We start from the raw sequence: 144,179 nt of genomic DNA, 5'->3' as shown, positions 1-144,179 counted from the left end.
GCGATTGAAATATAAAGAGTTGAGTTCCCAACCCTGATCCCTGTAGCACACCATTCATTACATCCTGTCAATCAGAAAGTGACCCATTTGTTCTTAACCTGTTAGCCAGACAATCTCCCAGCTAAACCAACATATTGCCCCTGTATCATGAGTTTTTATTTTCCACAGTAATATTCAGGTGTCATTTTATAAATCCTTCTGGAAATCTAAGTACAGTACATCCAGTAGTCCTTCCTTATCTATAGCCCATGTTACGTCTTCAATGTACTCCAATAGATTAGTTATGCATGATGTCCCTTTTTCACAAAACCATGTTGACTCTGCCTGATCACCTGGAACTATTCCAGGAGAAAGTGAGGACTGCAGATGCTGGAGATCAGAGCTGAAAAATGTGTTGTTGGAAAAGCACAAGAGGTCAGGCAGCATCAAACGAGCAGGAGAAATCGACGTTTCGGGCATGAGCCCTTCTTCAGGAGGCTTATGCCTGAAACGTTGATTCTCCTGCTCCTTTGATGCTGCCTGACCTACTGTGCTTTTCCAGCAACACATTTTTCAGCTCTATTCCAAGAGCCCTACTTTAACTTTATTAATAGCAATGTCTAACATTTTCCCTCTGACCGATGTTAAGCTCAATTGCCAATTGTTTGGTTACAAAAAACAGAAATTGTTCTAAGGAAGGGTCACTTGACCCAAAACATTAAGTCTGGTTTCTCTCCACAGATGCTGCCAGACCTGCTGAGCTTTTCCAGCAATTTCTGTTTTTGTTTCTGATTTCCAGCATCTGCAGGTCTTTTGTTTAGTATTGTTTATAGTTTTATTGCTTATAGATTCTTTTTGAATAACGGAGTTAAATTCTCTTTTTTTTATATAAATGGAACCTTATCTAAATTGAGTGAACTTTAGAAAATTAAACATCAACTACTTTGCTGGTCACTTCTTTTGAGAAGAGATGCTAAGGAATGTAATGCTGGAACTACACCAGGTACTGGTTCAGCCACTGCAGGATTTTTTTGCCCAGATTTGATCACTGTGTCACAGAAAAGATCTAACAACTCTAGAGAAAGTACAGAGGAGATTGACAAGAACATTACCAAGGCCTTCATGGTCATCCAATCATGGGTTGTTCTCCTTTAAACAGAGGGGGCTGAGGGGGGACTTCTTTTTGACGTGCACCATAGTGTGAGGCTCAGTTAGAGTGGGCAGGATAGCCCAGCATCCCCTGGCTCACTAGTCCACTACTGGGAGATGGAACCACTACTGGGTTCCTGAAGAAGGGCTTATGCCCGAAACGTTGATTCTCCTGTTCCTTGGATGCTGCCTGACCTGCTGCGCTTTTCCAGCAACACATTTTCAGCTCTGATCTCCAGCATCTGCAGACCTCACTTTCTCCACTACTGGGAGATACCAAGCTAAGGAGATTGGTAGAGACACATTTTCACTCAGAGGACAGAGGGATTTGGAATTCACTGCCCGGTTCGTTTGTGAGGGAAGGAATCCTCACCTCATTTCACACGAACCTGGATCTGCCCCAGAAGCTCTGGAACCTGCAGCGAGAGCTGGAATGTGGGATTCGAATGGGCAGCTCATCTGAGCTAGTACAGACATGATGGGCCAAATGGCTTCTTCTTGTTCTAGGCAAAATTGAGGACTGCAGATTCTGGAAATCAGAGTCCAGATTAGAGTGGTGCTGGAAAAGCACAGGAGGTCAGTCAGCATCCAAGAGAGCAGGAAAATCGACGTTTTGGGCGAAAACCCTCCATCAGGAATCCTTCCTGTCTACAGCGTGTCTGGGCTTCTGCATTTCTAAGGCCTTAGGAAGATGTCTATCAGACACACAGACTTGATATCGTAGTTGCAACAATTTGCTCAGTTCTCTGGTGATTGTGATTTGCTGCAGCTCCTCTCCAGCTCACATTTCCTGATTTACAGCCATTTTGGAGTTGCTCCTGGAGAGTGGAAACTGGTTAGCACTGGCTGCCTCACAGCACCTGGGACCTGGGTTTGATGCCACCCCCAGGGGGGCTGTCTGCATGGTCCACAGATGTGCACATTAGGTGGATTGGCCATGGGAAATTGCCCATAGTGCCCAGGGAGGTGTGGATAGCCATGGGAAGGGGAGGGTCAGTGTGGATAGCCGTGGGAAGGGGAGGGTCAGTGTGGATTGCCGTGGGAAGGGGAGGGTCAGTGTGGATAACCGTGGGAAGGGGAGGGTCAGTGTGGATAGCCGTGGGAAGGGGAGGGTCAGTGTAGATAGCCATGGGAAGGGGAGGGTCAGTGTGGATAACCGTGGGAAGGGGAGGGTCAGTGTGGATAGCCGTGGGAAGGGGAGGGTCAGTGTAGATAGCCATGGGAAGGGGAGGGTCAATGTGGATAACCGTGGGAAGGGGAGGGTCAGTGTGGATAGCCGTGGGAAGGGGAGGGTCAGTGTGGATAGCCATGGGAAGGGGAGGGTCAGTATAGATAGCCGTGGGAAGGGGAGGGTCAGTGTGGATAACCGTAGGAAGGGGAGGGTCAGGGTGGATAGCCGTGGGAATGGGAGGGTCAGTGAGGATAGCCGTGGGAAGGGGAGGGTCAGTCTGGATAGCCGTGGGAAGGGGAGGGGCAGTTTGGATAGCCGTGGGAAGGGGAGGGTCAGTGTGGATTGCCGTGGGAAGGGGAGGGTCAGTGTGGATAACCGTGGGAAGGGGAGGGGTCAGTGTAGATAGCCGTGGGAAGGGGAGGGTCTGTGTGGATTGCCGTGGGAAGGGGAGGGTCTGTGTGGATAACCGTGGGAAGGGGAGGGTCAGTGTGCATAACTTTGGGAAGGGGAGGGTCAGTGTGGATTGCCGTGGGAAGGGGAGGGTCGGTGTGGATAACCGTGGGAAGGGGAGGGTCGGTGTGGATAACCGTGGGAAGGGGAGGGTCAGTGTGCATAACGGCAATTCAGGCAGCATCCGAGGACAGGCAAAATCGACGTTTCGGGCAAAAGCCCTTCATCAGGAATAAAGGCAGAGAGCCTGAAGCGTGGAGAGATAAGCTAGAGGAGGGTGGGGGTGGGAGAGAGTGGCATCGTTCGTCCTCAGTGAGGGGGAGGTCTGGGGGGATGGTGAAAACTCGGCAGGGCACCACCATCACACCCACTCCAGGTACTGGCTCCGACCCCACTCCCAGCTCTACACCCACACCAGCTCCCACCTCCCAGCCCTGCCGAGTTTTCACCATCCCCCCAGACCTCCCCCTCACTGAGGACGAACGATCAGTCCTCAGCAAAGGACTCACCTTCGTCCCCGTCCGTCCACGCATCAGTGAATTTAATACACGCCGTGACATCGAACAATTCTTCCGTCGCCTCCGCCTCCGAGCTTACTTTCACAATCAGGATTCCCGCCCACCTTCCGAGGACCCCTTCGCCCACCTCCAACACACTGCATCCACCTGGACACCCCGCGCTGGCCTATTACCTGCCCTCGACCTCTTCATTTCCAACTGCCGCCGGGACATTAACCGCCTCAACCTGTCGACCCCCCTCCCCCACTCCAACCTCTCACCCTCACAACGCGCAGCCCTCCAATCCCTCTGCTCCAATCCTGACCTCACCATCAAGCCAGCGGACAAAGGGGGCGCAGTGGTAGTCTGGCGCACTGACCTCTACATCGCTGAAGCCAAACGCCAACTCGAGGACACCTCTTCCTACCGCCCCCTTGACCATGACCCCACCCCCCATCACCAAACCATCATCTCCCAGACCATACAGAACCTCATCACCTCAGGAGATCTCCCACCCACAGCTTCCAACCTCATAGTCCGGGAACCCCGCACTGCCCGGTTCTACCTCCTTCCCAAGATCCACAAGCCTGACCACCCTGGCCGACCCATTGTCTCAGCATGCTCCTGCCCCACTGAACTCATCTCTACCTACCTCGACACTGTCCTATCCCCCCTAGTCCAGGAACTCCCCACATACGTTCGAGACACCACCCACGCCCTCCACCTCCTCCAAGACTTCCGTTTCCCCGGCCCCCAACACCTCATCTTCACCATGGATATCCAATCCCTCTACACCTCCATCCGCCATGACCAGGGCCTCCAAGCCCTCCGTTTTTTCCTCTCCAGACGTTCCCAACAGTACCCCTCCACCGACACTCTCATTCGTTTGGCCGAACTGGTCCTCACCCTTAACAATTTCTCCTTTGAATCCTCCCACTTCCTCCAGACCAAAGGGGTAGCCATGGGCACACGTATGGGCCCCAGCTATGCCTGTCTCTTTGTTGGCTACGTAAAGCAGTTGATCTTCCGTAATTACACCGGCACCACTCCCCACCTCTTCCTCCGCTACATTGATGACTGCATTGGCGCCACCTCGTGCTCCCGCGAGGAGGTTGAGCAATTTATCAACTTCACCAACACATTCCACCCTGACCTTAAATTTACCTGGACCATCTCTGACACCTCCCTCCCCTTCCTGGACCTCTCCATCTCCATCAGTGACGACCGACTTGACACTGACATCTTCTACAAACACCGACTCCCACAGCTACCTGGATTACACCTCTTCCCACCCTACCTCTTGCAAAAATGCCATCCCGTATTCCCAATTCCTCCGCCTCTGCCGTATCTGCTCCCAGGAGGAGCGGTTCCACCATAGAACACACCAGATGGCCTCCTTCTTTAGAGACCGCAATTTCCCTTCCCACGTGGTTAAAGATGCCCTCCAACGCATCTCATCCACATCCCGCACCTCCGCCCTCAGACCCAACCCCTCCAACCGCAACAAGGACAGAACGCCCCTGGTACTCACCTTCCACCCTACCAACCTTCGCATAAACCAAATCATCCGCCGACATTTCCGCCACCTCCAAACAGACCCCACCACCAGGGATATATTTCCCTCCCCACCCCTCTCCGCCTTCCGCAAAGACCGTTCCCTCCGTGACTACCTGGTCAGGTCCACGCCCCCCTACGACCCACCCTCCCATCCTGGCACTTTCCCCTGCCACCGCAGGAACTGTAAAACCTGCGCCCACACCTCCTCCCTCACCTCCATCCAAGGCCCCAAAGGAGCTTTCCACATCCATCAAAGTTTTACCTGCACATCCACTAATATCATCTATTGTATCCGTTGCTCCCGATGCGGTCTCCTCTACATTGGGGAGACTGGACGCCTCCTAGCAGAGCGCTTTAGGGAACATCTCCGAGACACCCGCACCAATCAACCACATCGCCCAGTGGCTCAACATTTCAACTCCCCCTCCCACTCTGCCGAGGATATGGAGGTGCTGGGCCTCCTCCACCGCCGCTCCCTCACCACCAGACGCCTGGAGGAAGAACGCCTCATCTTCCGCCTCGGAACACTTCAACCCCAGGGCATCAATGTGGATTTTAACAGTTTCCTCATTTCCCCTTCCCCCACCTCATCCTAGCTTCTAACCTCCAGAAACTCGATCCCCTGACCTGTCCGGACTTGTCTGACCTGCCCAGCTCCTTTTCCACCTATCCACTCCACCCTCTCCTCCCTGACCTATCACCTTCATCTCCTCCCCCACTGACCTATTGTACTCTATGCCACTCTCTCCCACCCCCACCCTCCTCTAGCTTATCTCTCCACGCTTCAGACTCTCTGCCTTTATTCCTGATGAAGGGCTTTTGCCCAAAACGTCGATTTTGCCTGTCCTCGGATGCTGCCTGAATTGCTGTGCTCTTCCAGCACCACTGATCCAGAATCTGGTTTCCAGCATCTGCAGTCATTGTTTTTACCTCAGTGTGCATAACCGTGGGAAGGGGAGTGTCAGTGTGCATAACCGTGGGAAGGGGAGGGTCAGTGTGCATAACTTTGGGAAGGGGAGGGTCAGTGTGGTTTGCTCCCACACCTTAGGGGGTTCTCTTTATTTTTATATTTCTAGCTTCTCTGCTGTTTATTTCCCACCCTTATTGATTGCTTTGTCAATCTCTACTTTGTTAATTTTCAATCTAATTTCCTCAAAAAAGTTCCATTCACCTCATTAGGCAGAAAGAAATGTGATATTGTATATATCATTGCATTTTTATTTCACATAAAACCCCCATAGTGTTACAGAATGTTAAAACATTAAATGGACAAGTTGCTGTTTGTAGTGAAAATGCATGATACAGTCATGGAAGGAAAGAGTTAAGGATTCTTGAAAAAACTTTAATTAACTATCTATTAATCCTTCTCCTCTGCTTAATCAACGTCAGAGTTATGGAAAATCAATGAGAACAGCAGGTACAGGTTATCAGTTAAAGCAACACAGAATTACCCCAGATGTAACTGTTAATATCCCCTGGCTCATTTATATGCTAATTAAAGCTGGTTCTACTTGCAAATAATGAATTCTTTTACTAAAAGGAAATTAGAATTCCACCAGGTGGAGACAATACAATCCTTCAGCCATTGTGTGGATAATCTCTCCCCACTTCTTAAATTGTTGAATTTGAAACGCCAGAATGTTTAAAAGTACTTTCTCTGAGTTCAAGAATTTGCTATAGCTGCATCAGACACCAATTCTTTTAACAGTTATTAACACACAACCACTTTAATATGCTTATATAATTAGTTTAATTTTATGTATAGGCTGTTTAATTTATTTAATAATAGGGCATTAGCCACAGAAGGATTTTTTTCTTATTTTGAAAATTTAATACATCTCATAACCAATACATGAATAATAAGGAAATCGGATAGCATTAATGAAATTGTAGCCTGTAAATTGGTAAAAACTAAACCCATTTTAGAAGCATTAAACAGGTCCCTGTGACATCCAATATGTCAGGAAGTGTGTGCCTGCATCTCAAGGCAGGAGTATGATGGTCAGAGGCTAGAAACACTGTGACGAGTAACTCCCCTCCTGACTCCCCAAAGCCTGTCCACATCTACAAGTGGGAGTGTGATGGAATATTCCCCACTTGCCTGGATGGGGGCAGCTCCAACAACATTTGAGAAGCTTGACACCATCCAGGATAAAGCAGCCACTTGATTGGCACATCCACAAACATCCACTCCCTCCACCACTGCCGCTCAGTCACAGCAGTGGGTACTATCTACAAGATGCACTGCAGAAATTCACCAAAGACCCTCAGACAGCATCTTCCAAACTCACAACCACTTCCATCTAGAAGGACAAGGGCAGCAGATACATGGGAACACCATCCCCTGCAGGTTCCCCTCTGAGCCACTCACCATCCTGACTTGGAAACATATCACCGTTCTGTCAGTGTCACTGAACAAACTCATAGATTCCTAGAATCCCTACAGTGAAGATAGAGGCCATTCACCCCATCGAGTCTGCACCAACCCTCCAAAGGGCATCCCACCCAGACACACACCCTGACTGTCGACTGGCTTTATTAATTGGTCGGCCCTGCTCTCCCCAGGCTGTGGGGGTTGAACCAAGCTGCTCCCCATGGGCTGAGACAGCTGAGCAGCTGAAAGGGACTGTGAAGGGCAGTCACTAAGAAGGTAACACTGACCAAAAAATGGAATCTGGACAATCTCCTGCTCTACTGCAGTGATGAGGCTGTGTGTAATGACCAGTCTCCCAGCCTGCCATTACCCCACCAGTTACCTCCAAACACTCCCAATCATTCCTCCTTCCAACTCTCCCAAACACCCCTGTCATCACCCATCCCAGTCGTCTCCACCCAATCAAGCCTCCCTATCATCCTCCTCATCACTCTCAATTACCCATCTCTTTGCCCCTCTCAACTACCCAGCCCCCAACCCCTATTTCTTGCACTTTGAGTCACCTCCTCCCTCCAAGGCTTCTCCTGGGTCCATATTCAATGCTTGCAGGGTCAGCATTTATTGCCCACCCCTAATTGCCCTTGAACTGAGAGGCTGGTTTGGCCATTTCAGAGGGCAGTTAACAGTCAATACATTCCTGTGGGTCTGGAGTCACGTGTAGACCGGACCTGGTAGAGATGACAGATTTTCTTATGCAACGGAGATGAGTGAAGCAGCTTGCTGTTCACAATAATCGATCAATAGTTTAAAGGTTACCATTAGACTGGCATTTTATTCCATACAGTCATTGACTCCAAGTCTGCCTCGGTGAGACTCGAACCCATTAACCTGACTCACTCTGTACTGTATTACATTCAGGCCACATTCCATTTCCTCAAATTGCAAGTTGTATTTCTGTTGTTTCAGAAAAGTCTTTGACCAGGTTGACATTTTAAAAAGCTCAAAACCGTCAGAATTTAAAGATGAATATTGTAAGCGACTACTTTAGACTCATTTCCAAGTCACAACCCCAAATTTGACGTGTAATTCAATACCAAATCAGACTTGAGTCTAAAGTGGAAGGAGATTTCCTGGAGGGTGTTCACTTTGACAGCAGCTTGCGTGTAAATCTTGAGCTGACTTGCTCACACGTCACAACATCGACACGGTGTTGAACGCTGTGCTATCTGCTTTGTAAATCTGCTCAATCTAAATGTAAAATCGGAATAGGACAGGGGTTCTCCCTTCCACATTCCCCAATTTCCACACACACACACACACACCCATAATTCACACACACCCCTAATTCACACATCCCCCTCTCCCAATTCACACACCCGTCTCCCAATTCACACCCCCAGTTCACACATGCCCAATTCACACACACCCCTAATTCACACACACCCCACTCCCAATTCACATACCCCTCTCCCAATTCACACACCCCTCCCATTTCACACACCCCTCCCATTTCACACACCCCTAATTCACACACCCCTAATTCACACACCCCTAATTCACACACCCCTAATTCACACACCCCTCTCTCAATTCACACACCCCTCTCTCAATTCACATACCCCTCTCCCAATTCTCAAACACCACTCCCCCAATTCACACACCCCCAATTCACACACCCCCAATTCACACCCCCAATTCACACACCCCCAATTCACACAACCCCTCTCCCAATTCACACATCCCCCCTCCCAATTCACACCCCTAATTAACACACACCCCAAATTCACACACACCCCTCTCCCAATTCACACACCCCTCCCATTTCACACACCCCTCCCATTTCACACACCCCTCCCCCATTTCACACACCCCTCCCCCATTTCACACACCCCTCCCCCATTTCACACACCCCTCCCCCAATTCACACACCCCTCCCCCAATTCACACACCCCACCCCCAATTCACACACCCCCAATTCACACCACCCAATTCACACACCCTCCTCCCAATTCACACACCCCCAATTCACACAACCCCAATTCACACAACCCCAATTCACACAACCCCAATTCACACAACCCCTCTCCCAATTCACACAACCCCTCTCCCAATTCACACACACCCCTCTCCCAATTCACACACACCCCTCTCCCAATTCACACACACCCCTCTCCCAATTCACACACCCCCAATTCACACACCCCCAATTCACACACCCCCAATTCACACACCCCCAATTCACACACCACCCAATTCACACACCCTCCTCCCAATTCACACACCCCCAATTCACACACCCCCAATTCACACAACCCCAATTCACACAACCCCTCTCCCAATTCACACACACCCCTCTCCCAATTCACACACCCCCAATTCACACACCCCCAATTCACACAACCCCAATTCACACACCCCCAATTCACACACCCCCAATTCACACACCCCCAATTCACACAACCCCTCTCCCAATTCACACACCCCTCTCCCAATTCACACACCCCTCTCCCAATTCAAACACCCCTCTCCCAATTCACACACACCCCTAATTCACACACCCCTAATTCACACACCCCTAATTCACACACCCCTAATTCACTTACCCCTCTCCCAATTCACACACCCCTAATTCACACACCCCTAATTCACACACCCCTAATTCACACACCCCTAATTCACACACCCCACCCCCAATTCACACACCCCACCCCCAATTCACACACCCCCAATTCACACACCCCCAATTCACACACCCCCAATTCACACACCCCCAATTCACACACCCCCCACTCCCAATTCACACACCCCCCACTCCCTATTCACACACCCCCCACTCCCTATTCACACACCCCCCACTCCCAATTCACACACCCCCCACTCCCAATTCACACACCCCCCACTCCCAATTCACACACACCCCACTCCCAATTCACACACACCCCACTCCCAATTCACACACACCCCACTCCCAATTCACACACACCCCACTCCCAATTCACACACACCCCACTCCCAATTCACACACACCCTGTTTTAAAAAATTCTCAGGGTCAGGTTCGTAGGAGAGTAGTCTGACACAGAACAAACGACCAAGAGGCGAGTCTGCTAGAATATGGGCATTTTATTCCCCGCAGCGTCGCCAGAACGGGTCTGGCTTATACTCACTCTACATGTTACCAAAACTGGGAGCCGTCAGTTCTCGTAGAGCGGTTGCCAACAACCCACGCTCGGCGGTTAAACGTAACCCCGGAGCAGACTCACCGAACTGGAGACTTTTCCAGCTGATATACTCTTTTCCAGATATAAACATTCATGTGAACAGCAGAGCAAGGCTAAAAAACACATTCCATTCTGGTTACATACAGATAAGAAGATTCACACGGGACTAAGCAACACCTCCATTCCGGCCAGATTCACACATGTATTGGGACATAATTTTTAACCGTTTCACCACATTCCACTGCTTGGAATTTTACACCACATTCCACTGCTTGGCCCAATACATGTGTTACATTATGATTCACACATGTATTGGGACATAATTTTACACCACATTCCACTGCTTGGCCCAATACATGTGTTACATTATGCTTAATTCAGTTCAATTCGTTTCAGTTAATTTCAGTTCAGTCAATTCAGTGTAATTCAATTCAGCTCAGTTCAGGTCTGTTCAGTTCAATTCAATTGTGTTCAATTCAGTTCCGTCCATTTCAATTCAATTTAGCTCAGTTCCATTTTGTTCCGTTCAATTAGATTCACTTCAGTTCCACTCAGTTCAGTTCAGTTCAATCCCATTCAATTCTGTTAACTCCGCTTCAGCTTTTTGGACATGCCCACATCCTCCGCTGTACCCCAGGCAAGGGGTTCTTCGGCAGGACTGGGATCCTTTCTCAAACAAACTGCCACGTACATGCCCACATCCATGCCATCCCGGGACGGTCGGGACCTCCACAGTTTGTTCTTCTGGTTTCTTAGTCTTTTTCCAAAACATTGTTCTGTATCAAAATCTCTCCTCAATTGCGATTGACCCTGCTCGACTACGCCAAATGTTTTAAAAAATTCTCAGGGTCAGGTTCGTAGGAGAGTAGTCTGACACAGAACAAACGACCAAGAGGCGAGTCTGCTAGAATATGGGCATTTTATTCCCCGCAGCGTCGCCAGAACGGGTCTGGCTTATACTCACTCTACATGTTACCAAAACTGGGAGCCGTCAGTTCTCGTAGAGCGGTTGCCAACAACCCACGCTCGGCGGTTAAACGTAACCCCGAAGCAGACTCACCGAACTGGAGACTTTTTCAGCTGATATTCTCTTTTCCAGATATAAACATTCATGTGAACAGCAGAGCAAGGCTAAAAAACACATTCCATTCTGGTTACATACAGATAAGAAGATTCACACGGGACTAAGCAACACCTCCATTCCGGCCAGATTCACACATGTATTGGGACATAATTTTTAACCGTTTCACCACATTCCACTGCTTGGAATTTTACACCACACACCCCACTACCAATTCACACACACCCCTCTCCCAATTCACACACACCCTTCTGCCAATTCACACACACCCCTCTCCCAATTCACACACACCCCTCTCCCAATTCACACACACCCCTCTCCCAATTCACACACACCCCTAATTCACACACCCCTAATTCACACATCCCTAATTCACACACACCCATAATTCACACACCCATAATTCACACACCCATAATTCACACACATCCCACGCCCAATTCAAACACCCCTCTCCCAATTCACACCCACCCTAATTTACACACCCCTCCCCAATTCACACCCCCAGTTCACACATGCCCAATTCACATTCTCCCAATTCACACACACCCCTAATTCACACACACCCCACTCCCAATTCACACACACCCCTAAATCACACACCCCTCTCCCAATTCACACACACCCCTCTCCCAATTCACAGACACCCCTCTCCCAATTCACACACACCCCTCTCCCAATTCACACACACCCCTCTCCCAATTCACACAGCCCCAATTCAGACACCCCTCTCCCAATTCATACACACCCCTCTCCCAATTCATACACACCCCTCTCCCAATTCATACACACCCCTCTCCCAATTCATACACACCCCTCTCCCAATTCATACACACCCCTCTCCCAATTCATACACACCCCTCTCCCAATTCATACACACCCCACTCCCAATTCATACACACCGCTCTCCCAATTCACACACCCCTCTCCCTATTCACACACACCCCTCTCCCAATTCACACACACCCCTCTCCCAATTCATACACCCCTCTCCCAATTCATACACCCCTCTCCCAATTCATACACCCCTCTCCCAATTCATACACATCCCACTCCCAATTCATACACACCCCTCTCCCAATTCACACACCCCAATTCAAAAATCCCTCTCCCAATTCACACACCCCACTTCCAATTCATACACACCGCTCTCCCAATTCACACACAGCCCTCTCCCAATTCACACACCCCTCTCCCAATTCACACACACCCCTCTCCCAATTCACACACACCCAATTCACACACCCCTCTCCCAATTCACACACCCCAATTCACACATCCCTCTCCCAATTCACACACCCCACTTCCAATTCATACACACCGCTCTCCCAATTCACACACAGCCCTCTCCCAATTCACACACCCCTCTCCCAATTCATACACACCCCTCGCCCAATTCACACACCACTCTCCCAATTCATACACCCCCCTCCCAATTCATACACCCCACTCCCAATTCATACACACCCCACTCCCAATTCACACACCCCTCTCCCAATTCACACACCCCTCTCCCAATTCACACACCCCCAATTCACACAATCCTCTCCCAATTCACACACCCCACTCCCAATTCATACACACCCCTCTCCCAACTCACACACCACTCTCCCAATTCATACACAACCCTCTCCCAACTCACACACCCCTCTCCCAATTCATACACACCCCTCTCTCAATTCACACATCCCTCTCCCAATTCATACACACCCCTCTCCCAATTCATACACACCCCTCTCCCAATTCACACACCCCTCTCCCAATTCATACACCCCTCTCCCAATTCACACACACCTCTCCCAATTCACACACCCCTCTCCCAATTCACACACCCTTCTCCCAATTCACACACCCCTCTCCCAATTCACACACCCCTCTCCCAATTCACACACCCCTCTCCCAATTCACACACCGCTCTCCCAATTCACACACACCGCTCTCCCAATTCACACACACCGCTCTCCCAATTCACACACACCCCTCTCCCAATTCACACACCCCTCTCCCAATTCACACACCCCTCTCCCAATTCACACACCCCTCTCCCAATTCACACACCCCTCTCCCAATTCACACACCCCTCTCCCAATTCACACACCCCTCTCCCAATTCACACACCCCACACCCAATTCACACACCCCACACCCAATTCACACACCCCACTCCCAATTCACACACCCCACTCCCAATTCACACACCCCACTCCCAATTCATACATACCCCTCTCCCAATTCACACACCCCTCTCCCAATTCATGCACACCCCTCTCCCAATTGACACACACACCTCTCCCAATTCACACACCCCCAATTCACACACCCCTCTCCCAATTCACACACCCCTCTCCCAATTCACACACCCCTCTCCCAATTCACACACCCCTCTCCCAATTCACACAACCCTCTCCCAATTCACACAACCCTCTCCCAATTCACACACCACCCATTCACACACCCCCAATTCACACAATCCGCTCCCAATTCACACACACACTTTACCCAATTCACAAACACCCCTCTCCCAATTCACACAATCCGCTCCCAATTCACAAACACCCCTCTCCCAATTCACACACCCCTCTCCCAATTCATACACACCCCTCTCCCAATTCACACACCCCTCTCCCAATTCACACACCCCACTCCCAATTCATACACACCCCTCTCCCAATTCACACACCCCTCTCCCAATTCATGCACACCCCTCTCCCAATTCATGCACACCCCTCTCCCAATTGACACACACACCTCTCCCAATTCACACACCCCTCTCCCAATTCACACACCCCTCTCCCAATTCACACACCCCTCTCCCAAATCACACAACCCTCTCCCAATTCACACAACCCTCTCCCAATTCACACACCCCCAATTCACACAATCCGCTCCCAATTCACACACACACTTCACCCAATTCACAAACACCCCTCTCCCAATTCACACACCCCTCTCCCAATTCACACACACCCCTCTCCCAATTCACACATCCCTCTCCCAATTCACACACCCCCCTCTCCCAATTCACACACCCCCCTCTCCCAGTTCATGCACACACCTCTCCCAATTGACACACACACCTCTCCCAATTCACACACCCCTCTCCCAATTCACACACCCCTCTCCCAATTCACACATCCCTCTCCCAATTCACACACACCCCTCTCCCAATTCACACACCCCTCTCCCAATTCACACACCCCTCTCCCAATTCACACACCCCTCTCCCAATTCACACACCCCTCTCCCAATTCACACACCCCTCTCCCAATTCACACACCCCTCTCCCAATTCACACACCCCTCTCCCAATTCACACACCCCTCTCCCAATTCACACACCCCTCTCCCAATTCACACACCCCTCTCCCAATTCACACACCCCTCTCCCAATTCACACACTCCTCTCCCAATTCACACACTCCTCTCCCAATTCACACACTCCTCTCCCAATTCACACACTCCTCTCCCAATTCACACACCCCTCTCCCAATTCACACACCCCCAATTCACACATCCCTCTCCCAATTCACACACTCCTCTCCCAATTCACAAACCCCCAATTCACACACCCCTCTCCCAATTCACACACTCCTCTCCCAATTCACAAACCCCCAATTCACACATCCCTCTCCCAATTCACACACACCCCTCTCCCAATTCACACACCCCTCTCCCAATTCACACACCCCCAATTCACACATCCCTCTCCCAATTCACACACACCCCTCTCCCAATTCACACACACCCCTCTCCCAATTCACACACCCCTCTCCCAATTCACACACCCACAATTCACACACATCCCTCTCCCAATTCACACACCCCTCTCCCAATTCACACACCCCCAATTCACACATCCCTCTCCCAATTCACACACTCCTCTCCCAATTCACAAACCCCCAATTCACACACCCCTCTCCCAATTCACACACTCCTCTCCCAATTCACAAACCCCCAATTCACACATCCCTCTCCCAATTCACACACACCCCTCTCCCAATTCACACACCCCTCTCCCAATTCACACACCCCCAATTCACACATCCCTCTCCCAATTCACACACACCCCTCTCCCAATTCACACACACCCCTCTCCCAATTCACACACCCCTCTCCCAATTCACACACCCCCAATTCACACACATCCCTCTCCCAACTCACACACATCCCTCTCCCAACTCACACACACCCATCTCCCAATTCACACACACCCCTCTCCCAATTCACACCCCTCCCCCAATTCACACATACCCCTCTCCCAATTCACACACACCCCTCTCCCAATTCTCACACACCCCTCTCCCAATTCACACACCCCTCTCCCAATTCACACACCCCTCTCCCAATTCACACACCCCTCTCCCAATTCACACACCCCTCTCCCAATTCACACACCCCTCTCCCAATTCACACACCCCTCTCCCAATTCACACACCCCTCCCCCAATTCACACACCCCTCTCCCAATTCACACACCCCTCTCCCAATTCACACACTCCTCTCCCAATTCACACACTCCCAATTCACACACCCCCAATTCACACATCCCTCTCCCAATTCACACACACCCCTCTCCCAATTCACACACACCCCTCTCCCAATTCACACACCCCTCTCCCAATTCACACACCCCTCTCCCAATTCACACACCCCTCTCCCAATTCACACACCCCCAATTCACACACATCCCTCTCCCAACTCACACACACCCCTCTCCCAATTCACACACCCCTCTCCCAACTCACACACACCCGTCTCCCAATTCACACACACCCCTCTCCCAATTCACACACACCCCTCTCCCAATTCACACATCCCTCTCCCAATTCATACACCCCCAATTCACACGCACCCCTCTCCCAATTCACACGCACCCCTCTCCCAATTCACACGCACCCCTCTCCCAATTCACACGCACCCCTCTCCCAATTCACACGCACCCCTCTCCCAATTCACACGCACCCCTCTCCCAATTCACACGCACCCCTCTCCCAATTCACACGCACCCCTCTCCCAATTCACACGCACCCCTCTCCCAATTCACACGCACCCCTCTCCCAATTCACACACCCCCAATTCACACATCCCTCTCCCAATTCAAACACCCCTCTCCCAATTCAAACACCCCTCTCCCAATTCACACACCCCTCTCCCAATTCACACACCCCCAATTCACACACCCCCAATTCACACATCCCTCTCCCAATTCACACACACCCCTCTCCCAATTCACACATCCCTCTCCCAATTCATACACCCCCAATTCACACGCACCCCTCTCCCAATTCATACACCCCCAATTCACACATCCCTCTCCCAATTCACACAGACCCCTCTCCCAATTCACACAGACCCCTCTCCCAATTCACACAGACCCCTCTCCCAATTCACACAGACCCCTCTCCCAATTCACACACCCCTCTCCCAATTCACACACCCCTCTCCCAATTCACAAACCCCCAATTCACACACCCCTCTCCCAATTCACGCAACCCTCTCCCAATTCACACGCAACCCTCTCCCAATTCACACGCAACCCTCTCCCAATTCACACGCAACCCTCTCCCAATTCACACGCAACCCTCTCCCAATTCACACGCAACCCTCTCCCAATTCACACACCCCAAATTCACACACACCCCTCTCCCAATTCACACACCCCTCTCCCAATTCACACACCCCTCTCCCAATTCACACACCCCTCTCCCAATTCACACACCCCTCTCCCAATTCACACACCCCTCTCCCAATTCACACACCCCTCTCCCAATTCACACACCCCTCTCCCAATTCACACACCCCTCTCCCAATTCACACACCCCCAATTCACACATCCCTCTCCCAATTCACACACACCCCTCTCCCAATTCACACATCCCTCTCCCAATTCATACACCCCCAATTCACACGCACCCCTCTCCCAATTCATACACCCCCAATTCACACATCCCTCTCCCAATTCACACAGACCCCTCTCCCAATTCACACAGACCCCTCTCCCAATTCACACACCCCTCTCCCAATTCACACACCCCTCTCCCAATTCACAAACCCCCAATTCACACACCCCTCTCCCAATTCACACACCCCTCTCCCAATTCACACACCCCTCTCCCAATTCACACACCCCTCTCCCAATTCACACACCCCTCTCCCAATTCACACACCCCCAATTCACACACCCCTCTCCCAATTCACTCAACCCTCTCCCAATTCACACACCCCTCTCCCAATTCACACACCCCTCTCCCAATTCACACACACCCCTCTCCCAATTCACACACACCCCTCTCCCAATTCTCACACACCCCTCTCCCAATTCTCACACACCCCTCTCCCAATTCACACACCCCTCTCCCAATTCACACACCCCTCTCCCAATTCACACACCCCTCTCCCAATTCACACACCCCTCTCCCAATTCACACACCCCTCTCCCAATTCACACACCCCTCTCCCAATTCACACACCCCTCTCCCAATTCACACACCCCTCTCCCAATTCACACACCCCTCTCCCAATTCACACACCCCTCTCCCAATTCACACACCCCTCTCCCAATTCACACACCCCTCTCCCAATTCACACACTCCTCTCCCAATTCACACACCCCTCTCCCAATTCACACACCCCCAATTCACACATCCCTCTCCCAATTCACACACTCCTCTCCCAATTCACAAACCCCCAATTCACACACCCCTCTCCCAATTCACACACTCCTCTCCCAATTCACAAACCCCCAATTCACACATCCCTCTCCCAATTCACACACACCCCTCTCCCAATTCACACATCCCTCTCCCAATTCACACACCCCCAATTCACACATCCCTCTCCCAATTCACACACACCCCTCTCCCAATTCACACACACCCCTCTCCCAATTCACACACCCCTCTCCCAATTCACACACCCCCAATTCACACACATCCCTCTCCCAATTCACACACCCCTCTCCCAATTCACACACCCCCAATTCACACATCCCTCTCCCAATTCACACACTCCTCTCCCAATTCACAAACCCCCAATTCACACACCCCTCTCCCAATTCACACACTCCTCTCCCAATTCACAAACCCCCAATTCACACATCCCTCTCCCAATTCACACACACCCCTCTCCCAATTCACACACCCCTCTCCCAATTCACACACCCCCAATTCACACATCCCTCTCCCAATTCACACACACCCCTCTCCCAATTCACACACACCCCTCTCCCAATTCACACACCCCTCTCCCAATTCACACACCCCCAATTCACACACATCCCTCTCCCAACTCACACACATCCCTCTCCCAATTCACACACCCCTCTCCCAACTCACACACACCCGTCTCCCAATTCACACACACCCCTCTCCCAATTCACACCCCTCCCCCAATTCACACATACCCCTCTCCCAATTCACACACACCCCTCTCCCAATTCACACACACCCCTCTCCCAATTCACACACCCCTCTCCCAATTCACACACCCCTCTCCCAATTCACACACCCCTCTCCCAATTCACACACCCCTCTCCCAATTCACACACCCCTCTCCCAATTCACACACCCCTCCCCCAATTCACACACCCCTCCCCCAATTCACACACCCCTCTCCCAATTCACACACTCCCAATTCACACACCCCCAATTCACACATCCCTCTCCCAATTCACACACACCCCTCTCCCAATTCACACACACCCCTCTCCCAATTCACACACCCCTCTCCCAATTCACACACCCCTCTCCCAATTCACACACCCCTCTCCCAATTCACACACCCCTCTCCCAATTCACACACCCCTCTCCCAATTCACACACCCCCAATTCACACACATCCCTCTCCCAACTCACACACACCCCTCTCCCAATTCACACACCCCTCTCCCAACTCACACACACCCGTCTCCCAATTCACACACACCCCTCTCCCAATTCACACACACCCCTCTCCCAATTCACACAAACCTCTCCCAATTCACACATCCCTCTCCCAATTCATACACCCCCAATTCACACGCACCCCTCTCCCAATTCACACGCACCCCTCTCCCAATTCACACGCACCCCTCTCCCAATTCACACGCACCCCTCTCCCAATTCACACGCACCCCTCTCCCAATTCACACGCACCCCTCTCCCAATTCACACGCACCCCTCTCCCAATTCACACGCACCCCTCTCCCAATTCACACGCACCCCTCTCCCAATTCACACACCCCCAATTCACACATCCCTCTCCCAATTCAAACACCCCTCTCCCAATTCAAACACCCCTCTCCCAATTCACACACCCCTCTCCCAATTCACACACCCCCAATTCACACATCCCTCTCCCAATTCACACACACCCCTCTCCCAATTCACACATCCCTCTCCCAATTCATACACCCCCAATTCACACGCACCCCTCTCCCAATTCATACACCCCCAATTCACACATCCCTCTCCCAATTCACACAGACCCCTCTCCCAATTCACACAGACCCCTCTCCCAATTCACACAGACCCCTCTCCCAATTCACACAGACCCCTCTCCCAATTCACACACCCCTCTCCCAATTCACACAGACCCCTCTCCCAATTCACACACCCCTCTCCCAATTCACAAACCCCCAATTCACACACCCCTCTCCCAATTCACGCAACCCTCTCCCAATTCACACGCAACCCTCTCCCAATTCACACGCAACCCTCTCCCAATTCACACGCAACCCTCTCCCAATTCACACGCAACCCTCTCCCAATTCACACACCCCAAATTCACACACACCCCTCTCCCAATTCACACACCCCTCTCCCAATTCACACACCCCTCTCCCAATTCACACACCCCTCTCCCAATTCACACACCCCTCTCCCAATTCACACACCCCTCTCCCAATTCACACACCCCTCTCCCAATTCACACACCCCTCTCCCAATTCACACACCCCTCTCCCAATTCACACACCCCTCTCCCAATTCACACACCCCCAATTCACACATCCCTCTCCCAATTCACACACACCCCTCTCCCAATTCACACATCCCTCTCCCAATTCATACACCCCCAATTCACACGCACCCCTCTCCCAATTCATACACCCCCAATTCACACATCCCTCTCCCAATTCACACAGACCCCTCTCCCAATTCACACAGACCCCTCTCCCAATTCACACACCCCTCTCCCAATTCACACACCCCTCTCCCAATTCACAAACCCCCAATTCACACACCCCTCTCCCAATTCACTCAACCCTCTCCCAATTCACACACCCCTCTCCCAATTCACACACCCCTCTCCCAATTCACACACCCCTCTCCCAATTCACACACCCCCAATTCACACACCCCTCTCCCAATTCACTCAACCCTCTCCCAATTCACACACCCCTCTCCCAATTCACACACCCCTCTCCCAATTCACACACCCCTCTCCCAATTCACACACCCCTCTCCCAATTCACACACCCCTCTCCCAATTCACACACCCCTCTCCCAATTCACACACCCCTCTCCCAATTCACACACCCCTCTCCCAATTCACACACCCCTCTCCCAATTCATACACCCCCAATTCACACGCACCCCTCTCCCAATTCATACACCCCCAATTCACACATCCCTCTCCCAATTCACACAGACCCCTCTCCCAATTCACACAGACCCCTCTCCCAATTCACACACCCCTCTCCCAATTCACACACCCCTCTCCCAATTCACAAACCCCCAATTCACACACCCCTCTCCCAATTCACACACCCCTCTCCCAATTCACACACCCCTCTCCCAATTCACACACCCCTCTCCCAATTCACACACCCCTCTCCCAATTCACACACCCCTCTCCCAATTCACACCCGCAACTGACACCCCCAATTCACACAACCCCAATTCACACACCCCTCTCCCAATTCTCACACACCCCTCTCCCAATTCACACACACCTCTCTCCCAATTCAAACCCCCAGTTTACACACGCCCAATCCACACAACCCCAATTCACACACCCCACTTCCAATTCACACAACCCCTCCCAATTCACACATCCCTCTCCCAATTCACACCCCCAATTCACAACCCCAATTGACACATCCCTAATTCACACACACCCCTCTCCCAATTCACACACACCCCTCTCTCCCAATTTACACACACCCCTCTCTCCCAATTCACACACTCCCCTCTCTCCCAATTCAAACTCCCAGTTCACACATGTCCAATTCACACACCAATCCCTTAATTCACACACCAATCCCTTAATTCACACACCAATCCCTTAATTCACACACCCCTCTCCCAATTCACACACCCCTCTCCCAATTCACACACCCCTCTCTCCCAATTCAAACTCCCAGTTCACACATGTCCAATTCACACACCAATCTCTTAATTCACACACCAATCCCTTAATTCACACACCAATCCCTTAATTCACACACCAATCCCTTAATTCACACACCAATCTCTTAATTCACACACACCCCTCTCCCAATTCACACACACCCCTCTCCCAATTCACACACACCCCTCTCCCAATTCACACACACCCCTCTCCCAATTCACACACACCCCTCTCCCAATTCACACACACCCCTCTCCCAATTCACACACACCCCTCTCCCAATTCACGTACACCCCTCTCCCAATTCTCACATACCCCTCTCCCAATTCTCACATACCCCTCTCCCAATTCTCACATACCCCTCTCCCAATTCTCACATACCCCTCTCCCAATTCACACCCGCAACTGACACCCCTCTCCCAATTCACACAACCCCAATTCACACACCTCTCTCCCAATTCACACACACCCCTCCCCCAATTCACACACACCCCTCTCCCAATTCAAACCCCCAGTTCACACACGCCCAATTCACACACGCCCAATTCACACACGCCCAATTCACACACGCCCAATTCACACACGCCCAATTCACACACTCCCCTAATTTACACAGACCCCTAATTCACACACACCCCACTCCCAATTCACACACCCCTCCCCCAATTCACACACCCCTCCCCCAATTCACACACCCCTCCCCCAATTCACACACCCCTCCCCCAATTTTCACACATTGCTCTCCCAATTCTCACACACCCCTCTCCCAATTCACACCCGCAACTGACACCCCCAATTCACACAACCCCAATTCACACACCTCTCTCCCAATTCACACACCCCTCTCCCAATTCACACACACCTCTCTCCCAATTCAAACCCCCAGTTTACACACGCCCAATCCACACAACCCCAATTCACACACCCCACTTCCAATTCACACACCCCCTCCCAATTCACACATCCCTCTCCCAATTCACACCCCCAATTCACAACCCCAATTGACACATCCCTAATTCACACACACCCCTCTCCCAATTCACACACACCCCTCTCTCCCAATTTACACACACCCCTCTCTCCCAATTCACACACTCCCCTCTCTCCCAATTCAAACTCCCAGTTCACACATGTCCAATTCACACACTCCCCTCTCTCCCAATTCAAACTCCCAGTTCACACATGTCCAATTCACACACCAATCTCTTAATTCACACACCAATCCCTTAATTCACGCACCAATCCCTTAATTCACGCACCAATCCCCTAATTCACGCACCAATCCCCTAATTCACGCACCAATCCCCTAATTCACGCACCAATCTCCTAATTCACGCACCAATCTCCTAATTCACGCACCAATCTCCTAATTCACGCACCAATCTCCTAATTCACGCACCAATCTCCTAATTCACGCACCAATCTCCTAATTCACACACACCCCTCTCCCAATTCACACACACCCCTCTCCCAATTCACACCCCCCTAATTCGCACCCCCCTAGTTCGCACACCCCTAGTTCACACACCCCTAGTTCACACACCCCTAGTTCACACACCCCTAGTTCACACACCCCTAGTTCACACACCCCTAGTTCACACACCCCTAGTTCACACACCTCTAGTTCACACACCTCTAGTTCACACACCCCTCTCCCAATTCACACACATCCCTAATTCTCACACCCCCTTAATTCACACCCCCCTCTAATTCACAAACACCCCCAATTCAAACATCTGCTAATTCACACACTACCTTCACAATTCACACACACCCTTAATTCACAAACACCCCCAATTCACATCAAATGTAAGGATTGGAAACGGTTGTCGCTGTACCCAGACCTGCACACAATCTCTACTCATCGTGACAGAACTAAATTCAGAGTGTGCACAGTCAATTCTCCTAGTAACAGCCCAAACTCAAGCCATTAGCTCTGTTAGTGAATGATCAGCCCTCAAACACCACGACCAAAAACCAGCAATAACTCACTGTGGGAGATTAACCCACTTCCCAGGAACAAGCTACAGGATGTCAACAATATCATGACAAAACCTTCTTCAAATCTGCTTTTCCCAATCTTACGGCATAAAAGTGTAGAATCCTTGGTGCAGAGTTCACTTGGCTTTTTTAAAATTTATTTTGTGGGATGTAGTTGTCGCTGACTGGGCCATTATTAATGCCCATCCCTAGTTGCCCCTTGAGAAGGTGGGGGTGAGCTGCCTTCTTGAACCACTGCAGTCTATGTGCTGTAGGTTGACCCACAACGGCCTGTGGGAGGGAATTCCAGGATTGTGACCCAGTGACAGTGAAGGAACGGCGACATATTTCCGAGTCAGAATGGTGAATGTCTTGGAGGGGAACTTGCAGCGGGTGGTGTTTCCATGTATCGGCTGCCCTTGTCCTTTTAGGTGGAAGTGGCCATGGGTTTGGAAGATGCTGTCTGAGGATCTTTGGTTCCCTGAAGACAAAAGGTTCTGGGATTTGAGGCCCACATCAAACAATGAAGCACGAGACTTTGGCTGACGCTGAGTTCATTATCAAGGGAAAGCAGCAAGGTCAATTTGGTGGCTCTTTGATGAGGCTACACTCTGTCAGGTAGATGAAGCAGATTGCATATCAATATTCTGAGAAGAACATGGCAATCCTTCTGAATGCATCAGTCAATGCTTATTCCTCAACCCATTCAACTAATTATTTGTTCATTGAAATTGCTGCCACTTATCTATCCCCACTGTCACTACTAATTAATATTACAGAATCTCTACAGAGTGGAAACAGGCCATTTGGCCCAACAGGTCCACACTGAGCCCCCAAAAAGCATCCCACCCAGACTCCTATAACTCAGCATTTCCAATGGCTAATGCACCTAACCTACACATCCCTGCACACTTTGGGTAATTTATGTTATAGACTAGGCCAGACCACTCAAAACATTCTTAAGCAGGCAACACAGACCATAACTTTGCAATTTGTTTAGTATACAGTGAAAATTACCCAGAGTAAGTTAGCTAGGTTGACTACCAGGTTTTAAAATAAGCAAACATTTATTCACAAAATTACACAATGAAACACAATGAACAGAATAACGAACCCCTACAGAACTCGAACTATCCAAACTAGACTTAATTATACTATTCTGAATATACACAACAGTCCCAATAAGCAAACTCCCTTAAAAAAACAGTATCAATGGAACAGATGCTTACAGGTTGAAGTTAGAAGGGCAGAAGGAGAGAGAGAGCGCTTGTTTCCACACAGCTGAACCCCTACTAATTCTGGACTGAATTGCTCAGTTAGAGAACTGACCGCTCCTCTTTCATTATACAAGTCACTTCCAAAACATGACCACTTTGGCCAGAAGTTTAATCTGTTTACATATAAACAAAAGACCTCTCAAAATCCTTTCTCATCTCTTTATCAAACTCGTAACCTCGGAGCCGGGAGGGATTTATGACCTCTCTGAGAAAAATAAAGTACACAGTATCCTTGAGAAAAGGAACAGCTTTTAGAAAAAATTGACCAGCTTTGTCACATTTAGCATGGCCAATCCACCCTGACCTGCACGTCTTTGGATTGTGGGAGAAAACCGGAGCACCCGGAGGAAACCCTCGCAGACACGGGGAAAATGTGCAAACTCCACACAGTCACCCGAGGCTGGAATCGAACCTGGGTCCCTAGTGCTGTGAGGCAGCAGTGCTAACCACCGAGTCACCATGCCACTCTAACTAACTGTCCCAACATAATAAAATCCTATAAACACACCCTTGGCAAAATAAGACCATAAGACCATAAGACATAGGAGCGGAAGTAAGGCCATTCGGCCCATCGAGTCCACTCCGCCATTCAATCATGGCTGATGGGCATTTCAACTCCACTCACCTGCATTTTCCCATTGTCTCAAATGTAATTCCAGCTTTTAGCTGCAGTAAAGAGAGAGAGAGAGAGACAGAGGGTGGTGTAGCAACTTTCACAACCCCAACAGCTAGTGAAAGCTAAACTAAAATCCTGGTTCTGTGGGAGTTTGGCTCCTCCCTTTCAGACTGCATCAATTGTTCCAACTTTAAAAAGAAACCCAAGGCTTCACAAGCTGTTTACTTTGTATTGGCTTTGAGCAGACCACTCACTACCTCTGTCCAACCTTTCTTCATAAAAAAAGTCAGCAGGAAACACATCTCTTAAAGCTGTCGTATCGTCACATGTGGCTCTCGGATCAGAGTCATCCACCACATGAGGATCCATAGAATGCTTTGTCAGTGGGATGGATCATCCTGGGTGGGCAATCCGACCCGTGAGTGAGTGATTGCTGATACTGACCCCAATTGGTCACAACATTTCCTACATTACAATAATCACTGCACTCCAAGTGTACTTCATTACACTACAACCAAAACAAAAAAGACTCTTGTGTCAATAAGGTAAGGATTTTCATTTTTTTTTATCATGTGATTGGTAAACCAAAAATTCTTTTTTTTCATTTATCTATTATTTGATATTATAGGTGGACTAAGTTAAGCTTAAGATTAAAAATGGCAGGAGATCTCAGACCCATGTTATGCTCCTCTTGCTCAATGTGGGAGCTCCGGATGCAGCTGATGTCCCTGACTCCTTCATGTGCAGGAAGTGTGTCCAGCTGCAGCTCTTGTTAGACCGCATGACACCTCTGGAGCTGCGGGTGGACTCACTTTGGAGCATCAGCGATGCTGAGGAGGTCGTGGATAGCATGTTTAGTGAATTGGTCACACTGCAGATTAGGATTGCTGAAAGGGAATGAGTGACCAAATGGCAGAGCAAGAGCATGAAGGTGGTGCAGGTGTTTCCTGTGGTCATCACCCTCCAAATCAGGCACACCATTTTGGATACTGTTGGGGGAGATGGCTCACTAGGGGAAGGCAGCAATAGCCAGGTTCATGGCACCGTGGCTGGCTCTGCTGTACAGAAGGCAGGAAAAAGAGTGGAAGGGCTATAGTCACGGGGTTTCAATTTTAAAGGGAGTAGATAGGCATTTCTGTGGTTGAAAACGAGACTCCTGAATGGTATATTGCCTCCCAGATGCACAGGTTAGGGATGTCTCAGATCGGCTACAGGACATTCTGAACATGGAGGGTGAAAAAAAGCGATGAGGTCCTACAAGCAGAATTTGGGAAGTTAGGAACCAAGCTAAAAAGTAGGACCTCAGAATTAATAATCTCAGGATTGCTCCCAGTGCCATGTGCTAGTCAGAGTAGAAATGAAAGATTAGGCAGGATGAATGTGTGGCTTGAGAGATGGTGCAGGAGGGAGGGGTTCTGAATTTTGGGACATTCTGGGGGAGGTGGGACTATTACAAATTGGATGGTCTACACCTGGGCTGGACTGGAACAAATGTCCTATGGAGTGCTTTTGCTAACGCTGTTGGGGGGGGTTTAAACTAATGTGGCAGGGGGATGGGAACCAAATGAGGAGGTTAGTGGACAGTAAGGAGGTAGTAACTAAAGTCTGTAGGGCCTAGATAATGAAGTCAGTGTGAGTAAGGGGAAGAGTAGGCAGGGAGCAGAGGGACAGGTGGTCTGAGGTGCATTTGTTTTAATGCAAGAAGTGTAGTTGGTAAAGCAGATAAACTTAGGGCTTGGATTAGTTCCTGGGAGTAAGATGTTATTGCTATTACTGAGACTTGGTTGAGGGAAGGACAAGATTGGCAACTAAATATCCCAGGATATACATGCTTCAGGCGGGAAAGAGTGGGAGGTAAAAGAGGTGGAGGAGTTCAATACTGGTCAGAGAGGATATCCCAGCTGTGCTGAAGGTGGGCACTATGGAAGACTCGAGCGGTAAGGCAATATGGGCAGAGCTCAGAAATAGGAAGGGTGCAGTAACAATGTTGGGGCTGTACTACAGGCCTCCCAACAGGGAGCATGAGACAGAGGTACAAATATGTAAACAAATTATGGAGAGATGTTGGAGCAACAGGGTGATGATAGGAGATTTTAATTTTTCCCAACATTGACTGAGATTCACTCAGTGTTAGAAGTTTAGATGGAGCAGAATTTGTAAGGAGCATCCAGGAGAGCTTTCTAGAGCAGTCTGTAAATAGTCCAACTCAGAAAGGAGCCATACTGGGCCTGGTGTTGGGGAATGAGTCCGGCCAAGTGGGTGAAGTTTCAGTAGGGGATTACTTTGGAAATAGTGATCACAATTCATTAAGTTTTAAAATGCTTACGGACAAAGACCAAAGTCCTAAAGGAAGAGTGATAAACTGGGGAAATGCCAGCAAACTTCGGCAGGAGCTGGGGAATGTGGATTGGGAGCCACTGTTTGAGGGTAAATCCACATTCAGTATGTGGGAGGCTTTTAAAGAGAGGCTGATTAGAGTGCAGGACAGACATGTCCCTGTGAAAATGTGGGATTGAAATGGCAAGATTAGGGAATCATGGATGACAGGTGAAATTGTGAGACTAGCTAAGAGGAAAAAGGAAGCATACAAAAGGTCTAGGTGACTGAAGACAGATGAAGCTTTGGAAGAATATCGGGAAAGTAGGACCAATCTGAAATGAGGAATTAAGAGGGCTCAAAGGGGTCATGAAATATCTTTAGCAAACATTGTTAAGGAAAATCCTTTTATTCATATACGAGGAGCAAGTGCGTAACTAGAGAAAGGATTGGCCCACTCAAGGACAAAGGAGAAACATTATGTGTGGAATCAGAGAAAATGGGTGTGATTCTTAATGAGTACTTTGCGTCGAGGAGAGGGACATGATGGATGTTGAGGTTAGGGATAGATGTTAGAACATAGAACAGTGCAGCACAGTACAGGCCCTTCTGCCCACGAAGAAGGGCCAGCCTTTTATCCTACTCTAAGATCAGACTAACTTAAATACCCTTCATTGCACTAACTTCCATGTGCTATCCAAGAGTCGCTTAAATGTCCCTAATGTATCTACTCCCACTGCTGGCAGTGCATTCCATGCACCCACCACTCTCTGAGTAAAGAACCTACCTCTAATATCTCCCCTAATACCTTCCTCCAAACACCTTAAAATTATGCCCCACTATGATATCCATTTTCACCCTGGGGAAAAAAGTCTCTGGCTATCCACTCTATCGATGCCTCTCATTACCTTGTACACCTCTATCAAGTCACCTCTCATCCTTCTTCGGTCCCTCAACCTTTCTTCATACCACATGCCCTCCAGTCCAGGCAGCATCATAGTAGATCTCCTCTACACCCTCTCTAAAGCTTCCATATCATAGAACACAGAACATTACAGGCCCTTCGGCCCTCGCTGTTGTGCTGACCTAATCTGAAGCCCATCTAACCTACACTATTCCATTATAATCCATATGCTTATCCAATTACCATTTAAATGCCCTTAAAGTTGGCGAGTCTACAACTGTTGCAGGCAGTGCATTCCACATCCATATTACTCTGAGTAAAGAACCTACCTCTGAGATATACGATAGATATATCACCCCTCGATTTAAAGCTATGTCCCCTCATGTTAGCCATCACCATCCAAGGAAAAAGGCTCTCATTGTCCACTTTATCTAACCCTCTGATCATCTTATATATCTCGATTAAGTCACTTCTCAACCTTCTTCTCTCTAACAAACAGCCTCAAGTCCTTCAGCATTTCCTCACAAGACCTTCCCTTCATACCAGGCAACATCCAAGTAAATCTCCTCTGAACCCTTTCCAAAGCTTCCACATCCTTCCTATAAAGTAATGTAGTGACCCCAGAACTGTACTCAATATTCCAAGTGCAGCCACACCAGAGCTTTGTACAGTTGCAGCACGATCTCATGATTCCAAAATTCAATCCCACTCCCAATAAAAGCTAACACACTGTATGCCTTCTTAACAATCCTATCAACCTGGGTGGCAACTTTCAGGGATCTATGTACATGGACACCGAGATCTCTCTGCTCATCTACACTACCAAGAATCTTACCATTAGCCCAGTACTCTTTATTCCTGTTACTCCTTCCTCAGTGAATCACCTTACACTTTTCCGCATTAAACTCCATTTTCCACCTCTCAGCTCAGCTCTGAGCTTATCTATGTCCCTCTGTAACCTACAACATCCTTCAGCACTGTCTACAACTCCACCAATCTTAGTGTCATCCGCAAATTTACTAATCCATCCTTCTACGCCCTCATCAACTCACAAACAGCAGTGGCCCCAAAACAGATCCTTGTGGTACATCATTATTAACTGAACTCCAGGATGAACATTTCCCATCAAACACCACCCTCTGTCTTTTTTCAGCTAGCCAATTTCTGATCCAAACCACTACATCACCCTCAATCCCATGCCTCTCTATTTTGTGCAATAGCCTACCATGGGGAACCTTACCAAACACGTTACTGAAATCCATATACACCACATCAACCTCTTTACCCTCATCCACCTGTTTGGTCACCATCTCAAAGAACTCAATAAGGGTAGTGAGGCACGACCTACCCTTCACAAAACTGTGTGGTCTATCTCTAATCAAATTATTCCATTGTAGATGATTATCAATCCTATCTCTTATAATCCTTTCCAACACTTTGCCCACAACCGAAATAAGGTTCACTGGTGTATAATTACCAGTTTGATTACTCTAGGTTAAGTCAGCATAAGGAGTGAGGACATGTTGGGTACTCTAAAAGTCATTAAGGTGGACAAGTCCCCAGGTCCAGATGGGATCTATCCCAGGTTACTGAGGGAAGCGAGAGAGGAAATAGTTGGGGCCTTAACAGGTATCTTTGCAGTGAGGTCCTGGAGGACTGGAGAATTGCTAATGTTGTCCCCTTATTTAAGAAGGGTAGCAGGGATAATCCAGGTAATTATAGAGCGGTGAGTGTGACATCTGTGATAAAGAATCTGCTGGAGAAGATACTGAGGGATGGGATCTATTTACATTTGGAAGAAAATGGGCTTATCAGTGATAGGCAACATGGTTTTGTGCAGGGAAGGTCATGTCTTACCAACTTGATAGAATTCATTGAGGAAGTGACCAAGTTGTTGATGAGGGAAAGGCTGTAGATGTCATATACATAGACTACAGTAAGACGTTTGATACGGTTCCCCATGGTAGGCTGGAGAAGTGAAGTCGCAAGGGATCCAGAGTGTTCTAGCGAGATGGATAGAGAGCTGGCTGGGCAACAGGAGACAGAGAGTAGTAGTGGAAGGGAGCTTCTCAAAATGGAGACCTGGGACCAGTGGTGTTCCACAAGGAGCTGGGACCACTGCTGTTTGTGATCTACATAAATGATCTGGAGGAAGGTATAGGTGGTCTGATTAGCAAGTTGCAGATGATACTAAGATTGATGGAATAGCAGATAGTGAAGGGCACTGTCAGAGAATACAGCAGAATATAGATAGATTGGAGAGATGAAGCAGATGGAGTTTAATCCAGACAAATGTGAGGTGATGCATTTTGGAAGATCCAATTCAAGAGCGAACTATACAGTAAATGGAAAGGTCCTGGAGAAAGTTGATGTACAGAGAGATCTGGGTATTCAGGTCCATTGTTCCCTAAAGGTGGTAATGCAGTTCGATAGAGTGGTCAAGAAGGCATACGGCATGCTTTCCTTCATTGGACGGGATATTGAGTACAAGAGTTGGCAGGTCATGTTACAGTTGTATGGGACTTTGGTTCAGCCCCATTTAGAATACTGTGTACAGTTCTGGTCACCACATTACCAAAAGGATGTGGATGCTTTGGGGAGGGTGCAGAGGAGGTTCACCGCGATGTTGCCTGGTCTGGAGGGCACTAGCTATGAAGAGAGGTTAAGTAGATTAGGATTATTTTCATTAGAAAGACGGAGGTGAGGGGAGGGGACCTGATTGAGGTCTACAAAATCATGGGAAGTATAGACAGGATGGATAGCAAGAAGCTTTTTCCCAGAGTGGAGGATCAATTACTAGGGGTCATGAGGTCAAGGTGAGAGGGGAACAGTTTAAGGGAGATACGTGTGGAAGATTCTTTACACAGAGAGTGGTGGGGGCCTGGAACGCGTTGCCAGCGGAGGTGGTAGGGACGGGCACAATGGTATCATTTAAGATGTATCTAGACAGATACATGAATGGGCAGAGAGCAGAGGGATACAGATTCTTAGAAAATAGGCGACAGGTTTAGATAGAGGATCTGGATCAGCGCAGGCTTGGAGGGCCGAAGGGCATGTTCGTGTGCTGTAATTTTCTTTGTTCTTCATTCATTAGCTGTGGAGTGCTTTGGGCAGCACCTGGATATATACAAATGTAAATTGTTTTGTTCTTCCTTAGTCTCACAGAGTTGACCTTGTCTTGTTCTGATGTGTAAAATAAATTAATGGTTTTCACAGCAGAACTAGAGCATTGTGCTGTCACACAATCACCTTCATTAGAACGTGGAAAGACTTTTCAGTGGAATTTCTCTTGAATAATTCTGATGATCTAATTTATACCAATGCATCAATAGTTCATATTCAGACAATGAGTAAGTTGTCCTGTATCTGAATCAGCAACGCAAGTTTGGAATCAGTTACCATCAAATCTGTTACACAAATAAAATAATTCTTTGGTTACAAATTTATCAGATTTTCAGTAAGATATTTATGACCAGAGAGCAAGGAAAGATTAACAATGCGTAAATGTCCTTTCCAAATAGTTACAAACCTCTTAATTGCCATCTGTTGATCTTCAGTCTGAAACAGCTGTAGCTGTAGGGTTTACAGCAAAATTTATTCACCATGAAATTGCCCAGACAGGTAGAAATTACTAGGACTTAGAGAAATACTCTACAACTTCTCATGGTAGCTCTGAGTGTTAGAAGCAATGAAATCAACACAATTACAGATCTGATTCTTCTTTGTAATAAATTGTCAGATTAGAAACCCAGTTTTTTGACAATTCAGAACTTAAATCTTGCTGAGAGAGAGGCAAATTATCGAGACATTTCCTCTTACCATTATCAGGACCAGTGCAAGAATGTCAAATCTCAAATGATCACAACAATTTATATTGCAGCAGAAAATGGTGCTGATTGTTTGGCAAGAATACAGTGATTGACTGAGGCCTAGGGAGCGATAGTCTCCCCAGCTCCTGGATAATTCAAAATATGTACAAGGTCATATTAGATCGTTTATAAAGAATAGATCCCTGCAGATAAATGACTTGCCACTTTGTGACTTTAACTCGTGTAAGGAAGGAGCTGAGGGTTTATCAGCTGCTCCTCAGAAAATGTGAAAAACTGAAAAAACTGCAGATGTTGGAAATCAGAAACAAGAACAGAAATTGCTGGAAAAGCTCTGCAGGTCTGGCAGCGTCTGTGAAGAGAAAGCAGCGTTAATGTTTTGGGTCACGTGACTTTCCTTCAGAACTGACGGTAGCTGCGAAAAAGTTATTGTTTATGCAGAAGATAGGGCTGGGGGAGAGGTAAACAATAGGTGGGAACAGAGCTTAGAGACACAGAAGGACAGTTGAACCGACAAAGGAGCGTTTAAACATCAGCCTGGGAGAATGAGTGTTGCTCATGGGGATTATTACTAGCTGAAGAAAATGCTGTAAAGATGCAGCCCATCTATACTGTCTTACTCAGAACACAATGGACCAAGTATCAAGCCAGGAATGTCATTATTTTTCAAGTTTAAAGAAGTTAATTTAACAGCTGACGGGACAGGCTTTACCAAAAAGACAGTATAACTCCCATGTAACCTTTCTTTAACAAGAGCAATTTTGGAGTAATAATTGAGAACATGGCTTATTCCAGAGAGAAATGAAAACTCCATTCATGGACATTTTTGTCCATTCTTTTCATTGTGTCTTACCTAACCCTTCAAAGTCACTAATTTCACCATCTTCCATATCTAGACCATCTTTTTACAATCACCAACACTATAAAATCGTCTTGCTCACTTCCTAGACTTACTCTGTAACAGTTAGCATCATTCCCTCTCGTTTGCAATAACCTGACACATGCCAGTATTACAGTAAATATCAATGACATTGTACAGGATATTGCAATGACATAATCAATCAATATTCTAACTTTACTCAAGTTGAAGATTCTGAGCTCTTTCACCAAGTTGTCAAATATTTCAAATCCATTATTTGAGAATTTACAATATTGTATTAAAATTGATAAGTTCAAACTCTTTCAGGAGACTCACTTCATAACCTTTTTGTTAAATCTTGACCTATTCTCATTGTTCTTTTTAAAATATAATCTATTGTTTGGCTTCCAAAGAGCAAACACGCATTTAACTTTCTTTCATATCAAAAACAGCGCAGTTTAAATCCATAAAAATATGAAGTGATTCTGTACAGGTGAAGGCGAGCACGAGGGGACAGAGGTTTAAATTGAGGGGTGATAGATTTAGGACAGATGTCAGAGGTAGTTTCTTTACTCAGAGAGTAGGAGCTTGGAACAGCCTGCCTGCAACAGTAGTAGACTCACCGACATTAAGGGCAGTTAAATGGGCTTTGGACATACATATGGATAATAATGGAACGGTGTAGGTTAGATAGGGATCGGATTAATTTCACAGGTCGGTGCAACATCAAGAGCTGAAGGGCCTGTACTGTTCTGTAATGTTCCATGTTCTGTTTAAAGTTACTTTCTAAAAGAGACAGAGTAGATTGTGAGACTGTCTTTCTCATGGCAGATGTGTTTAAGACCAGAAAGCAAAAGTTTAATCTGAGGAGTAAATGGTTTAGAGGAGATCAAAGAAAGAATTTTTCACTCAGAGAGTGGTAGAATCATGAAAGGTGTTGCCTGAGAGGGTGGTGGAGCCAGATACTCTCTCACTATATCTAACCAATCTCTAGATAAGCAGTTATAATGCCAGGGCAGGATACGCCATGGACTAAGTGCAGGTCAATAGGATTAGTGTAGCTTGGTGTTTGTTGGTCAGCACAGACATAGTGAGCCGAAAGGCTTGTTTCTCTGCTGCATGACTCTGTGGAGATAAAGCATTACAAAGCACACTAACAGCAAGCCATTATGTCTCAAAATAAGATGTCAGGTTGTATTCACAAAGTAAAACTGTGAGCATTGTGCCTTCCTTCCTACCTTGGTTTCTGACCTCCCTCTTGCTCAATACACACACTGCAAACACACACCATACAGTGGTTCCCATCACTCTCCAATAATTCCACTGGACACCCATTTCCCCTCAAGCTTGATGGAAACATTATCTATAATTGACCTTAAGCTCTCTTACTCAAAGCAACATGTCTAACATTTCAAGACAGTCAGAATGAGATACATGATGTCAAACCTGGATAAAAATACCTAAATATGGTGTAATGCATAAGCCGACTAGAAATTGCAATTTATTAGAGTCATTTAGACAAAACAAAGAATAGCAATTAAGTTTGCCATTCCAATTTTAACAGCAATAATAAATAAAATGGGTGAAGGGAGAGGACTTGTGGTGCTATAAGAACATACGGACTAGGAGCAGGAGTAGGCCGTCTGACCCATCGAGCCTGCTCCGCCATTCAATACGATCATGGCTGATCTTCTCACGGACTCAATTCCACTCACCATAACCCTTAATTCCTTTACTGTTCAAAACTCTATCTTCGCCTTAAAAAAAATTCAATGAGGAAGCCTCAACTATTTCACCGGGCAGAGAATTCCACAGATTCATAACCTTTTGGGTGAAGAAGTTCCTCCTCAATTCGGTCCTATATCTGGTCCCCCTAATTTTGAGGCCATACCCTCTTGTTCTAGTTTCACCCACTAGTGAAATTATCCTCTCAACGTCTATCTTATACATTCCCTCCATAATTTTATATATTTCTATAAGATCCCCCTCATTCTTCTGAATTCCAATGAATATAATCCCAGTCTACTCAGTCTCTCTTCATGAGCCAACCCCCTCAACTCCGGAATGAACCCAGTGAATCTCCTCTGCCCCACCTCCAGTCCCAGTACATCCTTTCTCGAGTAAGGAGACCAAGACTGCACACAGTACTCTGGGTGTGGCCTCACCAGTACCCTGTACAGCTACAACATAACCTCTCTACTTTTAAACGCCATCCCTCTAGTAATGGTAGTGTCTCTACCTCTAAGTCCGGAGACTTGGGTTCAAGCCTCACCTGCTCCAAAGGTATGCAATACCATCTCTGAACAGGTTGATCAGAAAATATCTGGAGTGGGTGAAGGAGTATTATGGGCAGAAGTGTGTGATGGAATATGTTGGCATGACCTGAATTATGAAAATGACTCCTGATCACACAGAAATAGAGAGGAGTTTGGTACACTGCTGCCTTTAGCACAATTTAAAACGGACTTAGTAATAAGAGGCTTAACATTAAGCCTTAAAAAATTCAACAGGCTCTTTCTGTGTAAATAGACCAAGTGATTTTGTTAAACCTAAATTGATGAGAAGCCTGAGATTCAATTAATTGACGAGCATTAACGTCACTTCATCTGACAGCCACAGTGAAGGCGTAATTGGCTTTAGCATTTTTGAATTAAGTGGAAAATAAGTTAGTGAGATCAGCAATTACCACAAGATCAGCCCTTCTTGTGTAGAATGTCCAATCTCCTTGCAATACTCAGCTTCCTCATTCAGATATGAATAAATGTATAACTGAGTACATGAGACTACCACAATGGAACTGCACTCTTCTGAGTCACTGCCTTGGTGAATTGAATTGAAGATTTTATCTTAAAAGTGATCTATTGATGGGTCAACATTATTACATAAATGTTTCAAGCTAGCATGAAGGTGGGGTTAATTGATCACAAAAACCTGTTCGTTTTTGGAGTACAGTTCTGGTCACCCTGCTATGGAAAGAATATTATTAAATTGGAAAGGGATTGAAAAGATTTGCCAAGGTGATACTTGGACTGGAGGGTTTGAGTTATAAGGACAGGTTGGGACTTTTCTCACTGGAGCACAGCAGGTTGCGGGTTGACCAGATAGTGGTTTATAGATAAGGTGAATAACAAAGATTGTTTCCCTAGAGTAGGGAAGTTCAAAACGAGACGGCATCATTTTAAGGTGAGAAGAGAAAGATTTAAAAGGGACCTGAGGGGCAACTGTTTCACCCAGAGGATGGTTTGTGTGTGGAATGAACTGCCAGAGGAAGTGGTAGATGCAGGTACAGTTACAGCATTTAAAAGACATTTGGACAGGTACATGAACAGGAAAGGTTAGAGGGATATGGGCCAAACACAGACAATTGGGGTTAGTTTAGTTTGGGAAACCTGGCTGGCATGGATGAGTTGGACTGAAGGGCCTATTTCCATGCCATATGACTCTATAAGATTAAAGTTTGAGTAAATTGTCACCTCAAAATCAAGGGGGAGTGATAGGGTCATGCTGCAATCGTTGTGTCTCCCTCTAGTGTCTAAAACAGGACACAAGATCGATCAAGCAAGATCAGCTTTCTGGTACTTGGGATGAATAAGCATCGAATGGAATTTGACCTTATCCAGTGCAGTATGCTATTTTAACAAGATTGTTGAGGTTTTGTAGAGATAGAATCTTTTTGTTGGATTGGAGAATGCATTAGGAAGTGAAATCGTTTATAATTCAAATCCTTATTGCGTTATTTGGGGCAGCACAGTGGCTCAGTGGTTCGCACTGGCCCCTCGCAGCACAAGGACCTCGATTTGATTCACTGGGATTCATGGAGTTTACATGTTCTCCCCGTGTCTGTGTGGGTTTTCTCTGGGTGCCCAGGGTTTCTCGCACAGTCGAAAGATGTGTAGGTTAGGTGGATTGGCCATGGGAAAGGCAGAGTTACAGGGATAGGGTAGGGAGGTGGATCTGGGCGGGATACTCTTCAGAGGGTTGGTCGGACTTGATAGGCCAAGTGTCCTGCTTCTGCACTGTAGGGATTCTATGAATTTAACCAACATGAGATAGAAATAACAATGTTGGAAAATATCCAATCACACTCATACAAACCAATGTTTTTTTATTATGTTAAAAAAGATGTGTAAAATATATTATCATTATTTTTGGAATACTTAATTATTTTTAAGAGAAGCATATGGATATGGGCTTTTTTAAAAAAAAGATCAGAAAGTCTTTCTGGAACAGGGATCTCAATGTTCCAAGAAGACAGCTGACTGCAATCAAGGGTTTGGGAGAAACTCTGAAGTTTTCAAATAATAAGGTGTTTACACTTTTGAGTTGATGACAGGCAGTGTAAACACATTAAGCCATTAGTTTGTTTTCAGTTCGATTTAGAAATCATCAGAGTTTTAGTTGAATAAATTCAACAGTTGAAATCAAAGCAATTTTTAGTGTCTCTTAGCAGCTTTCAGTTCAGAAAAAGCCAATCCCTGCACTAATAGTTTTTCTCAGTTTGTGAAGTTTCCAAACCAGGAGAGTTTCAGACAGAACTGTTCGGGTTATTAGAAATGAAAATCCATACTCACATTCCAGTCCTGTAGATCCAAAGGCAGCCTTCCAGTTGTCTTCTGGGCTATTTTCTGCATCAGCTTCTGACATTTTAAAGGTCCCTGCCCAAGGACACCCAGTTCCCTCAGGACTCTGCAATATCACTGCAATTAGATTATATGATTTTTTAAAAAAATATTTCTGACAAAATGGACAAGTTCACATTTTCCCACATTATATCCCATTTGCCAGATCATTCCCCGAGACCAAGTGTAAGAAACCAGTCAAATGGAAGATGCAGTCTGATCCATTAGACATTGATCAAAAATCTCAGTGTCACAAGATGGTCAGAAGTTTACAAATCGAAGTTTAATTACATTGCTTGTTTAAAAGCCAGTTTGCTGTGGCATTGCTTGAATGTCTAAAAGTAGCACATAGATTCAGTCTTACACCAGTTACCATAGGGCATTGAAAATGTAGGTTCTATTGTAACTTGCAGCTGATTGGAATTTTCCAATGTCTATTGCCGTGACCACTGAATAACAGTGAACGGTGTTTGCTGGCACTGCCTGTATATTACACACGTTAGTTTCTGCTAGAGTCATCTGCAATCCCCCCGGTACATTCACCATCACTAATCCTTTCTTGTATCATTTGAGCTCCTGATACCAGGTGGAGAAAGGCAGTTAGCAGAAGCTAGGTTCAATCAAGATGAACAGGAAAGGTTTATGACATTATTTAATAGCTAGTGACATTATGTCTAATATATATGATTGTCACCTTGAGGTAATTAAGCCCATCATAAGAATACAGTTAATGGGACACACAGAGCTGGGGCAATACTGATTAGCTCCTCCAGAAGAGTCCATTACAACCTTGATAGGCATGTTTTACCTTGTGATGTGAATTAATGTGACTTAACCCTTTCAGAAACTAACTGTTTAACTGTCTAACCCTCTAGAGGGGGTGAAAGGGCGATACTGGAAGTAAGAGAACCTGAGGTGAGACTGAGGGACTGATTACGCAGATCAATAGCAGCAGAGGAGGGAGCCAGGGTCTCCTTGTCACAATTGTAGGAGAACATAGGGGTGAATGAGGGACGCAGGTCGTGTGGGTAAACAGATTGTGATTAAAGAGAAGCCGACTGTGTTTGGGAAGATGGGAACATGGAGACCGTGTGAGGGTACAAGATCAAAGGAACAGTTGCGAATGTGGATGGGAGATTTTAGATGGAAGGTAAGGTTAATGGAAGCAGAATGGAATTCACAAATTATGGGATCTCTCTGAACCCAATTCGCAGTAACAAGGAACATCTCCAAACTCAATGGTCCAAATGCATGCTGACTGCGCCACCAAAACTTCAATTTTATAATCAAAGTATTGACAAGATGTAAAAACAATGTGTGCTCCATGTTGGCTTTCAGCTGCAGGGTCTGATGCTGGCTCCTGCAGACTCTTACTACACAGAGAGGTTTGTCAAGTGATGTCAGTAACAGGGGGCACACAGAAACAGAGTAGGGCAATAAATCAGCTGAGAAAGCTCTACACTGCAGTGCAGTTGCTGCTGGAATTCCTATCACTAATACCTCTCTCAGTGATTCGTGTTATGCTGGAATTCCTATCACTAATACCTCTCTCAGTGATTCGTGTTATGCTGGAATTCCTATCACTAATACCTCTCTCAGTGATTCGTGTTATGCTAAATACAAGTCATCTTTACAGGAAATGAATAACATTTGGCAGAGAGCATTTGATCGAGCGTAAGAGCCAGGCTCAGGGTGAGAACTAGCAAAACTGAGGCAAAAGCAATAAATAACATGTAACATCTGAGTCAATTACAAAATAGAGCTGTTGTGTAGAACTGATTAAAATATCGAATCCGATAAAATGGAGGGTGTTTAATGTGATTATGGAAGAAACCGTTTTAGGCTTCAAACCTTTTACTTTAATCACTCATGGGATGTGGGTTTCACTGCCTGGATCAGTATTTGCTGCCCGTCCCTAGTTGCCCCTTGAGAAGATGGGGGTGAGCGGCCTTCTTGAACTGCGGCAGTGCTGTAGGTTGACCCTCAATGCCATTAGGGAGAGAATTCCAGAATTTTGACCCATCTTAATGCCAGTGATCTCATGAAAAATTACAATTTTAAAATGTAAGTCACGAGGATGGTAACAAGGGCTTGGGAGAATTGTTCTGAGTTTATCAAGACATCAGACTTAACCGAAAACAACAAATTCTGAAGATCATAGCAGGTCTGGCAGTATCCACGGGAAGAGAGCAAGCTAATTTTTCAAGTCTAGACGACTTTTCATCAGAGCTGACACATCAGAAGCAACTCTTGCCAAGTTGGGTACAATTATGACATTTTAAAGGCATCTGGATGGGTAAATGAATAGGAAGGCTGTCGAGGGATATGGGCCAAGTGCTGACAAATGGGAATGGATCAGGTTAGGATAGCTAGTCGGCATGGATGAGTTGGACCAAAAGACAGGCAGCTGTCTGTGTGGAGTTTGCACATTCTCCCCGTGTCTGCGTGGGTTTCCTCTGGGTGCTCCGGTTTCCTCCCACAGTCCAAAAACATGCAGATTAAGTGAATTGGCCATGCTAAATTGCCCATAGTGTTAGGTGAAGGGGTAAATGTAGGGGAATGGGTCTGGGTGGGTTGCTCTTCAGAGGGTCGGTGTGGACTTGTTGGGCCAAAGGGCCTGTTTCCACACTGTAAGTAATCTAATCTGTTTCCGTGCTATACAGATCTGTGACTTTGTGACTCTATAGCAAACAAAGAACCAAAAAGCTGGTTGCCAAATCTTCTACAGCCAACTCAGTTGACACATTATTATAAAACCATCTTTGTGCCAAATCTTCTTCACTGTCACTGGGTCAAAATCCTGGAATTCTCTCTCTAAAGGCATTTTGTGTCAACCCACAGCACATGGACAGCAGCAGTTCAAGAAGGCAGCTCACCCCCACCTTCTCAAGAGGCAATCAGGGACGGGCAATAAATACTGACCCAGCCCACAATGCCAATGTCCTGTGAGAGAATTTTTAAAAAGACCAAATTGCTAGTCTGATTTAGCAAGCAAACTTCCTTTATAAAAAATGAATGTTAAAGTTGACCATTTGTAATCAGAAACAACTCATTAATATTGGGTAACTTGGTAATTAGTTGAAAAATGTGTTGCTGGAAAAGCGCAGCAGGTCAGGCAGCATCCAAGGAGCAGGAGAATCGACGTTTCGGGCATAAGCCCTTCTTCAGGAATGAGGAGGGTGTGCCAAGCGGGCTGAGATAAAAGGTAGGGAGGAGGGACTTGGGGGAGGGGCATTGGGAATGCGATAAGTTGAAGGAGGTTAAGGTGAGGGTGATAGGCTGGAGAGGGGGTGGGGGCAGAGAGGTGAGGAAGAAGATTGCAGGTCAAGAAGGCGGTGCTGAGTCCGAGGGTTGGGACTGAGATAAGGTGGGGGGAGGGGAAATGAGGAAGCTGGAGAAATCTGCATTCATCCCTTGTGGTTGGAGGGTTCCTAGGCGGAAGATGAGGCACTCTTCCTCCAGGCGTCATGTTGCCATGGTCTGGCGATGGAGGAGGCCAAGGACCTGCATGTCCTTGGCGGAGTGGGAGGGGGAGTTAAAGTGCTAACTTGGTAATTAGACCACCATGAAATGTTATCATGAGGTGTTCCTCCTCAAACTTATTAAGCTGAATAATGATCTTGAGCTATTGAAAATATTCTGTAGATGTTCAAAATTATTTAAAAATTGACTGTTCTGAAACATAGGGTATATACTATAGAAAGGTGACATTTGTTTTACACATTTTGCATTCAGTATGCAAGTCACTCTGTTTGGAATGAAATGGAGTTTATTCTTTATTTTTCACTTTAGTAAATTACTGGAGAAAGTGAGGATTGCAGATGCTGGAGAGTCATAGTCAAAATGTGTGGTGCTGAAAAAACACAGCAGGTCAGGCAGCATCTGAGGAGCAGGAGAATCGATGTGGAAACTTGACTTCATGAGTTTCCTCATCTCCCCTCCCACCACCTCAACCCAGATCCAACCCTCCACTCTGACTATCACAATTACCCCTCACCTGCATCTACCTATCACATTCCCAGCTCCCTTCCCCCCAGTCCCAACTCACCCCTCTAAGTATCTGTCAGCCCTCCTTCCCCCTCCACATTCCTGACGATGGGCTTATGGCTGAAACGTCAATTCTCCTGCTCCTTGGATGCTCCCTGACCTGCTGTGCTTTTCCAACACCACGCTTTTCAACACCAAATTACTGGGGAGACACATTAATTTTTATTTTACAATCAAAATTACATTCCACATTTCAGATCCAAGAGATGTAATTCTTCTAATATCTAAAGAACAGAACAGAATAGACATTTTGTGAGTTCACAATTTCCATTGTGCTAAGTCTGAGATATGTCGCTACCATAGATTCCGTCAACTTTAGAAATTAAAACCATGTTTCTGTAATTACAAGACTGGTCCCTTATAAAAGATAGCGTTGCCTGATCCTGCTGTACCATGGTTCTATCATTAGGGAGAGACACAACTGGTGAGGGTCACCACAGCTCACATCGAGAAGGCAGGGACCTTCACAGTGACTCCAGCTCGAGCAGGAGTCAAGCCCATGCTGTTGGTGTTACTCTACATAGAGAGCGGCTGTCCAGTCAGCAGAGCTAACCAACCCCCTCAGTTAAGTATAGAGCAGATATTTCCTCTCGCAGGGGGTGGGGGGGAGAACTAAAACGTGACTCTCCTTTGCACGCTCTCTAGCATGAGATAATCATTTCCTCAGGTGCTGACCTCATGGCTGCTAATAATGAAGTAAAATACAGAAGTTAAGTATTGGTATATTCGACTGGAAAGTCATATTTTGATGCATTTGAGCACAATATTTTGGAAAAAGTGTCAATGCCAGTGCAAGATTTAATGAGCATTATATGGGATCTTTACTGAAATAAGATCAGCTGGATTCTATGACAATGGGAACTCAGTCAGCTGTTTATTTCAATTAGAATGATAAATTGCCACTTGTGTTCATTCTCTCAGGAGGAGATTTGTATCACTTGTCACCAGTACTCTCTCCTGACTGCTGTTTTGTTTTAAAATGATGCAATCTGTTAGATCAGCTCTAGACAATTAAGAGTATTGCATCCTTTTTGCATCTTGCATTATTTTGCTGACTTTCCAAAACGTTGATTTGATTAATTGTCTTTTCCCCCGTGGTCAGCTGGTAGAGGTTATACAGAGACAGCTCCTACATTGAGGCAGTACATTGGAAACTGAGCTTGCAATTACATTCTGTCCTGTGAGAGGCAGAAAGCATCACCAATCCCTGAGTCTTCTGTAAATTCTAACAACTCACTCATTGGCTCCAGCGTTGAGGATTCCTATGTTCCAAGTGGATGTACAGACAGGAACTGACCAGGAAGGACAATGACCTGTTTCCAAACCTTGGGGAAAAGCTGAATTGTTCAGCTGAAAGTAGCTAAAGGGCTCTTTAAGATCTGATCAAAATTAACACAAGAAGACACTGGCACTTTAATATGAGGCAATTTGTTAACTTAATCAACTTAATATATATTGCAGACATATGCAAACTAATGAGTGAATCTATTGACTTAAACTTCATAATATATATCTATACACGCTCACAGTTCCTTCTCTCTGTCAGGGATTGTGGTAACGGTGACACTCAGAGCTCTGCCTTTGATTCCATGGCACCGGTCTCACCGACCCCAGCCCAGTGGTGAACAGTCCGATGAGTGGGACAGAGTCCCAGAGATTGAAACTATTCTGAATCTGAAGTTATGTGCTGAATTCCCATTTCCTAACACTTTCAGTCCTTTTCCAGACATTCCATTGTGCTGAAAACAAGTTGGAAACATCTCCAGGTGGCTCCGTGCTAACTTCATAAAAGGACGGTTCCCATGGACAGTCCAGGATATGCAGTCCCCTCCCAGCAACAACAGCTGGCTTTTTACACAAGGCCTGATTTTACATATTTTTTCTTCACTTTAAATACTAGGCTAGTGTTTATTGCCCATCCCTAATAACCCACAGGGCAATTAAGAGTCAACCGCATTGCTGTGAGTCTGGAGTCACTTTTTTTTAGATTAGATTTCCTACAGTATGGAAACAGGCCATTCAGCCCAACAAGTCCATACTGACACTCCAAAGAGTAACCCACCCAGACCCATTCCCCTACCCAAGGCGCCTAACACTACGGGCAATTTAGCTTGGCCAATTCACCTAACCTGCACATTTTTGGACTGTGGGTGGAAACCAGAGCACCCGGAGGAAACCCACACAGACACTGGGAGGATGTGCAAATTCCACACAGTCACCCAAGGCAGGAATCGAACCCAGGTCCCTAGCGCTGTGAGGCAACAGTGCTGACCACTGAGACACCATGCCACCCGTAGGCCAGACTAAATAGTGAACGCAGATTTCCTTCCCTGAAGGGAGAGTTTGTGAACCAGATGGGTTTTTCCCGATAATCAGAAAAGAATTCACATTCATCAGTAATTTCCCGTCTGCTGTGGTGGGATTTGAACCCAGGTCCCCAAAACATTACTTGCTTCTCTGGATTAATAGTCCAATAATAATATCTCTGGACCATCACCTCCCTCCAGGAGTTCTGGTTAAAGCTCTGGGGACACAGATTCAAATCCCACCAGAGTAAATAATGAAACTCAAATTCAATGAAAGCTATTCTAATGGTGACCAAGTTGATTGTCAATTGTTACAAAAGCCCCTCTGATTTGCTAATGCTCTTTAGTGAAGAACATCTGGGCTTACCTGTGGACAGTGTGTCAGGATAGGGTGTGACTGCGATTTTAAAATTGCAGTCTTAGAGGAGATCCCTAAACCCTGACACCTCCAAGATGAGCAGTAACTTTCTGAGGCAGGGACTAGGGAATGCTTACCTCCAAAAACCAGCTCATTAAGCTCCATCGGGACCTCGTCAGCAGACCAGGGAAGGTGAGACTGCCATTTTCGAACATGAATTTAGTGACCCCAAACAGTTTAGTCCAAGTTAGCTCTAACACAGCAGGTTCAAAGCAGAAACAAGTGAAACTTTCTTGAACTGTGAAAAGCCTGGGATCCTGCACTGGGCCATACACGTCACATTTGACCATTTGGACCATTCTGTTCCTGCTGAAACTGTTGCTTCTTATCTTCGGCAAACCAGCAGCAGGATCCAACATGGCCACCATCTGATCTTGCCCCTCATGATGTGCAGGTACACACTGCCACTAACTGGGCATCAAGCACAAATCCCATTTATTTTGGGAATTTTCATTTCAAAACGAGGGCCGGGTTCTGGAAATAATCCAGGTCCTCAACCACACTTTGAAAATCCAACTCAATGTTTCAGGTTGATGACTCTTAGCCAAGGGGCCACTTTTATTTCAGATTCTCAACATCCTCAGCATTTTGGTTTTGTACTCAATAAGGAATGTTCCTTAAGAACACTGACTGGTTGTTCTCTAATCACGAAAAAATAGCTTTTCCACAATAAAACATTCTTACATTACCATGAGTACAATTTCACTGTGGAAAGTGAAAAGCCTGAGTTTAATTTAAGACAATTCTAGTTTTGGGGATTTATACATTTCCATTAAAAAAAAGCAGACTGCAGCAAAGTTGTTATCACTGTAAAACTATTCTCTTGTTATGACTTATGTTTGAACTAAAGACTTAATTTTTATAGTTAAATTGAGTTCCCATTCCTAACACCCACCCTCCAATGGGCAGCATGATGGTTCAGTGGTTAGAACTGCTGCTTCATAGTGCCAGAGACCTGGGTTCAATTCCAGCCTCAGGTGATTGTCTTTGTGGTTTCCACATTCCCTGTGTGGGTTTCCTCTTACAGTATGCAGGTTAGGTGAATCAGCTGTGGAAAATGCAGGGATGGGGTGGGGTGCTCTTCAGAGGTTCAGTGTAGACTTGATGGCTTGAATGACCTTCTTCCCTGCTGTAGGGATTCTACTGCAGTCCAGCAAAATGAACAGGAATTCAAGGATGCAAACAGCCATTCTGAGCGTATAATCAATTATTAATCTAGTTTCTTATTCCAGCCTCAAAGTGCAGCATTCTTTCAAACCAAGGAATGAGCTAACTCTGTATCGTTCCCAATGGTATTGATACATTTAAATGTGAAGAATTTTACCTTGAATTAATGTTAACTTGTGCTTTCTTTAGTTCAGAATTTCTTTGATGCTGTGCTGCTATCCTGATTTTCGACAAAATCGCTCTCATCTCAATACTGATTACTGTTTAATATTTTAAGCTTTTAGCCCATTACCTCTCTCTTCCCCCCTTTATCAAATAGAATCAAATTTTTGATCATTTCTTTGTAGATCAGTAGTCTCAATGAATTGTGTTTAGATCTTCACAAGCAGCACTTGCATGTCTTTAACAGTCAATTCCAGAGCCTCGGAATTCTCTCAGTTGTCATGTCTACAGTAACGTTTTGCATCTGCTATTGTACATTGGAGTAACATGATAAATAATCAGTCAGCTGTTAACACCTACACACTTTCTGATTAACTTTAATACCTTTATATTTGAATTTATATTTAAAATTATATTTCCGCTGTGTTATTCCACATCCTGAAAGATGATGTTTAGTTACATTGATTACAAATGGTTTCATATATAATCGTACTACCTGACAATCACCCAGACAACACATTGAGAGATGTCCAATTTGAGAAGGTGGCCAAAGTCATCTAACCCTACCAGCTGGGAAGGGTTGTGTACCTTCAGGCCCTAGATCTCTGAGCTCCTTCGTTCCACACCATAGCAACACACTGGGAAATAAAAGAATTCCTGATGTCATCTCTACATTTTTGCCAAGTATTTTAAATCTAGCCTCTGACGCTTTCAATCTTTCTGCCACTCAGAATGCTTCATTTTGTTTACTCAACACTTCAAGATTTTGAATAATATTAGCAAATTTCACCTTAACGTTCCCTCTGAATCAGGTTGATCTTTGATGTGATGTTCACATCAAAGGGGAGGCGATTGATTATCGCTGGACTGTTAATCCAGAGACCCACGTAATGTCCTGGGGACACAAGTTCGAATCCCACCATGGCAGATGGTGGAATTTGAATTCAATTTTTTTAAAAATTTGGAATTAAGATGAGCACGAATCCATTCTTGATTGTCAAGAAAAATCCATCTGGGTCACTAATGTCCTTTCGGGAAGGAAACTGCCATCCTTACCTGGTCTGGCCTACATGTGACTCCAGACCCACAGCAATGTGGTTGACTCTTATACAGCCCTCTGGGCAATTAGGGATGGGCAATAAATGCTGGGCCTGGCCAGCAATGCCCTCATCTTGTGAATGAATAAAAAAGAAATTAGCCCTATTTGAAGTACTATTGACACTCCAAGGACCCATTGTTGGACAGTTGTGGCCATTATGAATACTTGACTAAAGCTTGACTTCGAGGACAAAGTGAGGACTGCAGATGCTTGAGATCAGAGCTGAAAATGTGTTGCTGGAAAAGCGCAGCAGGTCAGGCAGCATCCAAGGAGCAGGAGAATCGCTGTTTCGGGCATGAGCCCTTCTTCAGGAATACCTTTATTCCTGAAGAAGGGCTCATGCCTGAAACGTCGATTCTCCTGCTCCTTGGATGCTGCCTGACCTGCTGCACTTTTCCAGCAACACATTTGCAACTAAAGCTTGACTTGCTCATCAGTGTCAGAATAGTAAATGTTTTACTAATCTGAAAATAAATGACAGTTTTCAAAGTTTTAATAGAAGATTTTGGGCTCAATTCTTCCCTCCCTGGATTTGGCAAGAGAGATGTTGGGAAGAGAACTTAATGGGGCTGTTTTGTCCTCAATCACCTGTTTCTCACTATCTCGGCAACTGAGTGTTGGTTGAGAAAATCTAATGGGGTCTCAACTCATGAGCAATTAGACCGTTAGATTGATAATTAATGACTGGATCACTGGCATGGTTGGTGAATGGGAAAGAAGTATTGTTTCCTGACTGGGGGTAACACTGGTGTCCTGCTAACTGGGTTTAGGGTCCTCACTAGATCTGATTTGTGAGACTACAGGAAGTGGGGTGGGGCAATGGGACCCTCTGACCTCTCTCCCGATTCTGTGACAAAAAGATGAAACTGGCTTTTCCTCTCAATGCTGAATCTGCCCAGGAGCAGACCTCCCTGACTGGTGGGCTTTAGGACCCAGGAACCACCAGCTTTCTGGCATGCTGCGGTGCCGATGCTGAGGTCTGTGATAGGGCAAGAACTTCTCCAATTCTGGACCAGACAGGGAAGCAGCACTGATGATACCATCGATATACCGGAGAAAGAGTTGTGGGTGGAGGCTGGAATAGAACTGGTAAAAGGAATGCTCCACATACCCCTCCCCTCGAAGAGACAGGTGTAACTAGGGGCCATGCGAGTACCTAGAGCCACCCTCTGACCTGAAGGAAGTGGGAGGAGTTAAAGGAGACATTGTTGAGGGTGAGGACAGGTTCAGCCAGGCAGGGGAGATGGTGGATGGGGACAGGTCAGTACATGCATCTGTTTGAGGAAGAAGTAGAGGGTTTTCAGAATCTCCTGATGGGGAATAGACATGTAGCTGCCCGATTCCCAATTACAATCCTTTTTATTATTTGACCAATTAGTTACTCTGCTTAAAACCTCTTCCGTTATGACATTCACTTTGAATTTTGATACAAATCTGTTCTCTTGTAACTCAAAGGGTTAATTTTCCAAAATTTGAGATATGATCAACAGTCAGCATTGAAACAGCTAATTGCCAAAATTCTTCGGAGCCAGATCTCATTGACCACTTTCACAATATTCATTCCAAGCACATAATCCAGACTCCAAGCCCTTTATCAACTCAAGGCTTCCCAATATTAATCTCCAATGGCTCCATATCTACTTTTCACAAGGTCAAATTATTACTTTAATCCTGATTAAATGTTGTTAAATTGCTTGCTTTATATCGATCTCAATATTGAAGCTGCTAGGGAACAGGTTTACAGCTTCTGAGTTCGTTGCAGTAGAACAATATCCTTTTGTATTTTGTAACTAATCTGATCTCAGTAGATGTGTTAGGAACGGCTTTCGGTTGGATGCAGACCTTCTGGCCGAGACACAGGGACATGATCACTGCATCACAGGAGTACTCACAGCAAGGCCTTTTAATTATTTCCAATCATCGATATTTAATGAGCTGCAAAAAATCACAGCCACAATTTTCCCAGCTTTTAATTTCATTTTTGTTCACGCTCTTGGAGACAGTCCATCTGGTACCGTCATGTTGTGCATATTGAAGCAGTTAAACAAAGGAACATAATGAGCAGCAGATCCTAATTTTTACTTTATTGAGAAACTTCTAGGTAAAGGGCTGTAGTTGGGGAAAAAAATGTGCATTAAGAAAATACTTGGATGCCAAACACATTACTGTTCAGCTCACATAACAACCCCTTCCTAGTTCAGGGGCTATGGACAGTCACTTCCCATAGATGTGAGAGTCTGCTAGACCTGAATGATACAGAGTGAGAAAATCAAAGACAAATGAGCCTAATCCACACTGGAAAAAGACAATGTTGTCGAGGAGAATACTGAGGTCACAGGCTACTAGACTGGATGGGATAGAGGTTCACAAGGAGGTGTTACAAATCTGGAAAGTGTGAAAAAAGGTAAGTCCCCTGGGTCAGATGGGATTTATCCCAGGATTCTCTGGGAAGCCAGGGAGGGGATTGCAGAGCCTTTGGCTTTGATCTTTATGTCATCATTGTCTACAGGAACAGTACTAGAACCAGAAGACTGGAGGATAGCAAATGGTGTTCCTTTGTTCAAGAAGGGGAGTAGAGACAACCCTGGTAATTATAGACGAGTGAGCCTTACTTCGGTTGTGGGGTCAAGTGTTAGAAAAGGTTAAAAGCGATAGGAATTATAATCTTCTCGAAGGGAATAAGTTGATTAGAGATAGTCATCACAGGTTTTGTGAAGGGTAGGTTGTACCTCACAAACCTTACTGAGTTCTTTGAGAGGGTGACCAAACAGATGGATGAGGGTAAAGCGGTTGATGTGGTGTATATGGATTTCAGTTAGGCATTTGATAAGGTTCCCCACAGTAGGCTATTGTACAAAATACAGAGGCAAGGGATTGAGGGTGATTTAGCGGTTTGGATCAGAAATTGGCTAGCTGAATGAAGACAGAGGGATAGGAAATATTCATCCTGGAGTTCAGTTTCTAGTGCTGTACCGCAAGGATTTGTTTTGTGTCCACTGCTGTTTGTTATTTTTACAAACGACCTGGATGAGGGTGTAGAAGGATGGGTTAGTAGATTTGCAGATGACACTAAGGTCGGTGCAGTTGTGGATAGTGCCGAAGGAGGTTGTAGGTTACAGAAGGACATTGAGAAGCTGCAGAGCTGGGCTGAGAGTTAGCAAATGGAGTTTAATGCAGAAAAGTGTGAGGTGATTCACTTTGGAAGAAGTAACAGGAATGCAGAGTACTGGGCGAATGGTAAGATTCTTGGTAGTGTGGATGAGCAGGGAGATCCCGGTGTACATGTACATTGATCCCTGAAAGTTGCCACCCAGGTTGAAAGTTGAGAGTGTGATGCTGGAAAAGCACAGCAGGTCAGGCAGCATCTGACGATCAGGAGAATCGATATTTTGAACTTCATTCCTGGTGAAGGGCTTATGCCCAAAATGTCAATTCTCCTGCTCCTCAGATGCTGCCTGACCTGCTGTGTTTTTCCAGCACCACACTCTCGACTCTCATCTCCAGCATTTGCTGTCCTTACTTTCATCCAGGTTGATAGGGCTGTTAAAAAGGCATACGGTGTGTTACCTTTTACTAGTAGAGGAACCATGAGGTCATGCTATGGCTGTACAAAACTCTGGTGCAGCCACATGTGGAGTATTGCATACAGTTCTGCTCACTGCATTGTAAGAAGGGTGGGGAAGCTTTGGAAAGGGTTCAGGTGAGATTTACCAGGATGTTACCTGGTATGGAGGGAAGGTCTTACAAGGAAAGTCTGAGGGACCTGAGGCTGTTTTCATTAGAGAGAAGGTTGAAAGGTGACTAAATTGAGACATATAAGATAATCAGAGGGCTAGATCGGGTGGACAGTGAGAGCTTTTTTCCGAGAATGGTGATGGCTAGCACGAGGGAGCATAGCTTCAAACTGAGGGGTGATAGATATAGGACAGACGTCAGAGGTAGTTTCTTTACTCAGAGAGTAGTAGGGACATGGAGTGCACCGCCTTGCAATGGTTGTAGTCTCACCAACTTTATGGACATTTAAATGGTCATTGGGTAGGCAAATTGACAAGAATGGAATTGTGTAGGTTAGATAGCCTTCAGATTGGTTTCACAGGGCAGTGCAACATCGAGGGCTGAAGAGCCTGTACTGCGCTGGAATGTTCTATGTTATAAATGTTGGACAGAGTCTTGGATAAGACTATATTACTTTGATATCTTAGTCACTAACGATTTTCCATTTAGCTACAACCAATTGCATTTGGTACAAAGTTACATACATGGATCAAGACTGCAACCAAAATTCACCAGCACTACATTTAACAATTAAAACTGTTCTTTTCCTTAAAGAAACACTTTAATTAAATAAGACATTGAGATTTTGTCACACAAAACTGATTGATATTTAACACCTGCTCCACACTTTCACGATGATCCTCGTTGACAGCTCCTGGTCTGGGTCCAAATTTCATTCTGCTGAATCTCGATCCACAAGTATATAGACTCTCAAGGTGATGTCGTCCCTGCTTTTGGGCCGGGAGGCCAGGATTCAAGACCCACCTGTTTCAGTGGTGTGTGATATCATTTCTGACCAGATTAATGAGGAAAGGTATCCATCTGAAAGTAGATGGTGATATTTATCACAAAATGTTGTAAGGTGGGTAAGGGAAGGTTGAATGGGAAATAAACCAATTGCTAATTTGTCATTGTCCATTTGGAATTACTCCCTAAGAATAACTTCACCCCATTGTTTGCTACTTTGTTTGAAGATGCTGACTTTGGAAAGTCCATTCCCTCAGGAAATGCAACAAAGGTGTCAATGTTTGGAAGACCCTCGTTCAGAAGAAACTGACTTGGAGCGAACTCTTGAATGAAGGGACACAATTCTCTGAGAACATGCTCTGGCAAGAGGAAGTACGGAAAAGGAACTGGAGAAAGGAATGTCAATGATCTCGGGGCCAAGGACCAATTCCACTTCCCGGAAACACCTGCTAAAGAGGAGATCAGGTTCTAAGATCAGGATCATCAGCTACACAAGGACCCACAGATCCCAGGACCAGGGACACGGAATAGAACAAAGAATAAAGAAAATTTACAGCACAGGAACAGGCCCTTTGGCCCTCCAAGCCTGAGCCAATCCAAATCCACTGTCTAAACCTATCACCCAGTTCCTAAGCATCTGTATCCCTCTGCTCCCCACCTACTCGTGCATCTGTCCAGACTCATCTTAAATGAATCTACTGTGCCTGCCTCTACCACCTCTGCTGGCAACGTGTCCCAGACACCCACCACCCTCTGTGTGAAGTACTTACCGCGTGTATCCATCTTAAATTTTCCACCTCTCACCTTGAAACTTGACTTCTCGTTATTGAATCCTTCACCCTGGGAAAAAGCTTATCTCTATCCACCCTGTCTATACCCTTCGTGATTTTATAAAGCTCAATCAGGTCCCCCCCCCCCATCTCCTTTCTTCTAATGAAAATAATCCTAACCTACTCAACCTCTCTTCATAGCTAGCACCTTCCATACCAGGCAACATCCTGGTGAACCTTCTCTGCACCCTCTCCAAAGCGTCCACATCCTTTTGGTAATGTGGTGCCCAGAACTGTACACGGTATTCTAAATGAGGCCGAACCAATGTCTTGTACAATTTTAACATGACTTGCCAGCTCTTATACTCAATACCCCGTCTTCTTGACCACTCTATCCACCTGTGCAGCAACCTTCAGGGTACAATGGACCTGCACTCCCAGATCTCTCTGCCCATCAACTTTTCCCAAGGCTCTTCCATTTACTGTATAATTTGCTCTAGAATTAGTCTTGCCTAAATGCATCACCTCACATTTGTGTGGGTTGAACTCCATCTACCACTTTTTCACCCAACTCTCCAGTCTATCTATATTCTCCTGTATTCTCTGACAGTTCCTTAAGCTTTCTGCTACTCCACCAATCTTTGTGTCATCTGCAAACTTTTCTATCATACCAACAGTGCCCTCTTCCAGATCAGTTATGTATATCATAAACAATTGTGGCCCCAATACTGACCCCTGTGGAACACCACTGGTCACCTTCATTTCGAGAAACTCCCTTCAACTACTACTCTCTGTCTCCTGTTGCTCAATCAGTTCTTTATCCACCCAGCTAGAACACCCTGCACACCATGTGACTTCACTTTCTCCATTAGTCTACAATGGGGAACCTTATCAAACGCTTTACTAAAGTCCATGTATATGACATCAACAGCCCTTCCTTCATCTATCAACTTGGTCACTTCCTCAAAGAACTCTATTAAGTTGGTAAGGCATGATCTCCCCCGCACAAAACCATATTGCCTATCACTGATAAGCCCATTCTTTTATAAATATAAATAGATCCTATCCCTCAGTATCTTCTCCAGCAAATTTCCCACCACCGACGTCAGGCTCACTGGTCTGTAGTTACCGGAATATCCCTACTACCCTTCTTGTACAGGGGGACAACATGAGCAACCTTCCAGTCCTCCGGCACCTCACCTCTGTTTAAGGATGCCACAAAGATATCTGTCAGAGCCCCAGCTATTTCCTCTCTCGCCTCCCTCAGCAACCTGGGATAGACCCCATCTCGTCCTGGGAATTTATCCACCCTAATACCCTCTAGCATATCCAACACATCTTCCCTCCTTATGTCAACGTGATCCAGACTAATCAAACGTCTATCTCCCAGGTAGCCAATCAGACACATTAGGGGGTGTTGCTGAGGACATTGAGTAGAAAATTGGCAATCCTTCCTTGACCTCTGCAAATGTGAGAGTTCTGGAGACATACCAGACTTGAAATGTTAACTCTGTTTCTCTCTGCACAAGTGCTGCTAGCTTCTCCAGAAATTTCTGATTTTATTTCCCATCTGCATTATCTGGAGTGTTTTGCTTTTATTTTTGGGCTTATGACCATTGCAACCAATCACTCCAGAATACAGCCATTTCCCGTGTGGGTGGCACGGTGGCCCAATGGTTAGCACTGCTGCCTCACAGTGCCAGAGACCCGGGTTCAATTCCTGCCTCAGGCGACTGACTGTGTGGAGTTTGCACGTTCTCCCCGTGTCTGCGTGGGTTTCCTCCGGGTGCTCCGGTTTCCTCCCACAGTCCAAAGATGTGCAGGTCAGGTGAAATGGCCATGCTAAATTGCCCATAGTGTTAGGTAAGGGGTACATGTAGGGGTATGGGTGGGTTGCGCTTCGGCGGGGCGGTGTGGACTTGTTGGGCGAAGGGCCTGTTTCCACACTGTAATCTAATCTAATCTAATCTTCCCCATGACTGCGACTAAGGCTCTCTGCTTTACCTGAAGCTGACAACTCATTTGCAAAGTCGTAAAGATGACCAGACCCATGCTTTCAGAAACATCGAACCTTTTCAGCAAAGATTCAGCTGGTAAAGTCTGGTGACATTCTTCAGTACATAACATAATGTAGCACTTGGCCAAATGATTATTACAAAACGTTCACTCCAGCAGTTAAGAGGATATGGGAAGGAAGATCCTTAAGGGGGAGAATATGGAGGATGCAGGGCCACTGCAGATACTTGACTGCTGTCACAACTCTTAGAGAGCTGTGATTTTAATAATTCACACATGGGTAATGGGTGTCACTAGCCAGTTCAACATTTATTGCCTGACCTTAGTTGCCCTGGATAGGATGGTGCTGGGCTGCCTTCTTGAATCGCTACAGTCCACTAAAGAACGCTTAATCAGAACAATCTTTGGTCCTTGCACCAACAGTGTGACCGACACATAGAAACATATTGTAGAGGGTGGTCTTTCAGCTCATTAAGTCTATACTGCCAAAGCTACATTAAATCTACACTGGTCCCATTTTCCAGAACTTGGTCTATATCTTTTAATGATATGGACATTGCAACTCCTCAAAGTACTTTTTAAAGATTGTGAGGTTTCCCACCTCAACGTCCCTCCCAGCCAGTGCAGTGCAGTCCAGAATCCCCCCTCCCCCCACCCTCTGGGGGTAAACACTTTTCAAGTCCCTCTAAACCTCCTGCCTTTAAAATGATGCCCCCTTTTATTGACCTTTCAGTTCAAGGGAGCAGCTGCTTCCTATTAACCCTGTCTATTCCCTCAATCTTATACATCTTCTCTGCTCTGAACTAAACAACCTGAGCTTACCCAAACTCTCTTCATCGCTAACCTGCTCCATCGCAGGGCAACATCCTGGTGAATCTCCCCTGCACCCCTCCAGTGCAAATCACATCCTTCCGATAGTGTAGGGACCAGAACTGCACAGTCCTCCATCTATGGCCTCACAGTCCTGTACAGCTCCAACATCACCTCCCTGTTCTTAGCGTCTATGCCACGACTCATAAAGGCTAGTGTCTCCTGTGCCTTTTCAATGACCCAGTCCTGCCACATTCAGGGACAAACATCCCAGATCCCTCTGCTCCTCTGAGTGTCCTACCATTCATTGAGTACTCCCCTTGTTTTGTTCCTCATTCCAAAGTGCATTATCTCAGTGATTAGAGTTAAATTCTATCTGCCACTGATCTCTCCATCTGACCAATCTGTTTACATCCCCCTGTCACTTAACACCTTCCTCCTCAGCATCAACCACTCGACTGGTTATGCGTGTCATCTGCAAACTTATCACCTCTAGCACGTTCTTATCTATACTGTTTATATCAATGTATCATGAACAATAAGGAACCCTCACTGAACACTGGGCTCCACTCACACAAACAGCCTCCTACTGCCATCCTCTGTTTCCTGTCGCTAAGCCAATTTTGGATCAAACTTGCCAAGTTAGCCTGGATCCTATGTGCTAAGCATGTACACGTGTAACATGTAAGCAGAACACAGCCTCACCTCCATTGAAGTTACCACATGTGCCAGGTATGACTGCAGTCTGTCAACAAAAAATGGGCAAAATCAGAGTTGGTGGCAGATATCTATACACTATATCTGGCTGTGACCTTTAGCTGCAGATTGTCCTTTGCACGGATTGAATTTGTGGTGTGTCCATTCCTCCTCCTTTGACCTGCTGCAGCGATGTCGTCATCATTCCTGAACCTCAGTGGTGGAGGTAACTGGTAAGCTGGTGCCCTCCTGGGGTATATCCTGGGAAGTTCAGTCAGCCACACACTCTCCTGCATCACTCGTGCCCCACTATAGACCTTTCTATGCCTTTGCCAACCATCTGAACACATTTTTGGGAGGATTCCAATTTCCAGATTTCACCTCCGGGGGCCTGAGTAAGTCAATGAGAATCACAGAAAGGAAGAGCTGCTGGCGGTGCCAGGGACAGCTGAGCAACAATTAGGAAAGATGCAGATGTAGGAGTAACTTTTACAGCCCAAGTCAGCCCCAACACTTGTTATCAATATCACCTGACCCAACTTCAAACTGCATCTCAAATGAAAAATTCTCAGCACTAAGACCTCTTCATTGTATATGTGGTTTTCAGGTAACAAATTAACAGGGTTCTGACATGGGGACATTGTTACAGAATAAGGGGACTCTCAGAGGGCAGTGAATGCCTGAAATTCTCTGCTCCAGAGAGCCATGGAGACTAGCTCACTTTCAAAGGTCCATCTCCTTCCTCTGAAAAGTATTTAAAGGAATAAGGAACTGACACCAAAGAGAAGTTGAAACCTGGAGCAGACCATCCATGGTCTTGATGAATGCAGGGGCAGGTTCTAGATTAGAGTGGTGCTGGAAAAGCACAGCAGTTCAGGCTCTATTCCTGATGAAGGGCTTTTGCCCGAAATGTCGATTTTCCTGCTCCTCGAATGCTGCCTGACCTGCTGTGCTTTTCCAGACCACTCTAATCTAGAATCTGGTTTCTAGCATCTGTAGTCCTTGTTTTTACCTGAATGCAGGGGCAGGCTCGAGGTGCTAAATGGCCCAGTGCAGCTTCCAGTTTGAATGTTTTTATGCACCCCTTTTATTATGATCCCAGATAGTACCAGCACATGTTGCTCTGGTCTAGTTGGGGACTTGTGACATCATTTTCATTAATGTGGACAAGATTTGAGATCCTGATTACAAAGAGAATAAAGCCACATGATTCCATGGTTTTGAACAAGCAAGTAAATGTTACTATACACAGTCACAAAAGTAAAGCAATCTACTCCAGTGTATACTCTAACATCTGGAATTACCAAGAGGTAAATATGGTAAAAGACAAACTGTGGTCAAACACCCCAAAGAGCACAACAAATAACAAATACAGCCAAAACAGATCCCACATATTTCTCAGCTACTCACAGATGTTGGTCACCAATTCATTGTGATTCGGCTCGGAGAAAGGGTCACTCAACCCAAAATGTTAACTCTGCTTTCTATCCACAGATGCTGCCAGACCTGCTGAGCTTTTCCAGCAATTTCTGTTTGCATCTGCTACAGTGTTTTAACTCATATCTAGCAAAAAAACTGAGTTGACTCATTAAAAACTATTTAACACAATTAACACAAAATACATTATAAACTAACAATTTACACTATAAACTATCTTGTGCTTTGCCATAACTCTGGATGCCATAACTCATATTCCACCACACTAGATCTTGGCCTTGATCCACGTGATGACCACTGTCTGGTCTTCTCCCGGTGGTCCCAGGGTGTCTTGTCATTTTGGTGATTGGTCTCAAGTTACCACCTTGAGGGTGGTGGTGTGGTCATTCTTATACCTGAAATCTTGGCACCCTTTTGGAAGGGTCTTCACCATCCACCAATGGAATGATTTGTCTAGACCACCCTGATCAATCGGACCCAACCAGGCGTTGGCATGTCGGTGGCAGGGTGATCCTTAGGCATCCACTGCTGGAGGTGCTGGGCGCATGTAGCCTCCTCCAAATAAAGGTGGGAGGTGCCTGTATCGGGTACCCTCCACAATGTTTCTGTCCAGCCACGGTCATTACAACTTTGTTTCCTTTACAAGGATTCTAATTTTTCACTCTCAAAGATAGAGTTTCAGAATTCGTTCGGATTCTGCTCCAGCTTGGAATGCTTCAATGGCAGCTATCTGGCACTGGATTTCTCTGACTGTATCCCAGCATTACTCATCAACAATTCCAGCTCTTCCTCGGACTGCTAACATCAATAAGATTAGCACTGCCCCTTCGAGTACTTCTCAGCTCCCAGAGACTGTAGGCTTCCTTCACCTTCACTCTCAATGATCAATGACTTACAGGGTCTTGTCCTGCCCGATGGCCTGGTGTCTGCTAACAGCAGCACTTGCTGTCTGCCTGAAACCATACCCGTGCTTAAAACTGTAAATGCAGCTAGTCTCTCCTGGTAATCACACCAATAAACTAATACCAGAAAACCTTCTTCAACTTCACCCTATCTCCACGATGACCTAGAATGCTCCAGGCTGTCTTTACCCTGATCTTAACCTGAGTGTTAAGTATCCTTTGTTTACCCTATTTCTTTGATATGATTACATCAATGGGTTGGACAGCTTGCATGCAATAAACAATGTCCTCGATTTTAATGTTGTTAAACAAAGATGAATAACCTCTTTAAGCAAAAAGACACTCTTTTGAAGTGCACTAAACCTCACAGATCGCACATTTATCCCATCTTCGACTCGTAAACATTATAAAAATTGAATTCAAAAAAACATAAACCAGGAATTTGATTTATTGCAATAACGCTCACACACCCATGATCCCTCATTCAGAACCATTACTTGTCGAGTGGTATAGGTGTAGTGTGCAACTTCCTACACCAGCAGTGTACTGAGACGGAATCTGTGGATTTGGCATTGGTTTTGTCAAGCCATTCAGCTGTGTAAGGTGCGGCTGAAGGCTGAGCAATGTCATCTTCAAATATCCTGCTGGGAGTTAAATGAATATGCTTCACATTTGTGACCATAATCTTTGACAACTTCACTGAGTCTTTTGATAAGAGTGTAGGAATACTGTAGTGCGTAACTCACCTACTGACTCCCCAAGGCCTGTGCACCATCACCCTCGCTTGCCCGGACGGGGGCAGCTCCAATAACACGCAAGAAGTTTGACATCATCTAGGACAAAAGCAGCCCACTTGACTGGCACCACATCTACAAGCATCTACTCCCTCCACTACCGAAGCTCAGTAGCAGCAGTGTGCACCATGTACAAGATGCACTGTACAAGATCACCAAAGATCCTCAGACAGCACCTTCCAAACCCATGAGCACTTCCACCTAGAAGGACAAGGGCAGCAGATCCATGGGAACATCACCCTCGCAAGGTCCCCTTCAAGCCACTCACCATTTTGAATTGGAAATATATCACCATTCTTTCACTGTCGGTGGGTCAAACTCCTGGAATTCACTCCCTTAGGGCATTGTGGGTCTAACCCACAGCACATGGACTGCAGCGGCTCAAGAAGGCAGCTCACCCCCACCTTCTCAGGAGGCAATTAGGGACGGGTAATAAATGCTGGGCCCAGCCAGCAACACCCGCATCCCATGAGTGAATGAAGAAAAAGTTCAAACAACATTGTCAACTATTTTATTGGGTGGAGATAAAAGTAAAATGCAAAAATATCTGCCGAAAGTGTTTTGGTTTCTGATGGCAATATTAAGGATCGCTTTATTGAGACCAAAGGGGGAAAGGTGGAAATGAAATGAATAGAACAGCCCAATTTTCTTTAAACCGAACATGTTGCTATTTCAACTATTTTGTTCATGAATTTGTTGAATAATGCTTTTGCATGAAAAGTGAAAAGTAATGGGCACCTTCTTTAAAGGGAAGATTGTTTTTACAGAATAAGCTCTTTGGGACCACTGTGTACATTATTTCCAATCCAGCTCATTATTTCAAATAATGATACATGGTGTGTTTCCATAGAGTGACATGAATTTAATGGAGTTAATATTTGTAATCACCAAATAATTTAGAGCCTTCACACACATTGCCAAACTGAATAGTCAGTACAGCCAATTTCACAACGGGTACAGGCTTCTGATTATTGGCAAACAGCCCCTATATATCTGTGAGTTAATACAAAATCAGGAGGTTTCCATATGCTTTATGCTAAAATAACTTTTCATTGTTACAGGCCATCCATACGATCCATTAGGATGATGCTTTTTGTTTCCTCCTCCTCCTTCTGAAAGTACAGGAAGGTCAACTTGAGAGGGTCCATCTGAGTCAATACAATTATTACTCCCAACAGATAACTGACAACATCCAGGAAGGAACAGACACTGAAATGTAACATTGCACTGATGTTACTGAACAGGGGCAAGAACATTGTGGGTCTATCCACAGCACATGGAAGGCAGCTCACCATCTTCTCAAGTGGCAATTAGGGACAGGCAATAAATTCAGCCAGCAAGGTCCATGTCCCATGACAAAATAAAACAAAAGAGCATGAAGCAAGGCACGTCTCATTGTGCCACACTGAAATGGCAGACATAGGAACGCTGCTGCTTCTGGTAATAGGGATGTAGAAGGAGTCATACATCAATGTGTGAATGTGAAAATATTAGCAGCCACTCAGACTAACTCAACCTGGCTAAACGCCAGCATTTCTGAGTCATGGATCAGGGAAATGGAGAAGCCGTATCAATGGAAAAAAAAGGAAGGTGGTCATCATTGCAGACAACTGCACCCTGCTTCCCAGCACCATCACCAACTTCTAGCCAATGGACTGAGGGCTGGATGATTTAGAGTGCTCAATACCAATGCTGATGGTAGCTGACCTCTCAGGTTTAAAGGCCCTCAATAAGGAGTACAATCCAAAACAAACCATCTTCATGTGAAGGTGGCATGGAGGATGCTGACAGAAGCCACAATCGCCAACTGCCTTGCTCATAAACAGTCTTCGGCTGGGCAAGATGCCAGGAATGAGAATGAGGCCAACCATCCTGAAGCCAAATGTATGCTAGAGGCCAGCTGGGACATTTCCTGCAGAGACAACCATGGAATCTCGTCCTGAGATGGACGACGTGGTGTAGGTTTAAGGCTGAGATAGATTCTTATCAGTTGGGAATCAAGGGTTACAGGGAAAGGGCAGGAAATTGGACATGAGGAATGTTGGATCAGCCACAATCCTTTGAATGGTGGAGCCGACTCAAGGGACTGAATGGCTTACTTCTGTGGGCGAAAGTGAGGACTGCAGGTGCTAGAGATTAGAGTCAAGTTTAGACTCAAAACGTTGATTTTCCTGCTCCTCGGACATTGCCTGACCTGTTGTGTTTTTCCAGCACCACTCTAATCTTGGCTTACTCCTGTTCCTATTTCTTTTGGTCATAGTGTTATCATTGTGAAATGCTGTCCAAAATAGCCTTAATGTTCAATGGGGTAGTTTCTCCCTGGGTGTAGATTCAACATTTTCAGCATCATAGTCTTTGTGGAACAGTGATAGTGTCTCTACCTCTGGGTCAGCAGACCCAGGTTCAAGTAGCATCTACTCCAGAGGTGTCATAACATGTCTGAACAGGTCGATTTTTAAGAGAAATATGGATTTGAATCCCTATTTGCATGAACGTATTAGGAAACAGTTTACATTACTAAACAAACAGCATGCCAGTTACACACAAATACCTCACTCCAAAGACTGCAAATGAGAAACATTTGATACTAACAAAAGGGAGAATAAAAAGTATTGCTTATTTGTTTTTTAAATGAAAATTCTGCACAAAGGGAAAATATAAATTTGCCAAGTGGCTTGTAAAATTAGATATTAAAGAAACACATTGTGCAATATTCCAGACAATTACTTCATAATTAAAATCTGCAGGAACAAAAGCACAGAATTATTCTTGCTAATTTACAGCAACTTCTCTCTTCTCTGAACAATTAAAGTCTAATTTTGAATATTCATTTATGGAGTCGATGGCATTTCGGATGACAAGCTATTAAATATCCTGACGCGGGGAGATATGTTGAAGTACAAAGAATAATATAAAGTCAATTTTCGACAATGATGATTCAGTCTGTAATGGGACAGATGTTTTGTTCTCACTATTGGTTGTATTATGATTGCCTGAATGAAAATGGATACATTAAAACAATTAGCAGAGAAAATGACGTTCTAGGATATATTCTCATTACAGAACCATGTTTACAGGATAGGGGACCATCTAAATGGAAATAAACCACAAGTACTAAAAAGGACATCTGTCTCTAATGTGCTTGGTGCAGAAAATATATTCATCACGGGAATTTTTCAATGTTCCAAATTTTAAACATCTTGATGCAGATTTATTTTATATTCACTTCTGAACTGCCTACCTAAAACACAGGCACTGCAAGCTGTCCTTACTCCACAATAACTGCGCTCTGTTGCAACTGATATCTAACTCACTTAAACATCCAAAATAAAAAAAATTGAACCCCCACATAAAAACTGGACTGTAGCTGCAGACATACCAGACTCCAGCTGGCAATTTTATTATCTGTGGGTCTGTCAAGATTTGAGTGTGGCGAATAGAGATGTAAAGCAGTAAGTACCAAGAGCAAGGTGATGCTGAATTTGCATAAAACACGAATGAAGCCCCCTCGACTGGAGTACTGGGTACAGTTGTGGACACCACTTTTCAGGGTGCGAACACACTAGAGAGAGTTTGAGGTTGACAAAGAATACCTCCAATCAGGAGAAAGGTTAGTTATGAGAGTAGGACAGAGATTGTGGCTGTTTCTTTGGAAGGTAAAGATCAAGTGGAAGTGTGATAAAGGTTTTAAAGATCATGAGGGATCTGGATTGAGTAGAAAATGAAACTATTCCCACTGGCAAAAGGATTGAGAACAGATTTAGAGTGACTGGCAAAGTGGTAAGATCACAGCAGCTGTAATGTAGGTAGTGAGGATCTGAGTCTGGACAGACAGTATATAGAAGGTTTTGAGAAGATTTGTAGCTCAGGTTGTGGTTCTGGATGTAGGTTTGCTCACTGAGCTGTTACCTAGTATGGTAACGAAACGTCTGAAAACGAACCTTCCAGCTCAGTGAGCAAACCTACATCCAGTATATAGAAAGGTCGGGTGACTGCACATAGATTTGTCCAGTGAATGATTTGTTTCTATCATGTATCTTAGTTGGAAAAATGGCAAAATAGTGAAAAACATTTTCATCGTTGCCACAATCCAGAGACATCTCACAGTTTGAAGAACAAAAACATAATTATTCAGTCCTAAGACTTATCGCCATCCCTTCTCCACCACCTTGACACTGGCGACACCGGACCGAACCAAACGTTGATGTCAAGCACTATTTTTCACTGCTGGGGGTCTACTTCACTGACATCACCTCCGCTGTTGTATCAGCTGCCGATTCTGATAGTAGCTCCCATGCACACACCCAGCTAAGTAAAAGCTCAATTTCGCCACAAGGTCTACAAACGGCATCTTTGAGTCCGTGCTGAGGTTCCACACCAATGCCGCCCAAGCTCAGGACAAGAAATAAGAAGAAAAGCAGTAGGAGCAGATGAGCTGCAGCACAGGAGTCCTACTCAGCCACCATCATCCCATAATACAGTTGGAACACAACGTGAAAATGCAAGGTTACATACTTTGGCAGAAATAGAGGATTGCATAAAATAGTGAAGCTAGCTTAATGGGTTGAATGGCCTATTTCTGTTCCTACGCCTTACAGAAATCTTAGGCTTATCTATAACATTACCTTCAAAAATTCTCAATTCTCTTGGGAGCATAGAGGGCACCCTGCTGTCTGAATATTTCAAATGATTAACAAAATGTCAGCTTTAAGAAACCCCCTCTTTGCCTTTGACAATCACACACTTGTCTCTTTGTCATATTTCTCAAAGGGTAAGTATCAATAATTGGTTGCCCAATGTTACAAGATTGGTGACTGAACCCTAAATATGTTCAATACATTAATGAATGGATATTATTAGCAATCTTTCAAAGCCCAATAATTCTTAGGAGGTAGGGCACAAGGATCAGGTCAGAGAAGGAATGATGCCAAGAAAGTTGGGAGATAAACTGGGGATCAAACAATAGAAGTTTAAAGTGGGGTGGTGGTGGAGTGAAGAGAAAGAATCAAAAGGTTGGGGTTTGGGGGGACAAGAGGTTGGTCAAGGGGTGGTTGCAATTGAGAGTCGGGGCATTGGTGTAATGACTTGCAGTTGTTACATCCTGAGCTTCCAGAACTGCTCCTCCTGTCTCCACACCCAGTAACTTACAACCAATGTAGGGCTTACTTTTGCTGATGCTGCATGATTTGGATGCGAGCATAAGACGTACAGTTAGTAAGTTTGCAGATGACACCAATATTGGAGAGTGGACAGTGAAAAGTGTTACCTCAGATTACAACAGGATCTTGACCAGATGGGCCAATGGGTTGTGAAGTGGTAGATGGAGTTTAATTCAGATAAATGTGAGGTGCTGCATTTTGGGAAAGCAAATCAAAGCAGGACTCATACACTTAATGGTAAGGTCCGAGGGAGTGTTGCTGAACAAAGAGACCTTGGAGTGCAGGTTCATAGCTCCTTCAAAGTGGATTCGCAGATAGATAGGATAGTGAAGAAGGCGTTTGGTATGCTTTCCTTTATTGGTCAGAGTATTGAGTACAAGAGTTGGGAGGTCATGTTGCGGACAGGACATTGGTTAGGCCACTGTTGGAATATCGTGCACAATTCTGGTCTCCTTCCTATCGGAAAGATGTTGTGAAACTTGAAAGGGTTCAGAAAAGATTTACAAGGATGTTGCCAGGGTTGGAGGATTTGAGCTATAGGGAGAGGCTGAACAGGCTGGGGCAGTTTTCGCTGGAACGTCGGAGACTGCGGGGTGACCTTATAGAGGTTTACAAAATTATGAGGGGCATGGATAGGATAAATAGACAAAGTCTTTTCACTGGGGTCAGAGAGTCCAGAACTAGAGGGCATAGGTTTAGGGTTAGAGGGGAAAGATATAAGAGAGACCTAAGGGGCAACGTTTTCACACAGAGGGTGGTATGTGTATGGAATGAGCTGCCAGAGGAAGTGGTGGAGGCTGGTACAATTGCAACACTGAAAAGGCATTTGGATGGGTATATGAATAGGAAGGGTTTGGAGGGATATGGGCCGGGTACTGGCAGGTGGGACTAGATTGGGTTGGGATATCTGGTCGAAATGGACGAGTTGGAAAGGGTCTGTTTCCATGCTGTACATCTCTATGACTCCATGACATCAGTTAATTCAGGGAAAACGAAAATAGAACGGATCTCTCTAACAAAGGGATCTCACACTGTAATGTCATCGTTCACAATTTAAGCATTTTTTGGTTCAACTTAAACTTGGCATACTGTGCAAGATAACTCTCTCAAAATTCAAGTTATTTTAAATGATCTCCAATCAGATTCTGCAAGGGATTAAACAGAGGTTAAAATTCAAGCCCCAATTTTTTGTTTTATGTATGTAAAACACAACCCATCATCACACATGCCCATGCAATGACCTGATGCACATAAAAATCATGGCATCCACAGCCCATGTCTCAAAGAAATTTTATGTGCGTTCCTAAAAAAACTTTGCTGGATTGTGAAAAGGAGTCAGGATGTTCTGAAAGAGTTGAACTGGCAGTTTGCTCTCATCGTAGCCTCATACAGCTCTCCGATAACCAAATATTAGTGCTACTCTGAAGAACAGTGCTTTCTTGGGGGCAAAGTGGTTCTCAGCAGAAAACCAATTGCAGATCCGTTATTTATGGTAGGAGTGATGGCAAAAGAACTGGTTGCCTGAAGTGCATCTACTTTAATGCGAGGAAAATAATAGGTAAGGCAGGTGAACTTAAGTCTTGGATTGGCACCTGGGAATATGATGTTATTGCAATCACAGAGACTTGGTTAAAGGAAGGGCATGATTAGCAACTAAATGTTCCAGGATATAGACACTTCAGACATGACAGGGAAGCAAGTCCAAGGAAGAAGGGGGGGGGGGGGGGGGGGGGGTTGGAGTTGCATTGCTACTCAGGGATGATATCACGACTGTGCTAAAGGAGGACACTATGGAGGGCTTGAATAGTGGAGCTAGGAAATAAGAAAGGTGCAGTTACATTGTTAGGGCTGTATTACAGACCTCCCAACAGTGAGCGTGAGGTAGAAGAACAAATAGGTAAACAGATTATGGAAGAATGCAGAGGCAATAGGGTAGTTATGGGAGATTTTAATTTTCCCAACATTGGCTGGGATACAATTAGTGTCAGAAGTCTGGATGGGGTAAAATTTGTAAGAAGCATCCAGGAGAGTTTTCTAGAGCAGTATGTCAATAATCCAATGAGGGAAGAGGCCATATTGGACCTGGGGAACGAGCCAGGCCAGCTATTTGAAGGGAAGTCCACATTTGAGATGTGGGAGGCTTTTAAAGATAGGTTGCAGATACTGCAGGATAGGTATACCCCATTGAAGGCAAAGGATAGCAAGGCCAAGATTCATGAACCGTGGATGACAGGAGAAATCGTACGTCTAGCCAAGAGGACAAGGGAAGCGTACGTAAGGTCCAGGCAGCTAAGAACAGAACGGGCCCTGGAAGAATATCAGAAGAGTAGGACCAATCTTAAATGAGGAATCAAGCAGGCTAAAAGGGGTCATGAAATAGCTTTAGCGAGTAGAATCCCAGAGCATTTTATTCTTCTATTAGAAGCAAGCAGGTAACTAGAGAAAGGATTGGTCCACTAAGCGATAAGGAAGGCAGGCTGTGTGTCGAACCTGAGAAAATGGGTGAGATTCTGAATGATTACTGAGGAGAGGGACATGATGAATGTTGAGATTAGAGATAGAGGTTTGATTAGTCTGGATCACTTCGACATAAGTAGGGAAGATGTGTCAGGTAAGCTAGAGGTTATTGAAGGTGGATACATCCCCAGGACAGGATGGGATCTATCCCACGTTGATGAGAGGCGAGAGGGAAAATAGCTGGGGTCCTGACATGTCTTTGGGGCATCTGTAAATACAGGTGAGATGCCGGAGGGTTGCCCATGTTGTCCCCCTGTACAAGAAAGGTAGCAGGGATATTCCAGGTAACTACAGACCAGTGAGCCTGACGTCAGTGGTGGGAAACAAGGGAAAGTGCCGGGAGTGGTGATCCACACCCCCCACCGACCCTTGTCAGATCCACACCCCCCACCGACCCAACCACCACTCCCGGCACCTTCCCTTGCAACCGCAGGAGGTGCAACACTTGCGCCCACACCTCCCCCCTCACTTCTCTCCAAGGCCCCAAGGGAAACTTCCATATCCGCCACAGATTCACCTGCACCTCCACCCACATCATCTACTGCATCCGCTGCAGCCGGTGTGGCCTCCTCTATATTGGGGAGACAGGCCGCCTACTTGCGGAGCGATTCAGAGAGCACCTCTGGGCCACCCGGACGAACCAACCCAACCAACCTGTGGCACAGCATTTCAACTCCCCCTCCCACTCCACCGAGGATATGCAGGTCATTGGACTCATCCACCGCCAAACCACAACAACCCGACGGTCGGAGGAGGAGCGTCTTATCTTCCGACTGGGAACCCTCCAACCGCAGGGGATGAACTTGGACTTCACCAGTTTCTTCATCCCCCCTCCCCCCACCTTGTCTCAGCCGGATCCTTCCAGCCCGGCACCGCCTTCCTGACCTGCAGTCTTCTTCTTGACCTCTCCGCCTCCATCCTACTCCGACCTATCACCCTCACCTTGACCTCTCTCCACCTATCACATTTCCAACTCCCCTCCTCCAAGTCCCTCCTCCCTACCTTTTATCTTCTCCTGCTGAACACTCTCTGCTCATTCCTGAAGAAGGGCCTGTGCCCGAAACGTCGAATCTCCTGTTCCCTGGATGCTGCCTGACCTGCTGTGCTGTTCCAGCAATAAAGTTTCAACTGAGGGATAGGATCTATTTATGTTTAGAAAAGAATGGGCTTATCAGTGATAAGCAACATGCTTTTGTGCGGGGGAGATCGTGCATTACCAACTTAATAGAGTTCTTTGAGGAAGTAACCAAGTTGATAGATGAAGGGCTGTTGATGTCATATACATGGACTTTAGTAAGGCATTTGATCAAGTTCCCCATGGTAAACTAAAGAGAAGTGAGGTCACATGGTGTGCAGAGTGTTCCAGCTAGGTGGATAAAGAACTGGTTGAGCAACAGGAGACAGTAGTAATTGAAGGGAGTTTCTCGAAATGGAGAAAGGTGACCAGTGGAGTTCCACAGAGGTCAGTGTTGGGGCCACTGTTGTTTGTGATATACATAAATGATCTGGAAGAGGGCACTGTTGGTATGATCAGCAAGCTTGCAGATGACACGAAGGTTGGTGGAGTAGCAGAAAGCATAAAGGACTGTCAGAGAATACAGGAGGATAGATAGACTGGAGAGTTGGGTGGAGAAGTGGCAGATGGAGTTCAGTCCAGACAAATGTCAGGTGATGCATTTTGGGAAGTCTAATTCTAGAGCGAATTATACAGTGAACGGAAGAGCCATGAGAAAAGTTGACGAGCAGAGAGATCTGGGAGTGCAGGTCCATTGTACTCTGAAGGTTGCTGCAAAGGTGGATAGAGTGGTTAAGAAGGCATATAGTATGCTCGCCTTCATCGGCCGGGGTATTGAGTATAAGAGCTGGCAGGTCATGTTAAAATTGTACAAGACATTAGTTTGGCCGCATTTAGAATACTGTGTACAGTTCTGGTCGCCCCCATTACCAAAAGGACATGGACACTTTGGAGAGGGTGCAGAGAAGATTTACAAGGATGTTGCCTGGTATGGAAGGTGCTAGCTATGAAGAGAGGTCGAGTAGGTTAGAACATAGAACATAGAAGAATACAGCGCAGTACAGGCCCTTTGGCCCTCGATGTTGTGCCGATCCAAGCCCACCTAACCTATACTAACCCACTATCCTCCATATACCTATCCAATGCCCGCTTAAATGCCCATAAAGAGGGAGAGTCCACCACTGCTACTGGCAGGGCATTCCATGAACTTACGACTCGCTGAGTGAAGAACCTACCCCTAACTTCAGTCCTATATCTACCCCCCCCTTAATTTAAAGCTATGCCCCCTTGTAATACCCGACTCCATACGCGGGAAAAGGTTCACACTGTCAACCCTATCTAACCCCCTAATCATCTTGTACACCTCAATCAAGTCACCCCTAAACCTTCTTTTCTCTAATGAAAACAGCCCCAAGTGTCTCAGTCTTTCCTCATACGATCTTCCTTCCATACCAGGCAACATCCTGGTAAACCTCCTCTGCACCCGTTCCAGTGCCTCCACATCCTTCCTATAGTATGGCGACCAAAACTGCACACAATATTCCAGATGCGGCCGCACCAGAGTCTTATACAACTGCAACATGACCTCAGGACTCCGGAACTCAATTCCTCTACCAATAAAAGCCAGTACGCCATATGCCTTCCTCACCGCACTATTTACCTGGGTGGCAACTTTCAGAGATCTGTGTACATGGACACCAAGATCCCTCTGCTCATCTACACCACCAAGTATCCGACCATTAGCCCAGTACCCCATCTTTTTGTTATTCTTCCCAAAGTGAATCACCTCACACTTAGCTACATTGAATTCCATTTGCCACCTTTCTGCCCAGCTCTGCAGCTTCTCTATATCCTGCTGTAACCTGCCACATCCTTCCTCACTGTCAACAACTCCTCCGACTTTCGTATCATCCGTAAACTTGCTCACCCAACCTTCTAACCCCTCTTCCAGGTCATTTATAAAAATGACAAACAGCAATGGTCCCAAAACAGATCCTTGCGGAACACCGCTAGTGACGGCACTCCATGAAGAAACTTTGCCATCAACTACTACCCTCTGTCTTCTTCCATCCAGCCAATTCCTAATCCAAACCTCCAACTCACCCTCAATGCCATATCTCCGTATTTTCTGCAGTAGCCTACCATGGGGAACCTTATCAAACGCCTTACTAAAATCCATATATACCACATCTACCGCTTTCCCCTCATCAACCTCCTTCGTCACCATTTCAAAGAATTCAATAAGGTTTGTGAGGCACGACCTGCACTTCACAAAATCATGCTGACTATCCTTGATCACATTATTCCTATCCAGATGTGCATAAATCCTATCCCTTACAATTCTCTCTAAGACTTTGCCCACAACAGAAGTGAGACTCACCGGCCTATAGTTACTAGGGTTATCCCTACTCCCCTTTTTGAACAAGGGAACCACATTTGCTATCCTCCAATCTTCTGGCACTACTCCTGTAGACAAAGAGGACATAAAAATCAAGGCCAATGGCTCTGCAATCTCCTCCCTTGCTTCCCAGAGAATCCTAGGATAAATGCCATCAGGCCCAGGGGACTTATCTATTTTCACCTTTTCCAGGATTTCCAACACCTCTTCTCTACATACCTCAAAGCCATCCATTCTACTTATTTGTGACTCAGTATTCACATCGACGACAATGCCCTGTTCCTGAGTAAATACTGAAGAAAAGTATTCATTCAGTGTCTCCCCAATCTCTTCCGCCTCCACACGCAACTTCCCACTACTATCCTTGACTGGACCTATTCCTACCCTAGTCATTCTTTTATTCCTAACATACCTATAGAAAGCCTTAGGGTTTTCCCTAATCCTACCGACTAAGGACCTTTCATGTCCCCTCCTTGCTGCTCTTAGCTCTCTTCAGGTCCTTCCTGGCTACCCTATAACTCTCAATCGCCCCAATTGAACCTTCACGTCTCATCTTGAGATAGGCCGCCCTCTTCCATTTAACAAGGGATTCCAATTCCTTATTAAACCACGGCTCCCTTGCACGACCCTTTCCTCCCTGCCCGACAGGTACATAATTATCAAGGACACTCAATAGTTGCTCCTTGAACAAGCTCCACATATCATTTACACTCTTGCCTTGAAGCTTACTTTTCCAAGCCACACATCCTAAGTCATGCCTCACCGCATCATAATTTCCCTGACCCCAGCTATAACTCTTGCCCTGTAGTACACACTTATCCCTCTCCATCACGAGTGTAAAAATCACCGAATTATGGTCACTATCCCCAAAGTGCTCACCTACCTCTAATTCTAACACCTGGCCTGGTTCGTTACCCAGAACCAAATCCAGTATGGCCTCACCTCTTGTTGGCCTGTCTACATATTGTGTCAGGAAACTCTCCTGCACACATTGAACAAACACTGACCCATCTAACGAACTTGAGCTATAGCTTTCCCAATCAATATCAGGAAAGTTAAAGACCCCATAACAACCACCCTATTACTGTCACTCATCTCCTGAATCACCTTCCCTATCCTTTCTTCAATGATTCTAGGACTATTAGGAAGCCTGTAAAAGACTCCTAACAGGGTGACCTCACCTTTCCTATTCCTAACCTCAGCCCAAACTACCTCAGATGGCAAGTCCTCATCCATCGTCCTTTCCACCACTGTAATACTATCTTTGACAAGCAATGCCACACCTCCCCCTCTTTTACCCCCACCTCTGACCCTACTAAAACATTTAAATCCTGGAACCTGCAACAGCCAATCCTGTCCCTGTTCTAGCCATGTCTCCGTAATTGCCACAACATCGAAGTCCCAGGTACCAACCCACGCTGCAAGTTCACCTACCTTATTTCGTATACTTCTTGCATTGAAGTATACACACTTCAAGCCACTTTCCTGTTTACAGGTTTGAATTCATTAGAAAAAAGGAGTTGAGGCGGGGGGGAAACCTGATTGAGGTTTACAAAATCATGAAGGGTTTAGACAGGGTGGATAAGAGATAAGCTTTTTCCCAGGGTGAAGGATTCAATAACGAAAAGTCACGCTTTCAAGGTGAGAGGTGGAAAGTTTAAGGGGGATACACATGACAAGTACTTTACACAGAGGGTGGTGGGTGTCTGGAACACATGGCCAGCAGAGGTGGTAGAGACAGGCACGTTAGATTCATTTAAGAGGAGTCTGGCCAGATGCACGAGTAGAATGGGGTGCAGAGGGGTACAGATGCTTTGGAATTGGGCAACAGGTTTAGACAGTAGATTTGGATCGGCTCAGGCTTGGAGGGATAAAGGGCTGTAAATTTTCTTTGTTCTTTTTATTTAGTAACTCTTTCACTGTGGTACACAGCATCACCTAGTGGCTCACGCAACCCTTTCATGTGCTTATTGACACAGAGGAACCTTGATTATCTGAATATTGGATTATTTGGCAAGATCGCAAGGTCCCAATGCTTACCTAAACTAGGTTACCCTGCATTCAATTAATCAAACGAAATGCTCCCTGCCCGGGTCCTTCAGATAATTCCAGTTCCTCTGTACTTCCCTTCTTGCCTATAGCTTCAGCAAATGTTTGTGCCATTTGTTTTGCTGATACAGTTATCACCTATAAACTTGAAGATCTGAAAACCTGAACAAAACAACAAACAAAAAATGTATCTACTATAATTGTCATAATATATTGGGCACAAAGTTCTAACTTTCTTGAACTTTAAATCCTGCAGTGTTTTATAGTTGATTCTGATATAACACTGTAGTTGTCCTGCGATTTCACGTTATAAGAAAATCACATGTTATAGCCAACACAGGGCTGGAAAGTTTGCATTCTACAGGTAACAGTCCAAATTCTTCAAATGCATTGAAGAAAGACACATTATAGCAGAACCAACTGTATTCATTACAGAATGTGGGCACTAGCTACCCATCCCATACTGCCAAGAATCAGCGATGTTACTGTAGGAACGATGCTGGTACCTAGACCTGCATTAAGGATCAAGTCTAAAGAGTTTTTTTACAATTTAAAAAAGTATTTTGTAAAAATAGCTTCACAAAACTAGTCAGAGGCAAACCAAACTTGGAATAGGAGTCCATGCATATTTAGACAAGTAACCAAAAACCGGTTCAACTTTTTCCTCCTTAAAGAGTGTTAAGGTGACAGACTTGGAGGAGATTCAAGAGCTTAAACCCCAAACAACTTGAGTCACTGACATTTGAGTGAATTAAATGGTGACGTGTATAAGATCAGAACTGGAAAGAGCACGGCAGGATTTTAAAAAACATGTGTCAGCCTTTCTGTACAAAGGCAAGGTGTTACTGATCTAGTTCATTAGCAAGGGCAATGACAGGACAAAATCTGTTAAAGATAAACAAACATTGTCCCTTGGCTGCAAACTTGCACATTCTTAAAACTAAACAGCCAAGTATTCCTTTGAATGAAACAAAGACAGACACTTAAGGACTGAAACAGAAACTCCATGAGCCTGCCAGCATCGTGGGATAAAGCGAAGTTGATAACATCACTGAACTCAATGTTTCCTGTTTTCTCTCCAGAGATGCTAAATTTCTCTAGCACCATTTCTGTTTAAAATATTCCATTGCTTGTTCATGTATTAATGTCACAGCCTGATTAAAAGACAGACAGAACAAGTGATTTCAATGTTTTATTATAGACAGGTTGCACGTTTTAGAAAAAGAATCCTAGAATTTTTCCTCCCGTGTGTTTCCGTTTGGCCTCTTCATGGTCCATGATCCCTGCTGAGGTCGTTAGAACGATGTACCTATAAAATTCAAAAGTGGATTTTCTCAATTTCAACCCAAAGCCATAACCATGTGAAGTTAGAAAGCACTTTTAGCCACAGACTTTCAAGCAAATATTTTCTGACAATCGCCCAGAATGTCTTATGGAACAGTAATGAACATGAGCGTTAATCTAGGACTAAACATTTGACTGTGGTTGTGTATTCAAATGTCTGCAAACAAGAATTGAACCATCCCTCAAAACAGTTGAACCATGGGCTGTTGGCAATATACCAAATAATCCAAAACAATTCTACATTCTGACTGAACCAAGCAAAACAAATCTTAAATTTTGATACAATGAAATTATAGCTATTTTTTCATTGTAAATTTATAATAGAATCTTTCATTAAATCTTTACAAGGTTTAAAAAGCAATCTTACTCTACATATGACAACGTTCACATTTCAAGGCTTAGATCAACGCACAAAGCATAAAAAAAGTTTCCTGCTCAGATTGGTCTACTAGCACACTCCTTTCCTCCTTCCATAATCTGTTAAAATTGCAAACAGGTTCAAAGTTCAATCTTAACAATGCAATTCAACAAGAAAACTAAGGTTTCAGCATCACCCCGTACCCGAACAGACTAAAAACATATCAGAACTCCACTTCATTTACTGAATAAGCTAAAATATACCCTTAAAAGCTATTTGCCCCACCTAGTGTCCATTGCAACCTAATAATTTTGTATGGAGTGGTAGCGGAGCAGTTAACTGGACAGATAGCTGGTGCACCAGCTGAGGTTATCATGAAGGGCTTTCCTTCCCAATCCCTCTCCCATCACCCTGAGGCCTGGTGACCCTCAGCTTAAACCACCTGTCACCTCTTAAGGAGCGTGCAGTCCTACAGTCTGATAGAACTCTGGTACCGAATTTGGCAATCGTTAAGAATGGACATCAGGTCTTAAACTGCAAAGTTTAAAAAACAGACACAGACCATTACAAGACTGACCAGATGCTAATGGAGGGGAAAATGAAGGATTAGAAGCCCATATGCAAACTTTTGCTTGCGACAGCATCAATCACATCAATGTTGACAGAACACTGACCCCTCCCCATGCGTAGCCAACACATGTCTATTCCAAGTTCAGTCTCTGATCAAGGGCAAATTCAAAGGACACCTAAGTTGAGCGTTGAGGCTATTTAAATAACTTTAAAAGTTAATTTATGATACAAATAGATCAGTACTTCTGGTCAATAACTGCATAGAGCTTTTCCCTATGACAAGAGATTCTTTCATAAATAAATTTGACCTGTAAACTTAAATTATTTCATAGAATGTGGATGCCACTGAAGGCCAACATATATTTCTCAACCCCAATTACCTCCAAGTGACTGATTGTCAATTTGATAGTCCACTTCAGAGTCAGCACACAGCTGTGGGTCTGGAGTTACACATGCACCACACTGGGAAAAGATGGTAAATTTTCAACCTCAAAAGGACATGTGACCTAGATGGGTTCTTACAACAATACTTTTGGGTTCCTAACTCAATTCAAAAACTTGTAAAACTGACTTTAAATTCCAGCAATTGCGATGTGCAGGCCAGGTGGATTCGCTACGAGAAATGCAGGGTTAAAGGATAAGGTAGATGTGGGTCTGGATGGGATGCTCTTCAAAGGGTCAGTATGGACTTGATGGGCTGAACAGCCTGCTTCCACAACATATGAAGGTTTCTATGAAGAAATTATAAAGGGAGGATTTTAACCCATCATTCCCAAGCACTAACCTGGACCTCTGGATTTCAATCCTAGTGAGCTTGCCATATCATCCAACTGAAGTGTATTACTGTACTCATCTAACGTTGCCAACTATACCAAAAGAACAAAAGCAAAGCCTGATTATATTGCAAAAAGATTAGTTTCTGCAGGCAATATAAAGAGGGGGAGGGAAGAGATGGGGATAGTGGTGGTGGTGGAGGGTTGGAGGTGACAGCAGAGGATTGCAGTCAGTCTGGGCCCAGTATTCTGATCATAGACTATAAATGCCTTGTGGTCATAACTAAACTGACTAAAACGAGGCAAACACAGGGTTAATGTAGTACGTAAGCAATGAAGTGGTGGAATGCCTAACATAAGCAAGAATGAACAAAGCCGCATCTATACAAATAATGCTGAGCAGTTAATCTTTCTGTACAGTATACATAATTCTCTAAATCAGACCTAGATTTTGCTGTTTAGCAAGATTTAGATTCAACAGGTAAAAGCAAACCAGCCAGACAAACAGGAACCTGAATAATGCAGATCAAACTGAAAAAATACAACTTTTACTTTACATCCACCACTGGAGTTTTCCCAAGAAATCTGCAAATAAAATCCTGCCCAATTCACCTAAGCCTAATCCAGAGCAAAAAAAGAGGTTATTCCACTCCCAACAGCCTTGCGGTATTATCGTTAGACTATTAACACAGCTAATATTGTGCGGACATGGGTTCAAATTGCACCATGGCAGATGGTGGAATTTATATTCAATAAAGAATCTGGAAATAAGTGTCTAACGAGGACCATGAAACAGTTGTCAATTGTTGCACCTGGTTCACTTATGTCCTTCAGGGAAGGAAATGTCACCCTTACCCAGTCTGGTAACATGTGACTCCATACCCATAGCAATGTGGGTGACTCTGAAATGCCTTCTGGGCAATTAAGGATGGGTAATAAATGTTAGTCTAGTCAGAGGGGCCGACATCCCATCAGCAAATAACAAAATGCAAGCTGCAGAAAGGGACTGATTAATGCACAGGAATCTACAGGAAAACAGTTGAGATAAGTGACCAATTATTTATGCCTGTGATAAGGAAAAAAATTCTTCAAAAAAGGTGTGAATCTTTGGAGTTCTCTACTGCAGATGTTCCAGTGTTAAATATATCAAAGGCAAAAGGCAGAACTTGGGAATATGGGAAAGCAGATGGGAAAATGGATTTGAAACCCAGAATCAGCCACAATCTTTAAACAGTGCTGCAGGATTGATGGCAACATTATATGCTACACATGCACCCACTCTAACGTCTCATGAAGCAATTAGTGTTGACAGACCAACTGCAACACTGCCCTTAGACTAGTGCAGCCAATAAGAGGATTAGATGGAGTGCTATTTGATGGGCCAAATTGCCTGCTAACACTCCAACTTCAAGGGAGAACAGATAAAGGTGTGCGGAGGAAAGAGGGCATTATTCCATCTTTTAAGTGTGGAAACATCAGCACAACCCAGGATTCTGGTTCAGCCAGAACCAAGCCCTTGGCATGCAATGTAGAAAGTGGCTTCAATTAAGGTAGGTCAACTTGTCATATCAAATACACATATCCTGCCTTCATATCCAACAATTCATAGAGGTACAGATTAGAATTTTACAAGTAATCAGAATCAAATAATTCCTTGATTCCAAATGGATGAAACGCAGGAAGAGCTGGGAAACAAGTGAAAGCTTTATAGGGAATACTATCAAGGTGACAACTGATATTTTTCAAAACAAAATAGAAGGAATAGATTCTCAGGGAATAATTCAACCCAGCAAGGAAAAACTAGGAGGGCACACAAAAAAACCTAAGATTGGCTTAAAAGGTTTTCTTCTAAAACCAGATACTCATCTGAAATAACTCAATCTGTGAACAGCACAGATTCACTGCAACACTCAAATCCAGGAGTGTCACCCAGAAGGTTACAGACATTGATAGCATGTTAACTACTAACCAGTTAACTCAGTCTAAGTTTACAAAATTAGAGGGGATTGATGAGCAGAAAAAAAGTTCGATCTCCCAAATCACTACAATTTACATTTCACCTCTTTTCAGAGATCATGGTACAGTTGATGCAACACTGATTAGACAAAGGAAGCTACTGATGCCAATAGCCACAAGCTATCTCCAAATCTAAAGTAACACAACAGTTTCTAGGTGAGCAAATCTTCCACCAACATTCAATTCAAACTTGTTTTGAATAGACTAATGAATCACTTATACATGTTAGCCATATGTGATAAATCAATCCACTTCCGAGACACCAAACTAAACTGCACCTCCCAATATTCGTGATTCAGATGTCTATTGCCAATAGTCAAAAGGGAATCTGCTAAGATTCCAGGGAGGGAATTCCACAATCTTGACGCAGTGAGAGTGAAGGAGCAGTGAAATGTGTGCGCGTCAGGATGGTGAGCAGCTTGGGAGTAAAACTGTTCCCATGTGTGCACTGCCCTTGTCTTTCCAGATGGAAGTGATGAGGAGTTTGGAAGGTGCTGCCTGAGATCTTTGGTGAATTTCTGCAGTGCACCTTGTAGATAGTACACACTGCTGCTACTGAGTGTCGATGATGGCTGTTCGCAGATATGGTGCCAGTCAAGCTGGCTTTACCCCGAATGGGGTCATGCCTTGAGTATTGTTAGAGCTGTACTCAGCCAGTCAAGTGGGAAGTATTCCATCGCACTCCTGATTTCAGCCCTGTAGATGGTGGACAGGGTTTGAGGAGTCAGGTGGTGAGTAACTTGCAGCAGTATTCAAAACCTCTGACCTGCTCTTGTAGCCACAGCAAGTATGAGTCCAGCTGAGTTTCTGATCAGGGACAGCAGGGGATTAAATGTCAAGGGGCAGTGCCCAGATTGTCTCTTAGAATAGAAGAATCCTTACAGTGTGGAAAGAGACCCTTCGGCCCAACAGGTCCACACCAATCAGCAGGAGTACAGGAAGTCCCCAGGTTACAAACAAATTCTGTTTTGTTCTGCTGTCCGTAAGTCAAATGTGTGCTTAAGTCAGAACAGATATGGGCTAATTAGGCCGCCCGCTCATTCGGACGAAACATCGTACACAACGGATTTTTAAAAATGAAGAGCTGGAGGTCTGTTCGTAAGTACAAGGCGTTTGTAAGTCAAGTGTTCACAGCCCAGAACTTCCTGTACACTTAAGATGGAAAACATGAGGGCAAAAAGGGGACATGAGATAGCTTTGGCAAATAGGGTTAAGGAGAATTCAAAGGATCTTTACAAATACCTTAAAGACAAAAGGGTAACTAGGGAGAGAATAGGTCCCCCCCAAAGATCAGCAAGGCAGCTTTTGTGTGGACCCACTAAACGAGTATTTCACATAAGCATTTACTGTGGAGGAAGGATAGAGGAAGATACAGAATGTGGGGAAATAGATGGTGACCTCTTGAAAAAGGCCCATATTACAGAGGTGGTGGTGCTGGATGCCTTGAAACGCATAAAGGAGGATAAACCCCCAGGACCTGATCAGGTGTACCCAAGAACTCTTGTAGGAAACGACAGTGATTGCTGGACCTCTTGCTGAGATATTTGCATCATTGATAGTCACAAGTAAGGGGCTGGAAGACTGGAGGTTGGCTAACACGGTGCCACTGTTGAAGAAAGGTGACAAGGATAAGCCAGAGAACTATAGACCAGTGAGCCTGATGTCAGTGGTACATTGTTGGAGGGAATCCTGAGGGACAGGATGTATATGGATTTTGAAAGGCAAGGACTGATTAGGGATAGTCAACGTGGCATTGTGCGTGGGAAATCATCTCACAAACTTGATTGAGTTTTTTGAAAAAGTAACAAATAGCACAGCAGTGGACATGGACTTCAGTAAGGCGTTCCACAAGGTTCAACATGGGAGACTGGTTAGCAAGGTTAGATCTCATGGAATACAGGGAGAACTAGCCATTTAGATACAGAACTGGCTCAAAAGGTAGAAGACAGAGGGTGGTAGTGGGAGGGTTGCTTTTCAGACTGGAGGCCTGTGACCAGTGGAGAGCCACAAAGATCGGTGTTGGGTCCAATACTTTTCGTCATTTATCTAAATGATTGGATATGAACATGGGAGGTATAGTTAGTAAGTTTGCAGATGACAAAAATTGGAGATGCACTGCACAACAGAGAAGATCTTCGCTTACAACGGGATCTTGATCAGATGGGCTGAGGAGTGGCAGATGGAGTTTAATTTAGATAAATATGAGGTGCTGCAATTTGGGAAAGCAAATCTTAGCAGGACTTATACACTTAATGGTAAGGTCCTGGGGAGTGTTGTTGAACAAAGAGACCCTGGAGTGCAGCTCCATAGCTCCTTGAAAGTGGAGTCGCAGGTAGGTAGGATAGCGAAGGCGGCGTTTGGTATGCTTTCCTTTATTGGTCAGAGTACTGAGTACAGGAGTTGGGAGGACATGTTGCGGCTGTTCAGGACATTGGTCTGGCCACTTTCAGGATATTGTGTGCAATTTGGGTCTCCTTCCTATTGGAAAGATGTTGTGAAACTTGAAAGGGTTCAGAAAAGAATTACAAGGATGTTGCCAGGGTTGGACGTTTTGAGCTATAGGGAGAGGCTGAATACATTAGGGCTGTTTTCCCTGGAGTGTCAGAGACTGAGGGATGACCTTATAGAGGTTTATGAAATCACAAGGGGCATGGTTAGAGTAAACAGACAAAGTCTTTTTCCTGGGGTGAGAGGGGAAAAGATAAAAGGGGCCTGAACAGCAGCTTTTTCATGCAGAGGGTGGTATGTGTATGGAATGAGCAGCCAGAGGAAACTGGAGGCTGGTACAATTACAAGGTTAAAAAGGCATCTGGATGGGGATAGGAATAGGAAGGCTTTAGAGGGATATGGGCCAAGTGCTGGCAAATAGGGCTAGATTAGGTTAGGATGCCTGGTCGGCATGGACGAGTTGGACCGAAGGGTTTGTTTCCATGCTGTACATCTCTATGCTGTATATCACTATGACTCTCTGAAGAGTCTCCTACCGAAACCTATTCCCTTATCCTATTACTCTACATTTACCCCTGACTACTACACATAACCAACGCACCCCTGAACACTATGGGCAATTTATCATAGCCAATTCACCTACCCTGCACATCTTTGGATTGTGGGAGGAAATTGGAGCGCCCAGAGGAAAACCACGCAGACATGGGGAAAGCGCAAATTCCATACACAGTCGCCGGAGACTGGAATCGAACCTGCATCCTTGGCATTGTGGGAGAGCAGTGCTAACCACTGAGCCTGACATTTGTGAAGCACAAACATTATTTGCCACTGGTCAGTCCAAGCCTGGATATTGGCTAGAACTTGTTGCATTTGAACACTGACTACTTCAGTATCTGAGGAGTCACAAATGGCAAACATTGATCATGCAATCATAGACAAACATCCCCACTTCTGACCTTCTGATGGAGGGAAGGTCATTGATGAAGCAGCTGAAGATGGTTGGGCCTAGGACACTACCCTGAAAAACTCCTGCAGAGATGCCCTGGAGTTGAGATGACTGACCTCCAACAACCACAACAGTCTTATGTGCCAGGTATGACTCCAACTACTGCAGAGCTTGCGCATGATATCTATGGATTACAGTTTTGCTAGGGGTCCACGATGTCACGCTCTGTCGAATGCATATCAAGGACTCTCTCTACTCTAGAATTCAGCTTTTTTGTCCTTGTTTGAACCAAGGCTGTTATGAGATCAGGAGCTGAGTGACCCTGGTGGAACCCAAACTGACATCACTGAGTAGGTGCTATTTGATAGCATTATTGATGGCTATCATGTTACTGATGATTGACAGATTGATAGGGAGGTAATTGGCTAGGTTGTATTTGTCCTGCTTATGAACAGGGCATACTTGGGAAATGTTCCATACTGTCAGGTAGATGCCAGTGTTATAACTGTACTGGAACAGATTGGCCAGCGGGAGCAGCAAGTCTTCAGTGCTATTTCTGGAATGTTGTCAGGGTCCATAGCTTTTGCAGTATCCAGTGCCTCCAGTTGTTTCTTGATATCACGTGAAGTGAATCAAATTGGCTGAAGACTAGTATCTGTAATGCTGGGGACCACTGGAGGAGGCAGAAATGAATCATCCACTTAACATTTCGGCTCAAGATTGCTGTGAAAGCTCCAGCCTTACTGAGGTCTTCTATCATTGATGATGGGAATATTTGTGGAGCCTCCACCTCCAGTGAGTTGTTTAAACATCCACCATCAATCACGACTCAATGTGGTAGGACTGCAGAGCTTACTTCTGATCCATTGGTTGTGTTGTTTTGCTGCTTATGTTGTTTGGCATGCAAGCAATCCTGTTTGGGGGCTTTACCAGGTTGACACTTCACCTTCAGTTATGTCTGGTGCTGCTCTTGGCATGCCCTCCTGCACTCTCCAATGAACCAGCTGATTCTAGTGCTTCCAATGTGGGAGATAAAGACCCCACAGAAGACCAGATCTGGGTTCCCATCATTCAATATTCACAAAACGATGTAGAAAGGGAACGTGCACATCAACACGTCACACAAGCTGTCTGATCCCAGGGTAGAAACACCAGAGTGAATTCTCTCATTCAGGAGTTTACAGCAAGACTTACCCAAACTGACGGGAAGGCAGGAGACTATTTTGCCACCTTTCGAGCTCTTTTACTTGAACATCGAATCTGGGGCTAATGACACCACACTATCAAGGAACAAGAAACAAACAAAAAGAGTCAATCCAGATAATAAAGTAGTACAATCCACTTAAAGCAATAATAGACAATAGGTGCAGGAGCAGGCCATTCAGCCCAGCACCATCACTCATTATGATCATGGCTGATCATCCACAATCAGTACCCTGTTCCTGCCTTATCCCCATAACCTTTGATTCCGCTATCTTTAAGATCCCAATCCATCTCTTTCTTGAAAGTATCCAGAGACTTGGCCTCCACTGCCTTCTGGGGGCATATATACATCACTCAACTGTTCTACCCCTTATTTTTAAATGGTGTCCTCTGGTCCTGGACTTATCCATCAACAGAAACATGCTTCCTGCCTCCAGAGTGTCTAATCCTTTAATAACCTTACACATCTCAATCAGATCTCTTCTCATCCTTCTAAACTCAGGTGTAAATAGTCGCTCCAATCTTTCAACATATGATAAGCCCGCCATTCCAGGAACTGACCTTGTGAACCTACGCTGCACTCCTTCAATAGCCAGAATGTCCTTCCACAAATTTGGAGACCAATAATATAATAATATGTCTGCTTCAAACATCAGAAACAGATTATCTCGTTAAGACAGCTTTGAGGTTGTTACACATAATTGATGCCCATTTAGGAGATGGGAAGTATCATAGACCAGAACCTTAGATTTCCTACAGTGCAGAAACAGGCACTTGGCCCAACAGAGTAACCCATCCAAACCCATTCCCCTATGCAAGTGCTCTACATTTCCCCTGACTAATGCACCTAACCTGCACATCCCTGAACACAATGGGCAATCTTAGCATGGGAGGAGAAAGTGAGGACTGCAGATGCTGGAGATCAGAGCTGAAAATATGTTGCTGGAAAAGCGCAGCAGGTCAGACAGCATCCAAAGAACAGGAGAATCGACGTTTCGGGCATAAGCCCTTCAGGAATCTTAGCATGGCCAAGCCACTTAACTTGCACATCTTTGGACCGTGGGAAAAAACCTACGCAGACACAGGGAGAATGTGCAAACTCCGCAGACAGTCGCCAGGGGTTGGAATCAAACTCTGGTCCCTGGTGCTGCGAGGCAGCAGTGCTAACCACTGAGCCACTCGCACAGTGTAGTTTAGTACTTCTAGAAAGTCAAAACTAAAATGACCATTAAGACCTGGGAAAGAGGAAAAACACCATTGCTAAACTAAAGTGAGCAGAGCATCAGAAAGCAATCATACATCTTAACACAAGCACAGGAGTCACGCACACAATAGGAAAACGGCAGAAAGAACATAATTGCAAATCGTGAGAAAGCGATTTTTTTTCACCTTGTTCAGTCTACCGGTGAGATTGACAACTATTTTCCCACCTCTGTGGTCATCAATAATCTCAAACTCTCCAATGTAGCCTAGAAATAAAAATATACATTTTGATGTCCAAGAAACTAGTGTATTTTTAAAAGTTCCATAAATTGCTAACTGACAGTCCTGACTCAAAAAAGTTAATAAACACCCCATCATGCTCTACATAACAGTGGTACAGGTTCAATAACACTTCAAGAATTGACAGCCCAAGACACCACAAAACATAGGAACAGAATTAGGCCACACAATCAACCATTAGATCATGGTTGGTGTGTTTCTCAACCCTGTCTTCTCCTCAGAACACTCAAACCACTTACCAATCAAGAACCTCACTACCTGTCTCAAATACACAATGATTTTGCCTCCACAACCCTGTGGCAATGAGCTGTCAAGATTCAACATTGCATTTACATTCCTCAGACTCGTCTCCAACTTCAGGAGCAACTTTTTCCACAAGTTGTGGTGTAAGCTGGTACAATTAAAACATTTAAAAGGCATCTGGGTGGATGTGTGACTAGGAAGGATTGAGGGGGATATGGGCCAAATGCTGACAAATTAGAACTAGATTAATTTAGATTATCTGGTCAGCATGGACAAGTTGGACTTAAAGGTCTATCATGACTATGATAAAGAATCCCATCCTACCCAGTGCAACATACAATAACCAAAGCAGTGAGAGAAACCATCTTACCATGCTTCATCATTACAGTCAGGAATCTCACAATCACTTTGGAGCATGGCCGGATGAGAACCTGGCGTTTTCCGCGTTTCTCTGCATTGTTGATGCTGGTAAGGGCATCAGCAAGAACATTCATACGCACCATGATGCCTGAAGGAAAGGGAGAACAGGTTAGAGATGCTGCCCTTATGAATTATTGAAAGAAAAAAAGCAACCAGCTGCAGGAGGCACAAACTGGGAGTGCAGAGGGAAAAGGTAATGGGGGGGGGGGGGGGGGAGATGAGATGGGGATAGGGGAGACTGCCTCATCTTCCTGTCCCTGTACCGGTCTCAATCCCAATCCCAGATCCACATTATCGCCTTCCCTAAGGAAACGGAAGCCAATGGTATAGTGGGGTGAAGGCATCACCCACAGTCAGTAGGATCTCCAGCACCACTCCCTCCCTCACCCACCCCCTGGGGCCTTCACTCCCGCCCTGCAGCCTGCTCCTCCCCCTCCCATTGAACCGAACGCACAAGACGGGGGGGGGCACAATCCACCACAATATTTACACGGAAGACGCACGTTTTGCCAGCCCATAGTCGCATCAGATGAATCCCCACATCACATACTTGAAGGGGAACGGGAAAGGTCCGCGCCAGCACCGACGATGGCGCTGATACAGAGCCGATTACCACCAGCCAGAGCCCGCTGACATCTTACCGCTTGGTCAATATGGCGAAAGAGGAGGAAGCGCTGGCCGCACCGCCTGATGGGAAATTTCTAAATCTCGCGAGGGCTCATCACTCCGCGTGCTCCTAATGGTCCTCCAGCCTTTCTCATCAACTATCGAATCATTCACCCCACCCCACGCCCCGCCTCGATAGCTCAGGAACGATTAAACACACTTGGTAACTTAGCAACGGCGGCGGTCAGGCCTCAAGCTTCTCTCAGATAAGCGATAACAAGAAATTACATTAAAAATTAAAATACCGGGAACTAAATTAAAACTCAGAGAGCAAAATTAAAATAAAATATAGGGAATTAAATCCCCTTCAGTGTATGTGAAAGATAAATGCACAAAGCACGTTATCTTTCTCTTTTTAAATAATTTAATAACGGTTTATTTCTCCTGTACTCAGTATCTGTAATACCTTGTTAAGTTTTTTTTTCAAAATAATTTTGCCAATAAACAGGATGGAAATCATTACATTTCTTTAAAAGTTTAAGAAGTTTTATTTTCAAAAGTGAACCCCTGGTTCAAAATTGCCTTTTTTTTTAGAAAGAAAAGTGATTATTGGCCATTGAAATGGAAAGCTTTGGAGAGTGGGAGGATTAGGAAAAATATATTGCAGCCTGGGGAAGTGAGAAGTACTTTATTTTGACAAAAGGAATAAAGAGGCGGACCACTGATGCTTTGGAAGGTAAGAAAATAAATGGAGTAAAGATATAAAGATGAATAAACTACTACAAAAAAGTACTATTTGATAAGCGTATAGAGGTGTAAAACAAAATGTTGGGGATTATTCTGTGGAGAAACATTATTGAAAAGCAAGGAGGTGATGCCAAATTCATGCAAACTTTGGCAGCATTATGTATAGAATATTGTGTGCAACTCTGGTTTCCATAACCACTGAGTTTAACACAGGAAATTATGAACAAATAATTGAGAATTACAATAGTCAGGAAGGATTGTGCAAGTTGGGTCTTCTTTCTCTTAAAAAGAAAAGTCTGAAGGGGAAATTGACAGTTTGTCCAGACCACTCATTTAGAATCATAGAGATGTACAGCATGGAAACAGACCCTTCGGTCCAACCCGTCCATGCCGACCAGATATCGCAACCCAATCTAGTCCCACCTGCCAGCACCCGGCCCATATCCCTCCAAACCCTTCCTATTCATATACCCATCCAAATGCCTTTTAAATGCTGCAATTGTACCAGCCTCCACCACATCCTCTGGCAGCTCATTCCATACACGTACCACCCTCTGAGTGAAAAAGTTGCCCCTTGGGTCTCTTTTATATCTTTCCCCTCTCATCCTAAACCTATGCCCTCTAGTTCTGGACGCCACTCCAGGGAAAACAGCCCCAGCCTGTTCAGCCTCTCCCTATAGCTCAAATCCTCCAACCCTGGCAACATCCTTGTAAATCTTTTCTAAACCCTTTCAAGTTTCACAACATTTTTTCGATACGAAGGAGACCAGAATTGCACGCAATATTCCAACCAATGTCCTGTACAGCCACAACATGACCTCCCAACTCCTGTACTCAATACTCTGACCAATAAAGGAAAGCAAACCAAATGCCTTCTTCACTATCCTGTCTAACTGTGACTCCATTTTCAAGAAGCTATGAACCTGCACTCTAATGTCTCTTTGTTCAGCAACACTCCCTAGGACCTTACCATTAAGTGTATAAGTCCTGCTTTGATTTGCTTTCCCAAAATGCAGCACCTCGCGTTTATCTGAATTAAACTCCATCTGAGGTCAGGCTCACCAGTCTATAGTTCCCTGGCTTGTCTTTACTGCCCTTCTTAAACAGTGGCACCACATTTGCCAACCTCCAGTCTTCCGGTACTCACCTGTGACTATCGATAAAACAAATATCTCAGCAAGAGGCCCAGCAATCACTTCTCTAGCTTCCCACAGGTACACTTGATCAGGTCCTGGGGATTTATCCACCTTTAACCGTTTCCAGACATCAGCACTTCCTCCTCTGTAATCTGGACATTTTGCAAGATGTCTAATCTATTTCCCTACAGTCCATATCTTCCATATCCTTTCCACAGTAAATACTGATGCAACATATTCGTTTAGTATCTCCCCCATTTTCTGCGGCTCCACACGAAGGCCACCTTGCTGACCTTTTATCTTCCTTTCTCAAAATACATTAATTAGCAAAATAACTTGGAATATTTTCCTATGTCACTGAAATTGTCTCCTCTTATTATGACATTCCTCTTACCCTTATGATTTTACTATGAATCTATCATCAGATGAAAGGAAATATATTTGTAGTCATTGCATATGTACAGCTACAGTTCTGTAATCAAGTTCATAGTTAAGATGTTTCTGCCTCCTTGTTCTTTTTTGTATCAGCATTTAATTTATCACGTTGCCTTCAAGTTCTCCATTTAGCAGTATGGGACAGATGTGAAAAATGATCTACCATTATTCCTTCAAAGTCTTTACAGAAAATATTCAAGAAGAATTTCTATTTTGACATGCCAGATGTGAGAATGCAGAAAACTTGAACAGGCTCAGAATGCCAAAACTGTGCTCAGAGTGTGCTTCTTTGTGTTTTTTGACCAGCTGATGACAGTCATTTATGAAACTGAAGGAGGCTATTTGACTTATCGATTCTGTTTACTGTAAGGTAGGCCAAGTCAGTGTCATGCCCTCATTCTATCCCTGTAACTGTGCAAGGTTATTTTTCTCAGGTCGTTATCCAATTTTCCTTTGAAATCATCAGTCACCTCTGCTCCTACCTATTTCACAGATGGTGAATTCCAGGCCATCACCACTCATTACATAAAATAATGTCCTTCCTCAACACGCCCACACCACTGTATGTCTTAAACAAAACCTTAAATCTGTGTCCTTGTGCTATCTGTCCACCAGGTCAAAATCTTCATAACTGGTGCAGCATTATCAAATTTCCCTCCAACCTCTTTTATACAAAAGAGAACATCCAACCTGGCCTTGTAGCTAAAATTCCTCATTCCCAAATCCATTTGGTAAATCTCAGGATTCTCCCATCCTTCCAGTGCTATGAACTAAGGAAGGATGGCGTTCAGGAGTGCTCAAGGTTTACTGAAGATTCAGAAATTAGATTACTTACAGTGTAGAAACAGGCCCTTTGGCCCAACAAGTCCACACTGACCCGCCACCCACGCAGACCCATTCCCCTACCTTTACCCCTTCACCTAACACTACGGGCAATTTAGCATGGCCAATTCACCTGACCTGCACATTTTTGGACTGTGGGAGGAAACCGGAGCACCCGGAGGAAACCCACGCAGACATGGGGAGAATGTGCAAACTCCACACAGTCAATCGCCTGAGGCGGGAATTGAACCCAGGTTTCTGGTGCTGTGAGGCAGCAGTGCTAACCACTGTGCCACCGTGCCGCCCACTTGCCACCGTGCCGCCCACTTGCCACCGTGCCGCCCACGGCAAGAATTTATTTTTCTCAGCGAGTCACCTGAAATACATCGCCATTGCTGTGTTCTTGTGTAAGATAAGTGTAGTCAGAGCCACAGCATTCGAGTTATCTGGACTTAGTTTTTAATATTGTCTGGTTATGCATACTTATAGCCTCATAGAGATGTACAGCTTGGAAACAGACTGTTTGGTCCAACTTGTCCATGCCGACCAGATATTCTACATTAATCTAATTCTATTTGTCAGCATTTGACCATATCCCTCTAAACCCTTCCTATTCACATACCCATCCAGATGCCTTTTAAATGTTGTAATTGTACCAGCCTCCACCACCTCTTCTGGCAGCTCATTCCATATATACACCATCCTTTGTGCGAAGAAATTGCCCCTTACATCCCTTTTAAATCTTTCCCCCCTCACCTTAAACCTACGCCCTCTAGTTTTGGACTCTGCCACCCTGGGAAAATACCTTGACTATTCATCTTATCCATGCCCCTCATGATTTTATAAAGTTCTATAAGGTCGCTTCTCATCCTCTGATGCTCCAGGGAAAACAGCCTCAGCCTATTCAGCCTCTCCCTATATCTTGAACCTTCCAATGGTGGCCACATCCTTGTAAATCTTTTCTGAACTCTTTCAGGTATCACAACATTTTTCTTATAGCAGGGAGACCAGAATTGCACAAAATATTCCAAAAGTGGTCTAACCAATGTCCTGTACAGCTACAACCAGACCTACCAACTCCTATAGGAGAAAGTGAGATCTGCAGATGCTGGAGATCAGAGCTGGAAATGTGTTGCTGGAAAAGCGCAGCAGGTCAGGCAGCATCCAAGGAACAGGAGAATCGACGTTTCGGGCATAAGCCCTTCTTCAGGAATACTTAATACTCTGATGGCAAATGAGACCAGGTTGCAGAAGGTTTTTGTAAATTTTCTATAGTTAAGGTTAATGGATTATATAACTAAAGTGATCATAAATTATCAAAATCTTGAGACTACATGTGTAAATTTCACATATTTTGGTATTTTTGTTCCCTTATTGGACTAATTGATTTTGTGGCATTTTTCAATTTACTGCAGTTTTATGTTTTTATTTTTGTCATTACCTGCAACAGAGGAAAGTGTGCCCAAAATGACAAATTACTTGGTAGGCAGAATTTCCTTTGGAAATTCTTTTTGTTCTTTGGGAAGTTGAGGTCAGATAGAGTTTGTAGAGAAATGATCAGTCTGTGTTTCCAGATTCTGTCAGAGCCTTTTGGCCAGTTTAATGCCATCAGTTTACGTGGCCTTTCCACCTGTGATTCAACCGTGAGGTCTTTTCACAGGTCAGCACTGAGCTCTGGATGTGCCATCTTGTACAAGAAGAAAGTAGTTTTGATATCCTGGAAGTTGAAGGAGCACAATTTAATAGTATCCTTTCTTAGAGTTCAGTCTGGATAAATGGGAGATATTGCATTTTGGTACAACAAACAAGGGTAAGACTTATACTCGGATTTCACCAGTTTCCTAATTTCCCCTCCACCCACCTTGTCTCAGTCAAATCCATCGAACTCAGCACCGCCTTCCTAACCTGCAATTTTCTTCCTGACCCCTCCGCCCCCACCCCAGTCTGACCTATCACCCTCACCTTGACCTCTTTCCACCTATTGCATTTCTGACGCCCCTCCCCCAAGTCCCTCCTCCCTATCTTTTATCTTAGCCTGCTGGACAAACTTTCCTCATTCCTGAAGAAGGGCTTATGCCCGAAATGTCAATTCTCCTGTTCCCTGGATGCTGCCTGACCTGCTGCGCTTTTCCAGCAACACATTTTCAGCTCTGATCTCCAGCATCTGCAGATCTCACTTTCTCCTCTAAGACTTATACAATTAATGGTAGGGCCTTGGATAGTGTTGTTGAACAGAGGGACCTAGGGGTGCAGGCACATAATTTTTGAAGTTTGCATCATATATTGACAAGCTGGTTAAAAAGGCGTTTGGCACTCACTCCTTAGTCTTTTGAATAAAAGAGTTGGGACACTATGTTGAGGTTGTACAGGAGGTGCATTGAGGCCTCTTCTGGAATACTGTATCCAGTTTTGGTCGCCCAGTTATAGGAAGGATATTATTAATCTGGAGAGGGTTCTGAAGAGATTTACCAAGATATTACAGGGTATGGAAGATTTGAGTTATAAGGAAAGGCTGGATAGGCCGGGACTTTTTTCTCTGGATTGTAAGAGATTGAGAGGCGACATGATAGAAGTTTATAAAATAATGAGAGGTACAGATAGAGTTAATGATAGTTGTCTTTTCTCTGGAATGGAGGATTTCAAAACATTTTTAAAGTAAGAGGAGAGAGATTTTAAAAAGTCACAAGAGGCAGTTTTTTTACACAGAGCTTGGTTCGCGTGTGGAATGCACTTCCAGAGGAAGTAGTGGATGTGGGCACAATTACAACATTTAAAAGACACTTGGATAAGTATGTGTATAGAAAAGGTTTGGAGGGACATGAGCTAGGAGCAGACAGGTGAAACTAATTTAGTTTGGGATTATGTCCAGCATGGATTGGTTGGACTGAAAGGTCTGTTTCTGTGCTGCATGACTCTTTGACTCTATAGTAGGACAATCAGGGCTGCACACAGAACTCCAAGTATGGCCTTACCAACATCTTGTACAGCTTCGACAAGACTCCTTCTGATTTCGCTCCTAAATGCTCGAGTTCTAATTAAGGCCATAAGATGTAGATGCAGAAACAGGCCATTCTACCCATCGAGTATGCTCTGTCATTCCATGACATCATGGCTAATATGAAAATCCCCAACTTCTCTTTCCTGCATTTTCCACATAACTCTTGATTCCTTTGCTTATTAAAAATCTGCCTATCTCAGCCTTAAACCTTCTTAATGACCCAGCCTCAACAGCTATTTGTGAGGAAGTTCACTACCCTCTGAGAGAAGTGATTTATCGTCATCTATTTTCAAGCGAGCACTGCTTTTGTTTCAGTTTACCTCACTAGAGATGTCGTTTCTCTGTACTATATTGTAATTATGATAACATTAGTTGGATCATCTGATAACCTTCCTAACTACAGAAAATATACACAAAATTTAAACAGCCTGGACTCACTTGCCAGTTTTTATACAAGTATTCTTGGAAATTTGTGGGCGACTCCCTCTCGACAAATAGTTTCCTGGAGATTCAGATCTTGATAAGTATTCCAGCTGAGGGTGGAACAAGCTCTGTTTAAGCAAAGCCTCATTTATGTCCCACCCCCTCCTGAAATAAAGTCCAAGTTTCTATTAATCATGATTTTTTAAAAAATAATGTGCACTGGTTTTTAGTGATGAATGTCCAAGACATCTGAATATATTTGGTGCATCACAGTTGCCAGTCTTTCACCATCAATAAAATATTCTGATTTGACTCTGTGGGATGACCTTACACTTATCACATTGACCACTATCTTGAGCAGTTTCATCCACTCGTTATGGCATTGCCACTGGATTGATAACGCAGAGACATGGGTAATGCTCTGGGGACCTGGGTTCGAATCCCACCACGGCAGATGGTGGAATTTAAATTGAGAGTCTGATGATGCTCATCTGGTTCACTCTTGTCCTTTAGGGAAAGAAACTTGCCATCCTTACATGCTCTGGACTACAGGTGACTGCAGACTCGCAGCAATGTGGTTGATTCTAATCTGCCCTCTGGGATGGGCAGTAAATGCTAGCCTAGTCAGTGATACTCTTATCCCACGAATGAATTTTTAAAAAAAGTTGCACAAACTCTAAGATTTTACAGTTAGAATATTCTGACTGGTCTTATTAGTAGATTCAAGAGTCTAAGTCAAAGCAGACCATTGATTTGTCACCCTATCCACCTTCCCTAATCAATCATTCCCTCCACCACCACCATTCAGTGGCAGCAGTATCTACTATCTACAAGATATGCAACAATAATTTACCAAGACTCCTGAGACAGCTATTTTCAAAACCATGAACTCTACAACAACAAAATACCAGCAGATACATAAGAACGTCACCACTGGCAAGTTCCCTTCCAAACCACACACCATCCTGACTCGGAACTGTATCCCTTGTTCCTTTACCTTCACTGGATTAAACCCCTAGAATTCCATCCTTAAAGGCATTGTGAGTGCACCTACATTAACTGAACTGGAGTGGTTCGCCACGACCTTCTCAAGGACAGTTGGGCGTGTGAAACAAATGTTAACTCACTCACTTTTTATCACAGAATATGTAACTACAGCACAATAGGAACTGTGTTTATCTAATCCTGCAAACACAGTAGACCTGAACCCTGGGACAGAATCTTCTGCTTTTGTTGGGGTGTGCTTGGAATTGGATGGGTATTCAAGGGTAGCAGGATAGTGTTGCACATGAACTCTGATGCATTCCCACCTTCATCAGATTCTGCATAAGCAGGCTCGTGGTCAATGTTCCCCTAACCACCCCATCACCCACTTCAACCACTCAGCTGCTATCCTCTTTTTGCAACCATTCCACAAACCCTCACTCATTCCAAGTTGCTAACGTATAGCATGGGTTCTCCATGATGCTGGTACTCCTAGGGGTTAGGAGAAAGTGAGGACTGCAGATACTGGAGATCTGACTCAAAAAGTCCAGTGCTGGAAAAGCACAGCCAGTCAGACAGCACCTGAGGAGCGGGAAAATCGACATTTTGGGCATAAGCCCTTCATCTAGAATGATTGGCTGAATTCCTGATGAAGTGCTTATACCTGGAACGTTGATTCTCCTGCTCCTTGGATGCTGCCTGACCTACTGTGCTTTTCCAGCAACACGCTTTTCATATTCCTAGGGGTATCCTTCGGAGAAAGGCCCACGGCTTCCACACTGGCACTGTCAAGGGTAGCAGCTGCCACCTGTCCACTAGGCTGGACTTTTGTCCCCGGGATGGCCCTATCTCTGTCTGATTGGTGGGCCTGTCCAAAAAATGGCAGTGTCAGTCTCAGGGAGCAGATGTCAAATACTAGGAGGCAGAGGTTTAAGGTAAGAAAGGAAATATTTAAAGGAGATGAGCGTGGCAAGATCTTTATGCAGAGGGTGGTCGGTGCCCGGAATGTGCTGCCAGGGAACATAGTAGAACTAGATGCAATAGCAACATTTAACAAACATTTGGACAGACACATGAACAGGCAGGAAATAGAATGATACGCACCATGCGCTAGCAGATGGGATTTGTTTTCAGTACAGACATAGTGGGCCAAAGGGCCTTATCTGTTCTGTCAGGATGGAATGTGGGCAAGGGGGAAAGGGATTGAGTGTGCGTGAGGGAGGGAAATGTAGGGTCTGGTTGAGATGGGAGAAGGTGGAAAATGCCATTCCCTCTCAAGGGCAACTAGAGATGCACAAGAAGTGCCATTCCAGCTAGCGACACAAGTGAATAAATACAAAAACCAGGTGCTGGGTTGTGCGATGCTTGAAGGTGCAGTGTGATCAGTGAAACATAACCCACTGTGTCAGAGGGAGTTAACAAGTTCCTTTCCCAGGCCTGCACGTTTGCTCATCACCAGCGTGACCAATCTGAGGGTCTCAGTTAAACTGTTTCCCAGTGTAATCTGGCTGTAATACTTCCCAGTACTCATTATTTTGTTTCTTTTTGAGAAAACTTTCATGATCACTGCATTTGAGAGTACCTTGACAATTAATATTTATCTTCAAGCAAATGTACAAAAAAAATTCAGGACAATTTTATGTTCACAGTATATAATGAGGGTCAGTTATAATGATGGGTGAAGGATACTCTTAGCAGTATGAAGTGTTATTGTGGATAATGTTACCACATCTCAGATCATATAGTATTAGAGTAACCTGTTGGTTGTGGAGATGGAGAGTACTGTGTGTTAAAAGTTGGTGTCCAGCACCTGTTGAATGTCCGTAAACTGAGTGGAAAGCTAATGGGCCGAATGCCAGGGCAGACCAGCTGCTGAAGTGTTTAAAACTGGAAGACTCACTGTGCATGTCATTAGTATGTGTGGAGAAGTCAAAAATATTGCCAGACTGAACCAAGGCATTTTTTTTATTTATTGTTCTACATTTATCAAATAGACTGTGTGCGCTATCAGTGAAGTTTATGACCCGAAAGTGTTTGTAAGTGACCATTAGAATGTAAAGATACTTCCAGTTGAAAATGATAGTCACATGGAGCCCTACTGATGAAATCATTATGTCACTATGAGGAAATTTCAAAGCCATCTGCCTGCTCTGTACAGGCAGGTTTTTTTCCCCAGACACATTCGGTATTGGAATCACCTGTAATGTCAATCTTGGTTCAATGAGACTTGTGGTTCAATGGTTCAATCTGCAATTTGAGAGGGAGAGGGTACAGTCGGAAGTGACAGTACTTCTGTTGAATAAATGGAATTATGGAGCTATGAGGGAGGAGCTGGCCAAAGTTCAATGGTGCAATACCTTAGCAGGGATGACCGTGGAGAAACAATGGCGGATATTTCTGTGTATAATGCAGAAGTTGCAGGATCAGTTCATTCCTAAAAGGAAGAAAGATCCCAGGAGGAGGCATGGGTGCCCGTGGCTGACGAGGGAAGTAAAGAAACATATAAAGTTAAAAGAGAAAAAGTATAACATAGCTAAGATAAGTGGGAAAACTGAGGACTGGGAAGCTTTTAAAGAGCAACAGAGGATTACTAAGAAGGAAATACGCAGAGGAAAAATGAGGTACGAAGTAAACTGGCCAAGAATATTAAGGAGGATAGTAAAAGCTTTTTTAGGTATGTGCAAGGCAAAAAAATGGTTAGGACAAAAATTGGGCCCTTGAAGACAGAAACAGGGGAATATATTACTAGGAACAAAGAAATGGCAGAGGAATTAAATGGGTACTTCAGATCTGTGTTCACTTCGGAAGACACAAGCAATCTCCCTGAGGTAACAGTGGCTGAAGGACCTGAACTTAAGGGAATTTATATTTGCCAGGATTTGGTGTTGGAGAGGCTGTTAGGTCTGAAGGTTGATAAGTCTCCGGGGCCTGATGGTCTGCATCCCAGGGTACTGAAGGAGGTGGCTCGGGAAATCGTGGATGCGTTGGTGATTATTTTCCAGAGTTTGATAGATTCAGGGTCGGTTCCTGAGGATTGGAGGGTGGCTAATGTTATACCACTTTTTAAGAAAGGTGGGCGAGAGAAAGCAGGTATTTATAGACCAGTTAGTCTGACCTCAGTGGTGGGAAAGATGCTGGAGTCTATTATAAAGGATGAAATTCTGGATAGTAGTAACAGGATAGGACAGAGTCAGCATGGATTTATGAAGGGGAAATCATGCTTGACTAATTTTCTTGAATTTTTTGAGGATGTAACTATGAAGTTGGACGAGGGAAATTCAGTAGATGTAGTGTACCTGGACTTTCAGAAAGCTTTTGATAAAGTCCCACACAGGAGGTTAGTGAGTAAAATTAGGGTGCATGGTATTGGGGGCAAAGTACTAGATTGGATTGAAAATTGGTTGGCTAATAGGAAACAGGGTAGTGATAAACGGCTCCATTTCAAAATGGCAGGCAGTGACCAGTGGGGTACCGCAGGGATCCGTGCTGGGACCACAGCTTTTTACAATATATGTTAATGATATAGAAGATGGTATCAGCAATAACATTAGCAAATTTGCTGATGATACAAAGCTGGGTGGTAGGGTGAAAAGTGATGAGGATGTTAGGAGATTACAGGGTGACCTGGACAAGTTAGGTGAGTGGGCAGATGCATGGGAGATGCAGTTTAATGTGGATAAATGTATGGTTATCCACTTTGGTAGCAAGAACAGGAAGGCAGACTACTACCTCAATGGAATCAATTTATGTAAAGGGGCAGTACAGAGAGATCTGGGTGTTCTTGTACACCAGTCAATGAAGGCAAGCATGCAGGTACAGCAGGTAGTGAAGAAGGCTAATAGGATGCTGGCCTTCATAACAAGAGGAATTGAGTATAGAAGCAAAGAGGTGCTTCTGCAGCTGTACAGGGCCCTGGTGAGACCACACCTGGAGTACTGTGTGCCGTTCTGGTCTCCAAATTTGAGAAAAGACATTCTGGCTATTGAGGGAGTGCAGCGTAGGTTCACGAGGTCAATTCCTGGAATGGCAGGATTACCTTACACTGAAAGACTGAAGCGACTGGGCTTGTATACCCTTGAGTTTCGAAGATTGAGAGGGGATCTGATTGAGACGTATAAGATTATGAAAGGATTGGACACTCTGGCAGTAGGAAACATATTTCCACTGATGGGTGAATGCCGAACCAGAGGACACAGCTTAAAAATACGGGGTAGACCATTTAGGACAGAGCTCAGGAGAAACTTCTTCACCCAGAGAGTGGTGGCTGTGTGGAATGCTCTGCCCCAGAGGGCAGTGGAGGCCCACTCTCTGGATTCATTTAAGAAGGAGTTGGATAGAGCTCTCAAAGATAGTGGAATCAAGGGTTATGGAGATAAGGCAGCAACAGGATACTGATTAGGAATGATCAGCCATGATTATATTGAACGGTGTTGCAGGCTCGAAGGGCTGAATGGCCTACTCCTGCACCTATTGTCTATTGAGATATTGAATATTTCAGTTCACTGCCTAGTTAACACTTCCTTGCTTCATATTTGTTTGTTTCTGTTTTCCAATTCTGATTTTGATCTAAAAAAAAATTTAACAGCAACATTGGAAAGTTCTGTGGACTAGGAAACTCCCCTTCTGCCCCTTGGTTCAAATCTAGCCTGATCTAATGGAATCAAAGTGACGCATCATTCTAGTCTCTGGACATACTACAGCAATTCCTCACAACAGTATATTAGGATCAGATTTCTTCAGCTGTTTCAACAATGACCTTCCCTCGATCATAAGGTCAGAAGTGGAGTTCTTCACTGACAAATGTACTGGTGTTTAGCTCTATTTGCAATTCCTCAGATAATGAAATAGACAATGCTGGCTTGTAACAGGTTCTGGAGAACATCTAGTCTCAGGATGATAAATGCCAAGTAATATTCATACCAGACAAGTAGCAACTATGTCCATTAAAACAAGTTCCTTACCATTGCCAAATACCCCACCATCAATATTTCAGGGGTAAAGTCATTGACCAAAGACTCTATTGGATAGCTATATTAATGCTGTGGTACTACGTAGACCGTTGAACAGGCATTATACAGAAAATGACTCAGACTCCTGAAAGGCTGTCCATAATGTCTTCAAAGAGAGTAAGTTCGGTAATTTGCAGCCAAAGTACCTTTTCAATTTCATGATAATTGCTAATAATTGACAAGGAATATCTGTGACCCAGAAAATGAATAAAAACATGACAATGAATTGCTGGAAATCTTATCAAATTTTTCTTTCTCTCTTTTCTGTCTTTTATTTCCTCTATATTACAACTGCAATCTTGTTTTGGAAGGGTAAAATGAAGTGGGGGGAAGTTATATGACCTATTCTGAAATCTGCTTAACAACAGGCCCAAGTGACATAACTGTAAAGATTAAAGAGAAGTCTTGTTTGTTTTTCTGGAAAGATGGTGTAAGATGCTGAAATTTGGAGATTATGGCAGCAGTAGCTATCCTTACCGTAGTTAGGTTGTGACTCTCAGGAAGATGTTGAGAATGTCAGCTTACAAATGGTTATGCTTTAAACCATACATTTAATTCTAAGATAGGATAACTGATGGACATTTCTGTTTGGACAGAGGTCCATCTAAGAATGATACACCATACTTACAAATTAATTTCATTGCAAGACTGAATCCTTGGAGGTAAATAAGACTTAAAGTTCTAAAGAAGGGTCACTAGATCTGAATCATTAACTCTGATTTCATTCTACAGATGCTGCCAGACCTGCTGAGCTTTTCCAGCAATTTGTTTCATTTTTGTTTCTCATTTCCAACATCTACAAATCTTTCAGTTTTTAGTGAGACAAAAATCACTTCCACTTGAAAGTATTTCTTTTCCATTACTTTTAGTGAGTATCCATCACTTACATATTTAATTTATATTCTTTGTATTTGAATGCAGAATCTCACGAGATACCAGTTTACTCCAGTTTCTGGAGCAGCAGGACATCTGACAGAGCAGCTCAGACAACTGATTTTTCACCTTTAACTACATGTTCATTCTGTAGGTTGCTGTTAGATTTAGTCCCCAGTGGTGATGACAGTGATAGCCACATTCTTATTTCTGCTATTGCTCCCTAACGAGAGGAGTGATTGACTGTGCAGATTGTACCTTAGAAACAGGACATGGTAGTTGCACTACAGTAAAATAAAGAACTGCAGATGATGGAAATCAGAAACACAAACAGAAAATGCTGAAGAAACTCAGCATGTTCAGCAGCACCTGTGGAGAGAAAGCAAAGTCAGTGTTTTGAGTTTGATGATCCTCAGGTTGTACATTTGCTCGCTGAGCTGGTAGGTTTGTTTTCAGATGTTTTGTCACCATGCTCGGTAACATCATCAGTGAGCCTCCGGTGAAGCGCTGGTGTTCTGTCCCGCTTTCTATTTATGTGTCTTGGTCTCTTGAGGTGGGTGATATCATTTCTGGTTCTTTTTCTCAGAGGTTGGTAAATGGGGTCCAAATCAATGTGTTTATTGATGGAGTTCCAGTTTGAATGCCAGGCTTCCAGGAATTCCCGTGCGTGTCTCTGTTTAGCCTGTCCTAGGATGGATGTGTTGTTCCCAGTCACAGTGGTGTCCTTGTTCATATGAATGTATGGATACTAGTGAGAGTGGGTCATATCTTTTGGTGGCTAATTGGTGTTTGTGTATCCTGGTGGCTAGTTTCCTGCCTGTCTGTCCAATGTAATGGTTTTTACAGTCCTTGCAGGGCATTTTGGAAATGACGTGTTTTGCTGGTTGTTGGTGCAGGGTCCTTTAGGTTCATCAGTAGCTGCTTCAGTGTGTTGGTAGGTTTGTGGGCTACCATGATGCCAAGGGATCAGGGTAGTGTCTACTTGTTTGGGTTTGTTGTTTCAGAATCGGCGGACTGTGTTTATCAGGTGTTTATCTTAAATATGCTGTGTAGGTAATTTCCTTCTGCTCATAGTTCCTGGGTCCAGTGTATTGTGGCCTGTTTAAATAATGTCCTGATGCAGCTCCGTTTGTGGGTGTGGGATGATAGCTTCTGTAGTTAACTATCTGGTCTGTGTGTGGTCCGACGATCCTTCTTCAGACCTGAATTCTCACTGACTGTTTTGAAGAAGAGACACTGGGCAAAGCATTAACTCTGCTTTCTCTCCACGGATGCTACCATCCGTGGAGAGAAAGCAGAGTTAATGCTTTGCCCAGTGTCTCTTCTTCAAAACAGTCAGTGAGAATTCAGGTCTGAAGAACTTCTGTCCTTGTTACAGCTGCATTGCACTGGTCACGGCTCTCCAAGGCCACATAGATTAAATGCAGAAAATCCTGAGCTTAACTGGGGAAGCTTTGTTTCAAAGATTTTTGAAGGGTGATAGGTGGTGGTAATTTTTTATCTCTAGATCAGCAAAAAGCAGCATGAGATGACTGTCTTCTATTGGTTTTACAAAATATGGCAAAAATTTGTTGAATTCAGGAATATAGATAAATATTATCACCAAGTATTTTCTTCTTTCCAGCTTTTTATTGAGTGAGTTGAAAGAGGCTAAAAATAAAGACTAACAATGCAGACAGAATTCTTTGACTTGCTTGAGCTCTGCATTAGTAGCTTAAGATGTTAAACAAGCTAATTAAATTCCAAATTTATTACTCAACAATCTATAATTCGTTCCATTAGCAATTTATAATGTCCTCAATGAACTATACAATCAAATGCTATTAGTGAGAAAAGCTTTTCAAATCAGGAAATTACACAGTTTGACCATTTGTTGACTTGAAGATATTAATTCAGCATAGGAACTTATAAATATGGTATATTCAAATTAAATGTGCTTTTTATGTATCATTTACAGATTAAATTTACAAGATGTCAAATCATGAATGGACACAAATATTAACTGGGTTTGGCAAAGGCTGCTGCACCCACACAGTTCTCACTGACCAGGCCAAGGAAATGACTGTTGTCAGGGACCAACCTTACAGGACAAATGTTGCAAAGGAGATGCAGCCTGTGAGCCACTTTGGTACCAGAGCCATGCATCGAAGTACATTGACGCTGGGAAAAAAACCTGCAGTATCAGATTATACAAGCTCCTATAAGCAAGTAAGCTCCCTGAAAGATAGGTATTGAATCTGAATTAACTTTGATAACAAGCGTAGCATTGAATGCTCTCGGTCAGAACGGTTTCTGCCTTAAGCACTTTCTTTTGCACTCAAATCAATTGTTCTCAATTCTCCTTTTTACTTTCCTATTTTATATCCATAACACATGGCAACAATATTGTGCACTATTTTCAATGAGGTGCATTGTTCAACCCATGGGAATATAACATTAATTGTGTGCACAGAACATTCCATAAGTGCGCTTTTTAAAATGCGCTTGGTGTTTGAATTTTGGTCGCTATTGCTTCTTCTAGTATGGACCAGAATCCAACATCAAACACTGTCAATTCCTTTGTATTACATGCTACTAATCAAGAGGAAATTACAATTTTGAAACCCGCAAGAACAAACAAATACCATTTTTTAAATGTTGGTACTATTTTGAAACACCATAATGTCACTATTTGTTACAGCATATTATTCTGAAATAAATTATAGCTAATTTTATTACTTTCACCATTGAAGGTGAGGAAAAGTAATGGTTTTTGTCCCTATCGATCTGTTCAGCTATAAACAAATATCTCAAAAACTAATGGACATATTTCAACAGAACCTGAATATATATTAAGTACAGCCAAAGGAAGAACTGATTACTTCTTGGTAAAATCTCTCTTCAGATCCTGGATTCTTTTGAAATGGAACCATTAACATCAGGACATAGAGTTTTTGAAAGTTGTGGCTTGTCTTGGCTGCTGTGATACAATTTAGCTCAAAATGTGAACAAGGTTTTCATAGCAGGGTTTTGGATTTGGTGTGATGTTCCTTGGTTAGTTGGAAGCTCTTACTAAAAAGCTTTATTTTTACCCTTTTTAGGTTGCAGAGCATTAACCATGTGGGGAAAAGCTTGGAGGATGAGCTGCTTTATTGTAATAATGTAAATTTAATACAATGTTGCTGAAGATTTACGCTTTACTGAGTAGCATCATTGAGAATAGAGTCATATGGCACGGAAGCAGATGCTTTGGTCCAACTCATCCATGCCGACCAAGTTTCCCAAACTAAACTAGTCCCATTTGCCTGCGTTTGGCCCAAATCCCTTTAAACTTTTCCTGTTCATGTACCTGTCCAAATGTCTTTCAAATGTTGTATTGTACCTGCATCTACCACTTAATTCCTCATAGGAACCATTGTCTGTGTGAAAATGTTGCTTCTGAGGTCCTCCTAAATCTTTCTCCTCTCACCTTAAAAATATACCTTCTATTTTTGAACTTCCCTACTCTAGGAAAATTGATAAATCTCCTGGCCCCGATGGGATACACCCTAGAGTTCTGAGAGAGGTGGCTGAGGAAATAGCAGAGGCATTGGTTGAGATCTTTCAAGAGTCACTGGAGTCAGGAAAGGTCCCGGATGATTGGAAGATGGCTGTTGTAACCCCCTTGTTCAAGAAAGGATCAAGGCAAAAGATGGAAAATTATAGGCCAATCAGCTTAACCTCGGTTGTTGGTAAAATTCTAGAATCTATCATTAAGGATGAGGTTTCTAAATTCTTGGAAGAGCAGAGTCTGATTAGAACAAGTCAACATGGATTTAGTAAAGGGAGGTCATGCCTGACAAACCTGTTGGAATTTTTTGAAGAGGTAACAAGTAGGTTAGACCAGGGAAACCCAGTGGATGTGGTCTATCTAGACTTTCAAAAGGCCTTTGATAAGGTGCCACACGGGAGGCTGCTGAGCAAGGTGAGGGCCCATGGTGTTCAAGGTGAGCTGCTGGGATGGATTGAGGATTGGCTGTCTAACAGAAGGCAGAGAGTTGGGATAAAAGGTTCTTTTTCAGAATGGCAGCCGGTGACGAGCGGTGTCCCGCAGGGTTCGGTGCTGGGGCCACAGCTGTTCGCATTATATATTAACGATTTGGATGAGGGAACCGGGGGCATTCTCGCGAAGTTTGCCGATGATACGAAGTTAGGTGGACAGGCAGGTAGTACTGAGGAAGTGGGGAGGCTGCAGAAGGATCTTGACAGGTTGGGAGAGTGGTCCAGGAAATGGCTGATGGAATTTAACGTGAGCAAGTGCGAGGTCTTGCACTTTGGCAAAAAGAATAAAAGCATAGACTACTTTCTAAATGGTGAGAAAATTAATAAAGCCAAAGCACAAAGGGATTTGGGAGTGCTAGTCCAGGATTCTCTAAAGGTAAACATGCAGGTTGAGTCCGTGATTAAGAAAGCGAATGCAATGTTGTCTCTTATCTCAAGAGGGTTGGAATATAAAAGCAGAGATGTACTACTAAGACTTTATAAAGCTCTGGTTAGGCCCCATTTGGAGTACTGTGTCCAGTTTTGGTCCCCACACCTCAGGAAGGACATACTGGCACTGGAACGTGTCCAGCGGAGATTCACACGGATGATCCCTGGAATGACAGGTCTAACATATGAGGAACGGCTGAGGATACTGGGATTGTATTCGTTGGAGTTTAGAAGATTAAGGGGAGACTTAATAGAGACGTACAAAATAATATATGGCTTGGAAAAGGTGGATGCTAGGAAATTGTTTCAGTTAAACGAGGAGACTAGGACCCGTGGACACAGCCTTAGAATTAGAGGGGGTCATTTCAGAACAGAAATGCGGAGGCATTTCTTCAGCCAGAGAGTGGTGGGCCTGTGGAATTCATTGCCACGGAGTGCAGTGGAAGCCGGGACGCTAAATGTCTTCAAGGCCGAGATTGATAGATTCTTGTTGTCTCGAGGAATTAAGGGCTACGGGGAGAACGCTGCTAAGTGGAGCTGAAATGCGCATCAGCCATGATTGAATGGCGGAGTGGACTTGATGGGCCGAATGGCCTTACTTCCACTCCTATGTCTTATGGTCTTATGGTCTTAAAAAGAGCTTTGCTATTCAATTTATCTTTGCCCCTCATGATTTTACAAATCTCTATTAGGGCATCGCTCAACCTCCTATGCTCCAGTGAAGACAGACAGGGTGATTAAGAAGACTTTTGGCACACTTATCATCATTGTTCAGACCATTAAGTATAGGAGCTAGGGCATCATATTGCAGTTGTACAGGATATTGGTGAGGCCACGTTTGGAGTATTGTGTACAGTTCCGGTTGCCCTGCTGTAAAAAGGATATTGTTAAATTGGAAAAGGTCCAGAAAACATTTGGAAGGATGTTCCCGGGAATGGAGGATCTGCATTATAAGGAGAGGCTGGATAGGCTGGGATTTCTTTCACTGGAGTGTTGGAGGTTGAGAGGTGACTTTTAGATATTTATAAAATCATGAAAGGCACAGACAATATGAATAGCCAAGGTCTTTTTCCTAGAGTAGGGGAGTTTAAACTAGAGGGCATCAGTTTGGGGTGAAAAGGAAAATATTTAAAAGGGACCTGAGAGGTAACTTTTTCACACAGAGGGTGGTACGTATATGGAATGAACTGGCAGAAGTAGAGACGAGTACAATTACAACTTTTACAAGACATTTGGACAAGTACGTGAATAAGAAAGGTTTAGAAATATATGGGCCAAATGCAGGCAAATGGGACTAGTTTAGTTTGGGAATCCTGGTTGGTATGGACAAGTTGGACTGAAGAGTCTGTTTCTGTGCTGTATGACTGTATGATTGTACATGTTTCAAAATAAAAGCTTCTTGCAAAATTCAGTATTCATGATGCAGGATGTTTTCTTGCAAAGATACTGGCTTTTCACATTGAATATACACTTTGCCAAATAATCAACTGGTGCTAATTGTGAATGTACAAAAGTATGTTCAATCCTGCCACAATATTATCAGGATCTTTGGAACTAATGCAATGTAAGTGTATTTGTAAATAAAGGGCTGGCCCACAGAGACAACAAATTTAGTTGTGGTTACATGGTGGTAAAGGGATAAGCTCAATCTCAAATACTGCAAAGCCCTTACAGCCTAATTAATAATGGTACTTACTTTCCAGGTCAGGGGTTGTGGGTTCATTGAGGGTGAGCAGATTTTTTTGGTATGAAACAAATACAAAGTCACCTTCTCTCAGCAATTCCTTAACTGCTAGCACAGATAAAGTTCCTTTCACAATTGTACAATTGTGAAAGTAGATGCATCTAAGAAGGGGGCTAGTTTTATTCATTCTGCCCCTGTTAGCGCAGTAGAACTGTCCAATTAACACCTCTCCCTCGCTGTTTCTCCATGACCCGTAAAACTGCAGCTATTTTAAAACCCAGTTCCCTTTTGATTGTTACTGTTGAACCTGCTTCCATCAACCTTGCCCATTTAGATCACAACAACACACTTTATTTAGTAAAACATACTCCTCTTCCAACCTCCTTTAATGCCTTCCTTGCTCCAAAGAAAGCATCCCAGTTTCTGCACTTCTTGAGTCTCTGAAATTTTCAATTCCGGGCAGTATTCTTGCAAATCTGTTCTGCATTCTGTCTTCCTGAAGTTGATGTCCAGAATTAAATGCAATTCTCAAAAGGAAGCCTCACTAACACTTTATAAAGGGTTAGTATAACTTTCTTGATTTGGAGATGCCGGTGTTGGACTGGGGTGTACAAAATTAAAAACCACACAACACCAGGTTATAGTCCAACAGGTTTAATTGGAAGCACTAGCTTTCAGAGCGCTCCTCCTTCATCAGTTGGTTGTGATGAAGGAGCAGTTCTCCGAAAGCTAGTGCTTCCAATTAAACCTGTTGAACTATAACCTGGTGTTGTGTGATTTTTAACTTTGTAATTTTCTTGCTCTTGTACTCATAGAGTCAAAGAGATTACAGCATGGAAACCTTCAGTCCAACTTGTCCATGCAACCAAATATCCTAACCTAATCTAGTCCCATTTGCTAGCACTTGGCCCATGTCCCTGTAAACCCTTCCTATTCATATACCCATCCAGATGCCTTTTAAATGTTGTAATTGTACCAGCCTCTATCACTTTTAAGAAGGTGGGTGGTAACGACAAGCCAGGGAACAATAGACCAGTGAGTCTGATGTCGGTGGTGGGCAAGTTGTTGGAGGTAATCCTGAGGGACAGGATGTACATGTATTTGGAAAAGCAAGGACTGATTAGGGATAGTCAACATGGCTTTGTGCGTGGGAAATCATGTCTCACAAACTTGATTGAGTTTTTTGAGGAAGTAACAAAGAGGATTGATGAGGGCAGAACGGGAGATGTGATCTTTATGGACTTGAGTAAGACATTCGACAAAGTTCCCCATGAGAGACTGATTAGCAAGGTTAGATCTCACGGAATACAGGGAGAACTAGCCATTTGGATATAGAACTGGCTCAAAGGTAGAAGACAGAGGATGGTGGTGGAGGATTGTTTTTCAGACTGCAGGCCTGTGACCAGTGGAGTGCCACAAGGATCGGTGCTGGGCCCTCTACTTTTTGTCATTTACATAAATGTTTTGGATGCGAGCATAAGAGGTACAGTTAGTAAGTTTGCAGACGATATCTGGTCTGCATGGACGGGTTGGATCGAAGGGTCTGTTTCCATGCTGTACATCTCGATGACTCTATGACACTTCCTCTGGCAGCTCATTCCATACACGCACCTTTCTCTGTGTGAAGAAGTTGTCCCTTAGGTCCCTTATAAACTTTTCCCATCTCACCCTAAACCTATGCCCTCTAATTCTGGACTCCCCCACCCCATCAAAAAGACCTTTTCTATTTACCCTATTCATTGCCCCTCACAATTTTATAAATCTCTGTAATGTAATTCCTCCGCCTCTGACACTCCAGGGAAAACAACCCCAGCCTATTCAGCCTCTCCCTGTAGCTCAAATCCTCCACACCCTGGCAACATCCTTGTAAATCTTTTCTGAACCCTTTCAAGTTTCATAACATCCTTCCAATTGGAGGGAGACCAAAATTGCACACAGTATTCCAAAAGTGGCCTAACCAATGTCCTATACAGCTGCAACATGACCTCCCAACTCCTATACTCAGTGCTCTGATCAATAAAGGAAAGCATACCAAATGCCTTCTTCACTATCCTATCTACCTGCAACTCCACTTTCAAGGAGCTATGAACCTGCACTCCAAGGTCTCTTTGTTCAGCAAACTATGGCTTTATCAATTAAACTGAGGATTCCTATATGTTCTCACAGCTTTGTCAACTTGATAAATATGTATTAATGTGGGAATGATAAGTTAATTTGTTTCTTTGTACATTACTGCATTAAAAAAGGATATTTGGACGTGTTGTATACAATTTTTAACCCAGTGTTAATTACTGACTTTGGAGATTTGGGATTAAACAGATGAGCAGGGACATAAAGTTTACCCAGGGCTTCACTGAATTGAATGCCACTATCATTTCTGAAGTTACCCAGCCTATTTGATTTCTAGGTGATTGTTGTTTTATATAGTGTTACAAGCATGGTGAAGTCACCTGTCCTAAATTCTGCTATTTCCATTAGTACTCAGTGGTTATCATATCCTTACAACAAGCATCCCAATTACTTGGCACCAGAGCAAAAGTCAAGGGAAGTTCACAAGCTGAGCACATGAACGTCAACTGCTGTACTGTCAGCCTTTCTACCATTTGCTGTAGGCAGACATTTGCAAAATCCAGTTAGATTCAATTTTCTATTGGTCAGCTCCCAGCTTTCTTTCATTGCTTTCAAAGAGTGTAAGAAGGCCAGGCTGGTAGATGCTGCACAATAGCAGGGTGACACCCACCTGCTTACCCATATCATACAGGCTGAGACACTTGCGTTTGCATTTAATTGAGGAAAAGATTTATCTTCAGAAAACAAGCTGTCAGAATGTCACACAACAGTACATTGGACAAATTGTTCTTCTAGCTGGAATTACAATTACCAACTACTTTAATTTCTGTGCCACAGATTAGGTCATGACCTTCATGGGAATATTGGCAATTTAAATCAAATATCTACACACAGATGCGTGAAGCAAGCAATCATACTCTCCCAGAGTTGCCAACTTTAAGCATGTGTTCAATGGCTAGCACCATGTTACAGGGCAGTGCTATTTTATACAGGAACAGGTTTCTCACCCTATCGTCCTGGTTAAAAATCACACATCACCTGATGAAGGAGCGTCGCTCTGAAAGCTAGTGTGCTTCCAATGAAACCTGTTGGACTATAACCTGGTGTTGTGTGATTTTTAACTTTGTACACCCCAGTCCAACACCGGCATCTCCAAATATAGTCCTGGTGTTTGAGTACTCTAATTAATAATATTTCTTCAAAAAGTAGGCACATCTCTGAGTGAAAGGTCAAAGGCCTGAAATGTTAACTATTTCTCTTCAAAGTTGCTGCTAGATTTGTTGAATATTTCCAGCATTTCCTTTGTTTTTATTGAAGTATCTGGGTGACCATTCAAAGACACAGGCTTATGTCTATAGGCTTATCTGAAGGTTATAATGATTGTAATGATGGTGTAATTATCTGATGGTGTAATGCTGATAACACTAGGTGAACGGCACTGTAATGAGGACCTGGTTATCAACGAGAGTTGTCATTAAACACATTCTAGACAAAGAACACTTCAGATGCTTGGATCAATCAGAAAAATCTTGACTATGCCATGGCCTTAAAAATGTGTAGTACTGTTCTTCACAATGTCTGGTATAGCCCTGTTTTTGATCAGGAGATGTGGTGAAACGGTTAAAAATTATGTCCCAATACATGTGTGAATCTAACCGGAATGGAGGTGTTGCTTAGTCCCGTGTGAATCTTATTACACACCTCCCCGTGTGAATCTTCTTATCTGTATGTAACCAGAATGGAATGTGTTTTTTAGCCTTGCTCTGCTGTTCACATGAATGTTTATATCTGGAAAAGAGTATATCAGCTGGAAAAGTCTCCAGTTCGGGGAGTCTGCTCCGGGGTTACATTTAACCGCCGAGCGTGGGTTGTTGGCAACCGCTCTACGAGAACTGACGGCTCCCAGTTCCGGTAACATGTAGAGTGAGTATAAGCCAGACCCGTTGTAAGTATGAGACCTGGTTGTGGCGACGCTGCGGGGAATAAAATGCTCATATTCTAGCAGACTCGCCTCTTGGTCGTTTGTTCTGTGTCAGACTACTCTCCTACGAACCTGACCTTGAGAATTTTTTAAAACAGGAGATTAACAAGAGATGCAGTGTACTGCAGAAGAGAGGGTAACCTGCTTCCATTACAAGAATCATTCATGTCACTCTGACAAAGGGGATTCTCAAATATTACAGCTGCCCATTGTGAGAACAGTCTGTCAAGACAGTCACCTTTCTTGCCATAAATTTGCCAACATCTATAAAGCTTTTCTTGTGCACATCAACGTCAACTGCTTATGTTCTGGCAGCGGACCTGTGCAGAGTTGGACATCGAGTGAACTGGGCCTCAAGGCAGCTTGGTATTCCATGTTTAATTGACCAATGCATTGCTGAAAATTGTCACCTTTTGATCTACATAACCAGTTAGTCCTGGACAGATTAAGAAGTTTGCATTACTGATTGACATGACGTTTGGGTTCAAACAACATTCCACAATCCATGTTTTCACCTGTGGTTTAAAATTCCATCAGTCTCGTGTGTGAGAGCAGTAACTTCTTAACTAATGACCCATCAGTAATCAGTACAGGTGAAAGCTTCTAGTGAAGTTAGTCAGACATTAATTTGTTTGTGTTGAGAATCAGAGACTATAGGAAGACAAAAATCAGATTCTTATTCTGAAAGTGGAATCAAATCAGCCCAGCTCCCAGAAGCAAAGCAATAGTTTCATGTGTCTGATGTGTGCTGTGCAGGAGTGCAGCCAGAACTATGTACAAGCAGCCAAATTAGTATCTGAACAGAATTTGTGTAGCTGGACATACTTATCCACAAATACGTGAAATTCAGACTGATCCTGAAGCTTCTGGGATAGGGTAAAAGTTACCTTCTGCTCTACCAACACAATGAGGTCGAAAAACCTGTGCAATGTGTGGTGGTGGATATTGGCAGAAAGCCTCAGCTCCCAAATTCCCATTACCGCAAGGCCTGTGCTGCTAGTAAATAGGAGTAATTCTTATATTTGCTATTAGTAAATCACATACTTTTTAAACTATTGGAATTAAATGGCACAGAAGAAGGCTATTTGGTTGGTTATTCCTTGGCCAGCTCTTTCTTAGCTACCTAAATTAATTTCATGCACTCGGTGTTTTTTCATCACACTGTAATTTTTTATTCCCTTAAAAGTATTTATTCAATTCTGTTTTGAATGTTCCTATTCAAAGTCTTTTCCTAATGACACCTCTACTTCTTTTTCCAATCATCACCAATTGTCTCTTCTGATTACCAACCCTTCTGCCGCTGGGAAGTGTTTCTCCTTCTTTATATCATTTATGATTTTGAACCCCTCCATCAAATGTCTTCCAAACCTGCTCTGGTAAACAGTCCCAGCTTCTTCAGTCACTCCATGTAAATGAAGTCCCTTTTCCTGCAGTCCAATTCTAATCAATTTGTTATGCATTTTCTCCGATTTTTTGGCACCTTTCCAAAAATGTGGTGGCTAGAATCAAACCACTTTGGCTGCAACTTAGCCAGTAGTTCTTCTGTAGTTCAGTTATGTCAGAGCAGAGTTGTTCTTGATTTTAGAACATAAGGACTAGGAGCAGGAGTAGGCCACCTGGCCCTTTCAGCCTGATCCACCGTATAATAAGATCATCACTGATCTTTTTGTGGCCTCAGCTCCACTTACCCACCCAGTCACCATAACCCTTAATTTTTTTGAACAGTAAAGGAATTATCTACCTTAGCTTTAAAAGCATTCAATGAGGAAGCCTCAACTACTTCACTGGGCCGGGAATTCCAAGATTCACAACCTTTTGGGTGAAGAAGTGTCAGTCCATACTTTCTCAAGTAAGGAGATCAAAACTGCACACAGTACTCCAGTGTGGCCTCACCAGCACCCGATACAGCTGTAACATAACCTCTCTGCTTTTACACTAAATCCCTTTAGCAATGAAAGATAAAAATCCATTTGCCTCCTTAATTACCTGTTGTACCTACAGACCAACCTTCTGTGATTCATGCACAAGGACACCCAGGTTCCTCTGCACATCTGCAATTTTTAACCTTTCAAATAACCATTCCTACCAAAATGGATGCCTTCACATTTATTAACATTGTATTCCATCTGTCAGACCTTTGCCCACTCACTTAAACCATCCCAGTCCTCTGCACACTTTGCTGTACCACTCATCTTTGTGTCATCTGCAATCTTCGACACACCACACGTGGTCCCCAACTCTAAATCCTCTATGTAAATTGGAAATAATTGTGGTCCCAACACCGATCCCTGAGGCACACCACTAGTCACTGATCGCTAACCAGAATTACACTCATTTATCCTCACTTTTTGCTTGCTGTTAATTAACCAACTTTCTATCTATGCTAATATATTGTCTGTAACTCCTTGCACCTTTAAATTATGCAGCAGCCTTTTGTGCAGCATCTTGTTGAGTGCCTTTTGGAAATGTTGAAATTTTCTTAGCCCTCTTTTCAGCATCTTCTCTGATTTTGTCTTGGCTCTGAGATTGTCTTTATCCTGAACTGCTTCTCTCAGTGGATCTTATTCTGAATATTGCCTTTTACTCTGGGCAGAATGTCGTCATTAGGGGGTTAAGCTCAGCATTCAGAACTGTTTAGAGTCTGGCTTTTCACTTTGCTGCCATCAGTCAGAACAATTCGTTCAGAATTGTTGCTATTCCACATCTCCATGGGATATGGAAGATATCTGTGGAAATAGAAGCATATTAATCTGTCTTAACTGCCCTCTTCTCCTCACCCCCACCCTCATCCCAGTGCCTCATCTCCCACCAGCCTCTCTCCTTATCTTTATCTGTCCTTAATCCATTTTCCTGGTTTGTTTTTGACAGTCCTGCATTGGAAGGGTTTAGAAAGATATGGGCCAAGTGCTGGCAAATGGGACTAGATTAATTTAGGATATCTGGTTGGTATGGACGGGTCTGTTTTCGTGCTGTACACCTCTATGACTCTACAATCTTGTTCCCCCCCCCCCACCCGTTTAGTCATTTTTATTTGGCTCCGTTACACATCTCTCCAACAGATTTTTTAAATGTCCTGAGCTTGGAAATAGGGATTTAATATTTTAAAAGCAGTTAAGCTAGCAGAATATTATTTTCATATTTTTTCTTTTTTGACATGTATTTCATTTCTTTCACTAGTATTATACTATTCAGAAAGCTCAACCTATAATCAAATATTCTGGTTACCCTGATGAAATAAAACACCTTGGTATGAATACAGATGAAAAAGAACACGTAACTACACACAGAGCAACCTTTTTTGTGAAAGATGTTATACCAGTAAGTTTGAGAACTTGAGATGGCTGTGTTTATAATACTATATATTTCACTATTTGTCATTACGTAACTGGTTTTACTCCATTTTATCCTGTTAATTAGCTTTGTATTTTAATTATTTTAAAATGTTAATTTCTGTATAAGCGGTTTTATTGATTGATGTTTCTTTCTGATTCAGTGTCAAAAATAAAATATTGCAACAAGTGCTATAAATTTGAGCCCATGCCCTCTTAAGCTTCCTTGTTAATTTAAATATGGGGTTATATCTTCCAAAGTTTAAAGAACATTGTATCATTCATCTTCTAGCTAATTTAATTACCAATCTTGCATTGGCATTCACTTCCTCCCTGCATCACGACTTTGTGTGGAAAGTGTTTGTTCCACTTTCTGTGCCTTTTTCTCCTCCTTATAATTTCTTACATCCCCATGTGTTTCGACAACATCACTTTGTCACTCAGTAATTTCACAACCTGGCCACTTAGTAACTCTGTGCCCTGTCTGTGAATATCTTTGTGTAACCTTTTTCTGAAAAATGTCATTGTCCCATTATCAGATTATTTTATTTTCCTGTAAAGTTAGGTTTTAAATCGTGGGTTCACTTTCTCTTTTAATTGTATGTGATCTTGATTCCGTCTATATAACACAATGGACAGTGGTACAACCTGAGTCCTTAATTCAAAGTAGAACAAAGCTTCTTCCTGTGAGCCACACAGGGCATTTACTTTACAAGGCCAATGTTAGAAAGAATTGTTACGTTCAGCAAACTTCAGAAAATAAGTAAACAAATTTTTGAATGGAATTATATACAGCAAGCATTCTGATTTGGTGAGAACAGAATTATTCTTAGAAACAGGAGTTTCACCAAATTTCTTCACTTTCTTTTCATTACAAGATTCTAAATTGATGTAAAAGCTAGCCTTAGGAGTAGAAAGTTATAACAAGGCATCATAATTATAGAATTTGAGAGATTGGTTAAGTGAAACCAGGAAGAAACATTTCCAGGAAGAATGATGATTAAATGCCCACACCTGCCCCAAAGGGCCATACATGCGCAAACAATACGGTGTTTTTAAAAATAGATAATCAACTGGAAGGGGAAATCACTTTATTGAAACACTTCTTTTAAAAAGAGGTTCAAGAGTTCAAGTGGATTTGATTGATAGGATTTCCTGTTTTTGTTATTTGATGGAATGTGGAATTGCTGCATAGACTGATGTCCGTTGCCTCTCTCTAATTGCCCTTAAGGTGACAAGGAACTAGCTCCTTGAACGCTGCATTTCAGGGGAAAAGGTAGGTCATACGCAGTGTCATGAAGGAGAGAGTTTGAGGTTTTTTGACCCAGTGTCAGTATAGTGTGTGGCTTGAGCGGAATCTGCAGGTGATAGCATTCCCTTGTCCTTTTAGAAGGTAAATAGGTCTGGAAGATGCTGTTGGAAGAGTCTTGGTGAGTTACAACTGTGTCTGAGTCACCCAGCAAAAGGGAGTAAGATTGAACTGCTGATGAGAGAATTTGTGGTCCAGCACTGAGGGCAGAAGGTTTAAAATCTCTCTTTTCAGGCTGTGCCTGGAGAGGATTAGTTAGTTTTTCTTTATTTGTTTACTCTCTAATTTTTGAGGTTTTCAACATTACTTCCAGTTTCAAAGTTTTGCATCTAGCTGTTACTATTAGGCTTTATTAGTTAAAGCAAATATTAGGCTTAATATTAAACATATCTTTCACAGATATATTTTAAATTAATTTTTCTAATTTTGTGTATTCTGGAAGAAGTGCAACTTTCAAACAAATACTAAAATTTGTTCTTTTTAAAAAGCGCAGAATTCTGAACAAAACAATTGTTGAAAATCGAATGAAAAATACACGGGGCCTAGCAATGAAAGAAATCACCAACCCTAAGTGTCGCAGTGCAAGTTACTGCACTTCTTATTCCTCAGTGCATGATATCAGGGTCCATCATCTAACATCTGCTAATATTGCTGCACTTCAGCCAAAGAGACCCACTCACAACATCATTACGGGTATGTAGTGCCTCTTCCAACTTGTTTCTTTAAACTACAAGATCATGTAAATACAGTAAATACAATTAGGACTGAAATATTAACCTTGAAATTACTTTTTGAAGTAAGAGTAGAATTGAAGTATAACTTTGTAGGAGAGGCCGTCCCCGGGCTGTGGATAGGTCCCATTCTGGAGTTTGTTCACAAGTGCAATTGGAAGCAACTCAGAACACAATGTAGACAATGTTTATAGGGACAGGGAATGTCTGTATGTTGAGTATTTAAAATTGCACCCCTGCGTGAGACTACATTCATAAATCAGGGACCTCCTGTATTGTCCTTTTAGGATAGAGATGAGGAGAATTTTAATCTGCTGGAGGGTAGTGCGACTTTGAAACTCTCTCAAGAAGATTGTAGAGTCAGAGGTGTCTCTATTTTTAATGCAGAGGAAGACAGATTCTTGTTAGACATGTGAATCAAGTGTTATCAGGGATAGATGGGAATGTAGAATTCCAAACACAAACAGAGCAGCTTATTGATCTCTTATTGATTTTGGAGCAAGCTCAAGGAGCTGATCAGTCTCCTCCTGCTGTGATTTCATATTTATATTTAACTTTGATGTTCGAGAGAATAAATCATGATGCCTTACACTAACTCTGTGTGTTTTTCAGCCAGTGGCTTTTGATAATTAGTGCAGTAACTGTAACCAGTTCAGTTTTTGGAACAATGTGCAGACTCCAATAGGAAACCTCACAGAGCACTCACCGGCCACTCACTCCATCTGCAGCCTGCATTGGTGCAGTGTGTTTTATTTCTCCACAGCCGGTGCATGACTTTGGAAATATAATCACTCTCGTTTAATAAACAACTACCCTACCTTTCAGACACAGCAATTATATTGACATTGTGGTTCAGTGTGATGGTGTTAATTAATGGTTAAGTCTTAGCTGGTTGGGGCACTGGGAATATTTCCATCCTGCTGTTCAAAGAGTCAGTCCCATGAGATTCCATCCACTTCAATGGACAGACAGACAGACCATTGGATGAGCAAGGTACCAGAGTGTAACTAGATTTGAAACAAAAACAAAAAATTGCTCGAAAAGCTCGGCAGGTCTGGCAGCATCTGTGGAGAGAAATCAGAGTTAATGTTTTGGGTCCAGTGCTCCTTCCTCAGAACTCTGGTTTCACCAAAGTGAAGGAAAATCATGCAGGCTTCACTGTTCTCATTGGCTTGGCTGCCCTGCTCAGTGCATTTGGTGAGACAGTGCCTAACATAGAGGCATACAGCACAGACATAGGGACGTGGCTGGAGTGAGCATCTGATGCTGCTGCCTCTAAAACATTGTCACATCTGTCTTCTCCAGACTTTCTCTTAATTGGCAGAGCAGTGGTGTGCAAGTTAAAATAACCAGAATAGCTCTGTTGTGCTGGAGACATTGCAGAATATATTGTGATATTTTGGGCGGCACGGTGGCACAGTGGTTAGCACTGCTGCCTCATAGCGCCAGAGACCTGGGTTCAATTCCCGCCTCAGGCGACTGACTGTCTGGAGTTTGCACATTCTCCCCGTGTCTGCGTGGGTTTCCCCCGGGTGCTCCGGTTTCCTCCCACAATCCAAAAATGTGCAGGTTAGATGAATTGGCCATGCTAAATTGCCTGTAGTGTTAGGTGCAGGGGTAAATGTAGGGGAATGGGTCTGGATGGGTTGCGCTTCGGCGGGTCGGTGTGGACTTGTTGGGCCGAAGGCCTGTTTCCACACTGTAAAGTAATCTAATCTAATCTAATCTATAAAATCTTGAACACTGAAACAGGAAGACACTTCACTGACACTAGGGACTTCATTCCTAAAGTGGGTTAGCATCCAAAATGCATAAAAATGTCAGCCCTGAAATTGTATCAGGGTAATCCCAGCTCAGACCGCTGTTTTTCTCTGGTGCTCTGTAGTCTTTTATTGAAGTGACAGTGAGAACCCAGGAGAACCACTCTGGAAATTCAGGGCTGGACTTTCATTAAAGAAACACACATAATTACTTCAGTTTCAGAGACTCTTCTACATTGGGGAGGTAAAATGCAGGCTGGGTGACCACTTTGCGGAACACCTATGTTTTGTTTGCTAAGGTGACTGCAGGCTTCCTGTTGCATGTCACTTTAACGCCCCACCCTCTTCCCTGGCCAACATCTCTGTCTCAGGTTTGCTGCAGTGCTCCAGTGAGGCTCAGCACAAGTGGAAGAACTGCACCTCATTTTCCCCTTGGGGACCGTGCAGCCTTCAGGACTCCATATCAACTGCAATAAGTTTAGGGCCTGACCACCTTCTCCCGTGCCTTTTAATGCTGCCGGATCTGCTGAGCTTTTTCAGCAATTTCTGTTCCCATTTCTGATTTCCAGCATCCACAGTTCTTTCAGTTTTTACTTAAGTTTATTTGTTTTTTGACACATCAGGAAAACTTCCTTGGATAAAAATAACTAAATTAATGGAAGATGAAAGTAGTTTAAGTGGTGCAATGAGAGATTGATTTGACCAGTGTACATACTGTACAGTCATTGTGAAAGTGTTACATAGGCCAGCAGCTTTGTGAAATCTCGTTAGAATCTCGGAAATAGCTGTACCATAACAGACCAACATTTTCACTCAGGATATTTCATCATTTCTGACCTAGAAAGTACAGAATCCTGTTCCTTAATCAATTTAGAGTTTAAATATCACAAATAAAGAGAAAGTTAATACTTAATAACAGCAGTCGATCCACAGCAAGACTTGGCTCCTGCTTCTGAGCTCTCGGGGGCACAGTTTCCTCTTTTACTGTATTTTATTGATGTGGTCCGTCTCTTTCTGTCAACATGTTCTGTAATCTCTTCCTTTTATACTCATCAACATGCACTAGCCACATCATATTAGTTTGCCCTGGCCAATATCATTGGATCAGTTTCAAGTCTTTGGTAGTTGATGGACCTCCTCAGGCCCAGCATTCAGGCACCTAGAGTTGGCTTCCAGCTTTCCAAAGGTTCTCAACTTTACATTTCTGTCAATAACTTAATTACTGCAAGTTTGTAGTTTTACATTCATCTTACCCTTTAGTTTACAAATAGGTTCTAAGGTCACATCTCATCTGTTATCTCTTTCATTGTTCTTACACAGAGATTTTAACAACAAAAAAACACAATCAAGTAAATATTAACACAGCCAGTTTCAATCTTTCGGAGCATTTAATACGCATTAACGTCGGCTGAATGATGTACACCTTTTCCAGTCGAGTCTGCTGTAGTCAATTAGATCACGGCTAATCATCTTTCTAGCTTTCTCCACCGCATCTCCTTCACTTGCTGTCCCTGGAACCCATTCCATTTTTGTGCTGATGATATCAGGAAATATTTTTACTTTAACATCACCAGTGAGGGTGACACCCACAAACCTGTGTTGGTGCTATGTTACTTCAAACTCTGATTTCTTCCATTAAAGTGATTGATTGACACTATTCATTCCTGTCTGTAGGTGAGGAAGGCCCCAGTGTTCAGCACACAAACTACAAGAGAAAGTCAGGAGCCTGGCTTCAACAGTGTTCAAGGCAACGTGAATGCTTTTATGATCGTTCCTTTCTGTGCTGAGAGTTGAACAGATTCATTACTATTTCTAGTAAGGGTAGAGTCTGGCTCCAACTCACTATATGGGTCCTTTAAATTTCACAACCTGTCAGATTTTATAACCATGAATCAAGCTCAAATTGGAAATGTTTTAATTTGTAATTGGAAGATAGTTAAGTGAGCTGAATGATTTTCCTGTGTATATGTATAACATTGTTAACCCATCTATATGCTCCCACTAAGTGAGATGTAATGTATTAAACCGAAATCTTTAAATTGACTGTAAACAACACCGATGCAATATAGCAGTGAGGGACATTAGTGCACCTTGTAAACTGGTACATGTCACATTGCATTGGTTCAGTGTAAATGATCAATTTTCATAATTTTGGAATAAGTAAGTTTGAAGGCCAGGAGAAAAGTAGTTAAATAGGCCTTAGGTACAGAAAGGTCATTACATGCCAACTCCTCTAATACTGCACTAATTTTTAGATTGTTTAATCTTACTGTTCAGATGTGTTATGACGCAGTCTGGAGCAGGTTTGGCTTGAACCAGGGCACTCTAGCCCAGTGGTAAGGACAGTGCCAGTGTGCCACCAGACCCTCTATATCTGAGAATTACATTGTGTACACAGTGTAAAAACAGGTCATTTGGTTTCACTTGTATTTGTACATATCCTTCCCAACATTGTTCCTCTAACCTGATTAGCAAATCTTAATTCTTACTTCTTCATTTATTAATCTAGTTTTCCCCTTAAATGCATTTGTGCTATTCACCACCACTTCTCCATGTGGAGCAAGTTCCACATTGTGGCTATGGGGTAATGATGTAAGGTGGACAGGCTAAAATCTGAGCTGTTCACTTTGAGCATTAGTTGGGAGTCTCACAATTTGATAATGTCTCTGCTGAGCACCAATCTCTCTTCCCTTTTCAAACGATTTGTGGAATGTGACTACATTCATGTACCTGCTTCACCTACTCCATCCTCTTTCTCCTGTGCTGATTCTTACCTTAATCCACTGGTAAGCTGAAACCATTCCACCAGGTACTTGTTGAACACCATTACACTCTGTGAGAAGCATGTCAGCTGGATGATCTCAAATTGTCTCAAACAGGAGAAGCTAACCCCTCCAAAAAGAGTAACTTGTTAATATGCTGAATGCTGTTTCGCAGTGTTTCCCTTTATTCCTTCACCAGGTATGAATGTCACCAGCAAAGCCCACATCTAACTGCCTTTGAACCAACCTTTGAACTGAGCCATTTCAGAGGGCAGTTAGAAGTTGCTATGGATCTGGAGTCATACGTAGGCCAGACCAGGTAATGTTGGCAGATTACCTTTCCTAAAGGACATCAGTGAACCAGATGGGATTTTACAACAAATGATAATGGTTGCAAGGTCATCATTACTGAGACTACCTTTAAATCCAGATCAGGTAAATCGACTTGAGTATAGACAAAGGTGGTTGTCTTGCAAAAGATGCTTTAGTTACTTGATTAACTTATGCAAACTTATCATTCAAATTAGCCATTTTGACTTTATATATGTAGTGGTCAAACAAGGAGGCAATGACATGATTCCAATAAGCTGGTCATAAAAGAGCAGTCCGAGAAGTGTCCATTAACAGTTTTTAAGATTATGGAAGCCTCAAGGCTATTGAGGAAAACACAGGCTGAGTGATTGGTTCAGGATTGCCCACAGACAATGCATCAATCCACACAACCCCCTCAACCTCTTCCCCAAGGTATATGCTGCACCTTTTAACCTGATCAAATGCCCCAGGAGTGATTTGGTAACATTTCGACAGAGCAACATTAGGATAGGTGGCTAAAAGCTTAGTCAGAGATTTAGAGGAGTGATATGAAGCAGAAAGTGAGAGGATTTTGAGAGGGAGTTGCAGAGTTGAAGCGGGAGGTAGCTGAAGATATGAGACAGCCAGTGTTGGAGCGCTGAAATCAAGGCTTTACCAGGAGCCAAAACTGATGGAATAGTGACCTCAGAGACTTGCTGGGCTGGAGGAGGTTACAATCACTGGGCAGGACCAGGCCGCGGAGGGATTTGAAACAGGAATGAGAATTTTAAAATGGAGGCCTTGTAGAACAGGAGCCAGTGTATTGTTAGAGAGCACAGTGGTGATGATTGAGATTTAGTGCAAGACTCTGTCAGCACAGTTTGGGTTGTCTTTATGTTTATGGAGCTTGCAAAATTGATCATGAACTTGGAACTAACAGAACAGAGAGTTTCGGCAGCAGGTGAGCTGAGGGAGAGTGGAGCGTATAGATGGACAATGTAACCAGGTTGAAAGTAGCTAGTCCTAGTGATGAGGATATAGGATCATCTTCTCTGTTCAGGGATGGGGTGACAAACAGTCTAGTTCTGTCAGTAACCAGTATCACAATCATGGAGGCAGCGAATGACCCCTCCGCTTTCTCTCTCCTTGTTTGACTGCAACAGGTTTGTTTTTAATAAGGATATGCTTGACCAGGTTAGTGAATATTTAGCTGTTTATGTGCTGTGATAATAAATGGACAATGGGACATGTTTTTGTGAGATTAAGAAAGAAAATGAGTGGCTTTATTATACTTAAACGTGAACAAAAATACTAAGAGTCGTTCTGATTTTCATTCCCGAAATAATATACGTGACAGCATGGGGAAGGAATGTCCCGAAAAAGAGAACGTAGAACAGCGACAGGACGTTCCATATTCAGTAGAATCATAGCTAATCCAGCTGTGGTCTCAAATCCACTTTTCCATCTGCCACAACACTCAACAATCCACTATCTAATACTGCATCGAATAAATTCAATGACTCCACTTTCACTGAATTCCACCGAGTAACTGTAGAGGGTTGGGATTAACATCAGAAGAATAAGTGAAGTGTACTGATGGAAGGATGATGTCAGTGCCACATAATTGAGTATATTGGGCTGGGAGAGTGGCAAGGCTCTATCTGAGTATGAGAAGAGGGAGTGAATGACGTTGTAAATAAAGAATTCTTGCACAAAATTCCATGGGCTCCAGCAGCCTGACTTTGGGAGACTAAATAGGGTTAGACTCTAAACACGTATCAAAATACTAAATCCTCAGAGAAAAATTCTCATTGGTTAGCACTGCTGCCTCACAGCGCCAGGGACCCGGGTTTGATTCCAGCCTGGGTGACGGTGTGGAGTTTGCACATTCTCCCTGTGTCTGTGTGGGTTTCCTCCGGGTGCTCCAGCTTCCTCCAACAGTCCAAAGATGTGCAGGTCCAAGTGAATTGGCCATGCTAAATTGCCCATAGTATTCAGGGATGTGTAGGTTAGGTGCACTAGTCAGGAGTAAAAATGTAGAGTAATAGGGTAGGGGAATGGGTCTGGGTGGGTTACTCATGGAGGGTCAGTGTGGACTTGGGCTGAATGGCCTGCTTCCACACTGTAGGGAATCTATGGATTCTGTTATCAAACACTCATTTGGCTTATTTGTAGGTTGCTATGTATTTCTAACATTTTCTTTCTGTGAAACTGGTGTTAAGTTCTCATTTAATACATTAGTCATTTTCTCAGTATAATGCAGTTTCTCTTTTTAATGGGCCCATAAACCCTTTTAACTCTACCATTTCAAAGCAGCAACTAAAATATCCTACACTCTGCAGTGTAGCTCAAACTTACAGTGCTGAGACTGTCAGCTAGCTATTTGTATTTTTAATTCATCTTTCATTTAATTAGCTGCTGATTAGTGCCTTAACCTCAGTTTATTTTTTATATATTTATTTGTAGGATAATAAATATCCTGGCTGGGCCCAGCATTTATTGCCTGTCCCTAGTTGCCCCTTGAGAAGGTGGGGGTGAGCTGCCTTCTTGAACTGCTGCAGTCCATGTGCTGTAGGTTGACCCACAATGCCCTTAGGGAAGGACTTCCAAGATTTTGACCCAGTGACTGTGTAAGAACAACAATATATTTCGAAGTCATGAACGACTTCGTGGAGGGGAACTTGCAGGGGGTGGTGTTCCCTTGTATCTGCTTCCATTGTCCTTCTTCTTGGAAGTGATTGTGGGCTTGGAAGGTGCTGTCTGAGAAACTTTGGCGAATTCTGCAGTGCATCTTGTAGATAGTACAAGTAGTTCTCCTATAATGCCATAGTTATGTTCCAGAGAAACTCTCAAATAATGGGGCCTGTGAGAAAAGTGGGGTTAGGGGTAGACTGGAAAAGAAATATCACTCACCATCGTTCACAATCACCCAGACGTGTAATGCAATGTATAGCACAGCCTGAATGAAGGTTGAAATCATATTTATTAACATAAGTTAATTTAACACAGTACATTTAAAAATGTAAGGAAGCTGCTCTCTGTACAGTATCTCTCGCAGGAAGCTGCTCTCTGTACAGTACCTCTCACAGGAAGCTGCTCTCTGTACAGTACCTCTCACAGGAAGCTGCTCTGTTAGCAGCTGACATCGGCGCACGCACAGAGCCACATGGAGATTTTGGCATGCTCAACGGCGCATGCACAGAAGAAAGTGCACAAACCGATCTCTGCTGGAATCATCCTATTGCCAATGGAGGTAAACATTCTCCAAAATAGTTCCCTAATTCTTCAGCAAAGTTATAGCCAAATTGTGCTGCCGAAACACGCATTATACCAGAACTGCCCGTACAGACTGCTGTTACTGAGTGTCAGTGGTGGAGGGATAGACTAGATACAATAGATATTTATGTATTTCAGAATCCAGTCATTTCATTTATTGAAAATATATTCATTGTCAATGTAATCTTTCATGGTGTCAAAACCTGTACAAAATGTACAATGGTTTGGATTATACGAGACCTGGCAATCTTGTGCAGATAGAGGAAATTCTGCCCAGATTTCCCTCACAAATGGTAAGCTATTTTCCAATTCTATCAAAGGCAAACCAAGGGGCGGGTTGGTTCTAGCCTGGCAGGCAGTAGTGGTAGTGGTTTTGGGTGAAGAGGTGGGGGAGGATGTTAGGAATCTGAAAGGTTTAGTCATGGTTTAAATGATTCTAGCAGAGGGAAGAGACACACAATACTGATGAAACATACAAATCTTTCTACAGCAAATTAAGCAAGGTAGAGTGAGTTCAGCTATGTTGAGTGTCAAGAGAGTACAGCAAGCCTGAATGATCTATAATGCTGGGAGTGTAATGGGTAAGACCGATGAGTTAATGGTGTGGATTGATACATGGAAATATAATATTGTTGCCATCACAGAAACTTGGTTGAGGGCTGGACTGGCGACTCAACATTCTGGGCTGTAGAATTTTTGGGTGAGACAGAGGAGGCTGTAAAAAGGATGGTGGTGTAGCACTATTAATTATGGAGTCAATTAGTGTGGTAAGAGATGACATATTAAATGAGGCTTTGTGAGTAAAACTAAGGAAGGTTAAGGAGGCAGTCACTCTACTGGGAGTGCATTATAGACCCCCAAAGAGTCAGCAGGAAATAGAGGAGCAAATATATAGATGGCTCACAGAGGTGTGTAAGAGAAATAATCAGGTAAGTACACTGGGGGATTTCAACATTCCCAACATAAGTTGGGATAGTTATACTCTAAAGGGTTTAGAGGGAGCAGATTTATTGAAATATATCCAGGGGATTTTTTTTTTGTGCATCAATACGTAGCAGGCCCAACAAGGGACAATGTAGTTTTTAAGGGAGATGGTAGAAATGAACCAGGAAATTACAGACCAGTGAGTCTCACGTCAGTGATAGGGAAACTATTGCAGAAAATTCTGAATGTGCAAATTAATACCCACTTGAAAAGTCAGATTTAGTGATAATCAGCATGGGTTTGTCAAAGATTGCCTAACAAATTTGTTAGAATTTTTTGAAAATGTGATCGTGTGTGGATGAGGCAAGTTCAATTCATGTAGTTTATGTAGATTTTAGGAAAGTGTTTGACAAGGTCCCACATTGAGAAGGTTAAAGCACATGGAATTGGCAAGATGGATCAGAAACTGACTTAGTAATAGGACACAAAGGGTACTGGGAGAAGACTGTCCAGTAGTGTTATCACACGAGTCAGTACTGGGACCCTTATTGTTTGTTTCATACGTAAGTGATACAGTTGAAAATGTTGGAGGAATGTTATGCAAATTTGCAGTTGACACCAAGATTTGTGGAGTGATTAATGGTGAAGATGATGTTTGTAGGTTACAGGATTATACATGTGTTGGTCAGACTGGCAGGCCAATGACAGGTGGTATTTAACCCTGTTAAGTATAAGATAGATGAAGAAACAAGATGGAGTATTTAATGAATGGCACAACACTGGGTAGAATAGAATATCCTTTATTGTCACCTGTACTCCAGTATAGAAGTACAGGACTACAGTGAAAAGTTTTTAGCAATGGCTACCTTTGACTAAGATTTGTACCTAAGATAGTGTCAAGAGTAAAAAAATGTAATCTTGTTATACAAAAAGAGGATTAAAAGGAAAGGAAAGCAATAGCATTGCTTACAGTCTGAAGAGTTAGGAATGAGATAGTTATAACGTTATGAAAAGCATTTACATTACAGTCCAATAGAGAATATCAAAAGCAGCAGCTCAGCATGTGGCACCAGCCCAAAGTGTAACATCACTCCAGTCCACTCCTCACACCAGCACTCAGCAGTAACAAGGTAAGTCACACTGTACAGGAACTCACCTGCACCACATGCCACGCCGGGTCTCAGGATTTCATTTCATCGCTCTGGGATTCAGAGGTAGACAGGGATTTTGGGGTAATTGTTCACAGATCCCTCAAGTCAGCAAAACATATGAATAATATAGTGAAGACGACACATCGGACACTTGCAGTCAACAGTTGTGGCATTGAATGTAAAAGCAGGGAGGTAACATTGGGAGTCATACAGAGCATTGGTCAGGCCACAGGTGAGTACCATATGCTCACTACAGGAAGGATGTGCTAGCACCAGAGGATGTTGCTATAAGGAGAGACTAGAGGCTTGGATTGTTTTCATGAGAGCAGAGAAGATGGGGGATGTAAGACTGAGGTGTATGGACAGGGTGAAGAGAACAGCTGTTCCCCTTGGTTGAGGGGTCAACCACAAGGGAGCATACTTTTAGGGTAAGGGGCAGGAGATTGACAGGATTTGGGGAAGAAAAACGTTTTTGCTCAGCAGGTGGTGGGAAATCTGGAATGCACTGCCTGGGAAGGTAGTGGAGGCCAGAAATCTTAAATGTTTTTAGGCTTTCTGAGTGAACACTTCAGATACCACAACTTTCAAGAATATGGGTCACATTTAGAGACTGGGATTAGTATACATTTAGTGGTAGATATGCCAGATGCCCAAAAGGGTCTTTTCTGTGCTTATATGCATCTATAATATCATCTGAACTCTCTGAATTCTCCAGTTTAAATGGAGAGTTTTGGAATGTTCCAGGTGGAGAGAAATTGTCTTACAGAATTTCAATTTCCTGGGCATTTCCTTCAATACGGATTCCACAGGGTCCCCATGTGCACCTCCCAACTACAACTGAATTATGACTGTCAGCAGAAAATCTAGGTCAATGCTTCCCTGAAACCTGCAATGAATAAACCATTGCACTACTGTTCAAATTACAAAGTAGTTCACCAAAAAAAGCAACATTTTGCAGATTCTTGAAACTGGGAATAAAAATAATCCATTGGGCTAGTTATTCATTATTTGGTTCTGGTGCTAAAAATCAGCCAGATTACACAGCACCCTGAATAAAATAAAACAATTAGTTTTAAGTATTTAAATACAATAATATTAGAATTATTGATTTCTTTGAGTAGACATGAAAACAAACACTGAGTTACAGAACACTTTATTAGATTTTGCTTCAGGCTCAACTCCGAAATGTATTAAATAGTATTAGAACATTAGAAGTATAACATTTTAGAAAGATCAATTATAGCTACTTCTTCCCATTGAATACACAATTTAACATCTATTACATTTTTAACGTGCATTTTTACCATCAACTGTAATCGCTGAAAAGCTAACACAAGCTTCATTGTAAAGATTAAAATGTTTTTCTCCAAATAATTTCTGAAAGAAGGCAAGCCAGCCTTTCACAAAGAGGAAACCTGCAGCAATCAGAATGATAGCTTTAGAAGGTTATGCGTTTAGTTGAGGAGCAAGGGGAAAGCAAAGATAGTAAATCTGTATTACCCTGTAAAGGATAAAGGGCAATACTGAGCTAATATGATATCGGTCAGTGAAATTCAGGAGTGTAATGACCCAGAACAATTAGCTGTACACCGTCAGCAAGACTAAAGAACCCCAAAAGAAGGATGTCACTGTACTCTCAAAACAGTTCCCTTCAGAATTTCTGTTGTTTCACTTTCCTCAGTAGAAACACGTGATGCAGCATCAGTAAAGATGGCATGAAAAAGAATGATCAATGCCCAGCCAAACAAGAGGCATCAAAAGAATGCCCTTCTCCAATTGGAGGTGGACTTTCACTTAATTCATTGCAATTCAAATGAAACAGATGAATCTCCAGTAAAGATTAGCTGATGACATGACCATGCATGGCAATGTACATGTATTGATGAGGCTAGACATGTTGCTTACTTCCCACACACTGAGGTGATTACAGCTTTGAGTCGATGGAAGATGAATTAATGTTGATTTCTGTGTCAACCACCTGTTCAGTGCTTTATTGAGCAAGAACCCTCAAAGGATATAGTTAAAACAACTAAAATGTACATTAACCACAAATATACATAAAAACATTTACAAAGAGCAAAACACAGCCTTATTTACATGTGACTTCAAACATACAATTACACACAGTAGTCATAGTGAATATACTGTTTCTGATACGGACAACTGGTTCCCACTTGCATGCAATTGCTCCAGCAAGAAGACAGGTGATTGCACAGATATCAAGCAACTCCACAATTCCAAGTAACAAAGTAGTTTCTGGTTAAACTTTCAGTGCAGTCATGGCTGGAACAAAAACTAATTCAAAACATCACAAATACGAGGGGAGAAAACATTGGTTGAAAACTAAATAGCAACTCCTGATCTGAAATAATGAGAAAATAAACCTTGCTATATCATGCCCATTTGCTACACGCACACATACTTTGCCTTCTCTTTTCCCCTCCAAATGCAGATATTATAGCTGAACACACACTAGGAGCTGTACTTTTTTGATTCAGCAAGAAAATTGCCAACTAAGGTCACAAGTAATCAAATTCATTTTGAACGGTGACAAATCCAGTTTGCATTATTCACTTTTCTTCTCTTTTTGCTTCAGGAGCTTGTTAATTTCCCGTCTAGCCATTCCCACATATTTTGTGATCAGTCGATGCCGATTCAGACCGGGAAACAAGAGTATGAAACTCACTGAAAACAACAAGAGGTTATTTTATACTGTGAAGCAGGAAGGAATCTGATAACTCTGATGATAAGAACTGCCTTCATTAGATTAGATTATATTAATGTGGTTGAAGGAAGTGAGCAAAACAAAAAGCACATTCTATCAGATTACAACAGTAACAGAGAAATACAAGTCGCCTGTTTAAAACAAGACCAGTCTTAAAATCCGAGGAAGATGTTTCAAAATTTAATAAAGTGCCAGTTTTATTTTTTCCTCATGTTACATTTTAGTTAGAATAAAAACTCACAGCTGAAGAAATGTCAAATTACAAAGCTTCAAGTTTATTTAATTGCTGTTGCTATCATTCTAGGTTCTGTAATCTATTAAAGGTAGATGCAAAGTAAAATCTGAAATGCTCAGTCAACTTTCCAGGTTACACTTACTGACACTGCAAAGCATATGTGCCCTCTCTCTGTGACCATGCACATGTGCATTAACAGTTAGGGCCACGAATGAAGAGGTCGGGGAAAGCCAATGACTAGAAGGGGTCTGGAACAATGCACACGTGCAGTTCCAAGTTAGCACACACATGAAACTGCCCCGCAGTCTACCGTAGCATCAGGAGACGTTGCTGCAGACTAATCTAACTTGAACATACTTCTGATCTTACCCACCCTCCCAAACCAAAGAATAATTCCTTTTTCAGCACAAGGAGCCTGGGGCAGTAATTGGTTTGGCTTTGGAAGCGGCCAGCAGGTATAATTCACCAAGTGTACTTTCCATCACGTGGATGTACATAAGGACCAACTTGCCTGCCCTAAAAGTCACTCAGGCAGGGTGGGGTAAGTCTGCTTAAATTTTTAGAATATAAACATAGCTAATGATGGACACAAAGGACATCTCTACAGGAGTTCTCCAGAATACAGCTATGTTAATCAATTTGTTCAAAGATGTTAGACACACACTGGAGCAGGTGGGACTTTAATCCAGGTAACCTAGCTCGGAAATATGGACACTACCACTGAGCCATGCGAATCCTTTTTCCTCAGAACGTATGCCCTAAACCCAAATATCTTCAGCTGCTTTACTAATCAAAAATGGGGAGGCTCATTAATGATTGCATGATGTTCAACATTGTTCATGACCTCTCAGATACTGTAGCAGTCCATGTCCATTTGGAGTAAGGTCTGGACAAAAATCCAGGCCTGGGTTGGTGATTCACATTCTCTCCACACAAGGGTCAGGCAGTGACCATGTCCAATAAAACTGGCTAGGTTAAAACAATGACAGCAAATATTGGAAACCAGATTCTGGATTAGAGTGGTGCTGGAAAAGCACAGCAGTTCAGGCAGCATCCGAGGTGCAGGAAAATCAACGTTTCGGGCAAAAGCCCCTCTTTCCTGATAAAGGGCTTTTGCCCGAAACGTCGATTTCCCTGCTCCTCGGATGCTGCCTGACCTGCTGTGCTTTTCCAGCAGCACTCTGATCCAATAAAACTGGCTGACAACTGAACTATTGCCCTTTCAAGTGGGCAAATGAGATCCTTGAGAAATGTATGATTTTCTAGGATAGGATTACAAAAGCTGAAAAGGATAGGTGAGGCGGGCCTCCTGCTTCACAGTCTGCATTACTCTCCACTTCGACTGCGTTAAATCAGAATGACTAAGCACAGCCTTAATGAAAGCGAGAGTCCATTTGTAAAAACAGCTTATCGACTTGGGTGGGTTAGTCAAGGAAATGATTTTTTTGGTCACATTCATTGATGAATTTCACAACAGGACTCCAGCTCAGGAAGAGAAAAGAATTCATAATGAAACAGTTGTTTTCAGATGGCCTCACCTGGTGTGTACCTGATTTAATACGGCACAACATCTACTTCAGGAGTGCAATGTCACACTGCAAAATTCAACCTGACCAGGACACAGGAAACACGCACAGGGTATAAATAACAGGGTGTAAATACCAGGGTATAAATCCAAAATAATCAAATATGGGCCAAATGCTGCCAAGTGGGACTAGTTTATTTTAGAAATAATTGGACAGAATAATTGGGACTAGTTGGACTGAAGGGTCTGTTTCCATGCTGTATGACCATCTCAATACAGAATTCCCAGATTTCACAATTAACGAGGCAAATGATAAAATGAAAACTCATTAACAACTTACCAATCAAATAGGTGAGGAAGAGATTGTGAACCTGCTGCCCAATCCAAGCCACCACAGAGAGAACACTTACCGCAGTCATGAAATACTAATGCAAAGAATATTAGAAATTACTTTCTGCTTAATAGGCAAGTTTTGTACTCCATAATAGGAGACAGGTAACGTTCCTCCATTATTCTGAGTTAGGAAGATTATCATGACAAGTTGATCAGTGATCACCCAACATAACACTAGCAGCCAGCAGGATTAGCACATTATCTGGGGAAACCGCACGGAACAATACATCCCTCAAGTACATTTAGCCATATTGTACTATGATTCTGCTGAAACTCCTGATGGGAGAAAACCAAATAAAGACCTGTTGCCACCCACAGGATAAAAGCAAAGTGTGTCAGGTCAAGGACTTGCAATTAAATACTTAATTGTTCAGCAAAAAAAAAAAAGAGGGGTTTCAACAGCTATCTGGGTAAAGTTCAAATCTTACTCATTGAATTTCAAGTCCATTACAAAAACGTAATTGTATATAAAAACAATGGGGAAAGAGCCTCTGAGCATTTGTTAAAGAAACCATTTTTACTACATCCGTGTTTTAAATTGCAGGCCATGGCAAAGCATTAGGAATTAAGCTAAGGATTTTTTTAAAAAAGAGTTCTGTTCATTGACTGGGAGAATTCTGCGTACCATTTTAGGCTTTTCCTCCTTCAGAGCAAACAAACGTCTCCACCAGCCCACAATCCAACGCTGAGTCTTCACCAGATTGCTGCAGATTTCATGAAAGCGTTGTTGCTGCTCTGTAGTCCTGTTGATCCGAGCAAAATATGAAGCATTTCAATACTGCACAAACCTTGACATGACAACACCTGCGTCAATTTGTTTAAAAGAAAATCGTCTCTCCGTTAGGTGGTTTCAAAACTACAAAGTAGTCAGCAAGCGGATAGATAAGGAGAGCTTTATGGCACATCCCAGTGCACACAAAAGTACTGTGCTTTCAAATGCCATTACAAGTTCGGTAAAAATTCTCACCCTCACTCTCCTTTCATCTAGTACTTTACAATTTCAAGTTTCTTTAACATTACTTGACACTAAGGATAAGCTCAATCTACAAATATAAGTAGTAAATCTCAGCCTTCACATCTCCATGTGCAGAAAAAAAATTACCACCACTGTCATATATATCCACGAGTCAAATATTTTAAATTCGTAGTCTGTACTGTTTGTGCAAATCCCAACTGTTTAATACAATCCACATATGGTGTGCTCAAAAACAGTACAACCTTTCCAAACAAAGTACACTATAGAACATTTTAAATAAAAACCTTTATATCAGAACCATTTGTTATAAACTTACCACTTTTCCTATAGCTATAGGTCCCCTCCGCACACCCCCCCCTCCCCCTCCCTGCCCTACCCCGAAAGTAATATCCAACAATCCTGTTGGGACATCATCTATGTAGACTTTACTAAAGTGTTTGACAAGGTTCCTTATGGGAGACTGATTAGCAAGGTTAGATCTCAAGGAATACAGGGAGAACTAGCCATTTGGATACAGAACTGGCTCAAAGGTAGAAGACATAGGGTAGCGGTGGAGGGCTATTTTTCAGACTGGAGGCTTGTGACCAGTGGTGTGACACAAGGATCAGTGCTGGGTCCACTGCTTTTCGTCATTTATATAAATGATTTGGATATTAACACAGGAGGTATAGTAAGTTTGCAAACGACATCAAAACTGGAGGTGTACTGTACAGTGAAGAAGGTTACCTCAGCGTACAATGGGTCCTTGATCAGATGGGTCAACGGGCTGGGAGTGGCAGAAAAAGTGAGGTGCTACATTTTGGAAAGGCAAATCAGGGTAGGACTTATATACTTAATGCTAAGGACATGGGGAGCGTTGCTGAACAAAGAGACCTTGGAGTGCAGGTTCATAGTTCTTTGAAAGTGGAGTTGCATGTAGACAGGATAGTGAAGTCAGCATTTGGTATGCTTTCCTTTATTGGTCAGATCATTGAGTATAGGAGTTGAGAGGTCATGCTGCGGCTGTACAGTACATTGGTTGGCAACTTTTGGAATACTGTGTGCAATTCTGCTTTCCCTCCTATTGGAAGGATGTTGTGAAACTTGAAAGGGTTCAGTAAAGATTTACAAGGATGTTGCTAGGGTTGGAGGATTTGAGCTACAGGGAACATAGAACATAGAAGAATACAGCGCAGTACAGGCCCTTTGGCCCTCGATGTTGCACCGATCCAAGCCCACCTAACCTATACTAACCCACTATCCTCCATATACCTATCCAATGCCCGCTGAAATGCCCATAAAGAGGGAGAGTCCACCACTGCTACTGGCAGGGCATTCCATGAACTTACGACTCGCTGAGTGAAGAACCTATCCCTAACTTCAGTCCTATATCTACCCCCCCTTAATTTAAAGCTATGCCCCCTTGTAATACCCGACTCCATACGCGGGAAAAGGTTCACACTGTCAACCCTATCTAACCCCCTAATCATCTTGTACACCTCAATCAAGTCACCCCTAAACCTTCTTTTCTCTAATGAAAACAGCCCCAAGTGTCTCAGTCTTTCCTCATACTATCTTCCTTCCATACCAGGCAACATCCTGGTAAACCTTCTCTGCACCAGTTCCAGTGCCTCCACATCCTTCCTATAGTATGGCGACCAAAACTGCACACAATATTCCAGATGCGGCCGCACCAGAGTCTTATACAACTGCATCATGACCTCAGGACTCCGGAACTCAATTCCTCTACCAATAAAAGCCAGTACGCCATATGCCTTCCTCACCGCACTATTTACCTGGGTGGCAACTTTCAGAGATCTGTGTACATGGACACCAAGATCCCTCTGCCCATCCACACTACCAAGTATCCGACCATTAGCCCAGTACCCCATCTTTTTGTTATTCTTCCCAAAGTGAATCACCTCACACTTAGCTACATTGAATTCCATTTGCCACCTTTCTGCCCAGCTCTGCAGCTTCTCTATATCCTGCTGTAACCTGCCACATCCTTCCTCACTGTCAACAACTCCTCCGACTTTCGTATCATCCGCAAACTTGCTCACCCAACCTTCTAACCCCTCTTCCAGGTCATTTATAAAAATGACAAACAGCAATGGTCCCAAAACAGATCCTTGCGGAACACCGCTAGTGACGGCACTCCATGAAGAAACTTTGCCATCAACTACTACCCTCTGTCTTCTTCCATCCAGCCAATTCCTAATCCAAACCTCCAACTCACCCTCAATGCCATATCTCCGTATTTTCTGCAGTAGCCTACCATGGGGAACCTTATCAAACGCCTTACTAAAATCCATATATACCACATCTACCGCTTTCCCCTCATCAACCTCCTTCGTCACCTTTTCAAAGAATTCAATAAGGTTTGTGAGGCACGACCTGCCCTTCACAAAACCATGCTGACTATCCTTGATCACATTATTCCTATCCAGATGTGCATAAATCCTATCCCTTACAATTCTCTCTAAGACTTTGCCCACAACAGAAGTGAGACTCACCGGCCTATAGTTACTAGGGTTATCCCTACTCCCCTTTTTGAACAAGGGAACCACATTTGCTATCCTCCAGTCTTCTGGCACTACTCCTGTGGACAAAGAGGACATAAAAATCAAGGCCAATGGCTCTGCAATCTCCTCCCTTGCTTCCCAGAGAATCCTAGGATAAATGCCATCAGGCCCAGGGGACTTATCTATTTTCACCTTTTCCAGGATTTCCAACACCTCTTCTCTACATACCTCAAAGCCATCCATTCTACTTATTTGTGACTCAGTATTCACATCGACGACAATGCCCTGTTCCTGAGTAGATACTGAAGAAAAGTATTCATTCAGTGTCTCCCCAATCTCTTCCGCCTCCACACGCAACTTCCCACTACTATCCTTGACTGGACCTATTCCTACCCTAGTCATTCTTTTATTCCTAACATACCTATAGAAAGCCTTAGGGTTTTCCCTAATCCTACCGACTAATGACCTTTCATGTCCCCTCCTTGCTGCTCTTAGCTCTCTCTTCAGGTCCTTCCTGGCTACCCTATAACTCTCAACCGCCCCAATTGAACCTTCACGTCTCATCTTGAGATAGGCCGCCCTCTTCCATTTAACAAGGGATTCCAATTCCTTATTAAACCACGGCTCCCTCGCACGACCCTTTCCTCCCTGCCTGACAGGTACATAATTATCAAGGACACCCAATAGTTGCTCCTTGAACAAGCTCCACATATCATTTACATTCTTGCCTTGGAGTCTACTTTTCCAAGCCACACATCCTAAGTCATGCCTCACCGCATCATAATTTCCCTGCCCCCAGCTATAACTCTTGCCCTGTAGTACACACTTATCCCTCTCCATCACGAGAGTAAAAATCACCGAATTATGGTCACTATCCCCAAAGTGCTCACCTACCTCTAATTCTAACACCTGGCCTGGTTCGTTACCCAGAACCAAATCCAGTATGGCCTCACCTCTTGTTGGCCTGTCTACATATTGTGTCAGGAAACTCTCCTGCACACATTGAACAAACACTGACCCATCTAACGAACTTGAGCTATAGCTTTCCCAATCAATATCAGGAAAGTTAAAGTCCCCCATAACAACCACCCTATTACTGTCACTCATCTCCTGAATCACCTTCCCTATCCTTTCTTCAATGATTCTAGGACTATTAGGAGGCCTGTAAAAGACTCCTAACAGGGTGACCTCACCTTTCCTATTCCTAACCTCAGCCCAAACTACCTCAGATGGCAAGTCCTCATCCATCGTCCTTTCCACCACTGTAATACTATCTTTGACAAGCAATGCCACACCTCCCCCTTTTTTACCCCCACCTCTGACCCTACTAAAACATTTAAATCCTGGAACCTGCAACAGCCAATCCTGTCCCTGTTCTAGCCATGTCTCCGTAATAGCCACAACATCAAAGTCCCAGGTACCAACCCACGCTGCAAGTTCACCTACCTTATTTCGTATACTTCTTGCATTGAAGTATACACACTTCAAGCCACTTTCCTGTTTACAGGCACCCTCCTTTGAAATTGATGCCATGTTCCTAACCTCCCTACACTCCAGGTCCTGCACCCTGAAGCTACAATCTGGGTTCCCATGCCCCTGCAGAGTTAGTTTAAACCCCCCCAAGAGCACTAGCAAACCTCCCCCCAAGGATACTGGTGCCCCTCAGGTTCAGGTGTAGACCATCCTGTTTATAGAGGTCCCACCGTCCCCAGAAAGAACCCCAGTTATCCAAAAACCGGAATCTCTCCCTCCTGCACCATCCCTGTAGCCACGCATTTAAGTGTTCTCTTTCCCTATTCCTCGAATCTCTATCACGTGGCACGGGTAACAAACCAGAGACAACAACTCTGTTCGTTCTAACTCTGAGCTTCCAACCTAGCTCCCTGAAAGCCTGTCTAACATCCGCGGCACTCCTCCTACCTATGTCGTTGGTGCCAATATGGACCACGACTTCGGGCTGCTCCCCCTCCCCCTTAAGGACCCGGAAAACACGATCAGAGACGTCACGTACCCTTGCACCTGGGAGGCAACATACCAAACGTGAGTCTCTCTCGTTCCCACAAAACCGCCTATCTGTGCCCCGAACTATCGAGTCCCCAATTACTACTGCTCTGCTCTTCTTCACCCTTCCCTTCTGAGTAACGGGGACAGGCTCCGTGCCAGAGACCTGAGCCCCGTTACTTACCCCTGGTAAGTCATCCCCCCCACAAGTATCCAAAACGGTATACTTGTTCTTGAGGGGAACGGCCGCAGGGGGTCCCTGCACTGGCTGCTTCCTCCCAGTCCCCCTCACTGTCACCCATCTATCTGCCATCTTTGGAGTTACTACTTCCCTATAACTCTGATCTATGACCCCCTCTGCCTCCCGAATGATCCGAAGTTCATCCAACTCCAGCTCCAGTTCCCTAACACGGTCTTGGAGGAGCTGGAGATGGGTGCACTTCCTGCAAGTGTAATCGGCAGGGACGTCGATGGCATCCCTCACCTCAAACATGTTGCAGGAGGAACATTGCACTGCCTTCACTGCCATCCCTCTAAAGCTAACTTAGTCGCTGAATAGGCTGGGGCTGTTTACCCAGGAACGTCAGAGGCTGAGAGATGACCTTAGAGGTTTATAAAATCATGAGGGGTATGGATAGGGTGAATAGACAAGGTCTTTTCCCTGGTGTGGGGGAGTCCAGAACTAAAGTGCATTGGTTTAGGGTGGGGGGCGGGGGTGCAAGATTTAAGATTAGATTAGATTAGATTACTTACAGTGTGGAAACAGGCCCTTCGGCCCAACAAGTCCACACCGACCCGTCGAAGCGCAACCCACCCGTACCCCTACATTTACCCCTTACCTAACACTATGGGCAATTTAGCATGGCCAATTCACCTGACCTGCACATCTTCGGACTGTGGGAGGAAACCGGAGCACCCAGAGAAAACCCACGCAGACACGGGGAGAAGGTGCAAACTCCACACAGTCAGTCGCCTGAGTCGGGAATTGAACCCGGGTCTCTGGCGCTGTGAGGCAGCAGTGCTAACTACTGTGCCACCGTGCCGCCCAAAAAGAGGACCTAAGGGGCAACTTTTTCATGCAGAGAGTGGTGCATGTATGGAATGAGCTGCCAGAGGAAGTGGTGGAGGCTGGTACAACTGCAACATTTAAAAGGCATCTTTTAGAGGGATATGCACCTAGCGCTGGAAAATGGGCCTATATTAGGTTGGGATATCTGCTTGGCATGGATGAGTTAGACTGAAGGGTCTGTTTCCATGCTGTACATCTCTATGACTCTAAACATACACATGGCCATTTGGTGAAGATGGACAGTGTTCTGCTGGACTGAAGAATAGCTACAGAGATGCTGCCCTGAGGCACTTCACCAGCCGGCAAGGCTGAGGTAGGATGAAAAGATCACCTCAAGTCAGGAGTTTCCCATCACTTTGGACTGAATTCAGATCTGGCTCCACCCACAAGGGAGCTCTACAACATCAGAGTTTAATTATATTTTTAAAATAAATTAAACTTATGACAAATTTAGCAAAGTGAATGGACAACAGAATTCAGACAAATAGACAGATTGTCACTAACTGGAAGTGTGAAATAATCTCTCACCATTTGTTGGATCCAAACATCCTGGAAGCAACAGTTGGAACTAAGTAATCTGCCAAACAGATGATCATAATGGCACATGAAACACCAGTCAGCACTGAAGGATCCAGCCAGTAGATTAGTCTGTGAAGGGAAATCACATTGTAGAAATTATGCCAACTATGCGTATTTCTTTGTTTATTTTATATTTTCAAATGCAACTGTTGGCAGGGAGGGCCAGGTGGGGAGGTGGGTAATGTGATAATTCAATTATCACAGAATCTACTCCTGAAGAATTTACTGAGGCTACTAAACATTGATATAAGTTTCCATCATTAGCCTAGCAATCAGAATATCAATGTTCATTTATAATTGGCAGGTTATAGATATTTAAAGTGAACAGAAGAAAATCTCGAATTGACAAAAATATTAAATTAAATGCCAGAAATTAACAGAACACAGAATGGATATGGATTTACTGCAGGCGTTTACAAACTGGCTGGTTCCACTGTTATGAGCGTTCTGTAAACTCCTGAAACTTGTCTGATTGCCTTAGGAAGTTGAGGAGAAAATGTCCAGAGTATTTACTGAATTGGCTAAGTTTTTTCTTTGGAGTTATTTAACATGCAAGCACAGGATGCTGAGTTATGTTTGCCGACATAAGTCACAGCATTTCCAAACAGTATTCATCATGAGAGTTGTTGGAGTGCTACGTAAATGAAAGATAAACACAAACTAGATTTTAGAACTCCCTAACAAGTTTTTACAGCCCACATTATATCTGAGATGGTGTTAAAAACAAGTCAAATATTTTTCTCACTGCGATCTACCTCATAAACCCAATATTTATTGTACTCAATTCTTGCATGCAAGAGAAGTCAATTGCTACTGCAGCAACAGGTGATCACATAAAACAGTTATTTGCACTTAACACCAGCCCTAAGCTTCTGTTGAGAATTTATTTGACAACCAGCATATAAATCCACCGAGTTCTTAAAAATGAGGGAGTTCAGTGCAAGTCTGCAAAATAAACAGCACAGTATAGAGTTAACCAGCAAATTCTGGAGATTAACAACCAGATCTTAATCATGAACTTGCTGGCAACGGAAACCATGACCACGATAAGCATTGTTACTAAGCTGTTATTTGGCAGTTTTATTCATACTAATACAGACAATATTCATCTTTTGTACAGCATTAAGCTTTATTACAGTATAATTAAACAAGGGGGCAAAATAGTTGGAGAGAGTTTGCCCATCCTTTACACGGAACGTAAATCTGCTAAACTGGAACCTTAATAGTACTGTTTAAAGTTGGTTGCTAACTGTAAATATCTGCTGACACCAACATATCATGAACACAGCTGAGAAACTGACCAAGTGGGTTACCACAAAATGAAAATAAATTTCACACCATCTAAATGTTACCCTACAGCAGTCACATGAAATGATGATTATTTACAGAATTAACATAGCTAATCTCGTGGATCATCAGTCATGCCTGAACAGTACAGGAGGAGGTATTGCTAACAGTATTGTTAACCTACTACCTGTTTCCACCGATAAAAGGCATCTTCATGAGAGGTCCTTCTTTCAACTGGAGATGGAACTCATTTTTAATGAACTCCCTGTCATCAAGTCTTTAACATTAATGAAACCTGCATAAAGGTAAATCCTTTAGTTTTCAGTTAAAGTCTGGATAACTGCCAAAATACATTAAAGCTTAAATGTGAACTGCAGAAAACAGATTAACCCCCCCCCCCACCCCCAAAATGTCTCTCACCCTATAAGTAGTAGTGACCATGAAACTGTCATCCATAGACTTTTAAAGCAATCTGATGTACTAATGTCCTTTACCTGGTCGAGCATTCACAAGACCTGGCCCACAGCTCTCAAATGCCCTTTGAAAAGGCTAAGCAAGCCACTCAGTTCAAGGGCAGTTTGGACTGGACAACAAATATTAGCTTAATCAGAATACCCATGAAAGAATAAAGAGAAAACATTAACAAAACACCCACTAATAACTCTGGATTCATAATCTCTGCTTTGTCTGAGCTGTGAGAATTAAACTAGTTGGGCTGGTATTATCTGGTGTTAAGGTTTACACTGGGACGAGTTCCAACAGGCGAAACAGCGGGAATTCCACAATTATAGAGTTTCTTAACTTGCAGAAAAACACTTCAACAGGAGAATCACTAAATATCCTGCAATCTAATAACTTACTTCTCTCCTGCCCAGAATGAACAAACATACCTTCAGGAGTCTTCTCACTAGAAACCCCTGACTCACTTCTCTCTCCCCTCGATTAAAGATCTTTCTTAAACTCATCTTTTCCCCCACTAAAACTCTCTAGCTTTGAGTCATCTGTGCCAAACCCTTTCTTTGGGTCAATGTCCATTTTGTGTCTGATTAGAACTATGCAAAGCGCTTTGGAATAGATTTTCATGAAAAAGGGCACAATGTAAATGCAGATTCTACCTCAATACTTACAAAAATACCACTGACACACCCAGCATCATTACAGCAGGAAACCAGGGTTTCTCCCAACGCAGGACACGATCTGCAGCAAGCATCACTTCTCCCCAGCCCTCCAAATGTTCTTCAAGCTGGGCAGTTTCTGCAGCCTGAAAAATCAAATCAATGTCAAGAGTTCTTTTTTAATATTGTTTTAAACAATGGGATATAGTAATATTCCTAATTAGTGTTAAAAAATCCACATAACACTTGTTCACCCCATTAATGGTGCCAAAGTGAAAACCTTATGAATATTTGATGTTTTGAATAATCATCATAATTGTTGATTGTATGGTAAAAACATCAAGCAACATTGTGAATCAGATGGGGCAAATATCTGATTGAACTTTCACGGTTCAAAGGTCACCTGTGTTGAGGTTTGTTGAACTCTCAATTTACAACAGTCAAACTCAAACTCCAGTAAATACATTTCAAATACAGTCGGCGTTATACAGCATAGAAACAGACCCTTCGGTCCAACTCGTCCATGCTGATCAGATATCCTAACCCAATCTAGTCCAGTTTGCCAGCATTTGGCCCAATTCCCTCTAAACCCTTCTTATTCATGTACACATCCAAACGTCTTTTTAAAGTGTACCCACCTCCACCACTTCCTTCGGCAACTAAATTTTATGGATGGAAAATCTCCATAAGAATGAGACAAAATTTGTATCAACGCTTTCAGCAATGACTGCTTGCTGAGTACAACACTGTGCTGGAATGTTATATATCACTGGTCACATGTCCTTCTTTGAGAATCTTTTGTGATTAATTAAAATCAACCAGAGAAATTTTTAATTTACATTAGCTCTGAACAGACAAATATATTAAAGGAGATGGCCATTTTAAATGTGCTGAAACTATTACGTTTTGCATAATTTCAGTCCTAATCACATGATACAGAATGCCTCGACTTTCCCTGATAATTTGAGAGTCTGACGTGTCTTACATATAAATCATATGAGTGTAACGCCATAGAAATTGAATGAGGGAGCCCAGCCTGAGTTCAAGATAAGTACATTGCTGTTTGTGACATCACCATTGCCTCTTTGTGTATTCCTGCAGGAGACTGCATCATCCAGCGACTGCAAGCTGCACAAATCCCAATCAAAACAAAGATTCTTCCCCAGAAAAGAGTCAGCAACTGCTCGTTCCAAATTTGTCCCCCAAAATATCAAAGCTCCTACCCCAGAAACAAAGAAATATGATGGATTAAAAGCAAATGTTTTTATAAAACCATGGAACCAATAAAATAGCCACTTTAACAACAGATTTCATGAGGAGAAAGTGAGGACTGCAGATGCTGGAGATCAGAGTTGAAAGGTATGGAAAAGCGCAGCAGGTCAGGCAGCATCCGAGGAGCAGGAGAGTGGTGTTTCAGGCATAACCCTTCATAAGGAAGTTGATGGAACATTCCTGATGAAGGGCTAATGCCCGAATGGTCTATTCTCCTGCTCCTCTGCATCCAGAATACTGGATGGAGGAGTTGATTTGGAGTCAGACTGTGGCTCAAGATAGAAAATGACAGCAAGAGGGTAAACTGGTCATTAATCAAATTGGCAGACACACAAAACCTGATTAAAATGAATGTAACATTTTTCTAGCCAATAGAGGTGACAACTCAAACAAATTATGAGAGATTTTGTAACTGATGTCACACAATCAGAAATCTGGGCTGTTAGAGATTTTGAGAGAATTTTTAATTCTCTAAGACAGAAAGGAAACCGCCATCATCACCGGGTTACTGTCTCCCTGCCCAAAGCACGGTCCCAAATACAAGTGTGTGTGTGTGGGGGTGGGTGTGTGTGTGGGGGGGTGTGGGGGTGGGTGTGTGTGGGGGGGGGTGTGGGGGTGGGTGTGTGTGGGGGGGGGTGTTGGGGTGTGTGTGTGTGTGTGTGTGGGGGGGGGGGGGGTGTGTGAGGGGGGTGTGGGGGGGGTGTGTGTGGGGGGGGGTGTGGGGGGAGGTGTGTGGGGGGAGGTGTGTGGGGGGAGGTGTGTGGGGGGGGTGTGGGGGGGTGTGTGTGTGGGGGGGTGTGTGTGTGGGGGGGTGTGTGTGTGGGGGGGTGTGTGTGGGGGGGGTGTGTGTGGGGGGGGGGTGTGTGGGGGGGGGGTGTGGGGGGGGGGGGGTGTGGGGGGGGGGGTGTGGGGGGGGGGTGTGTGTGGGGGGGGGGTGTGTGTGGGGGGGGTGTGTGTGGGGGGGTGTGTGTGGGGGGGGGTGTGTGGGGGGGGGGTGTGTGTGGGGGGGTGTGTGTGTGGGGGGGGGTGTGTGAGGGGGGTGTGGGGGGGGTGTGTGTGGGGGGGGTGTGGGGGGAGGTGTGTGGGGGGAGGTGTGTGGGGGGGGTGTGGGGGGGTGTGTGTGTGGGGGGGTGTGTGTGTGGGGGGGTGTGTGTGTGGGGGGGTGTGTGTGTGGGGGGGTGTGTGTGGGGGGGGTGTGTGTGGGGGGGGTGTGTGTGGGGGGGGGTGTGGGGGGGGGGTGTGGGGGGGGGGTGTGGGGGGGGGGGTGTGTGTGGGGGGGGGGTGTGTGGGGGGGGGGTGTGTGTGGGGGGGGTGTGTGTGGGGGGGGGGTGTGTGTGGGGGGGGTGTGTGTGGGGGGGGGTGTGTGTGGGGGGGTGTGTGTGTGGGGGGGGTGTGTGTGGGGGTGCGTGTGTGGGGGTGCGTGTGTGGGGGTGCGTGTGTGGGGGTGCGTGTGTGGGGGTGCGTGTGTGGGGGTGCGTGTGTGGGGGGTGCGTGTGGGGGGGTGCGTGTGGGGGGGTGCGTGTGGGGGGGTGCGTGTGGGGGGGTGCGTGTGGGGGGGTGCGTGTGGGGGGGTGCGTGTGGGGGGGTGCGTGTGGGGGGGTGCGTGTGGGGGGGTGCGTGTGGGGGGGTGCGTGTGGGGGGGTGCGTGTGGGGGGGTGCGTGTGGGGGGGTGCGTGTGGGGGGGTGCGTGTGGGGGGGTGCGTGTGGGGGGGTGCGCGTGGGGGGGTGCGCGTGGGGGGGTGCGCGTGGGGGGGTGCGCGTGGGGGGGTGCGCGTGGGGGTGTGTGTGGGGGGTGTGTGTGTGGGGGGTGTGTGTGGGGGGTGTGTGTGGGGGGTGTGTGTGGGGGGTGTGTGTGGGGGGGGTGTGTGGGGGGGGTGTGTGGGGGGGGTGTGTGGGGGGTGTGTGTGGGGGGTGTGTGTGGGGGGGTGTGTGTGGGGGGTGTGTGTGGGGGGTGTGTGTGGGGGGTGTGTGTGGGGGGTGTGTGTGGGGGTTGTGTGTGGGGGTTGTGTGTGGGGGTTGTGTGTGGGGGTTGTGTGTGGAGGGTGTGTGTGGGGGGTGTGTGTGGGGGGTGTGTGTGGGGGGTGTGTGTGGGGGGTGTGTGTGGGGGGGTGTGTGTGTGGGGGGTGTGTGTGGGGGGTGTGTGTGGGGGTTGTGTGTGGAGGGTGTGTGTGGGGGGTGTGTGTGGGGGGTGTGTGTGGGGGGGTGTGTGTGTGGGGGGTGTGTGTGGGGGGTGTGTGTGGGGGGGTGTGTGTGTGGGGGGTGTGTGTGGGGGGTGTGTGTGGGGGTTGTGTGTGGAGGGTGTGTGTGGGGGGTGTGTGTGGGGGGTGTGTGTGGGGGGGTGTGTGTGTGGGGGGTGTGTGTGGGGGGTGTGTGTGGGGGTGTGTGGGGGTGGGGTGTGTGTGGGGGGGGTGTGTGTGGGGGGGGTGGGGTGTGTGTGGGGGGGGTGGGGTGTGTGTGGGGGGGGTGGGGTGTGTGTGGGGGGGGTGGGGTGGGGGGGTGTGTGTGGGGGGGGGTGGGGTGTGTGTGTGTGGGGGGGTGTATGGGGGTGGGGTGTGTGTGGGGGGAGTGGGGTGTGTGTGGGGGGGGTGGGGTGGGGGGGTGTGTGGGGGGTGTGTGTGTGGGGGGGTGTATGGGGGTGGGGTGTGTGGGGTGTGTGTGTGGGGGTGGGGGTGGGGTGTGTGTGGGGGTGGGGGTGGGGGGTGTGTGTGGGGGGGGGTGTGTGGGGGTGGGGGTGGGGGGTGTGTGGGGGGGGTGTGTGGGGGGGGTGTGTGGGGGGGGTGTGTGGGGGGGGTGTGTGGGGGGGGTGTGGGTGGGGGGGGTGTGTGGGGGTGGGGGTGGGGGTGGGGGTGGGGGTGGGGTTGGGGGTGGGGGGTGTGTGTGGGGGGGGTGTGTGGGGGTGGGGGTGGGGGGTGTGTGGGGGGGGTGTGTGGGGGGGGTGTGTGGGGGGGGTGTGTGGGGGGGGTGTGTGGGGGGGGTGTGGGTGGGGGGGGTGTGTGGGGGTGGGGGTGGGGGTGGGGGTGGGGTTGGGGGTGGGGGGTGTTTTCTCTCACCAGGCGGTTGCTGCTTTTATTGTCTCCGTCGCCGCTCGCCATCGCCGCTCGATCTTTCTCGACGCCCGTTTACTGCGCCTGCGCGGCTGCTCGCCCCGTATTGGTCTCACCCCGCACGTGTCACCGCGCACGGCATTGCTGATTGGACCGAGTCCCACCGGAGCCGGACACCTGATTGGCCAGTGGAGGCTCCGCTCCAGTGATCCGCGCAGCCGGTATTTAAATGAACACGGTGGCCCCGCCCAAAGTCCTGCTTGGTCACGTGGGCCTCCGCGTGACCGTTCCCATGTGACCATCTCACGGAAGTAGAACAGCCCGGTGTGGTGCCTGAGCTTGTCCACGTTCGTGGAGGAGTATTTAATGTCAAAGTAACTGCTCTGTATTTCTCCCCAAACAGAATTGTCCCGTTGGCATGTTTCCTATTTTCCAGAATCTGAAAACTTATTTCTGTGGCTACTTTCTTTAAAATCCTCGGACACAAACCAGTAAATAAATACTGGTCCCAGGGCAGGCTGTGGGAGCTGGTAGTTCCTGGGGTTTAGTGGCATCACTCGAGCCAGTGAGAGTTGTGATGTTTAGTATTTGTAGGGCAGCAGCACAGAGCCAGCGTTAAAGGTGAACAGCCCCACAGCGTCTGCACCAGATCTGTCATTTGCATACATTTATATCATCGCTGTGTCAGAGCCAAAGCTGGAGGATTGAATTTTATTGCACTGCGTCGTTTCTAGCTACAAGTAGATTTGCTTAATTACATGAGCCTGAAGATTCCTGAAGAAGGGCTTATGCCCAAACGTCGATTCTCCTGGTCCTTGGATGGTGCCTGATCTGCTGAGTTTTTCCAGCAACACATTTTCAGCTCCAAAACTAGTCGAGCCAAGTCAGTTTATTTAGAGCAGTGTCTGTAAACTCCACAAGAATCACTGAGAAGAATTTTCTAATCCCTCCTTTACAGAGAATGGTTAAAGGACTGGACCTCGTGACTGTTTGTACAATTGGCTCACCAACTAATCAACTATAACATTTTGAACACCTACAACATTCTTTTCTGAAATCTTAATTTTGCTATCATGAAAGTCATTTTATTATGCTCAAGTGCTTAAATATACAATACCCCACTTCAGATCTCGACAAGATGCATTGTGGAAATTTGCCAAACCGATATTTAGAAAGACACAGGCAGCAGATACATGGGAACACCACCATCCTGACTTAGAAATGCATTGCCATTCCTTCACTGTCACTGGGACAAAATCCTGGAATGTTCCCCTATCAGCATGGTGGGTCTGTAATGGTTCAAGAACACAGGTCACCACAAACATGTCAAAGGCAACTAAATGTTGGGCAGCCAGCAACACCCACATCCATAAGTGAATTAAACAAAATCTTAATTG

At 44.4% G+C, this 144,179-nt stretch overlaps 3 protein-coding genes across 6 annotated transcripts; 1 reads left to right on the top strand and 2 right to left on the bottom strand.

Annotated features, from left to right (window-relative positions):
* Window positions 1-73,662: 73,662 nt before the first annotated feature.
* Window positions 73,663-84,980, bottom strand: rps15a (ribosomal protein S15a). 2 transcript variants are annotated; one of them, XM_043712153.2, is made up of 5 exons: window positions 84,858-84,980; window positions 84,258-84,395; window positions 83,531-83,610; window positions 82,133-82,218; window positions 73,663-73,792 (listed from the first exon to the last, which is right to left on the bottom strand). In XM_043712153.2, the coding sequence occupies exons 2-5, from the start codon at window positions 84,388-84,390 to the stop codon at window positions 73,699-73,701; spliced, it is 393 nt and encodes a 130-aa protein (XP_043568088.1). In that variant the 5' UTR covers window positions 84,391-84,395; window positions 84,858-84,980; the 3' UTR covers window positions 73,663-73,698. The 2 variants fall into 2 exon arrangements, with proteins under 2 accessions (XP_043568088.1, XP_043568089.1); XM_043712154.2 differs by having other exon boundaries at window positions 84,811-84,931.
* A 181-nt stretch (window positions 84,981-85,161) lies between these two features.
* On the top strand, window positions 85,162-139,855 carry LOC122560905 (uncharacterized). 3 transcript variants are annotated; one of them, XM_087997588.1, is made up of 7 exons: window positions 85,162-85,649; window positions 87,538-87,601; window positions 98,389-98,490; window positions 100,298-100,548; window positions 111,702-111,842; window positions 113,651-113,855; window positions 139,568-139,855. In XM_087997588.1, the coding sequence occupies exons 4-7, from the start codon at window positions 100,312-100,314 to the stop codon at window positions 139,708-139,710; spliced, it is 726 nt and encodes a 241-aa protein (XP_087853714.1). In that variant the 5' UTR covers window positions 85,162-85,649; window positions 87,538-87,601; window positions 98,389-98,490; window positions 100,298-100,311; the 3' UTR covers window positions 139,711-139,855. The 3 variants fall into 3 exon arrangements, with proteins under 3 accessions (XP_087853714.1, XP_087853716.1, XP_087853715.1); XM_087997590.1 differs by lacking the exons at window positions 87,538-87,601; window positions 98,389-98,490; window positions 139,568-139,855 and adding an exon at window positions 118,615-120,687; XM_087997589.1 differs by lacking the exons at window positions 87,538-87,601; window positions 98,389-98,490; window positions 139,568-139,855 and adding an exon at window positions 117,328-120,687.
* arl6ip1 (ARL6 interacting reticulophagy regulator 1) lies at window positions 125,194-142,936 on the bottom strand. The gene is made up of 6 exons (XM_043712151.2): window positions 142,789-142,936; window positions 138,479-138,612; window positions 136,014-136,133; window positions 129,561-129,678; window positions 128,883-128,967; window positions 125,194-126,742 (listed from the first exon to the last, which is right to left on the bottom strand). Exons 1-6 carry the CDS (start codon window positions 142,828-142,830, stop codon window positions 126,624-126,626), a joined length of 618 nt encoding a protein of 205 aa, XP_043568086.1. The 5' UTR covers window positions 142,831-142,936; the 3' UTR covers window positions 125,194-126,623.
* Between the last annotated feature and the right edge of the window lie 1,243 nt (window positions 142,937-144,179).

This window comes from Chiloscyllium plagiosum, unplaced genomic scaffold, assembly GCF_037043375.1.
Source record: "Chiloscyllium plagiosum isolate Xiang-an unplaced genomic scaffold, Cpla_swu_hap1 HiC_scaffold_20, whole genome shotgun sequence".
Classification (NCBI taxonomy): Eukaryota; Metazoa; Chordata; class Chondrichthyes; order Orectolobiformes; family Hemiscylliidae; genus Chiloscyllium; species Chiloscyllium plagiosum.
The sequence above is the reverse complement of the archived record's forward strand: the minus strand, read 5'-3'. Positions and strand labels throughout refer to the sequence as shown.

Excerpts from the sequence above, each read along its gene's own strand:
- rps15a (XM_043712153.2), bottom strand. The coding sequence starts at position 84,390 with ATGGTGCGTATGAATGTTCTTGCTGATGCCCTTACCAGCATCAACAAT. Across the intron at positions 83,611-84,257 it reads GACTGTAATGATGAAGCATG|GCTACATTGGAGAGTTTGAG; the intron begins GTAAGATGGTTT and ends TTTTATTTCTAG. Across the intron at positions 82,219-83,530 it reads TCACCGGTAGACTGAACAAG|TGTGGTGTCATTAGCCCCAG; the intron begins GTGAAAAAAAAT and ends GTTCCTTGATAG.
- LOC122560905 (XM_087997588.1), top strand. The coding sequence starts at position 100,312 with ATGTCAAATCATGAATGGACACAAATATTAACTGGGTTTGGCAAAGGC. Across the intron at positions 111,843-113,650 it reads TTGTGAAAGATGTTATACCA|CGCAGAATTCTGAACAAAAC; the intron begins GTAAGTTTGAGA and ends CTTTTTAAAAAG. Across the intron at positions 113,856-139,567 it reads CACTCACAACATCATTACGG|GAGACTGCATCATCCAGCGA; the intron begins GTATGTAGTGCC and ends GTATTCCTGCAG.
- arl6ip1 (XM_043712151.2), bottom strand. The coding sequence starts at position 142,830 with ATGGCGAGCGGCGACGGAGACAATAAAAGCAGCAACCGCCTG. Across the intron at positions 138,613-142,788 it reads ATAAAAGCAGCAACCGCCTG|GCTGCAGAAACTGCCCAGCT; the intron begins GTGAGAGAAAAC and ends TTGATTTTTCAG. Across the intron at positions 126,743-128,882 it reads CTTCCTCACCTATTTGATTG|TGAGTTTCATACTCTTGTTT; the intron begins GTAAGTTGTTAA and ends TGTTGTTTTCAG.